Here is a 144,179-nt window from a genome sequence, read left to right on the forward strand (position 1 = left end):
CTGTGTGTAGAGCCGTTCGCACAGTATGTCTGGTACTTAACGCTTCTTACACACGTTTATACAGTTCCCTGTCCATAAAGCTCTGCGTGTTATTAAAGAGGAATTCCACAGAGTGGTAGGTTTGTCCTTTGTGGTAAAATCTATGATGCATATTTAATATATAGTCATACTATTTATATCTATAGCCTACATGTATTCATCCTGCACACACACACTTGATACTTCCATATATGACTTTCTATTTCAGGGTTTCCAAATGTAATTTGGAATACATGTAATACATGTATAGTGACAATAAAAGGCATTCATTCATTCATTCATTCATAATTGGGTGCATTGATGGCACCTACATTCCTATTAAAGCTCCTTCAATAAATGAGGGAGACTATATTAATAGATAGATAGATAGATGTCTTTATTGTCACTATACAAGTACAGCGAGATAGCGGAGGAAATCTATTCATAGTATCAATGTGCAGGTAACTTGATTTTGTATCCTTAATTTTTTGCCTTGTTAAAATCATCAAACTCATTACTTTTTTCCACTAACTATAGGTAATCATTACAGTACAGTACAATGCTGGTTACCACTGGTTGCCCTCAAATGGGGTGAGGGGAGGTGGTGGTGGGCCCCCGCCAGTTAGACGGGCTTCAGCCTTTTTTCTATTAGCTACATGACAGAAAGAATATACTAAATCGTGTTTAATAAATAGTTCAGTGATCGTGTAATCAAATATTACCTTTTTGCAGAATGTTTTTGTGTTTCATTTTGACTTGGCTCAAAGTTCTTCTGGCTCCAGAAGGATTACACCTTATTAAATAAGAAACCATATATTCCTAGTCGATACACATTGTTATTTTAACCTAAAGAAATGAATGGCAGGAAAAGTAAATGCTTTCATAGTGATTTAACAGTCAAAAGGATGCGGAAGGGGTACGTGTTTAATTATTTTGCATTATAATAAAAGGGGAGGCGATGTCAAATTTGCAATTTAATACACACGCATTTACTCTGTCCGTTATTTTTTGCCAAGCCAACTCTTTCTTTAGCCGATGCAGCCGTATTGCTTTTTTTCATTATTATTGGCTTGAATTCCTCATATGCGTGCATTAAAACTTCCAACTCCGCCTCTGTGAAGTATGCCGCTCTCTTTTTTTCACTTCGATTTTCCATTTTGACTCGTGAAATCGGCAATCAATTGAAAACGTCTTTATTTGTGCACGGTGCACGCGCATTAACTCTGGGTAACCAATAGGAGGTTGATTGAACTTACTCTTCTCAGGTGTTTTGGAACCGACATACTCATGGTATGCGGGTTTGGGGTATATCAACCCAGAGGTTAAGATTTACCAAATGGTAAGTTAACCAAGCTTTCTGGAATACCCCCCAGAAGCAGGAACTAAAATACTAAGGGGTAACGACACTAACACAGGACAGGTGAGGCTAATTAACAAAGACCAGGGAAACAGGGCACAGGTGAAACTAATAAACTCAAAGGAACTAAAAACAGGGAAACTAAGAACTAACCAAGGAATAAGAAACCAACACTGGGGAATTACAGACAGGTAAAGACAAGCAGGGCCACAAGGAACAAAACAAAAACCAACTACAAAATCAAACACAAGAACTAGACAAACTCAAATGAAACACTAGGGAGCAAAATACAAAAACAGAGGCAGCAGGATTTGAACACAGGACAGAAGGGTACACAGACAATCACATGCTCAACACATTGAGCCACATGACCAGACAGGTAACAGCGGAGAACAATGACTAACATAGAGAATGGGATGACCAGCAAGCGCCTGCTGGCCAAACGGGAAGGGACACAGAAGGACCACAACAGGAGCTGACCCTGACACTGGATGAACTTTCACCATAACATAGCTAAAGTGGGTGACAAGCAGGATAAAATTTTAAAAACGAAAAAAGTTAGGAGTGATAGTTGAAGCTTACCTCGTTTTGCACAGTTGACTTCCCACCAAAAAGAATAAAGATCGAGATGTCACATCCTGAAAATGGTCTCAAAGGGAATTATTTTTGGAAGATGACTTCAGGGACACACAGTAAATGACAAAAATGGTCAAAAATAACTATAGTTTCACCTGATTTGTATGTATGATTACAGGCAGTTTAGGCTTTATAACATGATTAAAGAATACAGTATTTTGAATTTTTTATCATTTGCTGGTTGAACAAATCTTTTGGAAGTTGATTACTTTGTACTGAGGACATGATTATTGAATGCAAATATCAATAAAATACAAAAATAGTATTTAAAATATCTGTTGTCTGTATTAAATGACAAAGGAGGCCTAAATACAGTATATAATTTATATAATACACTCACCTAAAGGATTATTAGGAACACCATACTAATACGGTGTTTGACCCCCTTTCGCCTTCAGAACTGCCTTAATTCTACGTGGCATTGATTCAACAAGGTGCTGAAAGCATTCTTTAGAAATGTTGGCCCATATTGATAGGATAGCATCTTGCAGTTGATGGAGATTTGTGGGATGCACATCCAGGGCACGAAGCTCCCGTTCCACCACATCCCAAAGATACTCTATTGGGTTGAGATCTGGTGACTGTGGGGGCCATTTTAGTACAGTGAACTCATTGTCATGTTCAAGAAACTAATTTGAAATGATTCAAGTTTTGTGACATGGTGCATTATCCTGCTGGAAGTAGCCATCAGAGGATGGGTACATGGTGGTCATAAAGGGATGGACATGGTCAGAAACAATGCTCAGGTAGGCCGTGGCATTTAAACGATGCCCAATTGGCACGAAGGGGCCTAAAGTGTGCCAAGAAAACATCCCCCACACCATTACACCACCACCACCAGCCTGCACAGTGGTAACAAGGCATGATGGATCCATGTTCTCATTCTGTTTACGCCAAATTCTGACTCTACCATTTGAATGTCTCAACAGAAATCGAGACTCATCAGACCAGGCAACATTTTTCCAGTCTTCAACTGTCCAATTTTGGTGAGCTCGTGCAAATTGTAGCCTCTTTTTCCTATTTGTAGTGGAGATGAGTGGTACCCGGTGGGGACTTCTGGTGTTGTAGCCTATCCGCCTCAAGGTTGTGCGTGTTGTGGCTTCACAAATGCTTTGCTGCATACCTCGGTTGTAACGAGTGGTTATTTCAGTCAAAGTTGCTCTTCTATCAGCTTGAATCAGTCAGCCCATTCTCCTCTGACCTCTAGCATCAACAAGGCATTTTCGCTCACAGGACTGCCGCATACTGGATGTTTTTCCCTTTGCACACCATTCTTTGTAAACCCTAGAAATGGTTGTGCGTGAAAATCCCAGTAACTGAGCAGATTGTGAAATACTCAGACCGGCCCATCTGGCACCAACAACCATGCCACGCTCAAAATTGCTTAAATCACCTTTCTTTCCCATTCTTACATTCAGTTTGGAGTTCAGGAGATTGTCTTGACCAGGACCACACCCCTAAATGCATTGAAGCAACTGCCATGTGATTGGTTGATTAGATAATTGCATTAATGACGAATTGAACAGGTGTTCCTAATAATCATTTAGGTGAGTGTATATATAGTCATATTTTATAAATATGCAAATCATTTTAAAGAAAATATGAGTAAGTAAATTATAGGAACAGAAAAATCATTGTATAACAGGAATGACCGTAAAAACGGCACTATCTTCATTTTTTGTATTAATTAGATTTTAATCATCATTTAGGAACCACATTATTTCCTTGTTTTTAATTTATATAATACTTAATAGGCCTACTTAGCAAAAATGTAGACATGCCACAGCTGATCAAAAACAGTACATAAAAATGTTTAAACTGCATCAAATACTGTATTTATACTTGTGGAAGGTAGATAATATCAGTAAATGAAACCCAAAGATGACATTTGCAGTGAGAAAATTTGTTTCACTTTCATCTCCAACAGTTTACCTTAAGTTACATAAAATGATCAAGAAAAATTCAGAAAATGGCACAAATGAAAGATTGAAAGAAAAATATTGCAGCATGTTTAAAGTTTGCAAAAGAGCACCTGGATGTTCCACAGCACTACTGGCAAAATATTCTGTGGACAGATTAAACCAAAATTAAGTTGTTTGGAAAAATCATATACAGTTGTGTTCAAAATTATTCAACCCCCAATGCTGTAAAGGGTTTTAGGGAATTCATAGATTATGAAGCGTCCTGTTGAACCGCTCGCACTGCCCATTCCCAGCCGGGTGGTATGGAGTAGTGCGGGAACGCTCAACGCCATAAAGATCACAAAGCTGGCGAATCAGAGAGCTCTCAAAATTACGGCCCTGGTCGGAATGAATCCGAATAGGGACACCAAATTTGTAAAACCATTCCGAAACCAAAACCTGCGCCACAGTGGTGGCACGTTGATCTCGAGTAGGGATGGCCAGCGTGTATTTACTAAAAATGTCTGTCATAACCAGAACATTCTCTAAGCCATTGCTAGCAGGCTCCAACACCGTATAATCTATCGCCAAGATTTCATTAGGTTTTGATGCTAAAAGATGCCCCATATAGCTATGAGCTACTGGCTGATTGTCCTTCGCTACCTGGCATCTCTCACACATCTGGCACCACCTGGCCACCTCTGAAGACATACCGGGCCAGTAACACCGTGATCGCAAGAGCCCCAAGGTCCTCTCTACCCCCTGGTGGCCATGCTCCTGATGGAGCTGTGTCAAGACCTCCTCCTTCAATGCAACTGGTAGTAGCAGCTGAAGTTCAGCCTCTCCCCCGTCAGGATGAAAAACCTGCCAGTACAAAATTCCTTCCCTCTCCACCAACCGACCCCATTGTCGCAACACCACCAACACAGGCCGGGAAAGCTGTTTCCGCTCCTCAAAGTTGGGGCGCTGCTTCCGCCCCCAAAACACCAAAACCTCCTTCAAAATGGGGTCAGCCTGCTGAAGCGCACAGATGTCCACCGGGGAATGCCGTGGCAAGACTGTAATTGCCGCTTGAGTCCCTTCAACCTGACGGGACTGCAAAGCTTGCCGTAAAGGCCCAGGAAGCAAAGTGCCAGGGACTATACCCTCCATCTCCGGGGCACTTGATGGATGCTGCCGAGATAAAGCATCCGCGTTTTTGTTACCCTTCCCTGACCGATACTTAGGCCCAATCCCAATTCTACCCCTTACCCCTACACTTACCCCTACCCCTCCGTTTGGCGCGTTCACGTGTAGGGGTAGGGGTGTCTCAATTCTCTTTTGATTGGAGGGGTAGGGGTAAGGGGAAGGGCTAGATAGCCCTCGAAACGAAGATTTTTCGGGACCTCACTTCAAACGAAGGGCTAAGAGAAATTTTCAATATGGCTGCCCACTCGAGCAAGCAGACCCATAAATGTAAGTATTTTTTGCCATTAATAAGGATTTTTATGACATTTTTTCATTACATGTATATTACCATCAATCTTGTGTTTGTGTTTACGGTGATGTTCTGTAAAGAAACGTTTGAAAAAAAATCGCTAAAGTTTGCTTGCGGATAGCGCTGATTGCACAATATTAGGAAATATATTTTTATGTCATATAACGTTACCCGGTAACTGACTGCATGTGGTAACGCGTTGTTTTGTTTTGCTTACGGCCATATGTGTACATGTAAATGAACGGTGCTTACATTATTCGTACTTATTGCAACATGACAACATTTTTGTAAATTATATTCTGTATAGGGACACCTGAGGAAACCCGAAGGCTCATACGTTTTCGAGGTGAAAACGAACATCTGTTTTAAAGTCAAAATACGGCGCAAAAAAACTTTGGGAGTGAGTAATCTTTACATGCTACGATGCTTTTTTTCTGTTCCATTGCATGCATGCACTTTATTGCTGTTTACATGTTATAGGACATTCATAAAAGATCTGGGGTTGGAGGGAATGGTGACAGGCCAACAGGCATCCAAGAAGTGGGAAAATTTAAAGAAGAAATATAAGGTAAGCAACGTGGTGTTATGACAATTATAGCATTTTAATTCTTTGCAGTCATTTCACTGCTTGTTTTACATTATTCTTGTGTACACACACACACACACACACACAAACACTAATGTAAAACAGGCACTGAAATAAGAGGAAATATTATAAATATAAATAATGTGCTTGTGTCTTTTTAGGATTTAAGAACACCGAAAACAGGCTCAGGAACAGATGCTGGACAGATAACAGCTGCTACATGGCAATATTTTGAAGATATGCATGAGGTGTTGGGTGCCAGGCCTTCTGTGGACCCTCCTGTGGTGGTTGCATCACTCACTGATGAGGATCCAACCGCAATCCTCATGGTAATGTCTTAAATACAATATTTTTGTATGGTCAGTAATTGATTGTTGTTGTTTTACAAAAGAAATGTATCGCACATGATGTATAACCATATTGCCCATTTCTGCACTAAAGTACTTGATTTGTTCTTCTAGGACATTGTTGAACCCAGTACTGCTACTGCAACCAGTACTATAGAAACCTCACCTTTGCCGAGTACATCTGGAGCCAGCACAGCATCTCCCACAGCCATAGCAAGCCCCTCAACTCCTTCCCCGAGGAAAAGAAAAAAGAAAACTAATCCAATTGTGGACTTCTTAGTTGCGGAGTCCCATAAGGAACAGAAACGCCACGAAGAGAGTGAGGCCAAGACTGAGAGGTTCCTCAATCTTTTTGAAAAAATGGTTGACAAAATGTAGTTGTTTTATATTTTTCGATTTTGCACCAATTTCTTCGAGTTCTGAAAACTGCACTACTGTTTACAAGTACAACAATTCTAGGCATTTGTTGTTTGTAATTTAAATACTTTACAAATGCCATTTTTTATTTTATGCCATTTTATATTGTATTTTCTTAACATGTTTATATACATTTAAGTGCAATATTGTTATTTAAAGTAATTTAAAGGGCATTTACCTACCTATCTATATTAAAGTTGTGTATATTTGAGGCAATAAAAAGCAACATTGTTTTACTTTAAAAAAGTGTGTCTGGCATCATTAATGATACAAATGCTAAGTGCCATAAAGAAATACACAATTCACCATGCAATATGAAAACATTTTTATTATACATAACATAAATGGATAAAAGGCATGAAAAGCAAATCCACTAATCCTATGAAACAGTTATTAGTGTAGCAACATGTGTATCTATATATGTAGTATATACTGTATGCATATATAAGATGTGTACTGTACATACAAATTTAAAATCTACTGTTTCCACACATGTAGCTCATTTTCATGGGTCCTGCACAATACCTGAAACTACGGCAGCCAGTCTGTCTCTTGTACCATTCCCAGATGTTTCGGTCTGTGCCATAGCTTCACTGGGAGGTTCAGAGTCAAACATTTCCCTTGAAATGTCGTCATCGGGTTCTAGAAAGTCCCCATTGTCCAAACACACATTGTGTAAAAAGGCACAGGAAGCAATGACTTGGGGTGCAAATGTTGGTTTTACTTCCAAGGCTTTAAAAAGTGTAGACCTCCATCTTGTCTTCATTATGCCAAAAGCCCTTTCAATTATGCTGCGTCCCCTTGAGTGGTAGTAATTGAAGCGCCCCTGAACTTGTCCATTCACTGGCTCTTTGTAGGGTGTAATCAAGCAGACTGGGGTGTCTAAACATGGATAGCCCCCATCACCCAGAATAATGAAGCCTGTAGGGGGATACCGTTGTGACCTATAAAACGAACTGTTTTTCAGTACACGTGTGTCATGAACTGACCCTGGATAGCCAACAAATATATCTAGGAATCGTCCACAGGAATCACATATTGCTTGCATGCTGATGGAATAAAAGCCCTTGTAGTTTAAATAGTCTATTTGTTGCCGCGGCGGGGGTTTGATTCTGATGTGGGTGCCATCTATTGCACCAACAACATTTTTAAAAGCAGGGGTTCTTGACAGTTCAACAAATCCTTGTCCCACTGCCTGCAGCTCCTCTGCTCGTGGAAAAAAGATGACATTCTTCAGTTTGACCCATATCTTTTGTGCCACTTTGTGGATTATGCGGTGGACTGTTGCTTTTGGGACATTGAAAACACTGGACACTACCCGATATGATAGTCCATGAGCCAGCCAGTAAACATAGATAAGAGTTTCCAGGTGATTACCCCAGCCATGGTCCTGTTCTCTGTGCAAGAGTCCCTGTAAAGCTTTAATGGCTCTTCTGCTCAGGCGAAAATCCTGCTTCAGCTCAAGCTCCTCATCAAACCACAACCGCAAGATTGGCATGTTATGGGTTAACCTGCAGTATGATACTGGACCACCAGCCTGTAACAAAGAAGTTCACATCATTCATCTGAACTGGAATGACATGTCATTTATCGCCCCAAAACAAAGTACAAAAGCTAATCTGCAAAAGGCTACCATGTACGATTGTAAATAACTTACAGAGTAAAGTGAACTCATAAAATAGTAACGTTACAAACATATGAAAACAGCATGCTACCACATAACGATCAAACAACTCAGGTAATTCAGTTAAATGTTTTCAGGATTTATACAAAGTAAACACATAAATGTTCACAAATGTATCTAACAAATGTCTGTAAATGGGTAACGTTACAACACGAAAGCATTATTTCTTTTACATGTCCAGCTAACATATGTTAGCGAGCTATGCAATTGGCTATGTTAAATTCAACAAAACATGTTTGCCGTCATCATACACACCCCAGCGCGATCCACCAGCAAACTTAAGTGCCGAATGTATCGTCGTCTTCTTCGCCTCGCGTGATTTGCTGAAGACAAATGCAAAAAAATCGCTGCAATCCAGGCAAGTGATATGACTGATGGCGACATCTTGGAATTTGTCATAAACATCGGCGCATGTCCTCTGACGTAACGTTAGGAGGTAGTGACAACGGATGATGACGTATAACAGTGTAGTAGTGGTGTCCCATTTCTTAGGGGAAATTTTTTAACCCTACCCCTTTCCACTTCATTTCAAGGGGCAAGGGGAAGGGGTGAGGGGTAGGCAATAGAATTGGGATTGGGCCTTAATCTCAAAATTAAAACCCGCAAGCTGAGCAGCCCACCGTTGCTCAGTCGCTCCAAGCTTTGCAGTAGACAAGTAACTCAGTGGGTTATTGTCGGTATACACAATGCACTTATGCCCCAGCAGATACTCCCGAAATTTTTCAGTCATGGCCCACTTCAGTGCCGGAAACTCCAGTTTCATAGAACTATAATTCTGCATGTTACGCTCAGTCGGCCTCAGACCTCGACTGGCGAAAGCTATTAGCCTGACCCTACTATCCTGCTCCTGCGAAAGTACTGCCCCCAGGCCGCCATAACTGGCGTCCACCTCCAAAATAAATGGCTGTGAGAAATCCGCATAGGCAAGCTGACCAGTAGTCAGCTTGGTCTTGAGAGCTTCAAAACTATCACGACATTCCACAGTCCAGCTCTCAATCAGACCCTGCCCTCCCTTCCCTTTGGTCTTTGAGCCACCAAGCTCTGCAACCCACCTGTGGAGGGGGCGGCCAACTTGGCAAAACCCTCTACAAACCGCCTATAGTAGCTAGCAAAACCCAAAAAAGAGCGCAACCCTGATGCAGTGGTGGGAAGTGGCCAATTAGCCACTGCTTCTACCTTGGCTAGGTCTGTAGAGACCCCCTCCTTAGAGATCACATTAGAGCCCTGCGCGGGACTATTTTTTTAATCCCGCTCCCGCCCACTCCCGCTGAATTTCTGACCATTACCGCCCACTCCCGCTGAATTTCTGACGATTCCCGTCCAATCCCGCCCGCTGTCTCTGTCACTCCTGCCCGCTCCCACCCACGACAATCTAAAACCCGCCCAATCCCGTGAGATTTGCGTTGGGTCCCACGGGACCCGTGGGATCCCGCTCCCAATGCAGGGCTCTACCTGGGAGTACAGCAACGGGGCAGTGTGCCGCCTCAATCCTGAAGTGCCAGATTTGTGCCCGTTGTACACTATTGCTTTGCCGCACTTCACACAACACACAAAGTTCAGCTCTTTACCCTCTTTGTTTGTTACAATTTTAAAGTTTTTCCATATCTCCGATTTCCCCAGCTTTAGTTTTGTTTTATATTCTCCCTTTGCAATTTTATTAACAACATCAGCTGCATCCTCCATCCTGCTAAGCTAACAATTTTGGGACCCGCTGTCTATTTTTATCCCGCCCGCTATCTCTGTTGCTCCCGCCCGCTCCCGCCCACGACAATCTAAAACCCGCCCAATCCCGTGAGATTTGCGTTGGGTCCCGCGGGACCCGCGGGATCCCGCTCCCAATGCAGGGCTCTAGATCACATGGCCAAGGTAGCGTACCTCAGACTGGAAAAAAACACATTTGCTCAATTTGACCTTAAGACCCTCCTGCTGGAGTCGGCTCAACACTACCTCCAACCTTTCCAGATGTTGCTCCATGGTGGAGGAGAACACAAAAATGTCGTCCAGATATAGCAATAAGGACTGGCCCTGTTGGTCCCCAAAAATCCTCTGCATCAACCGCTGAAACGTGCTCGGGGCATTGCATAACCCAAATGGCATGCGATTAAATTGGAATAGCCCAAAAGACGTACAAAATGCCGTCTTTGGACGATCCTGCTCTGCCACCATTACCTGATTGTAACCACTGGCCAGGTCTAAGGTAGAAAACCAGCGGGCCCCAGTAAGGGCATCAAGAGACTCCTCAATCCGAGGTAGGGGAAAAGCATCCTTTCTGGTCTTATTATTCAACTGCCTGTAGTCTACGCACAGGCGCAAACTACCATCCTTTTTCCGGACCAGAACAATAGGAGAAGCATAGGGGCTACTGCTTTCCTTAACTCTATGGAGGGCACCAGGGGCCCCTTGCATGGGGGGGCATTTCTTCCCTCTTTGGAATAATTACCTTATAACTTCAGATATAAAAGTCACAGACACATGCCTGATACCTAAAATCAAAGTTGACCCCTTTACAATTGATTGTAGGAAGTTCAATAACGAAATGAATAACCTGTGTATAATTTATGGACATGCGAATATAACAAAAACAGCTGGAAAAATACAAAAACCTGTCTTTGTGTCTTGGATTTTTGTAAATATTTCAAAAACTACATGATGGAATAGGTCCAATTTTAAAAATCTGGTTCCCAAACTTGTTTTCTACATGTGTGCCCAATTTCATATCATTTGATGCAGCCCAACAGGTTTTACGGAGGAAAGAGCAAATGGTGCAACTGGGAGCCTTTCCTATCCAAAACCTAACCTAAACTAATCTGAAACTTATCCAAAATGGCAATAGTGTAACTAGCAGTGTTTTTTGGGGTAGCAACTTTCTTTCTAAATGCATTACCACTTATAGGTCATAAGTAACAATTTGTCACACATCATCACCACACATTTGTAGGAAAATCTATATTTTATTCACACGACTTGTGCCAAACTTATCCAAAACCTATCCAAAACCTATCCAAACTGGCCACAGTGTAACTAGCAGTGTTTTTTGGGGTAGCGTCTTTCTTTCTAAATGCATTACCACTTATAGGTCATAAGTAACAATTTGTCACACAAAATCACCACACATTTGTAGGAAAATCTATATTTTATTCACACGACTTGTGCCAAACCTATCCAAAACCTATCCAAAATGGCCGCAGTGTAACTAGCAGTGTTTTGGGATAGCGTCTTTCTTTCTAAATGCATTACCACTTATGGGTCATAAGAAACATTTTGTTTCTAACCCTAACCCTGCATAACTGTGCCCAAACAAAGCCCGACAAGTGCCCCGCATAACTGTGCCCAAACAAAGCCCGACAAGTGCCCCGCATAACTTTGCCCAAACAAAGCCCGACAAGTGCCCCGCATAACTTTGCCCAAACAAAGCTGACAAGTGCCCCGCATAACTTTGCCCAAACAAAGCCGACAAGTACCGTACATAATGTTGCCCAAACAAAGCCGACAAGTACTGTACATAACTTTGCTCAAACAAGGCCGACAAGTGCCCCACATAACTTTGCCCAAACAAAGCCCCGCGTAACTTTGCCCAAGTGAAAGCCAAAAGCGCTGCATTACTTTGCACACTTCAAAGCTTGACAAAGGCGATGCGGAACTTTTCCCAATGTACCACAATACAAGTGTTACCAAAGCAAATGTTAATTGTAATTTACTGAATCACGGAATTATAAAAATCTATAGAATAAAAGAGTAAACTGTAAATAAATGTACTTATGTCGAGCGTTGCATCCTCTCCGCGCAAAAAAGCGTCCTCCTCCATCGAATCAATGGATAAAAGCGACACTTTCTTCCCCCGAACCACTCTTCAAAATCATCTTCTGTGCTTTCTCAACAGTGAAAGTCATCCGAGCCATTTTTCTTCAGTCAAAAAAGTTGTTGTCCGAAAATAACTGGGTAAACTCACGGAGACTACGTGCGCAATGCGTAATCGAGACACTCCCACAAATACTGCACCTGCAGATAATAAGTTGCGCATTCATGTCCCCAGCGCGAAAAACAATGCCCAATCAGCACATCCCATACCATTTTGCAAACCTTAGACACACCTCTATTGGATGAAGCAAATGACACTGTAATTTGATGTTCATGTAAAAAGTTTATTATGGTGAAACATAACCATGGGCAAAGGTTCAGTGCGTAAAAAATAATGTGCTAGCAGGGAAGCAGAGCATATATCTGAAAAAATACTTGACAATGAAGGATTACAGTGATTGATTTATGTACATAAGAGATCAAGCTTTCAAACGAGGGTAACTTTGTCATTTTATTCATTGGTTTTCTTCTAAAACTCCGAAGATAATAAACATTGCACGAATGTACAGAATGCCGACTGACATTTTTCCGCGATGAGTGAGCAAGCTATTTCAGAGCATTACAGTCATATTTATGGAAAAATGCGTGTTTTGTCTTAATACTGTGACGGTTTATGAATTATTGGCCGTGAAAGAAATAGTTTGAAGTGCTTAGTTTTCATTTTATTAACACTTATATTTTACTTCCTGACACTCGACCCGTTTAAAGATGGCTACCATGGTCATTTTATTTTTACTTGTTACAAAAAAACCATGGCACAAAAATTGCGCAACTTTCTACAGATATTATCTGAAAGGTTTTTTGTAGTGTAACAAGCCGTTTTTGGTTGATTTGATACATTTGTTTCTTTTATTGAACGTCATTTTTTTTGTTATTGAAAATTTGGACGTATGCGTCCGAACCACTAGGCGGCGACAATGGAAGAGTTAATCACCTGTGCCTCCAAAAGCTGATTAATATGCTCTTTCACCAACTCATATTCTGAAGGTGGTATACGCCTATAGCGCTGTCTAACTGGGGCCTCATCCATTAAAGGAATCTCATGCGTAATCAAATCTGTACACCCCAAATCCCCATCATGAACAGAAAACACTGATGCAAATTTCCTCAGCAGGGTTTTGACTCGAGTCTGTGCCTCAGCCGAGAGCGAGGAAAGGTCCAGAACCTCCACTGGATCCAAGGCTTCCATGGTTGCAGACTGAAATGCTGTAGTGGATACACCAGATGACACCTCAGTAACTCCAGTAGGGAGGCTCACCACGCTAACCTCACCCAACGTACCTAGAAGGGTATGGGGGTAGAGAAGCACATCAGTGGCCCCCACATTGGTAACAGAGACATACACAGTGCCCCGCACCACCCTGACCAACGCTGGGGAAGCAAGCAGCCCAGCAGGCAGACCAGTCTCAGGAGGTTCAAACATTACGGTGCCACCAGAAAACTGCTCTGAGCATGTCACAGCCACCAGCTTCATCGTCCCACCTGGAACGCGACAGGCCCTCCTACCACGAACCTTAACCCTACCAGAGACAACCCGAAGAGCTGACTCCTGATCATGACACTGATGTAGTGCCTGCACAACTGGTTCAGGGGCCTGACACAAGCCAGGCTGTTCAAACAATGACAAGCCATGCTGGGAAAACAACTCACGGTAACACCTCTTGATCACGTTCATACCCAATATACCTGGAAATTGGGATGGTAACCCACCAGGGGGGTCCCTAACCACCAGTACTCCACACCCCTTCATCCACTTCCCACACAGATTGATATCTAGCTCGAGATAGCCGATATAGGGAATAGCTAGTCCATTGGCAGCTCAAAGCTCTAACCAGTGGCAATCCTGAAGTCGCTCATGACCCAAAGGCACAAAATACTGCTGGAAGAAGCCCTGAGTGATAGTGGACACCATAGACCCAGTGTCAACCAAACAGGGCACCCTGACGCCACTCATGTCCACCTCCAAATGGGGGCAAGGTGACACTAGCTGGGAGGCGTTCCCCAAATTACTTGAGCCCGTAACAGTCCCAACTGAACTTTGGCCCCCCAGTTCAGTGGGCGCTAGTTTTCCGACGGCTGCGCCGGACGAGACTGACTATTAGGCTGTGAGGATACCCGTTGCCGGGGCAGATTACCAGAAGAAACGCGCAAACCATCACACTCCCTGGCAAAGTGACCGGGCTGCCGACAACGGCGACATATTACAGGGTCCTGCCGAAAGGCCCGATCACGCTGACTGGGGTTCTGCAACAGAGCAACACTCTGTGTGAGCTGAGTCAACTGCTCCTGCTGACGCTTCAAGAGCTCTCTCACTTCCTCCAGTGCAACCGACTGAGATGAAATACCAGCACCCTGAGTACCACCACGAACCCCATACTGAATACCGAACACTGCCGGCACGGAACTACTCCGTCCACGTGCACCACGGGGCAGACCCTCACGCTCCCACCTAATAGCCTCCCCTCGGACATCCAACAGCGTAGCCATAGGCTGCCGGCGCACCAATTGTTTCAATTCACGGCGCAAGGTGCCATCTAGCACGTGTTCAATGAATTGATCCCGCAGCAACACCTCTGCATTCTCCATGTCAGCCGGTGCACGCTGTTTCACAGCCTCCATAAGGCCCATTAAAGCCAAGGAGAACTCCTGAAGAGATTCCCCATCCTCTTGCCTTCTAGCAAAGAAGGCTTGCTGTAAGGACACATAGGATTCAGTACACCCATACAGTTCCCTTAAGATGGCCATTATCCTTACTGGGTCTGTTCTATCCTGAGGACGGTACTTTATCTCCTCCCTTGCTTCCCCCTCCAGATGATCAAACAAGAAGAATGCCCGATCTGCAGTAGACAAATGACGCGCCCTCATACTTGCCTCCACTTCCTCCAACCACTCAGTTAACCCTATACCTGTTCTTCCCCTAAAAATTGGGCATTTCCTATCCCTAGGGACAAGAACCATACGTTCAACAACAGGAGGACCCATACTGGGCATGGTGGATTGAATGGGGTTAACCATACTGGCACTAGGCCCTGGGGCAACAGGAACCGGCTCTCGGCGCAACCTCTCATTCTCAGCTTGTAGCTGAGAGACAAGCTCCCTCAACTCCTGTAACTCCTCAGCCATATCTACAACCCAACTAACCCAACTAAAAGCTGAGCTATCCTGTATGGTGGCAGCACTCAAATTACAGCTGCGCGAAACCGTATCTTGGGCAATTCTCCAACTCTCCAATTCTCCAGGAACATCCAAAAAGATCCCCAAGGAACCAACTGTTGCTCTGCCTCTCCAAACTAAAACTACCCTTTGCAAAACAAAAAAGAAAACAAAAATTACCCAATCACAAAATTAAAAAGAACAAACCTCCACTAAAAGATCATCCTGCCGACTACGCCACAATGTAGCGAGTGGTGATGAAATACTCCCGGATGGTACCAACCAATGGTACCAATAGCCACAAGTCAGCTCGACTACGCCACCCCAGGTACTACCCCCGGAGAAAGTTCGGTCGCCCTACACCCCGGACCAAGGCACACAGGTCCATTTACCATAAGAGCGGAGAGATGTTGTTCAAACACAAATTTTATTAGAACTAAAACCACAAGATAATTAGTCAGTCACAACACCATAGGCCTACAATACAGCCTGGACACCGGCAGCCACGTCTTGCCGATCTGAGACTGGGCGCTGAAACCTAAAACAGCACAAGAAAACCCGAAAAATGCATGCAATCATACAAGCAAACAAAAATATATATAACTACAAACCACAACAGTAATCACACAAAACCCAAAGAAAACACTGCAGTCAAGTAAAAAATCAACCAAACAAATAAAATACATAGCCACATACCCGAACAAACGATTTACATTGATAACACAAAAACACATTTTTACCCATTCGAAACAGGACACAATATATCAAACAGATAAACGTAATACAATTAAAACGAAAACAAACCTTTGAAAAGTGAGGGACCAATCAGCCCCTCTAACACCGTCGCACGCAGGTAACCAGGCTTCCCCCCCCCAGCCAAACCGCTCCCCAGCTAAGCACCCGCTGGTGAATCGGCCGGCCACAGGCTGGACGGAACACAACAAATCAAACCGGAAGCGCTCAAAGCGCGACACGGTGCAAACGTCACTAAACAGCAGCAATAAGGCAGCACAGAGCCGCCGTAGGCAGAGCGGCAGTAAGGCAGCACAGAGCCGCCGTAGGCAGAGCAACAGTAAGGCAGCACAGAGCCGCCGTAGGCAGAGCAGCAGTAAGGCAGCACAGAGCCGCCGTAGGCAGAGCAGCAGTAAGGCAGCACAGAGCCGCCGTAGGCAGAGCAGCAGTGGTTCCACGTAAGATGGAGCAGCAGTCACCGCCGCACCACAGCACACGGGACCCTATAGTAATAGAACAGTAAGGTAAGGGGCTAATTAATTATAAAGTAACGCCATCTGCCCACCTACAGACCAGGCGAAACATTTAACTCACACCTTAGAAGAAACCCCGCCATATTATTCCCAGCGTCAGGCGTCCTGTCGCAGCTTATACCATTTACACCACCCAAGGGCTGAACACCCCGGTGCAAGATGTCCCGACCACTAATCCCGGAACAAACCGGGAATCCAACAATTAAAATAACCGTCGAGAAGGAGCATAACGCATCTGTGCTGGGGTAACCCTTATAGTCTGAGCGCCCTCTCCTATTGGCTACTCACCCCCCAGGACTTAATAACACACACGTTGTTGTTGTTTCCTCCTCCTACTACAACAGTAAGACAGACTGTCTACAAATGGAGAAAGTTCAGCACTGTTGCTACTCTCCCTAGGTGTGGTCGTCCTGTAAAGATGACTGCAAGAGCACAGCGCAGAATGCTTAATGAGGTGAAAAAGAATCCTAGAGTGTCAGCTAAAGACTTACAGAAATCTCTGGCACATACTAACATTTTTGTTGACACATCTACAATAAGGAAAACAGTAAACAAGAATGGAGTACATGAGAGGACACCACGGAGGAAGCCATTGCTGTCCAAAAAAAATATTGCAGCACGTTTAAAGTTTGCAAAAGAGCACCTGGATGTTCCACAGCACTACTGGCAAAATATTCTGTGGACAGATTAAACCAAAATTAAGTTGTTTGGAAAAATCATATACAGTTGTGTTCAAAATTATTCAACCCCCAATGCTGTAAAGGGTTTTAGGGAATTTGTAATTGTGTTCAGAATGAAATCTTACAAGGACCTTTTAAAGAACCAAATGCAACTAAAATGACATCAATTGTTTTTGTAATACAGTATTAAATGTTTTTTTTGTGATTTCTTCATTGACACAATTATTCAACCCCTTAAAGACTACCACTCTTAAGAACAGAGGTTCATTCAAGTGTTTTCGATCAGGTATTGAAAACACCTGTGGATGTCAACGAGCAGCAATCAAGCATAATAAGCTCCAAATAGGCAGATTTAAAATGACTGTGATACTCAGCTCCTTCTAGACATTTACTGGTGTGTTTACAAACATGGTGAAGTCAAGAGAATGGTCCAGGAAGACAAGAGAAGAGGTGATTTCTCTTCACAAGAAGGGCAATGGCTATAAGAAGATTGCAAAGATGTTAAACATTCCAAGAGACACCATAGGAAGCATCATTCGCAAATTCAAGGCAAAGGGCACTGTTGAAACGCTACCTGGTCGTGACAGAAAGAAGATGCTGACTTCGACTGCTGTGCGCTACCTGAAGCGCAAAGTGGAGAAAAGTCCCCGTGTGACTGCTGAGGAACTGAGAAAAGATTTGTCAGATGCGGGTATTGAAGTTTCAGCTCAGACAATAAGGCGCACACTGCGTAATGAAGGCCTCCATACCAGAACTCCCAGGCTGTCTCCAAAGAATAAGAAGAGTCGACTGCAGTATGCCAAAAGTCATGTGGACAAACCACAAAAGTTTTGGGATAGTGTTCTGTGGACTGATGAAACAAAATTAGAACTGTTTGGGCCCATGGATCAACGCTATGTTTGGAGGAGGCCTATGAAGAAAAGAACACCTTGCCTACTGTGAAGCATGGCGGGGGGTCAATCATGCTTTGGGGCTGTTTTGCTTCTGCAGGTACAGGGAAGCTTCAGCGTGTGCAAGGTACCATGAATTCTCTTCAGTACCAGGAGATATTGGAAGAAAATGTGATGCAGTCCGTCACAAACCTGAGGCTTGGGAGACGTTGGACCTTTCAACAGGACAATGATCCCAAGCATACCTCTAAGTCCACTAGAGCATGGTTGCAGATTAAAGGCTGGAACATTTTGGAGTGGCCATCGCAGTCACCAGACTTAAATCCGATTGAGAACCTCTGGTGGGACTTAAAGAAAGCAGTTGCAGCGCGCAAGCCTAAGAATGTGACTGAACTGGAGGCTTTTGCCCATAAAGAATGGGCTAAGATATCCGTAGATCGCTGAAAGGCACTTGTGTCAAGCTATGCTTCACGTTTAAAAGATGTTATAACTGGAAAAGGATGTTGTACTAAGTAAGAACATAAGAACATAAGAAATTTACAAACGAGAGGAGGCCATTCAGCCCATCAAGCTCGTTTGGGGAGAACTTAGCTAATAGCTCAGAGTTGTTAAAATCTTATCTAGCTCTGATTTAAAGGAACCCATGGTTTAAGCTTCCACTACAATAGAAGGAAGACTATTCCATACTCTGACTACACGCTGTGTAAAGAAGTGCTTCCTCAAATTTGTTTTAAAATGTTCTCCCGCTAATTTCCACTTATGGCCACGAGTTCTAGTATTTAGACTAGGGCTGACTTCTAATAGTCGAGGATTCGACGATTCGATTCGTAGACGTCTGATTCGACTATGAACCTCATAGTCGAATAGTAGGAAAGTGTTATGTAACCAATGAGAAGCAGCTAGAGGTCGACCGATATATCGGCCGGCCGATATATCGGGCCGATATTTAGCATTTTTTAATGTATCGGCATCGGCCGATATCCGAGTGCACTACGCCGATTTTCAGACAGGCACGTCTGCGGGCAGCCCAGTGTTATTGTTGCTGTGGAACACGTGACCCATGCTGCCTTGTGCAGGACCACAGCCAGAAGTTTTGGAAGAGTCCTGGGATAAAACGGTAAGGCTTAAATTCTGATCTTTCAATGACCTGTTTATTTAAGTAGTTTGCTATGAAATGTTGCTTTAAAAGAAAACGCGAATTACGCTATTGGGAACTTGGGTAATGATAATGAGCCTTCAACCAACTGTAGCTTACAGGTAACATTAAGGATCATTGATTCTAATAGAGTTCGTTTTGTGCGCTTATTGGTGGGCTCACAGACGTTTTTTAATCGTTAAAAATCATTTTAAATTGTTAACATTTTAATTATTACCATATCAGCCCGATGTTATCAGTTATGTTTTTTTCTTGTGTCGGAGAGTTTCACTCTGTGAGTGTGTGGGGCGGAGCAGGCAGCTCTCAAATACTGCAGCGTGTGTGAGAGTTGCGTTACTCTGCCCTGATCACAGACAGCGCCGTGTTCGGAGACACAGAGCTGCTAAGAACAATGCATGGCGGAGAAAAGTGTTTGTTCGAAAGCGTGGTTACCATTTACTTGAGCTGATGCTGACAATGGTCCTTCTGTGCAACTTTTTTTCATTTGAGACCGGAGATTCAAACAATTTTTCAGACGTCTAGATAAAAAGTGCATGACTTTGCGCAGTTAGTTTCCTCATTAAACATGTCTATCCTTTATACGGGCTTATACGTAGACAACGTCACAATCACTAGGGGCTTATGTTGTCCTTGCATACAAGGCTGTGCAATACGACAGTTATTTTATTTTATTTTCCGGGATCACTAGATTCTGATTGTGAATTTGGCTTTAAATGAATAAAAGGTATTTGTTACACACCATGTTTTTCTTTTAGTTTTTTTTAACTCTTTTGTTTGAAATGGAAAAAATCTAGCTGCTATCTAAAAAAAAAAAAAAAGGTTCGACTATCAGTCGACTACGGCAAAATCGAACGAATCAGATTCGACTATGAAAATCCTTAGTCGAAAACAGCCCTAATTTAGACTAATATTGAAATAGTCATTTGGCTGAACAGCATCCAGACCCATTAGAATCTTATAGACCTGAATCATATCCCCCCTTAGTCTCCTTTACTCAAGGCTGAACAGATTCAGTTCCGCTAACCTCTCCTCGTAAGACATTCCTCTAAGACCAGGAATCATTCTCGTAGCTCTTCGTTGCACCTTTTCTAAGGCAGCAATGTCCTTCTTGAGGTATGGTGACCAAACCTGCACACAGTATTCTAGGTGGGGTTTTACCAAGGAATTATATAAGTGTAACATCACCTCCCTTGACTTAAACTCCACACATCTAGAGATATAACCCAACATTCTGTTCGCCTTTTTTATTGCTTCCCCACATTGGCGAAAGTGGGACATGGAAGCATCAACATACATACCGAGATCTTTCTCGTAATCAGCTACCTTTATTTCAGTGGAACCCATAAAATATCTGTACTGTATATTTCTGCTCCCTGCATGGATTACCTTACATTTATCTGTGTTAAATTTCATCTGCCAAGTATCAGCCCATTCGCTAATTAAATCCAGATCCCGTTGAAGCCTCTCTGCTGCTAGATCAGTATCTGCTACCCCGCCCACCTTAGTGTCGTCTGCAAATTTAACCAGTTTACTGTATGTATTCGTGTCAATATCATTAATGTAAATTAGGAACAATAGTGGTCCTAAAATTGAACCCTGCGGTACCCCACTATAAACGGAGGCCCACTGTGACATAGTGCCTCTAATAACTACTCGCTGCTTCCTATCAGTTAGCCAGTTTTTGATCCAAGCTGCCACAGTTCCTAAAATTCCTGCAGCTTTAAGCTTTAACAAGAGCCGTTTGTGGGGGACAACATCAAAGGCTTTCTGGAAATCTAAGTAAATCACATCATAGGCCTTTTTGTGATCAATTTCACTTGTAGCTTCCTCAAAGAACTCAAGCAAATTCGTTAAGCAGGATCTACCTCTCCTAAATCCATGTTGGCTATCCTTTATAATGTTATTTGCATCTAGGTAATCTACCATTTTCACTTGAATTATAGCTTCCATTATTTTTCCAGTAATGCTAGTTAAACTGATTGGCCTATAGTTTGCTGAATTACTTCTATCCCCTTTTTTGGATATGGGTGTTATATTAGCATGCTTCCAATCTGATGGTACCACACCCGCAGATAACGATTTCTGGAATATTAAAGTCAAAGGTTGGCTAATAATATCCCTCATCTCTTTCAAGACTAAAGGTAAGATGCCATCAGGCCCCTGCGATTTATTTATTTTGAGTTTAGCTAGGCTTAGTATCACATCAACCTCAGTTATACATATATTGGTCATAGACGATGCTGTATTCGTATTAATTGGTGGTAAGTTACTTGTGTTCTCTATTGTGAACACCCTTGAAAAATAATCATTAAACTCGTTTACCATATCAATTTCGTTATCAATTATAAGGCCCTTACTGTCCTGCAAATTAGTGATTTCAGCTTTTAGTGCTCTCTTGGAGTTAAAATATTGGAAGAAACCTTTACTGTCATGCTTAGCCTCCAATGCAATTTTTCTTTCTACATCCCTCTTTGATAGCCTAATGTCATTTTTTAACTCTGCCTGTAGACTTAGATACTCCTGCTTGATTTTGAAATCATTAGTTATTTTCCAGTTGTGGAACAGAGCCCTTTTCCTCCTGACTTTATTCTTAATTTCCTTAGTAAACCACCTTGGTTGTCGTTTCCTAGATTTAGTTTTGCTGGAAACGGGTATGAAGTCCTCTTGCATTTGCAACAATGTGCTTTTGAAAAATTCCCATGCCTCTTCAACTGTTTTGCTATTTAAATCTGTCCAGTTTACAGTTTCTAATTTCCGTCTCATACCATTGAAGTTAGCCTTCCTAACATTGTATACTTTTAATTTAGACTTTGCTCTTCGGACACTAAAATTAACCTCGAATTTAACCATGTTATGATCACTACCGTACAATGGGTCTAAAACCTCTAATTTTCCAATCCTATCCTGGTTATTACAAAAAACAAGATCAAGAAGGGCTTCTCCCCTGGTAGGAGTATTAACAAACTGAGTAAAAAAACAATCCTGTACTAATTCCACCATCTCAAGTTCATTTACAGAAGAGCCAGAGACTGTGTCCCACTGTATCCCAGGTAAATTAAAATCACCCATAACCACCACATCATTTTTATTACTCATAATCCTGATATCATCATATAATATTCTGCTTTCCTCTACAGCTACATTAGGTGCCCTATAACAAACCCCGACAATTAGGCCATTTGAATCTTTAGCATCAAGTTTGATCCATACAGCTTCTGAATTTTTATTTTTATCAGTGAGATCCCTTGCCTGCAAGTTTTCTTTTACGTATACTGCAACACCACCTCCCTTCTTGCCTATCCGGTCTCTACGGAACAACGTATAACCATCCATATTATATTCATCACCATCATTGTCACTCATCCATGTTTCAGTTATTCCTATAATGTCGTAATTGTCTGAAGAAATTAAAGCCTCTAAGTCATTAATTTTGTTTCTAATACTCCTAGCATTCAAATACAGACCACTAATGGTAGGCCTTTTACAGTGTCTACTTTTAATATTTATTTGGGCTTTCCGTCTCTCCCCACATAAATTCTTAACTGACCTCCCTGCCCCCCCAGTCCCTAGTTTAAACATTCCTCAACTATTCTGCACATACGCCTCCCCAATACACTGGTTCCCCTATGGTTCAGATGCAACCCATCCGGCTTGAACAGGTCCCACCTGTTCCAGAAGGTCTTCCAGTGCCCCATAAACCTGAACCCCTCTTTCCTACACCACCATTTTAGCCACGCATTTAATCCCCTTATCTCAGCTAATTTTGCCTGACTTGCACGTGGCACGGGAAGTATTCCAGAGAATACCACCGTGGATGTTCTGCTTCTAAGCTTATCCGCGACTTCTATAAATTTATCTTGCAGAACAGCCCTTCTGCCCTTTCCTATGTCATTGGTGCCAACATGCACCACGACCACTGGATCCACCCCGGCTGGGGCCAAAAGCCTGTCCACTCGATCTGGAAGGTCCCCTACCTGGGCACCAGGCAGGCAAGACACCGTACGGGATCCTCTATCACGGGTGCACACATAACTATCTACACCTCTTATAATTGAATCCCCTACTACCACAACCTCCCTCCTACTGGGGTTAGGTGGCTCCTTGGTGCCCAAGGGCCCACCTGCCTCCCCAGTCTCTTCTGGCTCTAAAGCTGGAAGCACCTGAAAGCGGTTAGAAACCGTTACTTCAGGTGATGCCGCCTCTGTGAACTGTGTACGCCCTTTTCTACGTCTACGACCTACGTTCACCCAGCTCTCTCGACCTACCTGTTCATCATTCTCCCCCCTCCCCGCTTGTGACGTACACATAGTCTCCCTAGAAGGCGTATTAACTCTCTCCTTTAACTCATTGCTATGCTGGATGAGAGCCAGTCGCTCCTCTAGGTCACGAACCTGGACCATGAGTGAGTCAACTAACCCACATCGCTCGCAGACGAAGTCCGACTGGACGCAAGCATCCAGAAGGGCAAACATCTTGCAAACACAACACTGAGCTGGCCCCATAATTACCTAACTCACTATGTCCCCGTCCTTTACTCCCAGCCCAGTATATTAATAGAGAATATTTAAACTTTTAGTTGATCTAATTAACGTATAGTTAAAACAAAGTGCCGAGTACTCTAAAACACTAAATTAACACTTGCGTTAAATCGGTACTTTATTATAAATTATCCGGCAGCGTCAGCGATAACAACCTTTAAATTTAACTTTTAAAATAACCAAATTTACAATTACTTACCCGAGATTAACTTCCTGCTGAACCACGTTTAGCTAAACTAAAGCGAAGTTGCTCTAGGGAGGCCAAAAAACCACAAAAACCCTCTCAAAGCAGGCTACTGCCGGAGCGGGAAAAAAAGTGGAAAATGTCCTCCCGGCCCCGACCGGCGACCGAGCAAAGCTCCGGAGCAACTGACCTTTTAGAGTTAATGTTACCGATGTTCGATAATATTACCCGCGGGTGTTTGATGCGAAGGACGCAAACAGAAACGCCACTCGCGCCCGCAGCTGTCGGTAACACTCACAAGGACAGACAAGTACACACGTCAAAATAAGAGTAAAAAATGAAAACAACAACAACCACCCACGTAACCGTGCTGGCACACAAACGCTCAAATATACTTTACAGACTAAGAATGAATGTCACTTGGGGGTTGAATAAAACTGATAATGATGTGAGCACAGAAAAGACATTTGTGGTTATTTCATTATAAATGTTATGTTATATTTGTCTGACTTACAAGTGCCTCTTTGATTTAATTGTAAACAAGATGACTGAAATGATCAAAATCAATGTCAAACTGGCCAAAACACTCAATTTCAGTGGGGGTTGAATAATTTTGAACACAACTGTAACATAGTGTGTGGAGAAAAAAAGGCACCGCACACAAACATCAAAACCTCATCCCCACTGTAAAACATGGCAGAGGGAGCATCATGGTTTGGGGCTGCTTTGCTGCCTCAGGGCCTGGACGGATTGTTGTCATTGATGGAAAAATGAATTCCAGAGTTTATCAAGGCATTTTGCAGGAAAACATAAGACCATCTGTCCGCCAACTGAAGCTCCGCAGAGGGTGGGTGATGCAACAGGACAATGACCCAAAGCATACAAGTAATTCAACAAAAGAATGGCTTCAACAGAACAAAATACGCCTTCTGGAGTGGCCCAGTCAGAGTCCTAACCTCAACCCGATTGAAATGCTGTGGCATGACCTTAAGAGAGCGATTCACACCAGACATCCCAAGAATATTCCTACACTGAAACAGTTTTGTGAAGAGGAGGGGTCCAAAATTACTCCAGATCGTTGTGCAGGTCTGATCTGCAACTACAGTAAATGTTTGGTTGAGGTTATTGCTGCCAAAGGAGGGTCAACCAGTTATTAAGTCCAAAGGTTCACATACTTTTTACACCCTGCACTGTGAATGTTTACATGTTATGTTCAATAAAAACATGAAAACATATAATGTTTGTGTAGTATTGTTTTAAGCAGACTGTGTTTTTCTATTGTTGTGACTTAGATGAAGATCAGAGCACATTTTATGACCAATTCATGCAAAACTCCACATAATCCCAAAGGGTTCACATACTTTTTCTTGCAACTGTATATAGCCTATTCGGGATGGCTAAAATAATCTAAAATATTGTGATGCCTGAATACTTATTTACATGTGAACTGCAGGAGTAAACCTCCAGAGGAAACGTGCAGGGGGCAGAATATGTAAACAGCATAGAGTGGAGGCAGGATTTTAACCACCAGCAAGAGAGGTGTGAAGAATGGTCCTGCAACAACAGGTGATTGCTGTACGTCACGTGATTTACAGGTGATTTACAATGGGCCTCATTCACCAACCGTTCTTACGAACAAATTTGTTCTTAAACCCCACGTACATACTTTTTTACGAAGATTCTTCACCAATGTTTTCTTATCTGAATTTGTTCTTAGCTAAGAACAGAATCTACGCACACTCAAGACCATTCGTATGCACATTCAAGTAATGATAGTTGGTACAAAATAATTGGTTATAGCAGTTTTGTTCATTCTACAGTTGATAAAATGATAGTATGAATAATTTATAAAAGTAAAATATGAAAAATAAATTTTAAAGTGTGAAAATTATTTTCATGGTAGTAACGGCAATCGTGGATTATAAATAGGTCTGATTCTGTGCATTGACCTTGCTATCAAAATCAGTTGGCCACACAATTTTCATCATTCAGGTTAAATGAATTGCTTCATTAGGAGATTGTTAATGATGCCACTGGTGGACCCCCAGACTCCCCAGGAGACGTCATACATTTATTTGCCAAAACACAACAACAGACTACATTCTGGATATCAACATCAACCCCCCTGACCTTTCCGAGGTCAAAACTGCCATCCTATCCCTAAAGAGGGGCAAGGCATGTGGCATGGATGCAATCCATGTGGAGATGCTAAAGGCTGACATTTTAACATCAACTAAAGTCCTTACTGATCTCTTCCAAAACATCTGGAACAATGATACCATCCCCAAAGACTGGTATAGAAGGCCTCATAGTCAAAATCCCAAAGAAAGGCAACACCAAAAACTGTGACAACTGGAGAGGAATCACCTTTCTGTCCTTCCCAAGCAAAGTGTTCTGCAGAGTCCTCCATAACAGAATGGAGCCAACCATTGACCCCAGGCTCAGACAAGAACAAGCAGGCTTCAGTAAAGGAAGAGGATGTATGGACCAGACTTTTGCACTGCGGAACATCCTAAAGCAGTGCTTAGAATGGAACACACCCCTATACATCAAGTTTGTTGATTTCAAGAAGGCATTTGATAGTGTCCATCGTAACACTCTTTGGAAGATACTCCAGTACAATGGAATCCCACCTAAGATAATTACAATCATAAAAATCTTCTATGAAAAATTTGAGTGCAGTGTCCTTATGGGCAACATTCTCACTGAATGGTTCCCTGCACAGTCCGGAGTGAGACAAGGGTGCATCATCTCTCCCATCCTCTTCCTACTTGCAATAGACTGGATCACAACCAACACAACAAGACACAAACCCAGAGGCATCCAATGGACCCTGTTCTCTCAGTTGGAAGACCATGACTTTGCAGACGACCTTGCTCTCCTTTCAACAAACCACTCCAACATGCAATCGAAAACTGACAGGCTCAACAAATATGCCAGACAGGCTGGACTTAACATAAACACCTCCAAAACCCAAGTGATGTGCATAAACTCCAACCGCACAGCACCCATCCAGGTGAATGGAACACCACTTGAGTTTGTGGAGGACTTCACTTAACTAGGCAGCCTTATCAGCAAGGACAGCGCTGTCCATAAAGACATTAGAGCAAGCTTGGGAAAGGCTCAGGGTGCCTTTTCCCAACTCCGTTCCATCTGGAAGTCTAATCAATACAGCCTAAAAACAAAGATGCTCCTGTACAACAGCAATGAGGTCTTCCACAACAGATGCCTCAGACGAATCTGCCAGATCTTTTGGCCCAACAAAATATCCAACCAACAACTATACTGTACAAGAAAACAAGCAGTCAAAGCATCACCAAGGACATTACATTAAGACGCTTAAGATGTATTGGACATGTGTTAAGGATGGAGCAAAACCACATCCCAAGAGTTGCCTTAAGATGGACACCACCTGAAAAAAGAAAATCTGTAAAATCCAAAAACACCTGCCGTAGAACTGTGGTACAGGAGCTTCAAAAGATGAACCTGTCATGGGGAGAAGCACAACATGCTGCAAAGGACCACATGCAATGGAGAGAGCTCATTGAAGCCTTTTGTCCCACAAGGGACGAAGAGGATTGATTGATTGATTGATTTGCATTTACGTCCTGTATTAATACTTCTACTTCAGCATTACTGAAGTTTTTTTTTCCTCTTAGTGCTAAGTGGCCCACAGCCAGCGTGTCTCTTCGCCATTCCTTGCACAAGGCCCTACAGACTCATGCCCTTTTATGGGAAATTGTGGGGCGTTTCCCTATGCTAATTAGAACAAATTGGCACACGCTTTCAGTTACAAAGACGTGGGATTCATCATGAATCTGACATAGGTTGTTCTTAAGTTTTGTAGGAACAAATTTCAGAGAATTATTAAGAAGATATTGGTGAATGAGGCCCGATGTCTCCAGCATTAGACCCTTGGTATAATAGTCTTGTGCTGCCCATTGCTGGATATAAACAACATTGTTACATTCTAGCTCCAAACAATACAGCACATAGTTAACATTTTTGTATTGCTTCAATCTTAGTGTACAGGAAAATGCACTAAAATTAAGGATTAATCGAAAGCTTTATTTTAAAAGCATGTTATATGATTTGAAAGTCTGGTTCTGTTGTGCACTCTAAACACCACGTTGATGAATAATTGACCTAGTAGACCTATATATATTTGAGTATTTCAAGTAGCATGCCCATTCTAATCAGATTCCTAAATGTGTTTTATTGAGTACTCATAAATAACGTTAACACGTCAGAATACAGCACTTCTATCAGATAGAAACGTACGCTCAATTGCATTTTGACATTGGGAAATGAGAAATCCTCTCAATATAGTGTTTAATTTGACCATGTCTTGATTTAATAAGCATTACATATGTACAATATTAAAACAAATTAACAAACTAGTTTATTGTATTTATGGTTATGACCTACCATAAACATTGTACCGATCAGCTAATCATTTCTTCCGTATTTGATATACTGTACTACCAGCCTAAGTAGGTCTAATTCAATTGCGCCATCTCGCGACGCATTTCTGGCATTTGGAGATTCACGTTATACACTCACCTAAAGGATTATTAGGAACACCATACTAATAAGGTGTTTGACCCCCTTTCGCCTTCAGAATTGCCTTAATTCTACGTGGCATTGATTCAACAAGGTGCTGAAAGCATTCTTTAGAAGTGTTGGCCCATATTGATAGGATAGCATCTTGCAGTTGATGGAGAGTTGTGGGATGCACATCCAGGTCCCAAAGCTCCCGTTCCACCACATCCCAAAGATGCTCTATTGGGTTGAGATCTGGTGACTGTGGGGGTCAGACTCATTGTCATGTTCAAGAAACCAATTTGAAATGATTCGAGCTTTGTGACATGGTGCATTATCCTGCTGGAAGTAGCCATCAGAGGATGGGTATATGGTGGTCATAAAGGGATGGACATGGTCAGAAACAATGCTCAGGTAGGCCGTGGCATTTAAACGATGCCCAATTGGCACGAAGGGGCCTAAAGTGTGCCAAGAAAACATCCCCCACACCATTACACCACCACCACCAGCCTGCACAGTGGTAACAAGGCATGATGGATCCATGTTCTCATTCTGTTTACGCCAAATTCTGACTCTACCATTTGAATGTCTCAACAGAAATCGATACTCATCAGACCAGGCAACATTTTTCCAGTCTTCAACTGTCCAATTTTGGTGAGCTCGTGCAAATTGTAGCCTCTTTTTCCTATTTGTAGTGGAGATGAGTGGTACCCAGTGGGGTCTTCTGCTGTTGTAGCCCATCCGCCTCAAGGTTGTGCGTGTTGTGGCTTTAAAAATGCTTTGCTGCATACTGTACCTCGGTTGTAACGAGTGGTTATTTCAGTCAAAGTTGCTCTTCTATCAGCTTGAATCAGTCGGCCCATTCTTCTCTGACCTCTAGCATCAACAAGGCATTTTCGCCCACAGGACTGCTGCATACTGGATGTTTTTCCCTTTGCACACCATTCTTTGTAAACCCTAGAAATGGTTGTGCGTGAAAATCCCAGTAACTGAGCAAATTGTGAAATACTCAGACCGGCCCGTCTGGCACCAACAACCATGCCACGCTCAAAATTGCTTAAATCACCTTTCTTTCCCATTCTTACATTCAGTTTGGAGTTCAGGAGATTGTCTTGACCAGGACCACACCCCTAAATGCATTGAAGCAACTGCCATGTGATTGGTTGATTAGATAATTGCATTAATGAGAAATTGAACAGGTGTTCCTAATAATCCTTTAGGTGAGTGTATAATAGCATACTTAAAATCTGCTAGATATTTGTGCAACAATGCAACAACTACATATAACAACGACAATCCAAAAAAAAACGATCTACTGAAAACATTGCACACGTTAATAACAAATTAAATGAAACATTCGCTGTGCAGAACAGTAATGAAAAAGCAAAACCATAATTCCTCACATATCGCTTCTCTACGATTAAAAAAATAATGATATACAAAATAATAAATACGAAAACAAGGATCTAGCAGCTAACGCTGCTTGAACCCCTCATCATATTGCAGTTCAGTACAACACGATCCCGATTTCAGTCCCCCACTTCCAACTCCGACCATTAAGTGGCGCTGCACTTTATGTCAAAGTATTGGTACAAAAAAACAACGAGCAAACGAGGGTGCTCCTATTGGATAAAGCGTAAGCGGTCATGTGACAGGCTGCCTGTGCCTGTGAGGGGCACGTATGACAGAACGTTTATGTGGTTCAGTTGTTGGTCGAACATTCGGAGACACGGAAACAAGAGCACATAGACGGTCGGATGGATCAATGAATTTAGAAAGGTGAGGGGGAGGAAGCGAGGTTAATTCTAACGGGTTCGTGGGTCACTCCGAGATTCATTTGCTGTGATTACTCAGGCATTCTTCAGTTTCTAGAGAACGGCCTGTACACTGATGTCGTTTGAGATGTAGCCTCAATCTTAATGCCAACTACCCTGGTAAAGCAAAATGCAGAAGATGAATTTTGCATTCTTGCATCGACCCTAAATTCTTTTCCAGGAATGACTATGGAGAATGATGAACTTCCGTCAGCGGATGGGATGGATAAGCGTGGGACTATATCTGCTGGCTAGTGCGGCTGCTTTCTACTATGTTTTCGAAATCAACCAGAAGTACAACCGGCTAACAATAGACATGGTGGAACAGTCGCCTGGGAAGGCTGCGCCACCTGGCGAGCCGTCCTCAGCGTCACCCGCATGGACTCACTGGTTAAACGTGCGGCTGCTGTCCTTTCCTTTTTGGGTATGGGCTACCATCTTACTTATCCCATACCTCCAGGTGTTCCTCTTCCTCTACTCCTGCACCCGTACGGACCCCAAAACCATCGGTTACTGCATCCTCCCCATCTGTTTGGCAATTCTCTGTAGTCGTCACCAGACGTTTGAAAAGGCGTCCAATCAGATCAGCCACCTGCAGCTGATTGACACTTAACGGGAACAATCAGATTCAACCTCCAGGATGTCTTTGATTGACAAATGGGCTGGTACAAAGCCATGTGTTTCAGGTAGCTCATTGGGTCATCTCATTTTGCATGGTGGCTGCTCTCTGTCCTTCCATTACATTTTTTTTGTGGGAGTATTACAATATGCATAATGCCGTAATTCTTTTTTTTTTTTTTACCATGGTAGCTGGCGATCCTTACAGCAGTAACCCTGTGCTAGTACAGCTTAAGAGTGTTGTAGCGAAGTAGCAACCAGCACCTGGCAACTGCATTGCAGTGTGGATCCTATATGGTGTGCTGAAGAGTAATATATGCCATGTTTGTTTCTATCTTTACTACAAATGGGGTATTTGTGTTCATCCCCACAGTGAACCAGTGTAGGGAAAGTGGTACATATTTCTTTACACCTATTTATGAGTTGAGTCCAAGTAGCATTTAGCTGCTGGATCTCTTTTGATTTTATTTATTTGTTTCTGGGATCTGGTGGCATTTTCCTGTTTGTCACTTTTCTTTAACTGAAAGTACAGTATCAATTCTCATGAGCTTATGTCTTTTAAGGCTTTTTGCACATAATGCTAATTTCTTTCAAAAGGTCATCAGCACACTTAACTGCTATGTTAGATTTGAAGATCTACCCTAAATATGGCTTTCTAGAATCAATGGCATTATTAGTATTAGTATTGGAAATCAGGAAACTTTACTACATTCTGCTTTTTTACTGTAGTGAATTACAGAATGGTTTATAACTGAGTCTGCGGACCAAATAATATAGGTCACATGAACTTCTAGGATCATTCTAAAATTAAGGCATTCTGAGTATGCTGACTTGATTTCCATTGAGTACTTTCATATTTTTGACAGTGATTTAAATTAACAATGTTTGCTTCCAACCATATCAGGTGGGAACAATTCACTCACGTTTATACTGGCAGTTCAATTTTGACTTGATGTCAACCCTTGTATTCCCTCATTATTATGTATGTACAGGCTATGATTTTTCATGAGGAAACCAGAGGAAGTTCTATGTGTCCACTGTGCAGGAGACAGTGAAACTTCAGATTTATAAATGGAACAGCCATGTTTAACATTCAAATGCACTTTGTTAATAAGTATTACCTGTGTTTATAGCTCTTTGTAAAAATGTGTATCTGTCTTTTTCACCACTGTCCAGCAGCCCTGGGAAGAAAACACAGTACAGATGTACACCAAAGGCCCGATGTCACAGAAATGAACCCTGTATTGATGTTCTCTTTATATGCAGAATGGAAAAGGCTGTTTTTAGTGGGTTTTTTTTTTTTTGAGGCTGTAGTGCTCACTCAGTAGAAAAGGGCTTGTCTTGACACACACACACCTTTTTTAACAAAGGGGAAATGTTGCTGTATGTCTTTTCGGCTTTTAAAAGAAAATGCACTTTAGATCATTTAATAATGATGCTGAAATAAAAGTTACAATCTGCAGAAATAAAATGTATTAAGGGCAAGAGAATGTCCATAGAAGTTTCCTGAAGATTATACACACACACTGTAAACCATGTGGACAAATGTACATATATCCCTTAATACTTCCTGCTCTCCTTGGCAGCAAAACAAATGAGTCAATACATAAAAAAGCACAAATGTCACACTTTTGATGAATGAGATCAAAACGAAGCAGCTGATGTTGAAGGCTGACATTCTTGGTGGAATATGGAGCCCCCTATCCAGTAAGGGGTAGGGGGGCTTTTCCCATCTTATTGCATATACCAATCAGACAGTCCCAAAGGTGGCCAACTTCTTTTTCAGGCACACACCACAGAACAGGAGACTCTATGCCTTAAGTGTCTTTGTGCGCTTGGCTGGAGGCCCTCTGCTTGTCCCTTTCTGTCTAGTCTTTGATTGGTCCTCCTCTTCTTCATCACCCTCATCTCCTTCCTCATCTGTCAAAAAAGAAAACATGAAGAACAAAGTTTCTGGCTGGTTTTGAAGTTTTCTTTCTGATGCACCTTGTAAAAAATACTTCATTTAGGTGAATAATTATTAGCCAGTTTAGTCTATTACATTAAAAACTCATAGGTAAAAAGGAAAACACAACACAACAATAAAAAACACATCAAGACAAAAAACAAGTTGAATATACAATAAAGCCTAAGACAATTGCACTTCAAATACCATCAAGCTCAAAATTGCTTTAAATGTATTTAGTGACTAAATCCTATAATATTTTTTATGACCAAATGATGTGGCAGGCGCAGAAAACATCTATTCAACTAGGTTTTTAGTACACATAAGTACCAACATTTCTGGGACATAAAGGCAGATAAGTAATTAACTATGCACAATGAGGATAGCAGAGATAAGCACCATTATGACAGCGCTGGCGATTACATAGTAATACATTTTGCTGTATAGTAAATAATAATGACCTCTGAATCTGGTATTTTTTCATTAAGACATACTATACGAACAATGCATTTTCAGCCCAAATAACGACAAACTATCTTGTGAATGACAATACGTCTGTTAAAAAGCGCAATACCATGCGATTCATCAACTATTACACTTATTATGTCCGGAGTTTGAAGCTATTTTACTGTATACTTACAGTAAAATACTGTATACTTTACTTACCTGAAATTGATCATTGACACTGGCACAGCCTCCCGCGGTCTCGATTGAGGGGGAAAACGCGAATCAAATTTTACCCTGAACTGTGCAACACTACTGTTTTTATGTTTTTAAAAAATGTTACGTTAGCCGAATGATTAGTCCAAATGCCAAAGGTACGCACGGAACGTGCAGCTGCAGACGCCCTCCGTTATTTAGTGCGATAGAAAATACTGGTAAAATCTTCTGTATTTCATAATTCAGTATGAATTATATTTAAAACGCAGCTCCAAAGATTCGCATCATCAATGGCCGTATCAACCCCAACGTCTCAAACACGCAAAGAACACCTCAAGATTTTAATACTTCAGGCAGGACCCGCGTAATAACATCCGTAGCAGTTATATGACAAGTTTTAATATTCAACAGACACCGTCGAAGCGCTATCGGCCGCACATTAACGACGGAGACATACCATCGGCGTTAAGCTGGTCCACGCCGTTTCCCGCAGTTCCTCCGTCCTGAGACACCAACTCCGTCAAGGCTTCTGACACATCGGCACTTAACGTGCGAATCCCAGATAAAACAGATTGGAGGCTTTTCTCTGTCTTAACGACGAATTCCCGGCTGTCACCATCTCGATATTTCAATTCCCCACGCAGCTCTGGCGCAGCCATACTCTACCAGTATTCCACACGTGACTTCCGACGTAATGACGTCACGAGCCTAATACGGATCTGGCGGCGGGGCTGTAGGAGGGTATGTGCCCACTTTCAGAACTACATGCGACTAACAAACCGGGGCGCTAGATTATGATTTAAATTGGCTAGCCTGAAAATACGTACTGGTATTTGTCTGCGATTCCTACATAATATTTTAGTAGGAAATTAGTCCATGGGAGTCGTTAGGTCTTACCACTTGGGTCTATAGCCCCGAGTATTTCCCGATGCCAATCTTCCTTCAAAAAAAAAGTCAAACTGCGGGTAAACTTGACTTAGCCCCCGATCTTTTCAAATACTTGAAATGCCCCTGAATTAGTTCAAATATTTTGCCTGCCCTAGAAACGATTTCATGTTTTATTTCAGCTAGCACCAAGAAATAACCGTTTAGAGCTCTCCTTTGTCTGTTCCTCAATAATCTTCATTCTAATGAAAAAGGTGCACACTATGCATTACCAGTGAATACGGTAGCCCGTCCTCCCCACCACCCCTGCCGTTTGCCCTGGAAAAGGAAGTGAGTCTTATTTTTTTCTATCTTTTTAAGCATGGCGGTAAACGAAGGGGACGAGGCGACTGTCTCTCTTGTAGACGTACTGGAGGAAGACGAGGAATTGGAGAACGAGGCGTCGGCAGTGCTGGGCGGTAGCGACTCGGAGAGGTGTTCATATCCGGAGGTAACACTAGCACTAGCCCTCGAGCCGCTTGTTGTTGCTGGCCGGGTCGCCGGAGCCCACTGCTCGCTTCCGAAGCTGGCCGGCGCCAATGTAAGGCTATGATGAAGGGCAGATGTGGGTGCACATCCAGATGTTTTTGGTGTAAATATTGGTATGATGCCACGTGTCTGGCCGCGCGTTTATAATTATGACTGCTGCAAATTCGATGAAATGTCTAAGTACCAGGCAGAATGCATCAAAAAGTATCTTGTTACAAATCAAATGTAACAAAATACTGGTGTGATAAAGTGTATTTAATTAAAATGCAAGTAATTTGAAAATACAGAAATACATGTGAAATAGTGACAATACACGACAAAGAAGTGTACCATTGCATCCCTAGTGTACGTGTAATATTTCCAAAATATCCAGCTTTCTGTAACTTTAAATACAACAAATAATTTTATATTTGACATGTCTTACAGTGTTAATTGTGAACTGAAAATGTTTTTTGTAACATTAGTAACGTAGTGAGAGTTTAACAAGCTGCACCTGCAGAAACTGGTTAATTGAGGTTGGGGGGATATCGTGGTTCCGTCTTCCAGAAACGCAAAAGGAGATTGTGAACGTTTGTATCACGGTCTTAAGTCTCGGTTTCAGAACCATCATGCCCTTAATTTACACCCAGTGTTTTTCACAGAATTAGTGGTGGTGGCTGACAAGGGTACCAGCAGAAATGGGGACTCGAGTTTTGTGACTTGGACTGGAAAATGTTGAAATTTCCACACATGCGAAGCATTAAGTGTACAATACTTCCAAACTATAAACACATCACGATATACGGCTGTGCACAGAGCAGGGGGTATTTTCCGTATGTCGCTTAAATCATCCAAGATCAGAAGCCTCATCTTGGATAAGTTAATGGCGTGAAACTCATCATGGTAAGTCGGTTTTTCAGACGACCCAGAGGAGTAGATTAGTCTAGCTAGATTCAATCATCCGAGATGATTGCGCGCACCCGCTCTGCTTGAAAAGCCCTTATACACTCACCTAAAGGATTATTAGGAACACCTGTTCAATTTGTCATTAATGCAATTATCTGATCAACCAATCACATGGCAGTTGCTTCAATGCATTTAAGGGTGTGGTCCTGGTTAAGACAATCTCCTGAACTCCAAACTGAATGTCAGAATGGGAAAGAAAGGTGATTTAAGCAATTTTGAGCGTGGCATGGTTGTTGGTGCCAGACGGGCCGGTCTGAGTATTTCACAATCTGCTCAGTTACTGGGATTTTCACGCACAACCATTTCTAGGGTTTACAAAGAATGGTGTGCAAAGGGAAAAACATCCAGTATGCGGCAGTCCTGTGGGCCTTGTTGATGCTAGAGGTCAGAGGAGAATGGGCCGACTGATTCAAGCTGATAGAAGAGCAACTTTGACTGAAATAACCACTCGTTACAACCGAGGTATGCAGCAAAGCATTTGTGAAGCCACAACACGCACAACCTTGAGGCGGATGGGCTACAACAGCAGAAGACCCCACCGGGTACCACTCATCTCCACTACAAATAGGAAAAAGAGGCTACAATTTGCACGAGCTCACCAAAATTGGACAGTTGAAGACTGGAAAAATGTTGCCTGGTCTGATGAGTATCGATTTCTGTTGAGACATTCAAATGGCGTCAGAATTTGCCGTAAACAGAATGAGAACATGGATCCATCATGCCTTGTTACTAGAGGTCGACCGATATTGAATTTTACCGATACCGATAGCTAGGTTGGTCCGTACTTGCCGATAACCGATTAATTAACCGATAGTTTTTAAAATGGATACTGGATTAAAAAAAAAACAACTAAATTAAAACATAACACTACATGTAAAATAGTACTAAACTTTATTACAAAAACCAAACAAAAAAACAGTACTGAATCATGAAAATGTGCTATATGAAATAAATATGAATATATTAATAAATATTGAGGTAAATTAAAGACATGCTTTCAAACTGAAAGAAAAAGTAACACTCCAAATAAATAAAAAAAAGTTACATACAAAATGAATTATAATAATAATTATATAATTATATAATATTATAATTATATATAATATTAATTATATAAATGTATATTATATGTGTAGTCTCCCACTATATTTGCTTCTATTTTGAAAACTTTTTTCTCTCTCCATAGGCAGAGGTTGACCAAACTGTTTGTGTAATCTGTTAACAACGCTCATTATATACCCGTCTTTTTAGGCAAGAACCAGATAATGAGTGTCACGTCATGAAATGGTTTTAATACGAAGGGAGCTGTATTACGTGATAACAAATTTAATAAAAACATCGTAAGTTAGGCCTATAATAGTAATGATTTCATTTCAAACAACAAATGTATTATATAGAGAAGGTGAGCAAAGTATCAACAGAGCTTTTTGAAACTCCGAATCAGTAAAACACTGCGTCGCAAAAAGATTCACTGTTTCGAAGCGCTCCAGTCGGATCCCCTCATCCCCCCAGCAAATCGCACCCTGTGCCTGAAGATAAAAAGAACTGAAATCGAATGCATTCCTGATGGTAACAATCATGACATTAAACATTTGGGTCGGACTTGCGTGTATTTTTGCCACATTATTTTAACCGCTTGATGTACTGCTAATGTTAGCGTCCTCTCAGCCTTGTCGACAAACATACTGCTGTTCTTTCTCCAATGCAGAATCTAATCAACAAATGAATTACTTTATATTGAGATGAAAACATGTACTGTAGTGTACTGTATACATACCTTTTCGCTGTCTGTGTTTTAAACGTGCATTTGAAGTGTCAGCGTTGTCCGTGCACCGCGCTCTCTCCAGGCAGCTTGCGCTCTCCTTGCAACTAACAGTATCACGTGTCAAAACAAAAGCATGTGCTTTACAGCGATTTTCGCCTATAGAGGCGGCTCTTGCCATAGATATTTTCAATTTCAATTTCAATTTCAAAAATCTTTATTTGTCCCCGAGGGGCAATTTAAAAGGCATAGAGGAGCAACGCACACAAATAACAGTAGTAACATTAAACGCAACCGATGACACACAGACACACAATAAACTATGAACATAATAAATGACTAAAAGTACAGAGGCAATAGTATGCATGATGGAGAAAGTGGGGGGGGGGGGAAAAGTGAGAGACTCAGATCTGAGGAGGTCTGGATTGTAGGGGGGAGGGGCAGATGGGAGTGTGAGGTGATAATGGTGGGTTTGGGAGGGTGTCAGGAGTTCAAAAGAAGGACAGCTTTAGGAACAAAGGACAACGGAGCCGGCGTTTGGAGGGGAGCCACTCAAAGGCAGTGTTCAGCGGGTGTGATGGGTCTTTAATGATTTTGAGTGCTAGCCTGTGTGTCTGCTGGTCACAGATGTGTGATAAGGATCTCAAGGGCAGACCAATAATCTTAGAACATATATATGTTGGCTCTCTCACTGTATAAGGACAACGGACCGTTCTCAGCCGCTTCAGCTCTGACGCAACCCGGAAAAACTATCGGCGTGGATTTTTGCCGATAACCGATAGTTCCGGGAATCAACTATCGGTGCCGATTAATCGGCAAAACCGATACATCGGTCGACCTCTACTTGTTACCACTGTGCAGGCTGCTGCTGGTGGTGTAATGGTGTGGGGGATGTTTTCTTGGCACACTTTAGGCCCCTTAGTGCCAATTGGGCATCGTTTAAATGCCACGGCCTACCTGAGCATTGTTTCTGACCATGTCCATCCCTTTATGACCACCATGTACCAATCCTTTGATGGCTACTTCCAGCAGGATAATGCACCATGTCACAAAGCTCGAATCATTTCAAATTGGTTTCTTGAACATGACAATGAGTTCACTGTACTAAAATGGCCCCCACAGTCACCAGATCTCAACCCAATAGAGCATCTTTGGCATGTGATGGAACGGGAGCTTCGTGCCCTGGATGTGCATCCCACAAATCTCCATCAACTGCAAGATGCTATCCTATCAATAAGGGCCAACATTTCTAAAGAATTCTTTCAGCACCTTGTTGAATCAATGCCACAAAGAATAAAGGCAGTTCTGAAGGCGAAAGGGGGTCAAGCACCGTATTAGTATGGTGTTCCTAATAATCCTTTAGGTGAGTGTATATCGAGTCTAGCAAACTTGATCAGCAAGTCTCTTTTAGCTTCCACAAAATGGTAAAAAAAAAAAAAAAAAAAACAGGGCGCATTTTTTACGCAATCCAAGCAGGACCTTTTATTAGAGGGATATGATGAATTCAAAGATTTAATATGTACTAAAGGTACAGTGTTTCAGTGGCGGCTGGTGAAGAAATTCTTGGTGGGGCTGACGTACCAATAGATTTCCCTTCCTAGTCCAGTATAAGCATTCAAATGAACAGTCAGAAAATGACAACAGTTTCACAATCATAATTTAATTTCCTTCTTAAAATCAGCAGTTTCACAGATAAAGTAAATTAACAATTTACAGCTACAGTTATTTCGGGCTTGTCGGGTCCCAGCTCCTTAACGTGGATTTTTTTCCACCATCGTCCTTCTTGCAAAAGGGTAATTCAATAACGATCTCACCGAATTTGGTGGAAGCTGCCCCTCAACTGTCGTCATCGCCATCATCTCTCTCTGACTGACTGACCTGAGAGCAATCCAAAACTTTCCGGCTGAACAAGTAATCCACGTATGAAAAACACTAGAGCCAGAGAACCGTGACGTCAGACAATGTGTGTGATAATTTAGCACAGGGGTGTCCATACTTTTTCAGCTAGCGATCTACTTATAAGTGATCTACAAGTGAAAATGATCTACCTACTATAAAAATGCAAAGCATATATTTACTTATAAATATATTGAGTATTCTTTATTATTAATTTTCCTTTGGGATAGAGTACTTTTGAACTGAACTGGGATTTTAGTTCCTTCACCTTTCTCAGCTCGCTTTTCGGAGGGAAGTTATATGATCGCCAGACTCTTTTGGATCTCCAACTTTCGGCCAATGATCTAGTAAAGTTGAGCTATGCTGGTCATAATACTGGTCATAAAACTTTGCCCCTGTTCCTGTCGGACATCCCGGCTCACCTGTGTCGTGTCCCGATTACACCCCTCCGGCGTAAGCGCTGGTGGCGACGCAGCAGCCAGCAGGTGAAGCTGAAAGCTTTGTTAGGGCACACTTTTACGCCTTTTTTCAAAAAATACGAAGCGGCGCCTCACTTCTCTTTCCCTCGACGTTCGCTGGAACCTGTCGACGCCTGGCTGGTACTGGTTGTTGGCCTTGATGGGATGTTCCAGCCCCGAAAACCCTGCTCTCCTCGTCCCCGCTGGCGTGGGGTGAATCTGCGGAACCTGCGGCCTCTGTGTCGGGCTTCCAAGACGGCTAACGTCATTTTCTTATTGTGGAAGATTTTAATGCTAGGTCCCTAACAAACAAAACTTTTATCCTGAAGGATATTTTCACATCCCAAGGATTGGACTTTGTGTGAGATGTGGCTGAGCGCTGGTGAGTGCAGCATCTTCTCTGAACTTTTACCTGATGATTGCTGCTATTTTAATTCCCCGCGGATGTTGGGCCGAGGAGGAGGAATAGCAACGATTTTTAAAAGTCGTTTTAAGTGTAAGCAACTATCAACACCGTTGCCATTCACCTGCTTTGAACTCCATGTGTTTGAGCTGGGCTGCTCTCACACTGTGTTCTGTGTGGTGGTTTATCGCCCTCCAAAATACAATAAAGACTTTGTGAACAACTTTGCTGACTTCTTGGCTGAATACATGCCAAAATATGATCATTTTCTTATTGTGGAAGATTTTAATATTCATGGTAAAGGGCTTTTTAAACCTTATCGATTCTTTTAATCTTGTGCAATGTGTGGCCAGCCCCACACATGAACGTGGGCACACACTTGACCTTGTTTTATCTCATGGTTTGCCTGTTTCTAACTTAGAGATTTGTGATGCTGTGTTTTCTGACCATATGCCTGTGATATTTGAAGTTGCCCTCGTCTGTGCTACAGTTAAACCTTGGACTGCTGCTCACCGTTGTCGTGTTAACTCCTCCACTGCTGAGCAGTTTACAGCAGTGTTTAACTAGATCTGTAAAATCCCAGAGCTTTTTAACAGCCAGACTGAGGAGCTTAGCTCATCGTTCTACTCCACCTGCCGGACTGCTTTGGACATGGTGGCTCCATTAAAAACCAGACAGCCTAAAACTAAATCGGAGCCCTGGCTGAACAACTCGACCAGAGCTGTCAGACGTGAGTGTCGCCGAGCTGGGCGCAAGTGGAAAAAAGACAGACTGCAAGTGTCATTTCAGATGTTAAAGGACTGTTGGCGCCATTATCAATCAATTGTAAAAGATGCCAAAAGAAAACACTTCTCTGACTTAATTCTGTCAAATTGTCTCAATCCTCGTGTTTTATTTAAGACCATTGACTTTGTTCTTAATGCACCTCAGACAGATTGTATCGAGCCTTCCCCTGTAGCATGTGAGAATATTTTTACGATTTTTTTCTTGAGAAGGTCTCCTTCACTAGGGCTCAGATCTCTCTTAGTCTTGACCCCTCAGTCTCTGTTCCCTGCCCCGCTGTGTTTGACAGGTTTGAGCCTGTGACCTTGTCCTATTTAGAGGAGATTGTTGGTCGTTTGAAGCCTGCTGGGTCTCCAAACGATGCTGTCCCTCCTAAGTTCTTTAAACAGGTTTTGTCCACAGTTGGACCTTTGGTTCTTAAACTGATAAATCAGTTTGTCAGGTGTGGTCCCTATGGATTTTAAACATGCAGTAGTCAAACCGTTGATTAAAAAAACCTGCTCTTTACCCCACGGTTCTTGCAAATTATAAGCCTATCTCCAAACTGCCTTTTCTTTCTAAAATTATTGAAAAATTATCCTCTTCTCGTTGTATCTACTCCCTCTTGGTATTATATTGAGAAAACATGGCATTGCATTTCATTTTTATGCTGATGACTGTCAGATCTATGTCACTCTAAAATAAAAAGGCACATACTCTGTGTAGCCATTACTTCAGTGTCTCGATGACATTAAAGCCTGGATGGCTCTTAACTTTTTAAAATTTAATAAGAAGACTGAGGTGATGGTTTTTGGTAACCCTACTGGGACCCCCAGTGTGTACTTAGATTCCTTGGACCAGTATAAAAAGCAAGTTGTCAGGAACCTGGGGGTTAACGTGGACGCTGAGCTCAAGTTTGACAGTCAAATTAAGGCAGTTATAAAATCAAGCTTCTTCCAGCTGAGGCAGCTGGCTAAAAAAAAAAGCCAATTCTTTCCCAGCAACACTTTGAGACCGTAATCCCTGCCTTTGTGACCACCCGGCTGGATTACTGTAATGCAATTTATTTTGGGGTCAGTGCTTCATCCATCGTTCACCTCCAGAGGGTGCAAAATGCTGCTGCTCATCTTTTAACTGGCACTCGGAAGTTTGAGCACAATTCCCCCATTTTAGCTTGACTCCACTCTCTGCCCATTTCTTTTAAGATTCATCTTTAAAAACAAACAAAAGAATTTTAAGCCCTCCATGACCTTGCCCCATCCTATCTCTCAGAGTTGCTACTGCCTTATACACCCACCCGCTCTCTCAGGTTAGCCGATCAGCTGCTCCTGAATGTACCCAGGACTAAGCATAAACTTACAGGAGACCGTGCTTTTGCTGTAGCAGCTCCCAAACTGTGGAACAATCTGCCTTTAGAGATTAGACAGGCCTCTTCTCTGTCTGTTTTTAAATCACTTCTGAAAACCCATCTTTATACCCTGGCCTTTGACACCTTATGAGATGTTTGCTTTAGCTCTTTTATTTTTGATTGTTTTAGTTAGTTATATGTTCTTTTATATTGTTTTAATATAAATCTGTTATTTATTATGTGTTTTATTTTGTTCTTATTTACTGTACAGTACTGTACAGGTTGTTTCAAGTGCTTTATAAATAAAGCTAGATTGGATTGCATTGGAAATAAATTGGAGGCTGACTAGGCGACTCGGTAGCTTACTAGAGTTTTGCAGCAGCTGGCGCGGTTGAACGCGTCATCCATCCTCTTTTTTTTTTTTTTGTAATGCGATCTACCCACACTACCTTTGCGATTGATGTATTGGGCACCCCTGATTTACCAGATATCTCGCAAAACACCATTTAGTTTCTGACATACATTTATAAGTCAGACTGTATTTTCTTACAACTTAAAAACGGCCTGCAACTTTGTTTTTCCATGACCAGGAATCTTCAAGGAAAGAAGCTTCTTTGGTGCTCGGTGCAAAATGCCTAGAGGTGAAGTATATAGTAAAATATACTATCAGATATTGCTCACAGAATGTCATTATTGGACAGAAAAACAGCAATTAAACAGCAGTGCTGTGCTCTAGAACTTGTGAATTAACTTGCTAACCTGTTAGTGGCATTCCAATTCATTTCAACAGGCGTGCTCATGTAGGGACATCTTGTGGTTTGTCATATATGGAAGCCTTCATTAGTGATAAATCGGGCTAGCTACTTTTATTCCTAAGGACAAAATTAATTTCTGTCAGCTAAATGTAGGCATTTTTCTAAGCACTGAGCCTATTACTTCAAAGGCATTTGAAATAGAGATTACTTTGAATATGTATATAAGCTTAAGGAGGTATGAGCCATGCAGTTTTTAACTATTCAAGTGGTGATTCCCATTTAGTTGCATCAGTTACTAATAGAAAAAAACAAATAGGCTGTTAAATATTTTTGATAAATAGTAACGTCAAATTGGAACCATGATGGAGACTTGGAACTTGACTCAGGCTCTTATTTTGTAACTGGTGAATATCTTTGGGTTCCAGTATGTGAGTGTACATGTACAAGGAGGCACACCAATGCTTTGTTAAATTAATTACCATAATGCGTGAATTTTGTAAGAAGCTAAGCATTTTGCTAATGTAATTTTAAAACTTCAAAAATAACATGATTATGACATCCCTTGCAGGAAAGTTTGGCAGGGGTGCAGTTGAGCATCGAAGATGTAGGACGTGTCTCCAGTTTGCTCCGTGAGTTTGTGATAATTGAAACTTTTCAACGCAGTTTTCTTTACATGATTTAATTGGTGCTCAGTTGATTAAAGCACAGGGGCAGCTTCAGTTTATTTATTCTCATTATTTGGGACATTCTTGGCAACTTTACGAATGAAAACCAAGTCGAGTCGTGCAGGCCGCGTGAAAGCACTCAACAGAGCCCGGTTCGCCATCGAGGGATGCGGCGGGCGATGATAGTGCATGCAATCTTGGTCAGTTACGAGCTATGTTGGACATACTGATGAGTGACATTTGCAGCAAAATTGACCCGCTGTCGTCTGATTTGCGTGCGGAGATTTCGTCAGTGAGAGAGGAGTTGAGACATGCCATTGAGCCTGTGCAGCAAAAACTTTGCTCCCATGACCAGCTTATCGCCGAACTCGAGTGCGCATCCACGGACTACAGTGACTCGTTAACCACGCTGAACTCTACGGTCTCCACGCTTAAAGTTCAAGTTCAGTTGCTAACAGATAAATGTGAAGACCTTGAGGGAAGAGCGAGGAGGAACAACATAAGGTTGGTTGGGGTGCCGGAGGGGATCGAAGGTGTGCGCCTGACTGAGTTTGTTGTGTAACTGTTGAAAGAGGTGCTCTGCCTGGATGACGTGCTCCTGCTCGACCGTGCGCATCGCACTCTTCAACCTAAACCTAAGGATGGTGTACAACCAAGGCCGTTCGTTATTAGACTGCATTTCTTTCATGTGAGGAATGATATTCTACGTCGGGCCGGAGACGGCTCCCGGACGTCTCCTCTTCTTTACCAGGGCAAAAGATTTATTTTTCCGTACTATACATCTGCAGTTGCCAAGAAACGTGCTGCATTTTCGGACGTTAAACGTCGGCTGCTTTCATGCCCCGGGGTGAAGTATGGCTTAAGATTCCCCGCAACCCTTAGGATCACTCTGCTGGGCGGAGATACGCGCAGTTTTGAGGATCCGGCCACCGTAATAGACTAACACAAATCTTAAGTCTGTGGTCTCCTCCGGTACTACAGTCTGAGAACGATGCTGGCCGCCTGGTAGGCCAATTGGTTATCTCATTGTTCTTGATTGTTATGCTGTTCCCTTTCTCATTTCTATTTGGGCCTATATCTATATGAGCCACTTTGAAGGGGTAAATGTTATTACTGTGTTGTCTTTATATTTCTTTTCTTATATCGCAGACTCTTAGGGGCACTTGCCTTAGATGTTGTTGTGGCGCAATCTGAATGTCTCTGCTATTTCTTGGGTTTTGCTTGTGTCTTGGTTGGCAGGACGCTTCAGCTTTTATTATTTATTATTGCATGGTTACCTTTATTTTCTATTTATAATGTTACGGCTGTTAGACATTCCATACTACACTGTATGTGCATGCACTGATCTATTAGTTTAAATTGTGGCATTGTCTACGTTAACAGTCAGAACAGTCAGGGACTGGTCTTAAATTAATTACTTGGAACTGTAATGGTTTAAATAACCCGATTAAGCGTAGTAAGGTGCTCCATCACCTTCAACAGTTAGGTGCTCATATAGTCTTCCTCCAAGAGACTCATTTAGATCTCTCTAGCCACATTAGATTACAGAGGAGATGGGTCGGTCAAATGTTCCATTCCTCATTTAGAGGAAAATGTAGGGGTGTGGCTATTTTGATTCCCAAGTCTGTTCCCTTTTTATGTTCTAATGTTATCCGAGATCCTAACGGGAGATTTGTTTTTGTGACAGGACAGTTATATAACAATCCAGTAATTTTCGCCAATATATACGGCCCTAATCGGGATAATGAAAGTTTTTTTTCCGATTAATGTTTTCTAGATTGCTTGACATGTCTACACACATGCTTATCATGGGAGGTGACATCAACTGCTCCATATTGGATCGTTCTTCCTCTAGAACTGGTGCGCCCTCAAAGTCTTCTAAAACTATCTTGTCCTTTATGGATGAGTTTTCTATTTCCGATCCTTGGCATTTTCTTAATCAATTCGGGAGACAATATTCCTTCTTTTCACATGGCTACCATACCTTTACCCGTATCGATTACTTATAGATAATCGACTTCTCCATTCAGTTCGGTCATGTGTGTATAACCCTATTGTAATATCAGATCAAGCCCCGGTAACATTAGAACTGTACATAAAGGAACGTGATAGCCCACGCCCCCCCTGGTGTCTTAACACACGGCTATTGCTTAACAGGGATTTTGTCAACTTTGTTTGTACTCAAATTGACTTTTTTCTTTCTGTTAATATGACTCCCAGGGGTTTCAGCTTCACTTCTTTGGGAAACTTTGAAGGTGTACATAAGAGGTGAAATTATTTCATATTGCAGTTTTGAGAATAAGCAAAGGAGAAGTAAGTTACAAGAATTAAGCCAGCATATCGGTCAGCTTGATAAGATTTATGCCTCCTGTCCGTCCCCAAACTTGTGCAAGGAGCGTCTTTCTCTTCAGGCAGAGTTTGATATCCTTTCTACTAGGGCTGCACGATATTGGGAATAAATCACATTGCAATATTTATTCTTTCTGCGATATATATTGGGATTTTAAAAATTCTAATTAGTTCAATAGCTCTATTGCAGGGGTATTCAACTAAAATTTAAAGAGGTCCAGTTAGAGAAAATTTCTTGAAGCAAAGGTCCGGAAGATCATAATGTCTAACTATTTAGTGTGACGTATATTTAAGTAGCATATCAGTTGTATCAACATTGCATGTAATCAGTACCTGACTGTCAAATCAAATTAATTCAGTGCAATTCAATTCGAGATGTCTGCACACACATGTAACAGTTCTTACCTTGTAAATAGTATGCTTTTGTATTTAACCATGTAAACACACTTTTGACGTAGCTCATTTTAGGTTTATAATGGAATAATATAGATTTACCGTAAGATTTCCTGCGCAAGTCTGAAATCATGAGTGGCGTGCCAGATGCTGAAAACGTACAATTTTTATTTCACCTGAGTTGATCTATATAACAGATAATATTACTTTATACATATGTTAAAAAGCGGAAACTTCCACGAACATGAAATCACCAGTAAACTATGTCTATTTATCCAACATGTTATATAATACATACTGTATTTGAAAACTTTTCAGCTATATGATTTCAGGACAGACCAGCCACTCTCTTGGGAACATTACGGCTTTTTGGTCGCTTTGCTGCTGTTATTAACACTAATGGCACATTAGCGCAGACAAAGGGCTATCGGTCCAGGTCCGTATGGGACAGCTTCTGGGTCCGGGTCCGGCGCAGTCCACCTGTTAGTGACCGCTGCTGTATTGGTATAATTAATCATTCTAGAAAGATTGACCTGATTTAGCCCAAATATATTTGAAATGATAACTTAATCAGTACTAAACAGAGCATGAGCATTAAACTATGGAAGCTTATCGCATATGAGAGTTAACATGAGTGACAAAATAATGCTGGGTTAAATGGTTAGAATGTTTGTGCTTGGTGGTTCGTTCTGTGATCGACATGTTTGTTAGCTGCCCGTGCAAAGCTGCGTGTTGGCTCCGTATCCGAAAACCTTTAAATTGATCTAAATTATATTAGACAGACTTTTGTGGATTGTTTAAGAATAAGAACAGTGTGACATTTGTTAGTTCAGCAAAAACACCAAAAGCGTTGTCCACGCCGCTTAATTTAATTTGCGTTACTTAACATCGCACATCCTGCGATGTGACTATTGCACGTGCGTACATCGCAATGACGATGCTGTCCAGCAATGAAGTCCAGCAAACTCTTAGCTCATCAGTTACGGCAGGCCTCCTCCTCTCATCAAATTTTACAAATTCATGCCTCTTGTGGCCTAACAACAGATCCATTAGAAATTAATGACCATTTTAAACAGTTTTACTCCTTATATTAGTTAGAGACCGATTCATCTTCGTTTGACAATTTTTTCGATTCATTAGATTTGGTTAAAGTGGACCCGGTCTCAGTTCAGAGGCTGGAAGAGCCAATTACTGTGGACGAGCTTAAAAGAGCCACACTATCCATGCAATCTGGGAAATGTCCAGGTTCGGACGGTTTTCCAGTGGAGTTTTATAAGATTTTCTTTGATAAACTAAGACCTATTTTGATTGAAATGTTTATTGAATTGTTTGAACTGCTTATATTGCCCCAACACTTAACCAGGCTTCAATATCTCTAATTTTGAAAAAGAAAAGGACCCATTGTTATGTTCAAGCTATCGTCCTATAAGTTTACTATGCATAGATGTAAAACTTTTATCCAAATTATTAGCTATGCGATTGGAATCTGTTTTGCCCTCCATTATTTCTCCTGATCAAACGGGGTTTATCCAGAACAGACACTCTTTCTATAACCTTAGTTGACTTTTCAGTGTCATGTACAGCACTCCAGGTTCATCTGGCTCAGAGGCCCTGATTTCTTTAGATGCAGAGAAAGCCTTTGACCGGGTGGAGTGGGATTATCTGTTTCATGCATTGGAGCGATTTGGATTTGGTCAGAGTTTCATTTCCTGGATACAATTGCTCTATTCTTCCCCTATGGCATCAGTTAGAACAAATAATATTCATTCAGGGTATTTTCCTTTGTTTCGTTCCACTCGTCAGGGTTGCCCATTAAGTCCTGTTTTATTTGCTGTTGCCATTGAACCACCCGCCGTTGCCCTCCAGTCCGATTCTCGTATAACTGGACTGGTTAGAAACGGTCTTGAACAGTGTCTCTCTTTATGCAGATGATTTGCTGCTTTATATTATTGCTAATTGTTCTGTTTCAATTCCTGCTGTGCTTGATATTCTCGAGTCATTTGGTTGCATTTCTGGTTATAAGATAAACTTGGACAAGAACGAATTCCTTCCATTGAACAATGCTGCCCGTAATACATCTTTGGATTTTCCATTCAAAATTGTTCAATTGGGTTTTACATACCTTGGTATTCAGGTGAGAGCCAAATTTAAGGACTTGTTTAAGTTCAATTTTGCCCCATTGCTGACTCAGATTCAGGAAGATTTTCATCGCTAGTCGTTATTGCCCTTGTCCCTGATAGCCCGGGTTAACATGGTCAAATTGAATTTTCTCCCCAAATTGTCTTATCTTTTTCCAGTGCATACCAGTATTTCTTCCTCAAACCTTTTTTTCCAAAACTGGACTCTTTAGTTTCAGAGTTTATTTGGAATAAGAAAGTTCTTCGACTCAGGAGAGAACTTTTACAGAATCCAAAGTCCCTTGGTGGTTTGGCCTTGCCTAATTTCAGGTTTTACTACTGGGCAACAAATATCAGAATAATTCATTTGTGGACTCATCTAGAAGCGCAGCCAGACCCTCCTTCATGGCTGAATATGGAGTCAATTTCTTCTAAACTGGCTTCATTGACAGCCCTCACTCATACTCCTCTTTCTTTTGCACTCTCCCCCTATTGTAAAAACATTCTAGTTAGGACCACTTTACGAATTTGGAACCAGTTTCGACACCACTTCGGTCTGCAGGCATTTTCATTTTCAGCTCCAATATCAGCCAATCCTGTTTTTCATCCCTCTTTGATTGATGGTGCATTCTCTTTGTGGTCCAATCTGGGTATTAAGACATTCAGTGATTTATATATCAATTATACATTTGCATAATTTCAGCAGCTTTCACAAAAGTTTTTGTTGCCAAGTACACACTTTTTTAGGTATTTGCAGGTCCGTAGCTTTGTCCGCAATTTGAGCCCCCATTGTCCGAGTCTCCCAGGGGCCTCACCCGTAGACTCCTTCCTGACCCTGCATAAGTTTAATAAGATATGGGGTCCTTTTTTCCACGTGTTCAAAAATTAGGGTTGGCAGCCATCCCTGAGTAACTAAGGTTTAATTTTATATTTTGTTGCCTTGGTGGGCCTGGAATGTTGTCTGTTGTTTTTGCGTAATGACAATCCTGTATCTGGTTCCATTTAACATTAGGTGACCAACAGGTTTGCTATTAGCTGCATATGTTGTTTTTTTTGTTTTTTTTTGCAGAAGAGGGCTTTTTTGTCTTCTATGTTTGACTTTTCATTAATGCTGAAAATGTTTTCCTGTACATTTTCATGTCGTTAAAAGTTCAATAAAAAAAAAAAATTAAAAAAAAAGGAAAGTTTGGCATAAATTTCTGTGTTTGACAGTACATGTATGCACGAACCAGGGGAGTTTCTAGCTATCAGGGACTAATATGACATTCAATTTGCCCTTGGAACTCTGAGTCGGATTCCGAGTTTTGAAGCCGGAAGTGACGACATGCGCACTCCCATTTCTCGGAGATCCAGCTGCAGATCTTCAAATTTTGAGGCTGAACGCAAATCCTAAATCTTTCCCTTTATGTTTTCATAGTACAATTTGGTAGAAGTTGCATGTTGTGGTTTATTCTGTTGAACTGAGTGCAAAAATATACTGCAGGTGTGCTAGTTGTGATTTAATCAAATTACATTTGTTTGTCAATTTTACTGATCAGCAGCCTACATTGCATGCAGAATTATTAGGGAAGTACTACTCCCAGAGATAATTTTATGAATTTGTCTTGCTTCAAGTAAATTTATTTAGAGAGAAAATGTAACATTAGTAAGTCACAAACAACAATAAAAGAAAAACACTCATCAGTGTGCAGAATTATTAGACAATCAGAAAGTGGATTTTTCTCTCCATCAACAGAAATAATTTAGGTTTTTTTAGGGCTGTCAAAATTAACGGGTTAAAGCGAATTAATCCATCATCGTGATTAATCTGATTAAAATTTATAGCGCAATTAACCCATCTGCAGCGCAGAATGACTCAAAATCCCTAAAATGTCTCTGTCAACCCATTTCGGGCAGTTTTGGTGCGTTCCATTTGCCCTGGGAACTCGTATTCCGAGTCGGATTCCGAGTTTTGAAGCCGGAAGTGACAACATGCGCACTCCCATTTCTCGGAGATCCGAGAAATATCTCGGAGCAGCACAGAGGATCCAAAGTTCAGAATCTGAGATGGCTGTGCCTTTTATCAACAGAAGAGAAAGTTGTAGTTTTATACTGTTTAAGCACTACTTCTCATTTGTGGCTCAGGAGGTAATGCTAAGATTATACAATTCCTTGGTGAGACCTCACCTAGAATATTGTGTGCAGGTTTGGTCACCATATCTTAAAAAGGACATTGCGGCCTTAGAAAAGGTGCAGCGTAGGGCCACAAGAATGATTCCTGGTCTTAGGGGAATGTCATACGAGGAAAGGTTAGTTGAGCTAAATCTGTTCAGCCTCAAGCAAAGGAGACTGAGGGGGGACATGATCCAGGTCTATAAAATTCTAACAGGTTTGGATGCTGTTCAACCGAATAGTTACTTCAGCATTAGTTCAAATACAAGAACTCGTGGCCATAGGTGGAAATTAGCGGGAGAACATTTCAAACTGGATTTAAGGAAGCACTTCTTTACACAGCGTGTAGTCAGAGTATGGAATAGTCTTCCTGATAACATAGTGCAAGCTGAATCCTTGGGTTCCTTTAAATCAGAGCTAGATAAGATTTTAACAACTCTGAGCTATTAGTTAAGTTCTCCCCAAGCGAGCTCGATGGGCCGAATGGCCTGCTCTCGTTTGTATAGTTCTTATGTTCTTAAATTGGTCGCACACACTATACCGTCCAATTTATTTGTGGACATGTTGCTATGGAGTTTTATACATAAAGCACGGAGCGTAATGTGTTATCAACTGATATTGCTAACAATGGCAATTAACCGGGCTAGAATTGGATTTCATGATTAGTTGGATTATTTGTCGGATTTACAGTAGTTCGGGCTAATTTTAAGTGAATGCAGATAAAGACCATTTAAACCGAGGTACCTTAAATACGACAAGTTGTTCGGCTAAGCAAAAAATATTACTTTTTGATATGGGTCCATGGTGTAGCACTTCTGTGGCAGATGGAATGCATCTGACTCATGTTCAAGATGTTCAACAAACATGTTAAGTGCATATATATTCCATTTTACTGTTTGCTCATGCAAAATGAATTGATTAATATAGATTAAAAATGAATATTTAATCGTGATTAAATTAATCCACAGCAACCCTGTGATTAATCTGATTAAAAATTTTAATCGTTTGACAGCACTAGTTTTTTTTAGATATTCAATCTCTGTAAAGAATAATTAATTATCGGTTGTTCTATACAATCTGCTTTACCAAGTATAATGTCCTGTATAGTCACTATTCTTATCAAAGACCATCATGAGCCTGTTGTCCATTGAACCCGTCAAGTTTTTGGTTTGATCATGTCCTATATTGGTTGAAGCCGTGAGGACAGCTTCCCAGATCCTGTTCTGAGGAGTGTACTGATTGCTGTCTTGGTAAATCTCATACTTTAGCAAGGCCCAGTAGTTGGGGATTAAGTCAGGAGATGAAGAGTGCTAAGTCCATGGGCGTAAATCCCGGGGGGGATGGAGGGGACATGCCCCCCCCCCATCCGAGGGTTGTCCCCCCCAAAAAAATTATAAAAAAAAAAAATCGCACTCTCTATTGTGAAAAATATATGTATGTATACCTAAAATAATTGTGTAAGTAGAAAAAAAAAAACAAACGCAAAAAATGGATTTAGAAACAGTTGAGTTCCCCCTCCCCTTCCTCACAGTGGTTTGGCCCACTGCCTGCTTTCCCAGTTCATCTCACCTACTCTACACACACGAGTCAGGTGTGTGGCTGCGGCTCAATTAATGTTGAACTCCAGTAAGAAGGGTATTTTATTCACTTTAAATGAAGCGATACTCATCAATGTAGTTGATGCAGACTCTTTCATAAATTAGTTGCCGCAAAAATGCTGATTACCGATGTAATTTTCCATGATTCTGCTATATTAGCGATTAAAATATTACTTATCTAGTTAACGTTAGCTTGTTTAAAATAGCTTGTTGCATAGTGCACTGCAACTAACATGCCAAAGCCGTTTCCCATGCATTGTTTTATTTGTGACGACTTGGCATAATGTTAACTTAACATTAACGGCCACAATTAGCATATTGTTTAGCTGTGCATTTACTAAATGAGCCATGTGCTACGTCCGAACTGACCCCACTGTATTTTTTGTATAATCAATTTCTATTATGCATTTAAACAGTCATGTTTAAATTTTATTGTATGTTGATGGCTTGACTGTAAACAACATAACAAACAATGCAATAAATAGTTTTGAAGAAAAATCTGCTTTGTCATTGAACCTGAGAAAAACTTTGAAAATAACCATAATGACTCCATGCTACAATAATAATGAGAAGCAAAGATTTTCACTGTGGGGACATATCTTTATAAGTACAATTTGACTGTATTATTTGTGTCCCCTTGCTCATGAGAAATTTTATATTTATTGTCCCCCCCCTACTGTTAAATGAAATTTACACCCATGGCAAAGTCATCATTAGATCATCTTTCAAAACCTTTTTGGTCAATTCAGAATCAGGTTTATTGGCCAAGTGTGAGTGTGGCACACACAAGGAATTTTTGTCTGACAGTTGGTGTCTCTCTGGTACATTACAATACAATAGAACAAAACAGTGAGGATTAAATACAATATAAAAGACATCTTGTTTACAAATTGTCTGTCTGTAAATAACATAGAAGGTGCAAAGTGTATGGGATGTCTTAGATTCAATGGTGTGTTGTGAGTAGAGCAGGGTGTAGCAGTTAGGGAATCAGGTGTAGGTTGATGTTGTGGGTCAGATGTTTGTAAGGGTGATGGCTTAAGGGAAGAAACCGTTACTTTGGCGACTAGTCCTGGTCTGCAGACCTCTGAATCGTCTGCCAGAGGGGAGGAGTTCAAAAAGACAGTGTCCAGGGTGTGATGGGTCATTGATGATTTTCCTTGTCCTTTTCCTGGTTCTAGAAGTGTACAAGTTCTGGAGGGAGGGCAGGGGGCACCAATGATTCGTTCTGCTGTCATAACTGTTCATTGCAGTCTGTTCCTGACCTGTTTGGTGGCTCCTCTAAACCAGACTGTGATGGAGGAGCACAGGATGGATTCAGTGACTGCTGAGTAGAACTTGATCAGCAGTTCCTGGTCGAGATTGTACTTCCTCAGTTGTCACAGGAAGTACATCTTCTGCTAGGCCTTCTTGAGGATGGAGGAGATGTTGCTCTCCCACTTCAGTTCTTGGGAAATGATAGTTCCCAGGAACTTGAAGGTCTCCACAGGTGACACAAGGGTGCTGTGTATGGTGAGGGGAACTAGTGCTGAGGGGTGTTTTCCTAAAGCCCACTGTCATTTCCACAGTCTTGAACGTGTTTAGCTCCTGATTGTTCTGGCTGCACCAAAGTCCCGTTGATATACAGACTCGTCGCCATCTTGGATAAGTCCAATGACTGTAGTGTCGTCCGGCAAACTTCAGGAGTTTCCCAGCTGGGTCCATGGAGGTGCAGTTGTTGGTATAGAGGGAGAAGAGCAGGGGGGATAGGACACAACCCTGAGGAGCACTAGTGCTGTTGGTGATCTCCTCCAGCCTCACTTGCTTTTCCCTGCCAGTCAGAAGCTGATGACCCACTGATAGATGGCAGGAGATATGTTCAGCTGGGAGAGATTGGAGGAGAGGATTTCTGGGACAATGGTGTTGAACTGCGAACTAAAGTCCATAAACGGGATCCTTGCATAAGTCCCTGAGTGGTCGAGATGTTACAGGATGTTTACTGCATCATCCACTGACCTATTTTTTTTTCTCTTTTTTTTTCTTTCTCAGAGTAGTTTCTTTTAGCCACTCTAATTTCCTTGGTCAGTGTGTTTCTGGCCTGCCTGTACAGAGTCCAATTTATGGAATACTTGCTTGTGAGGGGGCATTGATCTGCATGAATATCATAGCCTTTTTGAAAGCTGCTGACTTCTTTTTGTACCAGTGTATAAAGAAGGTATGTTATAGAAATTGGCAGTAGATCTTGTAGTTAATTTTTACACCATCTTCAAGTTGGAAAAGTCCGACAAGTTCATCACTGATAATTACAGCTTACATCATCACTCCACCACCACCTTGTTGGTGCTTGAAGAAGGTGTCCATCCACTGGCCCAACCATTCACTTCATCAAGATTCATTGTCATCTCTTCTGTCCACAAAACCATTGTAAAATCAGTCTTGAGACATGTCCATGTGCATTCTTGATGTTTTAGCTTGTCTGTGGAGCTTGTTTTTTCAGCTTTTGTGACCTTAACAATGTCACATTGTACCTAGAATTTCCAGAGAATTCATTCAGATTGCAGTATTGAAAAACAGTGGCATTTGATGCTAAACAGTTCCCTTTTAAAGTCTTCCCTTTAATCTGACACAAATCTTTGGTCATCTTGTCTCAGCATGCTCCTTCTGTCACCTTTGGTTGCTGGCCACCAAACATTCAATTGTATGGTGATCATATTTTAAAAGTTTGGCAGTTTCTGTTGTCTTGCATCCCTCTGACTTGGACTTTACAATTTTTATTTCCGCTCTGTGTAATGTCCTTTTTTGACCCATTTAAATAATAATAATAATTTTCTTAACTTTGCACAGGGAAATATCTGCAGTTTCCTGTTTTACTCCAAACAGAAAGTACCCAGACCAAATACTGAGTAATAGTTTAATATTTCTTGGTATAAATGAACAGGCTGGATTAGAAGTAGGCAATCCTAATCCAGGATTTTCTATCCTATTTGGATCTCTGATGAATTGCATCTGATCTCAGCTAGGATACAAAACCTATTGGATACTGGCACTCCAGAATCAGGGTTGCTTACGCCTGGACTGGATGATTGTATATTAAATCTGATTAATTAATATAGGGGATAGCACTTGCATGGTAGGTTTTATGATGTTTTTTGACTTTGCATCTGTGTTTGAAAGTGGTTGCACACTTAAATTGGTGCAATCGCTCATCGAATGAGGTTCTACCGGCTGAGGCTGTGTCGTGTTGTGCTGCAGGGCTATGTGAAGCGACAGGCACTATATGCATGCAACACGTGCACGCCGACGGGTGGAGAGCCGGCCGGAGTCTGTCTTGCCTGCTCCTACACATGCCACGAGGGCCATGAGCTTTTTGAGCTCTACACCAAAAGGTGAGCCTTAGAGTCTCTGTCACCTATTGCCTGTCTGTATAAATGGTTCTCAAACTGTGGGTCCTGAATCTGGTGGTGGTGGGGCGTAAAATAATTGAGAACGGTACACAGAAGTTTCTGAATGTGCTAAAGAGTTTTTATTCCCCCCTGCTTGTCATATTTTATCATTACAAATTTTAGCATGGGAGATTCCCCCCAGCTCTGAAGTTTATTGTCTTGAAAGGGGTCGCCAGACTTGACCAGTGTTTTTTGGGGCAGAAAATCTGGGTCTGTAGGAAGGCATGTAGGCTATTTTATACTGGTAATGGGATGGACTGCTTTTAAGTGCACGATGGTTTGTGTCATGTTAAATTATTGGAAAACGGCACCTGTAAACATTTCAATATTTCACTTACTATTCAATATTTGGAAAACGTAGGGTTTTCTTGTCTCATAAGCCAAAACTGCATGCCATGTTGCTTGAATGTCTTATCAGTACACATTGCTTGTATGTTTTAAGCTGATGTTTCTTTTTAGGAACTTCCGCTGTGATTGTGGTAATTCCAAATTCAAAGACTTCGAGTGCAAGCTGTGTCCCGTACGTTCAGCTTTATTCCTTCCAGATCTTTTTGCAGCTCACATTTGCTTACAGCAGAAAGTGCGATGTGTAGAATTAACTTGTAACTGTAGTGGCCTAACATTCATTTTGTTCATTTTGTTCATATTAAAGTGAAAGTATTGAAACTGACACTTTTCTCTTCTCTGAAGGAAAAAGATCAACTGAACGCTGACAACAAATACAGCCACAATTTCTTTGGCTTGTATTGCATCTGCAACAGGCCATACCCGGATCTAGAGGACCAGGCAAGGCCACCTTTTCCTGAAAGCTTTTTGTAAATTTTTACTTCCCTGATAGCACAGCTTTGGCATGTTGTTAATTTGCATGATTTTGTGTGTGTTCAGTGTTCAACTTCTGTGTAATAGAACAGGCTTAGCTGTACCCTGATCCACAAGAGACTTGGTGACTTTGGACATCACTTTTCCAGCATCTGCAGCCAAACTGACAGTTTCCTTAGCAAATCCAGAAATCAGTATAAAAATATAAATAAAAAAAAATTTGGCTGCTAAAAACACTGTGTTCTAAGTTGAATATGTATCTCTTGATTTTTAACAGTTGCATAGTAACTCAAATTTTATATTTTTCATTTCCTTTTTTGTTAAGACTATACATATCTGTGTTAAATGCAATCTCTAGTTTAACAGTATTGGGGCAGCAGGTGGTGTGGTTATAGGAATGGACTATTAACCAGAATGGTGCTTGTTTAAGTCCCAAGAGTGGAGCTGCTGTTGTCCACTTAAGTTCCAGCTATATAACAGGCCTCCATAGAGGAAAAAGTTATTGGGCTAATTGTTTTTTTTTTTTTTATTTTTATTTTTTTTTAAAAACACAATCTCGATTCACACTTCTATGCAATCTCATTTGTAAATTACAACGATTCTTCTGTATTACATCAGTTGGATCAAAGCAAGCACTCCTACTTTTCCCCAGAGAGTCTCAAGCATTCCATAATTCTGCATTCTCTTTAAGGGGCACTTTTACAACACACCAGGTAACTTTTAGTACTTCAAGAAAGTATCAGAAGTACGGTACTTCAAGGTGTTGGATTTCCACTGCTATAAAATCTGGTACTGGTGCTGAATGACATCACAACGCGAGGCAGGGTTTTTTTGTACTGAATTCGAAAAGTGGCTGTATATTATAGGTCTGGCTGATGTGTGATATTAATACCAACATAGCATATTGTGCACATGTAATTCATACTTCGCCAGTCAGCTAGATTAAGATCAGTCTTTCTTATTTTCAGTTCTATATACAGACATTGTAGCGCAGGGAGTTTGTTTCGCTAAAAATTTTTTAGTCTCTCATATGAAGAAAAAAAAGTCAATTTTGCAATTTTAATTATTATTCCTTTTCAAGATTATCTAGTATATGTTTAAAAATCAGTTTAAAGTTTACCTGTGTTGCTTTTGCATCAGCGCTGCATGCGTTCTCCAAGACAATTATAATCATGTTCATCCTTGCTGTTTAAATCACTAAAAGAATCACGATTCACTTTTTTTTTTTCTTCAGAATCGTCGGCAAATCAAATTTTTAGGTTCCAAAATCACCTTTACATGTCAAACATGAAATAAGTAAAAATATGTATATTAATCACTGTGGTGTTTGCTGTTGTCTGCTCAACCTATCATTACGAGCTCTTCTGTATTGTCTATATAATATGTAATAACACAAGAACACATGATTGTGTGACACATAAAAGCATGACAATTACGTACTTGGTCAGCCAGTTTAGTTAGGTCTGTGCTTGTTTTACTTGCTGTCAGGCAATGCTCCAAGCTGAGTTCTGCATTGAACAGCTCAGGTGAGGAGTTCTCTGTACTGAATCTTCAAGTGAGGGGCCCACTACTGATTTTCACTGAGGTTTTAAGTTTTGCTGCGCTTTTGACTAAATTTTGTCACTGCTGTGTCATTCTCCTGCTCCCCATAACAATGTCTCGTGGCCGTGTGTCATGTCAAAACACAGAGAACGACTTGACCTCTGATGTGTAACGTTGTCATATTTCCAAATCTGTTCTCTAGTTCTTTAACAGTAATGTCAACTGTTTTTTCAGTTATTGCATTCAGGTCATTTCTGAAAGTGGTGTGACTTTGGGGGCCCTTCAGTTTGACATATTGGAAGGATCTGCCAGTGAGGGTACTTGTACTCCTCCCCTTCCTGCTTGCTCTCAGTACTTTCTCTTGTTTTGTACTTTCAGCCCGAGAAATTTGCTCTATGTGCTGTAAGAATTCCTGCATCTTCCCTTCTATTAATGCCTTTTCCTTCAACCTTTAAACTATAGTCACAAAGGTTTCAATTGCAGCCACCTCAATTGCACAAGATCAGAGAATTCTTTTGATGTGTGAGGCTGAACTTTGAGACGTCTGGGGAAAAAAAGACCATGTAAAAATTGACCTAAGGCAACAAAATATTGGCTTTCCATTTGCTGCAGAATATGCTTGTCCCTGCCACCAAGTGCCCCATGTGATAATGGACAGCAGTGAATTGTCCCAGCATAATTTGACTGAAGTGTGCTCGATAAATGTGTGGCAGCCAGCACTGAGTTTAAACCGCTGATGGGTTTTCTGCTGTACAGCCTAACTCTGCACCTAATGCCTTCGAATCACAGTTCTTCCATCACATATGTGCAACATACAATATCTGATAGCATTGTCTTTCCCAAAACGTTTGTTCCACAATTGTTTATAACAGGGATATAATTTGCCTTTAAAGCCTTCCGACATACTAGTTTTCAATTCATTTGTAATTCAACCTGTCATTGTCAGATGTCTTTGGCACATCCATGCCTTCATCTTCATCAGTAGAAATTTAGAAGTTAAACTTTGTGAATGGTATTTTGTTCTACTACAGTCACATGAGCTGCATGTCACCAGACTTTTCTCTCCTTTTTATAGTCATTCTAATCACTAATGAAGTTGATTCAACCAGCAATCTCATGCCCTACTTGGGTACGAAGTTGCAGTACACATAGTCCCTGGCTTAAGAATGTTTGACTTTTGAACTTTAACTTGTACTTACAAATGGACTGTCATGAATGTTTAATATAATATACTTTAAGTTAAATACAATGATTTGTATTAACAAATGCACACATTGCTTTGTGACTCAGACGGCTTTAGTGGTTTGTCGGCTCAACCTACAGTACAGTACCATATGTAGTTACTTTTCTTATTACTGTTTATTATTATGACGTACTGGTATTATTTTTCTGATTTACCTACAGATTTGACTTAGACAGACTTTGGGAACAATCTCATTCATAACCTGGGGACTGTCCGTACATTTTCCCTTTGTCATAACTTCCAGGATTTCCTGTATCTCAATGGAACCTTCCTGGTAAAATAAAGGATAAATAAAAATAAAAAACAGGTGAACTCCTGTACTTGGCCGATTTAAAACTGCCTTGCAGACCGAGGAGCGGCAGGCACAGTAGACTCTGTTAGCTACCCTTTGCTGCTGTCATCATCATCATCATCATCAGGCATGCACCGGGAGAGAGAGAGTTTGAGGTTTCTTTTAGCCATTCTCCATTTTATGTACCTGTTTGTGCTATTTAGGGTTGCAGGGGGTTCCAAGCCTATCCCAGACACTGTGAGTACAAGACAGGGAACGATCCAGGTTGGGGTGCCAGCCCATTACAGGGCACACCATTCACTGACACATACACACCTACGGGCAATTTGCTAACATCAGCACTCTAGTGTAGGGGGGGGGGGGGGACCAGAGTATCCCAGCAACCCAAAGGAACCAGAGGAAACCTTATGATCATATGGGGAGAACATGCAAACTCCTCACACACATGGGGCCTGTACTACGAAGCAGGGTTACTGGCTTATCGGGGTCCTGGGTTCGGTCCCCGGGCTGGGCCTAGGACCTTTCTGTGTGGAGTTTGCACGCTCTCCCCATGTTTGCTCCGGTTTCCTTCAAACAGTCCAAAAGTATGCGCGGTAGGTTAATTGGTGACTCTAAGTTGGCCCCGTAATTGTGTGCGTGTGCCTGTGTGTGTGTTGCCGACTGCACAGGGTTGGATCCTGCCTCTGCCTGTTGTTCCCGAGAGAGGCTCCAGTCTCCCCTGCAACCCCAGTTGGGTTTAAGCGGTAACAGTGATGGATGGATGGATGAATATTCAACTTATACTATTTCACAAAAAACATTTAACATACTAAATTAAACAAATTCCTGAAATAAGTTAATCTGTTTTCAGATACAGGAGAAGTGAGTTCAGCACACAATTTGAAACACCTCTTGCTACACACGCCTTTGCAATTACTTTTTTTTTTTTTTATCTGCGAGCATGGGTCGCAACTGCCAATTAGTAAGAACATAAGAAATTTACAAAGGAGAGGAGGCCATTCGGCCCATCAAGCTCGTTTGGGGAGAACTTAACTAATAGCTCAGAGTTGTTAAAATCTTATCTAGCTCTGATTTAAAGGAACCTTGGGTTTTAGCTTGCACTACATTAACAGGAAGACTATTCCATACTCTAACTACATGCTATGTAAAGAAGTGTGTTCTCAAATTCAGTTTAAAATGTTCTCCCGCTAATTTCCACCTATTGCCACAAGTTCTAGTATTTAAACTAATATTGAAGTAGCGATTTGGCTGAACAGCATCCAGACCTGTTAGAATCTTATATACCTGGATCATGTCCTCCCTTAATCTCCTTTCTGTGAGGCTAAACAGATTCAGCTCAGCTAAGCTCTCCTCATAAGACATTCCTCTAAGACCTGGATTCATTCTTGTAGCCCTACGTTGAACCTTTTCCAAGGCAGCAATGTCCTTTTTAAGGTATGGTGACCAAACCTGCACAAAATTTTCTAGGTGGGGTCTTACCAAGGATTTGTATAATTGTAGCATCACCTCCCTTGACTTAAACTCCACACACCTAGAGACATAACCCAACATTCAATTCAATTCAATTTTATTTATATAGCGCATTATCACAACATTACATTGTCTCAATGCGCTTTACATTTCTGCCTCGTAAGGACCCCCCATTGAGTAAGCCAAAGGCAACGGTGGCAAGGAAAAACTCCCTAAGAGGACTAAACCTTGGGAGGAACCAGACCCAAAGGGGGAGCCCATCCTCCAGGGGCCGGCAGATGAGTCAAACAAACAAGATGAAATGACTAAGCTAATACAGACAAGATGAAATGACTAAGCTAATACAGGGGTTGAAATATATGTCTCAATGCAGCGGCCGACCGGTGCAGGCACGTGGTGCTTGATGCACGATGGCAGGATTAATAGACACACAGCCGCAGGATGGATGGCGAGGCATCGTGTTGAGCCAAGGGCAGGCAGGTTGGAGGGTAGTTGCCGGAGGTGGAGGTAGTTGTCTTGCAGGCCGCAGAGGCATAAACTCTTCAACGACATTGTGCTCCATGGAGCACACCCCAGAACGGGTGAGGGAGGAAGTGAGAATAATTGTGTATTAGTCAGAGTTGAGGACACCAGAGGCAGTGCAAGCAAAATGATCGAGTGCAATATTCGTCTAGGCTCCGGCAGATCTGAGTATAGCAGCACGAGAAAGAGGGAGAGACAGGCGGGAACACAGGCATGGGGACTCCCTGAACATCAGCACTCTAGTGTAGAGCTAGAGTGACAGCACTGACGCATCAGTTTATCCAAAGCCAATGACACCGATCCCCACCCAGCTCATCACCTCATACTGTTAGTCTGACGGGGAGTGAGGGACTAGCTGGAACCAGAACTAGGTTTCCTATACGCTAAGCTATACAAGTGCGTTTTTAATCTAGACTTGAAAAGCGAGAGTGTGCCTGAATCCCGCACATCCGCCGGGAGACCATTCCACAGCTGCGGAGCTCTGTAAGAGAATGCTCTGCAGCCTGCCGTAGCCCTGTCTACTTTAGGAACTAATAGATATCCTGCTCCTTGTGAACGAAGCAGGCGAGAAGGGTTGTAAGGGACCAGAAGATCATTGAGATATTGTGGTGCAAGGCCATTCAGAGTTTTGTAAGTCAATAGTAATAATTTGTAGTCAATCCTAAACTTGACCGGTAGCCAGTGCAGGGAAGACAAGATAGGGCTAATGTGATCAAATTTTTTAGTTTTTGTTAGAACTCTGGCAGCTGCATTTTGTACTAACTGAAGTTTATGTAGGGATCCAGATGGACAACCCGAAAGGAGGGCATTGCAGTAGTCCAATCTAGAAGTTATAAAGGCATGTATTAGTTTTTCTGCATCTTGAAAGGACAGCAACTTCCGAAGCTTGGTTATGTTCCGTAGATGATAAAATGCCGTACTCGTAATGCTATTTATGTGAGCACTGAAGCAGAGGTCGGAGTCTACCAGGACACCAAGATTTCTGACCACTGTTTTAAATTGAGTAGGGAGGCCGCTAGGGTTGGGGTTTACAAACTTATTGCGGGCCTCCTTAGGACCGATTAAAAGAACCTCAGTTTTTTCAGTATTTAACATGAGGAAATTCCTTGCCATCCAACAACGGATGTCTAGCAGACAGTCGGCTAAAGAAGAGAGCTGGGATGCGTCACTAGGTTTAACAGATATATACAATTGTGTATCATCAGCATAACAATGAAAATTAACACTGTAATTTCTAATTATGTTACCAAGCGGTAGCATATATAGATTGAACAGTAGGGGGCCCAGCACTGATCCCTGCGGGACACCATATCTTACTTTAGTGGCTATGGATGACTCATTGTTTACATGGACAAACTGATAACGATCAGTTAAATACGAACGAAACCACAGTAGTGCTGTCCCTTTAATGCCAATCAATGTTTCCAACTGGTCCAAAAGAATATTATGGTCTACAGTATCGAATGCTGCAGTTAGATCCAGTAAGAATAATAGCGATATACAGCCACGGTCGGAAGCCATAAGCAAGTCGTTTATCACTTTGACTAAGGCCGTTTCTGTGCTATGATTGGGTCTGAAACCAGACTGATATAGCTCGTTAGCATTATTATCTTGAAGAAAGGAGGACAGCTGGTGAGCAACAACTTTCTCAAGAATTTTAGAAATGAAGGGAAGATTTGAGATGGGTCTATAGTTTCCTAAGTCACTAGGTTCAAGATTTGGTTTCTTTAGGATAGGTCTAATAACAGCCATTTTAAAAGATTTAGGAACATATCCAAGACTAAGAGATGAGTTTAACAAGTTTAACAATGTAGTGCTAATCAGTGGTGCAATTTCCTTAAGTAGATTGGTGGGTATTGGGTCAACAAGGCTAGTAGTGGGTTTGCAAGAGGAAATTAACTGAAGGAGTTCTGTCTGCACTACAGGAGTGAAACATTCAAAGATGTTATCATTAGTACTAATAACACTAGCACTAGCAGAGGATTGGTGGTTGTGTGCAACCGTGGGCGTGCTCGTGATGGTATGTCTAATCGTGGTTATTTTATTATTAAAAAACGCAATAAAGGCATCACTACCAAGAGCTTCTGGGACTTGTGAGTTTAACATTGAACGATTCTTTGTTAACCTAGATACAGTTTCAAATAGGAATTTAGGATTGGTTTTGTTATTTTCTATTAGTTTAGAGAGATACATAGACCTAGCAGTCATTAGTGCATGTCTATACTTAGACAGGCTCTCTTTCCGGGCAAATCTAAAAACTTCTAATTTTGTTGACCGCCATTTGCGTTCTAGCTTTCGTGAAGCTTGTTTAAGTTCACGTGTACGGTTAGAGTACCAGGGGGCAGGTTTCTTATCTCTATGTTTTATTTTCTTGAGTGGTGCTACATGATCAAGAGTGGTACGAAATGATTCTACCATGTTCACGGTTACCTGTTCAAGTTCATTTACACATGACACTTCAGAGGTTAGGTTAAAGGACTGTGGGAGCTGTTCCAGAAAAGTTGCAGCGGATAATGAGGCTATGGAACGTCTAGTATCGTACCTCTGGTCTGGGGCCTTAGGGGAGTTATGTTGTATTTGAAATGTTAAAAGGTAATGATCTGAAAGTAGAGGATTCTGAGGGATAATTGATATGTGTTCTACCAGGACACCATGACTAAGAATCAGGTCTAGGGTGTGGTTACAGGCATGAGTTGGCCCAGTTACATTCTGATGTACACCGACAGAGTCAAGAATGGCAGTAAATGCTTTTGTTACTGGATCACTTTCATTTTCCATATGAATATTAAAATCACCAACAATCAAGGCCTTGTCGGTAGTAACCACCAAGCTTGTTAAGAAATCTGCAAATTCCTTAAGGAAATTGCTATAGGGGCCTGGCGGTCTATACACAATGGCAATGGTGATTGGAGGTGTAGAACTACACTTAGATGTGCTTGCAAGATTTAGAATAATAAATTCAAACGTACTAAAGCTATAACCAGTATTTTCACGCACTCCTAGGTCGGTCTTAAATATTGCAGCAACTCCGCCACCTTTGCGATCGGGTCGAGGAGTATGCTTATAGCTATACTCAGCTGGAGTGGATTCATTTAGTGCCAAGAACTCATTCGGTTTTAGCCAAGTCTCAGTAAGACATAGGGCACTAAGATTAGAATCAGTAATGATTTCATTTACGAGCAATGTCTTAGGAGCCAGCGATCTAATGTTCAGGAGTCCAAGTTTTAGGTTTGCATTACACCTACTATCCAGAGTTGAAATAGGTCTAATTTCTCTAAGGTTTGCAAGACACGAACTACAATGGAATGACCCCCCACGATTAAAACCGCGGGGAACAGACACAGTCTCAATAATATGAAGCCTGGGTGACATCCCATTGTCCTTTTTAATTGCTTCCCCTCACTGGGACATGGAAGCATCAACATACACACCAAGGTCTTTCTCATAATCAGCTACCTTTATTTCAGTGTAACCCATAAAATATCTGTACTTTAAATTTCTGCTCCCTGCATGGATTACCTTACATTTATCTACGTAAAATTTCATCTGCCAGGTATCAGCCCAGTTGCTAATTAAATCAAGATCCCGTTGTAGCCTCTGTGCTGCTAGTTTAGTATCTACTACACCACCTACCTCGGTATCGTCTGCAAATTTAACCAGTTTACTGTATGTATTGGTGTCAATATCATTAATGTAAATTAGGAACAATAGTGGTCCTAAAATGACCCCTGCGGTACCTCACTATGAACGCAGGCCCACTGCGACATTGTGCCTTTAATAACAACCCGCTGCTTGCTGTCTGTTAACCAGTTTTCGATCCAAGCTGCTACAGTTCCTAATACCCCTGCATCATTGAGCTTAAGCAAGAGCCATTTGTGGGGGACAGCATCAAAGGCCTTCTGAAATCTAAATCGATCACGTCGTAGGCCTTTTTGTGATCAGTTTCTCTTGTAGCTTCCTCAAAGAACTCGAGTAGATTCGTTAAGCAGGATCTACCTCTCCTAAATCCATGTTGGCTATCCCTCAGAATGTTATTTGAATCCAGGTAATCTACCATTTTCACTTGGATTATAACTTCCATTACTTTTCCAGTTATGCAAATTAAACTGATTGGCCTATAGTTTGCTGGATTACTTCTATCCCCTTTTTTGAATATGGGTGTTATATTAGCGTGCTTCCAATCAGAAGGTACCACACCAGTGCCCTATACTACAAAGCGGGGTTACTGGCTTATTAGGGTAACTTGTCGGATTTAAGGTAGTCTGGGCAAAATGTAAGTGAACGAATATGAAGTCCATTTAAACGGTGGTACCTTAAATCTGACAAGTTACCCCAATAAGCCAGTAACCCCACTTCGTAGTACAGGCCACAGTAGATAAGGATTTCTGAAAAGTTAAAGGTTGGCTAATAATATCCCTCATGTCTTTCAAAACTATAGGTAAGATGCCATCAGGGCCTTGCGATTTATTTATTTTGAGCTTAGCTAGGCTTTGTTCCACATCAGACTCAGTTATACATGTATTGGTCAAGCAAGTTACTTGTGTTCTCTATTGTGAACACCCATGTAAAATAATTATTAAACTCTTTTACTATATCAATTTCATTTTCAATTATAAGACCCTTACTATACTGCAGATTAGTGATTTCCGCTTTTAGAGCTCCTTTGGAGTTAAAATATTGGAAGAAACGTCATCCTTCTCTTCCTCCAAATGTCATCCTTAGCCTCCAATACAATCTTCCTTTCTACATTCCTTTTAGCTCGTCTAATGTCATTTTTAAACTCAACCTGTAGACTTGGATACTCCTGGTCTATTTTGAAACCATTAGTTAATTTCCATTTGTGGAAGAGAGCCCTTTTCCTCCTGACTTTATTCTTAATTTCCATTGTAAACTACCTTGGCTGCAGTTTCCTAGATTTAGTTTTGCTGGAATCAGGTATGAAGTCCTCTTGCACTTGCAACAATGTGCTTTTAAAAAATCCCCATGCCTCTTCAACAGTTTTGCTGTTTCACTCCATCCAGTTTACAGTTTCTAGTTTCTCATTCCATTAAAGTTAGCCTTCCTCACATTGTATATTTTTGTTTTGGACTTGCACTTTGATCATGTTGTGATCACTACCGTCCAGTGGTTCTAAAACCTCTAATTTTCCAATCCTATCTTGGTTGTTAGAGAAAACAAGACCAAGAAGGGGCTTCTCCCCTGGTAGGGGTATTAACAAACTGAGTGAAAAACAATCCTGTAATTCCATCATCTCAGTCTCTGGCTCTTCTGTAAATGAACTTATGTCCCACTGTATCCCAGGTAAATTAAAATCACCCATAACCACCACATCGTTTTTATGACTCATAATCCTGATATTGTCATATAACATTCTGCTTTCCTCTGCAGCTACATTAGGTAGCTAACCCCGACAATTAGGCCATTCGAGGTTTTAGTATCTAGTTTTACCCATACAGCTTCTGTACTTTTATTTTTATCAGTGAGCTCCCTTGTCTGCAAGTTTTCTTTTACGTATACTGCAACACCACCTCCCTTCTTGCCTATCCGGTCTCTACGGAACAACGTGTAACCATCCATATTATATTCTTCTCCATCATTGTCACTCATCCATGTTTCTGTTATTCCTATAATGTTGTAAGAGTCTGATGGAATTGAAACCTCTAAATCATGAATTTTGTTTCTAATACTCCTAGCGTTCAAATACAGACCACAAAGGGTAGGCCTTTTACAGTGCACACTTTTAATATTAATTTGGGCTTTCCGTCTCCCCCCACCTATATTCATAACTAACCTCCCTGCCCCCCCAGTCCCTAGTTTAAACATTCCTCAACTACTGTACACATACGCCTCCCCGATACACTGGTTCCCCTCTGGTTCAGATGCAACCCATCCGGCTTGAACAGGTCCCACCTGTTCCAGAAGGTCTTCTAGTGCCCCATAAACCTAAACCCCTCTTTCTTACACCACCCTTTTAGCCACGCGTTTAATCTCCTTATCTCAGCTAACTTAGCCTGGCTTGCACACGGCAGGGGAAGTATTCCAGAGAATACTACTGTGAACATTCTGCTTCTACACTCATCCGCGACATCTGTAAATTTATCCTGCAGAACAGCCCTCCTGCCCTTTCCTATGTCATTGGTGCCAAGTTGCACCATGACCACTGGAACCACCCCAGCTGGGGCCAAAATCCTGTGCACACGATTCAGAAGGTCCCCTACCTGGGCACCAGGCAGGCAACACACTGTACGGGACCCTCTATCACGGGTGCACACATAACTGTCTACACCTCTAATACTGTAATTGAATCCCCTACTACCACAACCTCCCTCCTCCTGGGAGGAGGGGGCTCCTCAGTGCCCAAGTGCCCACCTGCCTCCCCAGTCTCTTCCAGCTCTACTACTACAACAACAACAACAACAACAACAACAAATTTATTTTTGTATAGCGCATTATCACAACATTACATTGTCCCAAAATGCTTTACAGCATCCTGACCCAAAGCCCCCAGTGAGTAAGCCATAGGCGACAGTGGCAAGGAAAAACTCCCCAGAAGGAAGAAACCTTGGGAGGGACCAGACTCAAAGGGGGAGCCCATCCTCCAGGGGCCGGCAGGGAGAGTCAAATACAGTTAAATCTGAAACACAAACGGGGAGCAGGGGGGAGATGACAAGCCGGTGCCACCACTCCCTCCAATCGCCAGGCAGCCAGAAGGCAGGGAGCGGGTCATACAAGGAAGATGACACAGGCAGAACGGCGAGCTGGATGCACGGACGTCATTGGTAGTGGCGACGTCACATGTTGCAGGGTGTGCTGGACATCTTGATAGATTGAGGGCTCCAGGCAGCACCCCCCAGGAGAAGGTGGTGGAAATAAATGCAATTATCCAAAGTAAGGGAGACTATAGGCAGTGCTAAAAGTTAGATGAGTGCAATATGAAGTGCAATAAAGCTGCACTTCACTCTAAAGCTGGAAGCACGTGAAAGCGGTTAGACACAGTCACTTCAGGTGATGCCACCTCTGTAAACTGTGTACACCCTTTTCTACGTCTATGACCTACGTTCACCCAGCTCTCTCGACCTATCTGTTCTTCATTCTCCCCCTTCCCCTCTTGTGACGTACACACAGTCTCTCTAAAAGGCGTATTAACTCTTTCGTCTAACTCCTTGTTGTGTTTGAGTCAGTTGCTCCTCGAGGTCACGAACCTTAACCATACCAGCCCAGTATATTTATATAGCGTATTTAATTTTTACGTGATTAAATTAACGTATAGTTAATATAATAAAGTGCGGAGTCCAATAAAACACAATTAAGACTTGTGTTAAAACTGAACTTTTTAAAGTATCCAATAAGGTCAGAGATGATAACCTTAGTAATTAAACCTTTAAAATAACCAAATTAACAATTACTTACCCGAGAATAACTTCCAACTGAACCACATTTAACTGAAATAAAGCAAAATTGCTCTTGGGAGGCCAAAAAACCACAAAAACCCTCTCAAAGCAGGCTACTGCCAGAGCGGGAAAAAAGTGGAAAATGTCCACCCGGCCCCGACTGGCGACCGAGCAAAGCTCAGGAGCAACTGTCCTTTTCCGAGTTAATGTTACAGACATTAGATAGACATTCGTGTTTTTTGCGAAGGTACGCAGACAGAAACGGCACTCACGCGACACCCGCCGCTGTCGATAACACTTGCGCTGTTTATTAACCCGTGTAGCTGTTTAGCTAATACTTTTGTGCAAAACACTGAAATTTACCAACATACAGTGCTCCAGATGGTGCCTATAATGGTCACTAACGTGCCTGAATTTAGTTTGCGAATACGTTTTCCATACTGAGGCTGCTGGGATTGCTGTAGAGATTGCTAGGATTGTTGCACTGTGAGGGAGCGAAGTAGACGCGGGGTGCACTTGTGTTGTGCTGTTGAAGCGGTTGATTGGAATCATTTTGAAGTATATTCGAGTGTTAGTGTGCCAGTACGGTTACGTGGGTGGTGGTTTTTATATTTCTTTTGTTTTTTCAGTTGGCGTATGTGCTTGTCTGTCTTTGTTATTGTAAGCAGGTTTGCCCACGCAGGACTGTCTCTTTCTCCTAGATTCCAGATGAGATGATTCAGTGCATCGTTTGCGAGGACTGGTTCCACGGGAGAGTAAGTGTTGTAAACTGTTGACAAAACCTTGTAAAGTTCTGAAGCACAGGGAGTACTTCCCCCATAATGTATTCAAGAATGTGATTGCATGCAATTCCTTATATTTTTCACCATCACTCAAAATATCTTAAAGCAGTGTATTCAGTTTTAAATGAGTATGTTCATTCCAGCCTCCACTGCTTTCAACCTATCACATTAATTATTAGCCTATTAAGGACCATCTGAGTCTGATTAAGGTAGAGTTGGAATGAAAACATTCTGGCAGGGACTCCTCCAAGAGCAGGATTGACAACTACTGCTTTTAAGCAAAATTTCAAGTGAGCAAAACTTAACAGTAACAAAGGGATTTGGTACCTGATTGGAAAGAAGGTCTTTATGGTGCTCTGATGCTCTGCTCTGGTCTGCAGCACCTGGGCTGCAGGGTGGCAGAAGGGGTGGAAATGCAGGAGATGGTTTGCGAGGCCTGTATGAACAAGGCACCTTTCTTGTGGACCTACGCCACCCATCTGGCAGGTGAGCTTCCTGGGTCAGGCTCAGCAACAGCCGTAAGTGACTATCTGAAGGGTCATACTGTGTGTCTGTGTGTGAACTCAGTCAAGGCAGATGATGAGATAAAGGAAGAGAAGGTGGTTGTGAAGAAGGAGGAGATTGACAGCAGCTGTAGGAATGGCACAGAGGAACCCTCGACCAGCTTGCATTGTCAGGAGGAAGAGAAGGTACTGACCAGTGTGTTACCAGTAATCACACATGCTTCCTGTGACCAGTAGAGGGAGCTGTCCAGTAAGGATTGGGCTAATGTGCAAAAGCTTAGTGATGGGTAGAGAGATTTCCACTGTGACTAGGAGATACTGGTGCTGATGATGCTTTACTCACCATTATACCACAGTACTGTTTAATTCTTGTATCTGAAAGGTGTTGATTATTTTTCTATAACCACACAGTCACAGCTCGTGTCGTCTCCCCTTTGAAGGTCCAGGCTAATGGAGCCATATCTGGCAAGCGAAAACACCAGGAGGTGGAGGGTTTAGCAGTGCATTGCAGGCTGACGGAACTGGAGGCTCGAGTACTGTCCAGGCCAAGGGAGGGAGCTGTCTTCTGGCCTCAGTTCTGGCGCTCCAGACTGTGCACCTGCACCAACTGCAAGGTACTGTTTTCTCAACTCAGCCAGGTCGTGGACCACAAGTCTCCCGCTCCTGATTCTCATGTACATGCCACTCTATTTATCCCTTCCCCCCCGGTGTAGGCTGTCTACATAGATGTGGGGGTGCCCTTCCTGCTGGATGAGTCAGACACAGTCCTAGCCTATGAGAACAAGGGTAAGACAACGGATCAGGAGGGTATGTCCGAGGGTCGTGACCCACTGATGTCAGCACTTAACACGCTGGACCGTGTGCAGCAGCTGGAGATCATCTATGGTGAGACCTCCTGCCTGAAAGGGGAGCTGCTTCCAAACTGCTGAGCTGGGAAGGGAGTTAACAGTGCTACCTTTCCCTTTATTAGAGTACAATGATATGAAGACAGAGCTGAAGGAGTATCTGCAGAGGTTTGCACATGAAGGAAAGGTAAGGAAGTGTGGCTAATGGAATGTTAACATTCATCTCATGATTGGTGGGTTTCATTCTGATTAGTATATTATTACCAAAGATCTTTGGATTATAAAATTATAAGAATTATAATAAGAATTATAAAAGATGGTGTCCTTAGTGGGTGCCGTTTGGGGGCACACAATGGCTTATTTGGGGGACATGGCCGTTGAATGCCCCCCCATGACGCCGACCCTGTTCTTTCATTTTATCTTTCAACTTTATTGCATGTAAACCACATGGTGAGGAGGTGAGCTGCAGAGTTGTGGACCATTTGAAGCTTGTGCAGGGATTGGGAGCTGATGCCCATCAGGAGGGAGTTACAGTAGTTGAGGCAGCTGGAATGAAGGCGTGGATGAGGGAGAGGCAAGGTCTGATTTGTGCAATGTTACATACATGGAAGATGAAGAGGGGATTCTAGAATAACTCCAAGGCTGTAACCTATCAGTGGGAGGAGAACTGCTGTTCCTTCAATGTGGAATCAAGCCAGCTTTATTGAGGATGGATTTTTGTCACTATTGAATTTGAGAAAGTTGTTGGTCAACCTGATCTTGATTGCCGATAAACAGTCTTTGATTTGGGACATAGGTGGTGAGTGGATTGAGTTAGTCCTGATGTACATCTGGATATCATCACCAACAGTAGAAGTTGAGATTAGATTGTTAACAGTACAGCCAATGGGTAGGATGTATAATACAAAGAGCAGTGGCCCTAAGAAAGAGGCTTGAGGGAACACAGGAATGACTGCCGAGTTGGAAGGTGAGTACCCAGAGAGAACCTAGAAGATGCTGTTGGACATTGTGCTCAGGTCACGTGGTATGAGGATGCTGAGGGCTCTACAATCAGCAGATGTCAGATTGTTGAGAATCTGTTGTACCAATGTCCCATCTGGTCAGAGCGAGTTCCGGGTCCAATCAAATTGCTCTGGTCCAGTGATTGGCAGCATTTCTTGAGGTGAGGAATATGCCACTGGAAGCTGCCTTAGCTGTGCTGAGTTCTGCTCCTTCACTTCCTAACAGGTGGTGACCCCCGAAGACATCCAGCGCTTCTTTGAGCAGCAGCAGAGCCGGAAGAGGCGGCGAGCCAATGCTGGCCAGTACTACTGCAGCTGAAGAAGCATGGCTCCATACAATCTTTTCACGCCCATCAAGCCGGAACCCCAGCTTTTAATACTACTGCCATTATAACAATGCCAGTATAATCTACTACTCACTCTGTCCTGCTATTCTACTTGTGCTTTTAAATAAAAATGCAGTCAGTATCTCTGAGGTTGTGCATCCCACCTCCTTGTGTTTTTGTAATAATTTATAACAGCACAAAATTGTGTGTAGTGTCCCTTTCCAGAAGATTGTCCAGCTGAAAGAGCATGTAGTGATGGTAAAATTAAAAATACCATGAAAGTGGACCAAAATGGAAACTTCGTTAGTGACCTGCTTTGGTTTTCCAGAGGCTGGTTCTGCCTGTTTCTGCAGTTTTTCGCTGGTGTGTTTTAAAGTAAGAAATTACTGTTGTTGTAAATAGCTCTGTCCCAACTGGTTTTGTCCGGATTCTTGGACCAACTGCACATCCTCTCGGCAGACTGGTTTGTCATCATGTCCGCTATTCCCGTGACGGAATGACAGTGTTGGAAAGTGTCATGGGATTGTGTATCGTTTTTTAACAATGTCCCACTCCTTGTCCCTGCATTTGAACTTGTGGTGTCCCCATTTCTGTGTGTGACAATTCGAGAAATAAAGTTGAATAATGTAACAACAGCGGCGATGCTGAGATTCCTTTTCTGTTTGTGGATTCATTGCTCATCCATCATTTATCTAAGCGACTTAGTGTTCCACGTGCAAGGAAGATGGAGCATCCTACAGGATCACAGATGTCAGATTGCTAACACCTATATTTCATGAAAATAATTACCAAATATTTGGCATAACACAAGAATACACAAAAAGACCACAAACAGGATACTGATCAAAGCTATTTATTTTGTAGGCTACATGCCTTGCAGGTTAAACTGCTACACACTCCTTTCTACCTAGAAATGCTTTGATTAGACCCATCCAATGACAAAACTTAAAAAGCAAATTTCTGGCTCAATAGAGCCAGGTTAACTAATCATGATTGCTGCAATCAGAGTTAAATGGTACTATGATGGTGGTTATCAATTTGGCAAGTTGACTCTAGGTTTCTTAATCTGCAGACATTCACATAAAAGGGGCAATGTCTGCCTTGTAAACTAATGAGCTGCCGTTTGAGTGGCAGATAACATTAAATTTAATCCTCAAAGGGGCCAACATCAAATATCAGTACTGGTATTGAGATGTAAACCTTGGATTATCTTGGTTCCAAATCAATAAGAAAATGAGTGGCATCAGCTATCCTTGCTATTTAAAGCAGATCTAGGGCTGCAAGATATTGGTAAAATATCACGTCGTGATTTTTTTTGCTATAAACATTGTGATATTTATGAAGCAAAAACGGATTTGAAAATATACCCAAAATAAACCTTAGCCAACACAGTCATCAGATAAGTTGATGCTATTGCCACAAGTTGTGCCAACAAACCAAAAACCGACTCTCAAAAAATGCTAGGGCAGGGTTCTCCAGTCCCAAATGGCCAGAATCAGTTTGCAGATTGCAACACATCTTAATCGCTAATTACCAGGTTTAATGTTTGAGCAAGGAAATATGCAAACTATGTTGAATTCTGGCCCTGCAGGATCGTAATTGCAATCCCTATGTTGGGGCAACCTTCAAAACATCTGGTGGGACGTTGCAGGAAAGAATCACATAATCTGACCACGAGAACCACTGCACCCTGTCATTTTCTGCCAAAGGCATGGGTATACATGTGCTGGAACAGGTGATAAAGTGGCTACAAACTCTATGAGGTATCTAATGCTTTTGTAATAAGGTGAACATGTGCCTGTCTTCCATTTTGCCTCTAGCAGTGTTGCAGGGTATTGAGCCTTGTTGTCCTACCCAGGCTCTCAGTGTTGAGAATCTGGGTCAGAGCTTCAGGACCAGCACCAAATCCCCAATGAAGTTAGCAAGGTTCATGGACAGCAACCTCAGCTGTACCTTCGAACTGCTGCTCAAACTACCATGTAATCTAACCCTTCTACTCCATAGCCTCATCCAGCCAATCAGATAGCACCCTTTATGCTGCAGAACTCCACCCCCCTACAGCCCTACAACATACCCTCAGTATCCCAAACCCCACTGCCCTGCCCTCTGCCCTTACATTCCTGTATTATCTGCTGGAACTGAGAGCCTTTCAGGTACCAAGAGACACCTCAGCTTCTCATCAGACCTTTTTGCAGCCCTGGATGATTGTGACTTCAGACTGGCACTCAAACAATGCCAAGGTATCCCTTTAGAAATCAGCAATAAAAAACACAAACTGTTTATCTAGAAGTCAAGTTAATGTGTGAACTGTGGAAACAAGAAATAAATAGGTATACAACAGTGAGATTACTAAGGTGATCAGATTGCAGAGGTAGGTATAACAGAGAGAACTTGCTCAGCAAGGTAGGGAGTGTTCCTTTATGTTGATATGACAGGTGTGGAACGATTGACCCCCTAATTCCACGTGATCACTGTTTTTAGTTAGTTTATTTTAGGACACCCTGATGTTCATGCAGTAACCATTTTTGTAATAATAGTTTATTTTAAATGTTGTTATGAGCCTCAGTCTAAGGTTGGGGTGTAATAGATTGAAAGGGAAAGGGGAGTTAGGACAAAGGAATACAAGTGAACAAAGGGGTATTTTTTTGTTTTTTATTGACACGCCATGGACACTGCACAAATACACCTGGTGCAGAAGGACTCAGGAGTGCCTAAGGCCAAAACAATTAACAAAAGCCAGCTTCGCAACCCACAGCTAAATTTAGCTAATGGGGGGGGGGGGGGTAAGCTGTTACTGCAATGTTTTGACATGATCCTTGCATGATGCTGATGGTTCATATGATGTGAAATATGTTCTGTTTCTGTTTATTTTTGTGATGTATAAACATATGAAATGCATGCTGCCTGAGTCTCCATATCAGACCCACAGAAGTACTGTTCTCATGGTCAGCTTAGAAAAAGTACATTTTCATTAGAAGCTCAGTGATTAACATGGAAACTCCATGAACTGAGTCGTTAAGCAAATAAGGACTCGCGTAACTAATGTGTGGGCTAGAAAAACCTGAAGTCTCCCCTGTAGCGTGTGAGAAAGACAGTTCTACAGCCTTAGGTAAGACCCAGAACCACAGCTTCAGCATGCCCTCTAAAAGCAGTACCTTGCTGTGTAGACGGAACTATGAGTCGAAGGAAGATCTCTGTTAAAGAGCTGGGTGTCACCGAGTGCCAGGGCTGGCTCCACAAGAAGTGGGAGGTGAAGGCCTTTCTGGGAATCAAGTGGAGGAAATACTGGTTTGTACTGAAGCAGACCTTGCTTTACTGGTACAAAGAGCCAGCGGTGAGTTAGACCGGTCTTGGGGAAAACTAAACAGAGGGTGTTTCTCAATACCATGAACGCAAAGACCGTACTTGTGGTCAAGGCAAGATCAGTCTTGCTAACTTGCCTCCCAAGAATGAACTTGGAGTGCAATGAATCATGGGATTGGTCTCGTTTAGTGAGGATGCAACTATCACCTTTGATATTTGGGACAGGGCAAGAACAACATCTGGGGATTTTGCCATCCTCTGTAATTCCGTTATTAGTATTGGAACTGGTCTTTGGCGATGGAAGATGATGTAAATTGGGTATACGAGAACACAAGTATGGTCAAGTACGCATATTGAGAAACACCCGGGGCTGCCATAATGGTCAGAATGGGCATCAGGTGGGGAGATTTGATCATTCGTTTTTACACAAGCTTTAGGTGAACTGTGTAAAATTTTAATCCAGGTTACGAAGTTCTCGCAAAATCCAAATTTTAGTAAGGTTGCCATTAGAAATTTCCAGTTGACCCTGTCAAAAGCCTTTTCTGCATCCAATAAGACGATTATGGCTCCCTTATTTTAAATGTTGCAGTAGACTATTACGCCAATTAGTCTCCTCATGTTGTTAGTGGACTGTCTGCCTTTAATGAAACCCGTTTGATCTGGATGTATTATATAAGGTGTCACTTTTTCAATTCTACTAGCCAGTGCCTTGCTGATGATTTTAAGATCCGCATTCATGAGTGATATTGGTCGATAGCTAGAGGGGAGAGCAGGGTCTTTGTCAGGTTTGAGGAGCAGTTAATATCTGCACAATTCATATTTGGGGGGATGCTGCCAATTTCTTTAATTTCTATAACCATTGTATGGAATAGTGGTGCTAGCAGAGGCCAAAATGTTTTGTAGAATTCTCCTGGAAATCCATCTGGACCTGGGGCTTTCCCGTTAGGCATACATTGTAGTGCATCGTGAAGTTCCACTATTGAGAGAGGTAACTCTAATGCCGTTATTTGTTCATTATTTAATTTTGGTAGGTCGATGTTGTTTAAGAACTCTTCTATTTCAAAATTGGTTGGATTAATATTAGGTGAGTATAATTTTTTATAGAAGTCCCTAAATATACTATTTATCTGAGTTGCCTTCCCATTGGGGTCTGTAAATGAAGAGATTGCTACTTTCTCTTTATTCTGTTTTAGTTGGTTTGCTAAAAACTTACTTGAAACTTACTATTACTATGTTCAAAATTGTTTAATTTAATTCTCCTCATTAAATGAAAATGTCTTTAGCTACAAGTGTCTATTTTCTAAGTTATATTTATAGCGGTACAATTTTCACAGTGCAATACTGCCAAGATGTAACATTTTTGTGTATTCTAATAGCTCCATGTAACGCAGTTGTACAAAATGTGCCTTGAGAAACAAATTGAAAAATCAGATCTGGAAATGGAACACATTAAACGAAACATGCAGAAAACCCAAATAGAAATACAAATATTGGAACATCAGTTAAAGGTGGGTAGTGGCATAAGTTGATGGATCGTTAACTGTCTTTCAAAACAAAATATTAAAATGCTGTTTTGCATATTCAATTACAGGAAATAAAGAAGAGTTCATAAAATGATTGTCATTTGTATTTATTTGAAACTTATTTACTGGAAATGATTAGAACATATTGCGTTTCGAACAGCTTGTCCATCTGTTGCATCAACAGGAATGTCAGGGTTGTTATCAGGGTCAACCTCTGGTGCAGCAACCCAGGTTTCTCTTCTCATCATTGCAATATTGTGCAGGACTACGCATGCAACAATGATATCACAGGCCCTTTCTGGGGTGCCATGGAGCCCACGAAGGCACTGGAAACGGGCCTTCAGTATGCCCAGGGTCATCTCTATTCTGGCCCGGGTCCTGCTGTGAGCCAAGTTATCTTTGCTGTGTGCCAGGCTCAGGATCAGGGTATGGGGTCAGCAGATAGGGCTGGCATGGGTACCCCCTGTCACCGAGTAGGTAACCACTGAACTCCTCTACAATAATGAGTAGACAGTTTACATGTTAAGGTGCCATATGAGGGAACAAGATATTGCTTAAGATTATAATATAGCTGCACTGTATACAAGTCTAGCACTCAGTGTGCATTCACGGAACATTCTGGCATCATGCACATACCCAGGCCACTTTGCTCCACATTGCTGATGACATAGGCCGCGTCACATATAATCTTCACAATGCAGAACAGTGATTAGTTGCTGTAGATGTACTGTAAAGTAGGCCAATAATTCAATGCAGTAAACTACTAAAAGCTAGAAACTCACCTATCTGCACATACTAATACTGTGGAATGACTTTCTATTCACATAGTCTCCTTCATTTACTGAAGGAGCCTTAATGGGAATATGTGTGCCATCTATGCAGCTAATCACACCTGGAAATCCTAACAAAGAGGGTGTCACACCCTCGAAGGCGGGGCCCGTCAGGTGCAACACGTCAGCACTTGTTTAACCGTTTTAAAAGGAGAACAGTTGCCTATGCGCATCGCGAAGTATTGAGCCCATGTTACCGAGCCTTGCTGAGCGTTTTTTCTGTCTCCCGTCTTCCCACATCATCCTGCCTTACCTGTCGTCCCGGTGTTTGATCCCTGCCTCCTTGCCTTCTCTCCTTAGACCCGCTCCCGTCCTTGATTCTACCGTCTCACCACGTCCTGCTCTCCCTGCCTCTTGTTCCTTGTCTACCTGTGTCATCGTCGGACGGACTTCACTGGCATCGACCCCCGGACCACGCACCTAGACCACGATACCTGCACGCCGTTTCTGTACTTCTGCACCGGCTCTCCGAGTGGGAGACCCCACTCGCGTCAGCAGCCCTCGCCCGTACCATCGGGAGAGAAAAGTAGGTTTCGCCACAGGGAACGGGATTGTTCTCCTCCCATGACTGTAACCTGTTCTCCCCATTAAACCCCTCTGGTCCCTGCATTTCTGAATCTCCGCCTCTTTCCTGGCTAAAGCGTGACAGAATACTTCGCCTCGAGATGGATTCAGCAGGGACCCTCGAGAGTCGCGTGACCGCCATGGAGCGACTCCTAGCCTCCCACGCAGCGCAGGTGCCGTTACCCGATTCTCCTCCTCGTTCTCCCGCTTCTCCACCGATCGCTCTCCCTGAACGCTATGATGGACACCCAGATCGATGCAAGGGGTTCCTCATGCAATGCGGTATATATACGTGGAGGAACACCCTGAGATGTTCCGCACTCCTGAGGCTGAAGTGCGGTTCACAATCTCTTTACTTACCGGACAGGCTAGAGAATGGGCGACGGCTCTATGGGCAGACGACAGCCCCTTACTGCGATCCGCACAACAGTTCCACCGCGCCCTGGTGGAGGTCTTCGATCATCCGGCGGTAGGGAGGAGACCCGGATTTCGGTTGCTAGAATGTCGGCAGGGCAACCGTACGGCGGCTGAGTTCTCTCTTGAGTTCCGAACCATCGCGGCAAACTTAAGGTGGCCGGATGACTGCCTTCAAACCATCTTTCTCAAAGCGTTAAATCCGGATCTACAAGATGAACTCTCTCATAAAGGAGAGGCCCCGTCATTCGATGAGTTAGTCAGACAAGCCATTCGACTGGATAACACGGTGAGGGATCGTCGTCGCCGGCGTCACCTGGCAGAACCCCCCCGCGGGCCTCCTCTCCTCGCTATCGAGCCAGCGGAGCCCATGCAGGTGGGTCGATCCCCACTGACGTCCACTGAGAGACGACGATGGCTCCAAGGGGGCCTGTGCTTGTATTGTGGGGGCACAGGGCACTCCATCTCGTCGTGTCCTACTCGCCCAACTCACCAAGAAGTCATGCTTCCGGTAGGTGTTTCCTCACTTTCCATGACTTCTCTCTCTCAGTTCACTGTACCGGTCTATTTAGAGTGGGGAGGTAGACGACATAGAAGGACCGCGCTCATTGACAACGGGGCAGCAGGCAACTTCATAGATGCCCAGCTGGCCAAGCAGATGGAGCTGCCTCTCCAGAAGTTAGCCTATCCCATCTCAGTACAAGGGGTAACTGGGGAATGGATGGAGAATGGAACCATAGTCCATCGTACTCATCCCTTTGTGTTGCAGGTGGGGGTTCTACACTCAGAATCACTAGAGGTGTATGTACTGCCCAAAGCTAAAAATTCTTTAATCCTAGGACTCCCGTGGTTGCGAAAGCACAATCCCCGGTTTGAGTGGCGAACGGGGGAGATCGCCGCCTGGTCTGAACAGTGTCTACGTGAATGTATGTCTGTGCCCTGCAGAGCTACCGGAGTGGAGAGCCCAGCACCAGAGAACCTAGATGCCATTCCGGAGGAGTACTTAGAATTCTTAGATGTGTTCAGTAAGGAGGGTGCCTCCGGCCTCCCTCCTCATAGGGATTGCGATTGCGCAATCGAGCTTTTGGACGGAGCAAAATTGCCCCGAGGCCGGTTATACCCTGTCTCTTTGAGGGAGGAGGAATCATTGGAGACCTACATCCGAGAGGGTCTAAAACAGGGAATTATTCAACCCTCCACCTCGAGCAAAAAATCACGGTTATCCAGAGTTGGCCACAGCCCTGGACCCTCAAGGACCTCCAACGTTTCCTGGGTTTTGCTAATTTCTATAGACGGTTCATATGGGATTACAGTCGGATAGCCGCTCCCCTCACCTCCCTGACTCGCGACAAACCCACTCGGCTTCGCTGGACCCCTGAATCCAGTCTTGCTTTCGCTCGCCTGAAGCGAGCCTTTTGCACTGCTACAGTGCTACGACAGCCTAACCCAGAACTCCCGTTCGAAGTTGAAGTGGATGCTTCCGAGGCCGGGGTTGGAGCAATCTTGATTCAACGCGATCCAGAGAACGGACGAAGACATCCTTGTGCCTACTACTCGAGGAAATTGACGGCGGCCGAACGTAACTACGAGGTGGGTGATCGAGAACTTCTCGCTATGAAATTAGCTCTTGAAGAATGGCGACACTGGTTAGAAGGGGCTCGTCACCCCTTCGTGGTACTTACGGATCATTGTAATTTGGAATACCTCCAATCTGCCAAAAGACTCTCATCCCGCCAGGCTCGCTGGGCGCAATAGTTTGCGCGTTTCACCTTCCGAGTCAGCTACCTCCCAGGGAAAAAGAATATCAAAGCAGACGCCTTATCTAGACAGTTCGATCCTCCGGAGAGCGAAGACCGCAATGACCCAATCCTCAGCCCTTCTTGCTTCATCTCCTCCATCACCTGGGGATTGGAGGAACCCATCAGGTTAAGAAACGAACATCGCGCGATCCCGTCGGGCTGCCCCCCGGGTGCGCTGTACGTATCACGCCAGCATCGCCTGGAGCTGCTACAGTGGATTCATGCGCAGCCCGGGACAGGACACCCGGGGGTGTCTGCTACCCAACTCCTCGTGGCACGCAGGTACTGGTGGCCCGGGTGGCGCCAACAAGTTCAGGATTTTGTAGACAGCTGTCCAGATTGTGTGCGGTGTAAAGCATCCTCTTTAAGTCCCGCCGGCTTTTTGCAACCCCTACCTGTGCCTTCGAGACCGTGGTCACATGTGGTGATGGATTTCATCACTGACCTTCCTCGCTCCGCGGGTAGGACCGTGATTTTAACGATCGTCGATCGCTTTTCTAAAATGTGCCAGCTGGTTGCACTACCGAAACTACCTACTGCTGTCTACCTCACTGACATCCTGATTAGGGAGTTGTTTCGTTTCACAGGCATCCCTGAAGACATCGTCTCCGACCGCGGTCCTCAGTTTACTTCCCGAGTTTTCAGAGAGTTTTGTGCCAAGTTGCAGATATCCCTCAGCCTTACCTCAGCGTATCACCCCCAGTCGAACGGTTTGGCCGAACGAACGAACCGCGAGGTATCCAAAGCCCTGCGACTTCTATGTCAATCAGAGCCCACGAATTGGTCAGACCATCTAGTATGGGTGGAATATTCCCTAAACTCCAAGGTGAGTCCGACTACTAACTTGACTCCTTTTCAATGTGTATTGGGTTTCCAGCCTCCCCTGTTCCCTTGGGACGCACCTCCAGGACCGGTGCCCCACGTAGAGACCTGGTATCAGAACAGCAAACAAGCGTGGCGCCGCATCCAAGCAGCCCTAGGAGTACAATCCAAGCGCTACAAGGTCCAAGCAGACAAGCATCGACGATCAGGGTTCCCCTACCGAGCAGGACAAATGGTGTGGTTATCCACAAAGAACCTCCGCATCCCTGGTTGCCGTAAGCTAACAGCACGGTACATAGGACCCTTCAAAATAGCGCAGAGAATGGGACCTGTGACGGTGAAACTTCAATTGCCTCGTATATATTGCATCTGTCCCACCTTTCATATAGCCCTGCTTAAACCTGTTAGATATAGCGGGTTGCGTCCTGTCTCAGAAACCCCAGTCGAGGAACTTCCCCCCGTCGCCGAGGAGGGCCCTTCTTCTCAAGTCCAAGCCATTCTGGATTCCCGACGACGTCGTGGGCTCCTCCAATATCTGGTTAACTGGGCGGGGGACGACCCAGACGACAGCTGTTGGGTTTCTGCTTCCTCCGTGACAGATGCTGCCGTAAGGGGGGCGTTCCATCGAGCTCACCCGGACAAACCGGCCCCCCGTCCCCGGGGACGACCCCGTAAGCAGCGACGGCCTCCGGGAGGCGGCCGTCGGGGGGGGGTACTGTCACGCCCTCGAAGGCGGGGCCCGTCAGGTGCAACACGTCAGCACTTGCTTAACCCTGTTTTAAAAGGAGAACAGTTGCCTATGCGCATCGCGAAGTATTGAGCCTATGTTACCGAGCCTTGCTGAGCGTTTTTTCTGTCTCCCGTCTTCCCACATCATCCTGCCTTACCTGTCGTCCTGGTGTTTGATCCCTGCCTCCTTGCCTTCCCTCCTTAGACCCGCTCCCGTCCTTGATTCTACTGTCTCACCACGTCCTGCTCTCCCCGCCTCTTGTTCCTTGTCTACCTGTGTCATCGTCGGACGGACTTCACTGGCATCGACCCCGGACCACGCACCTAGACCACGATACCTGCGCGCCGTTTCTGTACTTCTGCACCGGCTCTCCGAGTGGGAGACCCCACTCGCGTCAGCAGCCCTCGCCCGTACCATCGGGAGAGGAAAGCAGGTTTCGCCACAGAGAACGGGATTGTTCTCCTCCCGTGACTGTAACCTGTTCTCCCCATTAAACCCCTCTGGTCCCTGCATTTCTGAATCTCCGCCTCTTTCCTGGCTAAAGCGTGACAGAGGGCATAAGCCTAATTAATTTGAACAGGTACAACAGTCAGTTTCTAGTTTTGTATGGTGTAACAATGCAAAAAGCGTAACTGTATTTAATCTAGTCTTAACCTACAATTGTTTATTGCTTCAAATGTTAAAGCATATTACTAAATATATGAGGCTATTACTTCATACCTGCAATTCTGTGGAATTCTTCCTTGATTATTCTACTACATCTCTGACTAAGAAATGCCACAAACGTGTAGCGAAAACGTTTAAGCGCAAGAGTAACCTGTCTGATACACCGACAGATGATTGCCTTAGAAATGTGTTGAGCATCACCAATATTGTACAGAAAGCTGCCATTAGCAAAGAAGCGAAGTGCTGTACAAAGAATTTGCTCGGAACTGAGAGGATGTCCATGGTGTGTTTGACGGACAAAATGAGGGCTAAGAATATTGTTGAGATAAATATAGGAAGCTGTGTGGGACTTAAAGCACTGAAAAACGTGCACAAACACTTGAAAATGTGTACACACACACATTTAATCTATAGGTCCCACTGAAAGACATGCACATACACATTTAATCTATATGTCCCCACCACTGAACACACTTACACATATACACAGATGAGATGCACTATATCTTGTTAACACTCAATACACATATTGTCGCGACATGCATCACATCTCAAAACACCCATACACTGTCACCATTTGCGAGGTGTATAATACTGCTGTCATGTCAACACAGCCTCTTGAATTACGAGCTGAATTCAGGGGGAGGAAAGATATGAATGGATGAGGAGAGCAGATGAAACAGGGGAGAGAGTGAATTTTCAATGCGCCCGGAAGCCTTTTCAGTGTTACCGGAAGGTGGGTAACGCGCATGTGCTATAGTATTGGCGCGGGCGGAAATCGGGCAAGAAGCGTGCGCATTTGCAAACAGATCGGGCACTGACCTATCCTCACCATGGCAGACAGTAACAGTAGCAGCTGAAGCGTCGAAGATGCGATTAATCTTCTGTGAAACCTCCTGGGTTCACCTTAACTAACAAGTTGCATGTCAAGCGCGATTGCCACAGCTTCGCCTGTGAATACTGCCAGTGTAGATGTCGAGGTCCGGAGCCTATTCAGACCACAAAACGGTGCCTCTGGTAGGATTGGCGCCAGGCCCTTGCCCCCAGCAACCACAGTGGAAAATCCACAATTTCAAGCAAGACGCTTTATCAGCTGGGGTTCAAAGGGGAAAAAAACGTAAGTTTTTTTTAAACATTAGCTTGTCCCATATAGGGCTGAAACGATTCTTGTTTCAGTCCGCGCCTGAGCCAGTAAAGTGGGAGCAATCGCTCTGGTTATTTAGTGGGTGTTAAAAAGAACTGTGTATTGCAAGAAATAAAGTTGCAATTGCAAGAAAAAAGTAATAATTGTGAGTTTTTTCTGTGATTAAAATTTATCATATCTTTTATATTGCAATACTGACCTCTATAATCACAATATGACTCCCCAAATTGTGCAGCCCTACTGGCTAGCTACGTCATGTTTCATTGCCACTTGCAGTATGATTTTTAGATAGCTGTGAGGGAGTATCTTCAATTTTGAAGCTTATCATCACATCACGCCCTATGGCTTAGGCTAATTGTAATTCAGCTATTAATGCTATCAACATGAGACTGTGTTCATGAATTTAGATCTTTGTGTATGAATATTGTTCAAGAGCAAGACCACCGCCGTTTCACAGGACATTCAATAAAGATACAGTGGTACCTCAGTTCTCTAATTCATTAGAACTCGAATTTCTTAAAAGTCGAACCAACCAGTTCGAAGAAAAATTACCTAGAGCTCGATCTGAATCTCAGAAGTCAAACTGTTAAACACCGACCTAAGATAATTGTGTGCGGGGAAATGAGTCACGCGGCACATTTGTCAGTGGAAACAAAGGGTAACGTACGCTTCAGTTTCAGCCTCGCATTCACTGTGATAGCATCATGCATGTTTACACTAGCTGAATACATATATTTAGACATGTAGTAAAAATACATTTAGACAATGATAGACAGTAACAGTGAATATTATTATATAATAAAATACATTTAAAAATATAGATTTCTTATTCATTATTTTAATATTAATAATAAACTATTAATACATTTTATTATAATAATATTGTTGTGCCCAGCAGGGACAGAATGGAGACAAAGGCGCAGACGTCAGGGTATCGGGGAATACGGGGTTTAATTACAGGTAAGTCAGGCAAAACGCAGAGGGACAATACAATGACCAGACTGGGGAAACAAACTGAAACACGGACGAAATACAGAGGTCTAATAGCAACAATCAGAAACAGCTGATCACACTGGGATTCCACACGGGGTTAACGAGGGGGCATGGCATGCGGAAGGAGCAGACGAGCGGGGCAGGACACATTGGATTTTTTAACTTTACACATTGTTTGGATACATTTATTTTCTTACTTTACAAATTACTGTTTTGATAAATGTGCTTAGATGTGTTTAGTACAGTATATGCTCTTGTTTTATCCAGTTCATTTTGTGTTTAAATGCTAAAAAAACATATTTAGGTGTAATTTTTGGGGCCGGGAACCAATTAATTGGTTTTCCATTATTTCTTATGGGGAAAATTCGATCGGATCTCGAACATTTAGGATTCGATCCGGAGTTCTGAACGGATTAAGTTCAAGTTCTGAGGTACCACTGTATTATATTGCTCCCAAATCCAAGAGCAAACTGCGTGGTTCGGCAGGATGCGATAGAGGAAGCTACACGAAAGGGGATATGTACTGAACGCTTTAGAGTTTCAGAAAACTTGGGATCATTGCATCGTCCTGCATAAAATTCGTGGTGCTTTCAAGATTATTCTTTATTCTTCCGGATAATGTGAGGTGAGTTATGGAATTTAATAAGCCTGGAATTATCCCACTGAAGTTGATGGCATTGTTAAGATCACAGATATAGACATAAATGCCACATTGATCGCTCTGACATATGTCAACACGGCAGCCATACTGGAGAAGTCAACATTAGTGATAAACAGTGTACATGCAAATGCAAACTCAGGTGTACATTTTATTTAGCTGAATTACTATGAGTGCACATAACTGATGCAAATTAGTTGAATGGACACCCACTGGCTAGGTCTTCATAGGCAAAATGTCAGATTATATTTGTGTGAAGTTGCATTTCTTGTTTAACTTTGCTGACATTGACTTCTCCATAGACTGACATGTAGGCCTAGACCAGCATTTGTCAGCCTATAATAAGAAGGTCTACTTCTTAAAGGCAAAAGTGAGGGGTTTTATTTATTTTTAAAAAAAGCTATTAATGATTTTAAAAACTAGTCATGTAAGCACCTATCAAAGACATGACATTCATACATATATGATCAGGTTTTACCCCCCACTTCAAATTGGAAGTCCTAATGCCGTGTGGAAACAAGCTGGTTGTGCCTGAACACTGTGCATGAACACTGTGCAAAGACCAGCAGCTGGATGCTGGCCTGATACAGAAATTTTTTTAAAGGGCAAGCTTATATGTTAGGCCATCTGAGTTGCTGGAGGTGAGCTTGATGTATTGAAAAACAGACATGTTAAGACTGTTCTTCCAACAGTTTAGATTAGCCACTTCAGCCTCATGTTTTGTATGCATATCTGTTGTTGGTATGTTACCTTCTACTATATGCCTAAGATCTTGCTTTGTGTTATGTAATGTTTAATCATAATATCACTACCTTAACCAGAGTAACAGTTGGTATTTTCTTCTCAAAGTCTATGAGTAATGAGAGCTCAGAAACTGAGGAAAGCATCATTGAAGAGGAAATAGTGAGTAACACAGACCGGAAATGCTGTAAGTGACGTCAGACGCCGGAGACTTGGCGGAAAATCTGAATGAACAGCGAGCTGAGCGAGGGCAGCGAGGGGAAGTTGGAATCACTCAAAGAATACATTGACTGGTACTTCGACACTACAGTCATGAAGAAGAACCTCAATACATCTTCCCCGGGCAAAAGCGAGACGCCGTCATCCAAAAGAAGTCGCCCGGCAGACTCCCCCGGAGCAACTTCACCGACTAGTAAAGACTTCGCCGACATCCTGGAGTCAATCGACAAGCGATTGTCCAGCTTCGACGCGAGGTTGTCTCTGGTCGAGATTTTGCATCAGGAGTTGACATCCCTGAGGGAGTCTTTGGAATTCAGCCAGCAACAGGTGGAAACACTCGCTGCTGAAAACGCCTCACTACGGGGCTCGGTCAAGTCTCTAACTGAGAATGTGACCAATCTAAAAGAAGAAAATAAAAAAATAAAAGAGACTGTCATCGATCTCCAAGCCCGTAGTATGAGAGATAACCTGGTGTTTTCAGGCATCCCGGAATCTGCTGAAGAGGACGCAGAAATTACGGTTAAAACATTTATCAAGACCCACCTGAAGCTTCCAGAGGACACTGTGGAAAGCATCTGCTTTGACAGAGTCCATCGGCTGGGAGCTAATGTAGTACCCTCACCACCTGATGAGGGGAGATGTAAATAGTTAAGAAAACGCAAGACACGGAGCTGCTGCTTCACGATCAGAGTCTCTATTTCTGGTTGTGCATGAACATTAAAAGCATGGCAACACATTTTATTCAGTTTTTTTCCCATTTCAGCATAGCCAGAACATGAGTTGCATGAACATATTATAGCTGCATGAAATATATTTTTAATAGGCATGTGTATAGTACCTTCCCTTAGAATGTCCTTTCAAACATATGAACTGTATAGCTGCTCCAACAGTTAATGCACCTTTTAACACATTTAACATATGTTTTTAGAGATTTCAGAAGACTTATTATAATAATATTTATAACAATAACATTCTTTACATTTGTTCAGTGTACTCAAATATTGTAAACACAACTTAATGGACCGTTGCAATCGATTTTATGTAAAAGTTCTAACTCATTAACTCTTCAGAATGCCGTCTGCATTTTTATTTAAAATACAGAAAGGTATGTGAACTCTATTTAATTAACTTCTTTAACTTTTAGAACACACATTTGTAACTGATATACTGTGTCTGTCACAACATAAATATATCGGTATTTCACCCAAATACATTACATTGTAGTTACCAAGTATAAGAACACGCTGTCTCCATCATTAGCATGGGGGTGAGGGTAAAATGCGGATTCTGCCGGATTCCGCCGAACGTATCACAAAAGGAGGAGCTCAGCATTGCGGTGCAACTGCGCAGTCAGTACAATACGGTTGTCTGAAATCGTATTGTTCTTAATGTTAACATTAATTTCATTGTTAATTTGTTAAACATGTGAAAATGTTCTATATATTATCTGTTGAGCGTTCTCTGGTCGAGGATAATCTGCATTTTTCCCCTCTCTTGTCCCGTCAGACAGACGTGGATGTCCATGGCTACCAACGTCACTGTTCATGGATGCCTGTTCCTGACGAATAAAATAAATCATAATAAATCAATAAATAAATATGTCTTTCACCAAACATGTCAGTATTTTATTGTAATTCTGTATTTCTGTAGGTCTCACATCCAAGCACTATTGAACTGTTTCGGTGTTATCTGATTAAATTTTCTCATATAAGTACAGCTATACTGTACAGCTTGAAAGCACTCCTGTGAAATATCTACGTAGAAACGTGGTTGCCACTGTACAAGCCATTTTATCAGAATTAATACATGAAATAAATAAAAGAAAAAGGATATTGCAATTAAAGCATCTGTTATATTGAAACATGGAAGTGGCACGTAGAAATCCTGCCCTGGGACATGTGATATACTGCCGGAAAGCTGGCAATTTGTACTATACGAAAATGCATGAAAGTGCCCGGGGCAGGATTTCTAAATGTGCATTTCGCCCTGTACACTGTAACCATGGGGAAGCTGCCATAGATAATCTTCAACTAAAAGTCCACGGAAGTGCTACGTAGAAATCCTGCCCTGGGACATGTGATATACTGCCGGAAAGCTGGCAATTTGTACTATATGGAAATGCATGAAAGTTACCCGGGGCAGGATTTCTAAATGTGCATTTCGCCCTGTACACTGTAACCATGGGGAAGCTGCCATAAATAATCTTCAACTAAAAGTCCACGGAAGTGGCACGTAGAAATCCTGCCCTGGGACATGTGATATATTGCCGGAAAGCTGGCAATTTGTACTATACGAAAATGCATGAAAATGCCCGGGGCAGGATTTCTAAATGTGCATTTCGCCCTGTGCACTGTAACCATGGGGAAGCTGCCATAAATAATCTTCAACTAAAAGTCCACGGAAGTGCTACGTAGAAATCCTGCCCTGGGACATGTGATATACTGCCGGAAAGCTGGCAATTTGTACTATATGGAAATGCATGAAAGTTCCCAGGGCAGGATTTCTAAATGTGCATTTCGCCCTGTACACTGTAACCATGGGGAAGCTGCCATAAATAATCTTCAACTAAAAGTCCACGGAAGTGGCACGTAGAAATCCTGCCCTGGGACATGTGATATATTGCCGGAAAGCTGGCAATTTGTACTATACGAAAATGCATGAAAATGCCCGGGGCAGGATTTCTAAATGTGCATTTCGCCCTGTGCACTGTAACCATGGGGAAGCTGCCATAAATAATCTTCAACTAAAAGTCCACGGAAGTGGCACGTAGAAATCCTGCCCTGGGACATGTGATATACTGCCGGAAAGCTGGCAATTTGTACTATACGAAAATGCATGAAAGTGCCCGGGGCAGGATTTCTAAATGTGCATTTCGCCCTGTACACTGTAACCATGGGGAAGCTGCCATAAATAATCTTCAACTAAAAGTCCACGGAAGTGCTACGTAGAAATCCTGCCCTGGGACATGTGATATACTGCCGGAAAGCTGGCAATTTGTACTATACGGAAATGCATGAAAGTTCCCAGGGCAGGATTTCTAAATGTGCACTTCGCCCTGTACACTGTAATCATGGGGAAGCTGCCATAAATAATCTTCAACTAAAAGTCCACGGAAGTGGCACATAGAAATCCTGCCCTGGGACATGTGATATATTGCCGGAAAGCTGGCAATTTGTACTATACGAAAATGCATGAAAATGCCCGGGGCAGGATTTCTAAATGTGCATTTCGCCCTGTGCACTGTAACCATGGGGAAGCTGCCATAAATAATCTTCAACTAAAAGTCCACGGAAGTGGCACGTAGAAATCCTGCCCTGGGACATGTGATATACTGCCGGAAAGCTGGCAATTTGTAATATACGAAAATGCATGAAAGTGCCCGGGGCAGGATTTCTAAATGTGCATTTCGCCCTGTACACTGTAACCATGGGGAAGCTGCCATAAATAATCTTCAACTAAAAGTCCACGGAAGTGGCACGTAGAAGTGAGGCCCCAGCACATGTGATATATTGCCAGGAAGGTCGGATTTGTACGTTACGAAAATTCAAGATTGAAGAATGAAGATTCAAAAGGTTTATTCGTCACGTACACAGTTGTACACATACAACATGCAGTGGAATGTAACCCTGGTCACTCTGAGCAGCTGTGCATGATAAGAGAGTAACAAAATATAGAAAAAATAAGAAAAATAATAAGATAAAAAATATATGAAATGTTCAGCTGTACATAATCTATACATAAGTGATAGGTAAGAGGTATATAAGTGCAAATTGCAAGAGGCCTGAGGTATGTGCCAATGATTTGGACAGTGTGAAGCAGTACCTAGTGGCATTGAGTATTGTCCTGATTTAGGAGCATTATGACCTGGGGGAAAAAGCTCTTCCTTAACCTTTCCGTTCTGGGGTGCGTTTCCCAAGACCATATGTATAGTTCGAACGAAACGTTCGCAAACACTGTCATTAAGTTGCGTAGTTCGAACAACTCACGAGCTGTAGTTAGAAGCTTAGTCCCGGGTAAATACATCAGCGATGGTGGAAAATGCATTCTAAGAAGGGTATAGTCACCGTGTAAGTAAAAAATTTAATAATCTTTCATAACTAATAGGGAATAATTTAGCTCTACAATCATATATAATGTGAAGTTGTGTGAAAATGTAGTTTGAAACGTAATTGTTGTGTGGGTCTCTGGTCATAAGTATGGTAACTGTCGGTAGTGAGCAATAGGGACACCTTGCTGGGTGATGCGGGAAGAATCCTCTATGTGACCCATCTGTACGTTGACGTCGAAATTCAACTCACCAGTGGCACTTGCACTCTCATCTAGCACATATTGTATGTTCTAGTCACTCTTTGGCTTCTTCTCATGTTTAGAAACATGTGTGAACAGTTTTGAGTCATTGTGTTTAAATGATGACTACTGTATGGTGGCTGTGCTGAACTTCTGCAGCCTGTGTTTTCTATTTTGCATCAAAGTTCACCACAGTGCAAAATGTGTTTTGATGAATGGGAATGTGTTTAGAGTTTTGCTAAAATCTGCAAATTGTGTTTAAAGTTTCACCAAAAGAGTGATTGATTCAATAAATGAGTTTTGGCAATTGGAAGTTTTGTTCCAAGAATGAGGTTTAGTCTTTTAGCAATTCAGAAAAACTGTAACAGAAACATAAGGCAAGGTAAACTTTAACTTACCAAAGCTCTTTGGGGTGGTCAAACCAGATGTGTCCAGTTTATACAGATACTGCACAGTTAGGGGTAAAAGGCTGTTATGGGCAGGGTTAATCAATTGTACAGTTGTGCTTAAAATGGGGTATAAAATCCTTCAAATACTACAAAAGTTATGTAAGACAACTTTTGTTTTTTGTCTTGTAAACAAGTACACCTACTCTTACAGTTTTAGACTTAACAGGTTTTAAAGAATTTTATATTATATTATATTATATTATATTATATTATATTATATTATATTATATTATATTAACATGACTATAGCGAATGTCTGTCAGCCCCTTTTGACAGAAGGGCCTTTTAGCTATGTTTTCACAGGCTCTGAGTCTGAAAAATCAGGGGTAGAACTAATTTGAGATAATGCAAAAAACAATGTGAGAGGAATGGATGTGTGGTTGCAATGACAGATAACATCACACGGTATGTGTAAAAGTCATTTGAAGACTGAATTGTGTTACAGTGAAAAAAACCCACAACAGCACAATAAAGGGCAAGTGACTCAGGCAAAGTCAGTCAGACTACAAGTACATCACAGTACTGCAAAAGTGTATGGTGCCATCAGTGCAGCAGCTGTTTAAAGGCCGGTTCCTGTTCCAAGCTGACAATGCACCGTGCCATTGCACCAAACAGGTGATCAACTGGAAGCATCAGAACAACATCGATCAATTGACTGGCTTGCCCAATCTCCCGATCTGAATCCGATTGAGAACTTGTGGCACAAGGTGGCTTTGGAGATATCCAAGAGACATCCAAAATCAGAACATGAGTTGACTGAGTCACTCATTGCAGCCTGGAATCATGTTATCAGCCATGATCACCTCATCAAACTGGTTCACTCAATGCCAACATGGTGCAGGCAGGTGATGAAGAACAAAGTGTGGCCCACCAGATACTGAGCCATCACTGAGACACAAAAAGTCCTTTTTCAAGGCCACCTACACGAACATGAAGAAAGCTTGACGCATGTCTGTTCTGCTATATATGAAGTATACTCATTTATTTTGCACCTTTGGCCAGAGAAATACATTACGCATATTACTCAATAAGACAATTGACATGGGAGCTTTAACAAACAAACTCAGAAAAGTAAATCCAAGCTAGAATAAAAACTTGACTTTTATTACTGTGTCCCCTGTAACACTGTTTTCAAATAAATATATTGGCTCAATGAAGGAGTTAAAAGTAAAAGGTCAAAAGTTGGAAAAAATGCTAAATTAACAAGTGGTTGCAGACTTTTGCATACCACTGTAGTGTGGCTGCGTTTTTATAAAGAAGACTCCTCTTCACAAGCTGTGCAATACCGTTTAACATTTGTTATGTGTTTGAATTGGCTCTTGGTCATGCCAGTACAGACACGGTGTTGCCACCTCTGGCATCCATCACAGAGTATCTACAGTGGGATTAAAAACATACAGTATAGGACAAGTAGCCATATTTTCCCATCTATCAAATGACTACAGTAATTTTCCTCACCCAGTCACCATCTTTATTTTGAAACTGTCCACACCATTGGCAGGCCTCCTCAAGAGATACTGTAAGGAAATAAGCATGAACTTACTGGTGAGCAGGCATTCATCATTATACTTCTCACCCAGTTTGCCAAGCATGTTCACACACCCTTCTGACTGACTTTGCCTGAGTCACTTGCCCTTTATTGTGCTGTTGTGGGTTTTTTTCACTGTAACACAATTCAGTCTTCAAATGACTTTTACACATACCGTGTGATGTTATCTGTCATTGCAACCACACATCCATTCCTCTCACACTGTTTTTTGCATTATCGCAAATTAGTTCTACCCCTGACTTTTCCGGCTCAGATTCTGTGAAAACATAGCTAAAAGGCCCTTCTGTCAAAAGGGGCTGACAGACATTCGCTATAGTCATGTTAATATAATATAATAAAATATAACACAAAATTCTTTAAAACCTGTTAATTCTAAAACTGTAAGAGTAAGTGTACTTGTTTACAAGACAAAAAACAAAAGTTGTCTTACATAACTTTTGTAGTATTTGAAGGATTTTATACCCCATTTTAAGCACAACTGTACAATTGATTAACCCTACCCATAACAACCTTTTACCCCTAACTGTGCAGTATCTGTATAAACTGGACACATGGCCCCAAAGAGCTTTGGTAAGTTAAAGTTTACCTTGCCTTATGTTTCTGTTACAGTTTTTCTGAATTGCTAAAAGACTAAACCTCATTCTTGGAACAAAACTTCCAATTGCCAAAACTCATTTATTGAATCAATCACTCTTTTGGTGAAACTTTAAACACAATTTGCAGATTTTAGCAAAACTCTAAACACATTCCCATTCATCAAAACACATTTTGCACTGTGGTGAACTTTGATGCAAAATAGAAAACACAGGCTGCAGAAGTTCAGCACAGCCACCATACAGTAGTCATCATTTAAACACAATAACTCAAAACTGTTCACACATGTTTCTAAACATGAGAAGAAGCCAAAGAGTGACTAGAACATACAATATGTGCTAGATGAGAGTGCAAGTGCCACTGGTGAGTTGAATTTCGACGTCAACGTACAGATGGGTCACACAGAGGACTCTTCCCGCATCACCCAGCAAGGTGTCCCTATTGCTCACTACCGACAGTTACCGTACTTATGACCAGAGACCCACACAACAATTATATTTCAAACTACATTTTTAGACAACATCACATTATATGTGATCATAGAACTAAATTATTCCTTATTAGTTATGAAAGATTATTAAATTTCTTACTTACACGGTGACTATACCCTTATTAGTCTGCATTTTCCACCATCGCTGATGTATTTACCTGGGACTAAGCTTCTAACTACAACTCAAGAACTGTAGTTCGAACTACGCAATTTTGCAACAGTGTTGCTCCACTATAGTCTTGGGAAATGCATCCTAGAACGGAAAGGATAAAGAGGAGCTTTTTCCCCCAGGTCATAATGCTCCTAAATCAGGACAATACTCAATGCCACTAGGTGCTGCTTCACACTGTCCAAATCATTGGCACATACCTCAGGCCTCTTGCACATTGCACAGCAAAATACCTCTTACCTATCACTTATGTATAGATTATGTACAGCTGAACATTTCATATATTTTTTATCTTATTATTTTTCTTATATTTTTCTATATTTTGTTACTCTCTTATCATGCACAGATGCTCAGAGTGACCAGGGTTACATTCCACTGCATGTTGTGTGTGTACAACTGTGTACATGACGAATAAACCTTTTGAATCTTCAATCTTAAATTTTTGTAAAGTACAAATTCTGACCTTCCTGGCAATATATCACATGTTCTGGGGCCTCATTCCTACATGCCACTTCTGTGGACTTATAGATTATGCAGGGCAGCTTCCCTATTGTTACAGTGTATAGGACAAAATGGATAATTACAAATGCTGCCCCAAACTCTTTTACAGTTTTTTCCAATTGCTAACACACTAAAATTTAATGTAAAGCTCAACTGCAAAAACTGACACTCAGAGAGCAAAATCTCTCCTCACATTTGTTATATTCAAAACACAAATCACACCTTTGAACACAATAAGCAATTAACTTGACTTCTTTTGCATTAGAGTGCACACACGTTCCTACAGAAAACACAGGAATCTGACACCAAGACACTTTTAGCCATTTCCAAACACACCCATTCAGAAAGCCACACCCATGTACCCATTAGGCTAACACAAACATCACCTGGTCAAGCACCTGACTGCTTATTAGTTAACTCAGCAATCAGAATGTGAGAACTATAAAACTCCACAGATTTACCAACATTAAAGAACAATGGAAGCCGGAGGGAGAGGAAGAGACGTTAGAGGTAGAGGACACGTAAGAGGTGGAGGTGGAGGTGGAGGTGGAGGTAGGGGTAGGGGTAGGGGTGCACAGAGAGGTGAAAGAGGACAAAGACAAAGAAGACAAGCACTCTCCAATGAAATTCGGGCAACATTAGTCGACCATGTTATAAATCATGGATTGACAATGAGAGAGGCTGGACAGAGAGTCCAACCCAACCTGAGTCGATTTACATCCGTACATTTCGGCTTGAGAACAGGTATGTTCTGTAACACCCACTCTGTATATATACAGCAATTCAAAGTATCTATGTATATTGTATATACTGTACAGTAGGCTAGTACTGCATTCTATATTTACAGTATACGTGTATGTGTTCTTTACTTGTACAATACTACTGCATAATCTTCATTATAAGCAAGAGAGGCTGCATACCAATATATACATTGATGTCTTCTATAAGGACTGAGAGACAAGTAGGACATGGTGGAAGAGGTCGGATGTTCACAGAGGCACAGGAGGTAGAGATCATAAACATGGTTTTGGCCAATAATGCCATAAGACTTAGGGAAATTCAAAGCCACATCGTGAGGGACGACACAGTTTTTGGCAACATTAGTCAAGCTGCCTTGTCTACCCTCGCTCGTGTTCTCCAGCGACACCAGGTACGAATGAAACAGATATACCGGGTGCCTTTTGAGAGGAACTCCTAAAGAGTCAAAGAACTGAGGCACAATTACGTGCAGGTAACTATTAGACTACAGGACACTACATATAATGCTGCATTTCTACAGTACTAAACATGAACATAAACCACTGCTTATGTAATCTTTTTTGTTTTCAGACAGTGCTGGAAATGGATTCAAATGTGATCCCACATGAGTTCATTTTTATTGATGAGGCTGGCTTCAACCTTACCAGAACCAGAAGAAGGGGAAGAAACATAATAGGTCACAGAGCTATTGTGAATGTTCCTGGCGTAAGTGGGGGAAACATCACAATGTGTGCTGCTATCACAGGACATGGAGTTCTACACCACCATGCCATTCTTGGTCCATACAACACAGGGTTGATCCTGACATTTCTGGACAGATTGAGAGACATAGTAGAACAGGCAAACCACACAGATGATGAAGGGCAGCAGCACAGATATGTTGTAGTGTGGGACAATGTGGCTTTTCATCGTGCAGCCATGGTGCAAAATTGGTTTGCCAACAACCCACATTATATAGTGCTTTACCTTCCCCCTTATTCTCCATTTCTGAACCCCATTGAAGAATTCTTTTCAGCATGGCGTTGGAAGGTCTATGATCATCAACCCCATGTGCGTGAGGGGCTTCTACAAGCAATGGAGGAGGCATGTGAGGAAATTGACATAGGAGCTATCCAGGGATGGATAAGACACTCCAGACGCTTCTTTCCTCGCTGTCTAGCAAGGGAAGATGTCGCATGTGAAGTGGATGAGGTGCTGTGGCCAGATCCACTGAGACGACATGACGCTGCATAATCTTGTTTCGTTGTTCATTTGTTTTTTCACTTGCACGTTTCTCATTCTGTTCTCCAAAGGTTTACATTTTGCTGAATTGTACAGTAATATGGCTTTTGTTGGTTTTTCTGTTGCAAATTGTAGCTAAATAAATGATTTGTTTGAACCTAATTTATTTCTGCACATATGTCTCTGTGTCCAATTCTCAGCATTTGCAGTTCTGACAGTCGCTAAAGAGATAAAAGTGTTTTGGATTTTACATAGTGGTGTTTGGTTGGTTGGAGGAAAAATTTAGGCATGGGAAAGAAATGTTTACTATTTGGGGCAAAAGTTTGGTTTTCATAAGTGTTTATATAGTTTTGACTGGAGAGCTTCATTTTGCAGGATATGTGAGGTGTTTTGCTCTTTGGGTGAGGTGTTTTGTGAATTGTGCTAAATGATTTGCAAAAATGAGCCTTGTTGTCAAAATTGTGCTTTAGCAATTGGAAAAAACTGTAAATGTTTTCGTAAAATACAAATTTAGCCTTTTCCACTACTATATGCCAAGCCTGAGGGACTTATTTCTACATGCTACTTCCATGTTTAAATGTAACAGATCTGCTTTGCAATTTTATTTTTCTTCCTTGTATTAATTCTGATATAATGACTTGTACAGTGCCAACCAATGTGACGTTTCTATAATTGTGTAGATATTTCACATGAGTGTTTGCAAGGTGTACAGTAGCCTTACTTATACGAGAAAATGAAACCAGACAACACGAATATATAGTTTGATAGTGTTTCGATATGAGATCTACAAAAATACTTAAGAATACACTTTTTTGGTGAAAGAAACATTTTTATTTATTGATTTATTACAATTTATTTTACTCATCCAGAACAGGCACCCACTGTATTAGGATGAATTCGCGGACGATTACGTCAGCCACGTGACATAGAAGTAACTTTACTATAATATTCTGGAAAGTTGTAATAGTTGATTAATTCCGATCGCCTGTGGACTGATCGTCCTGAAATTCAGATTAATCGTCCATGATTCACCCCAAATGTCACTACACTGCACGAACAAGTTATTTACCGATCCCCTGTAAAACCTAATTTTGCCGTAAATAACTTGGGCTCATAAAAGAAGCCAGGATGCTTATCTTGGTTTCGGGAGATAGGGTGGGGGGTCAGTATACAGCACACTATATTGCCTTTAGGGGGGAACAGGGAGGTGTTGCGCAAAGACACCTGGCGCCAGGACGCCCATTGAAGTATGTTATCGCAAGCAGAATCACTCGGACAAAAGGGGGAATTGGAACACCATATATTGCCTGGGGGGAAGGGGTGAGCCTGGCCAGCTTACCCCCTGCCCACACGCAACTCTAAATTTAGTATAAATGAAGGGGGAGAACCCAGTACTGACCGGAGTTCAGCCGTGGGATAGAGCGCGCATCGCCCGGCACTTTCTCGGAACTCACGTGTTGGTCTCCTGCCAGGACTGAAAGGGCTCCCCAGTCCATGTGTGAAGGTGGGTGATGATAGCACGTCCGAGTGTAAATAGCTTTGCAACTGCTTCTGCTTTCCATTGATTGTTGCGAGTAAATTATCGCCGCTTGTGATATTTCGTAACTTTCTATGTTTCCTTGCTTCTTTTATGTATTATTGCTTCTTTTCTATATATATTCAAACCTTTGCACCTAATGTTATTAGCTATAAGATATATATATTTTGATATCCGTTGTAGTACGAGTTATTTTGCATTGCCTTCAATATGATAGCTCAGTATTGGTGTTAATGTGAGATCATTTTGTATTACTTATTAAAGTGTATTTGAGTGAACCTAAGCGTGCCTGTTTGTTCCTTCGAGAGCCCTATATCCCTCTCTCATCCATTTTAAGACATTTTGGCGTAGTCGGCAGGATCTGAGGGGAAAAAGATATAGGACTAAGGAACAAACATGTTTAGGAGAAAGATACCAGCGCCCGAGCCTGAAGTGCTCCCTGAGTGGGATGAGACGCAGTTTGCTGCGTTAGCCCAGGAGATAAGGAAAGGTGGAGGGCCTGTTGATTCCTGGACTGCTGCGTTGAGAAAAGCCGACCCTGAGCAGGTATTGTCTTGCCTTAAAAAGGTTCCGGTTGTAAAGGATCCTGTGCGTGCTCTACAGAGACGCCTATGGATCGTGTTGGCTGCATACAGAATGCAGTATGAGCGCGCAGACCAGACTGAAAGGGAGAAAGAGGGACAAATGAGAGAATTGACTGAGGCATTAGGTCGGATGACCCTGGCACAGGGTCAGGTGGATATTTTACATCAACGCCTGCAACAAGTAACGGGGGTTGCAGAGCGGGCTGCGATGCAAGTAGCAAAAGCCAATGCTAGGAAAAAACGGACACCATGTCCGCGAAAAATTAGAGCATTTGTTGCTACTGCAACAGCAGCTAATTGGGATCCCGAGCGATGGGATGGCAATATCTGGGACTCAGATGATGAGGATATTGATATTTACAACCCAGATAAAGTCGCGGGTCCTGATCGGGGATCTCTTATGGATCCCCCTCCGTTAACAACTTCTGCACTCCCTATTTCACGGAGAAGGGAAGTGCAAGATCCTTCTGGCCGGAGACCACGGCAGTCTGAGCTACTTGTGGAGGATTTCACACAGAAGGAAATTAGTGACATACGGGAGCGGATGAAGCAGCGACCAGGAGAGCCATTAGATAAATGGTTGGTCAGGCTGTATGATCAGGGTGCGGCACAGATATCCATAGATCATATGGATTGTCATCATTTTTGTGATCTAAGCACCGATGCTGTAGTGCGGTCCCAATGTCGGGAGCACAGGCAGCCACCAATAGATGGGAGAAGCAGTGACACTACTCTCCTAGCCCTTATGGGAACCGGGGTGAATCAGCGATACCCCGATGAAAGCAGCTGGCCGGAAAAATCGGGCCAGTGGCAAACATTGTCAGAAGCGATCGCTAGAATGCGAGAGTTGACTATGAGGGCGGGTGTGTATACCAGGCATGTGGATGTGCTGGATGATTTATCTTTAACAGTACTAACCCGGAATGCTCTCATTAAAACAGCACCCACTCCGTACAAAGCAGCAGTGATGTCAGTGTTGTTGACTGTGGTAGGGGAAAGAATAGGAGATGTGGCGTTCAGATTGAGAGAATTGGGAGATCTAGGAGAGTGGGATAAGTCTAACCATGACGGTGATTACACCTGGGACCCAGGAGTGGGATGGACTATTTAAATTTGGAGGTACGATGACAGCGCGACCGGTATTGGTGGGGAAGGTGAAGATGCAACCTTTCCCCATACCTCTCGCAAACAAAGTAGTGAGATTGAAGCAGCACCGGATTGGAGGAGTGTAAGAAGCATGGGTTTTAAAAAGGAAATAGTATGCAAATGACAAGGGCTATGAGTAAGTGGCGGATGTTGTAGAGAAAGGGGAAGAGATTGTGATATTGACGGTGTTGGTGGAGTCCCCTATATCGTGGGGGGTGAAGAATAGAAACAGCATGTGTGCTGTATGGATGGGACGGCTAAGTATGTCGACGGTAAGCGAAAGTGAAAAGCTGCGGCATGTAATCCATGTATGCAGCAGATGTTGGAAATGACAGGTGAAGGTAAAAGCAGCGAATGGGCTGATTTGTGAGTAATGGTTTTGGAAGCAGGAAGGGATGAGTGATTGCTATGTTTATACTAATTCCTGGTCAGTAGTGAATGGTATGGCTGTTCGGATGCCTGCGTGGAAAAATCAGAATTAGAGAATTAGGACCAAGGAGGTTTGGGGTAAGGAATTATAGGAGCAAATCCGAAAACAAGTAAAAAGAATAAAAACACAGGTTTGTGGGTACAACAACAAGACAACCCACCGAAACCTGCAGAAGTGATAGCTGTGGGACGAAACAACATTGTGGCTGTTATGGAGCCAAGCGCCGAAGGTGGCGACATGTCCCAGCTAATGAATGTTATCTAGGAGAAAACTAATGTGCATGTGAGTTCTTTCCTTATGTGTGAAGGATGACGCAATGGCTCTGGTGATGGGCGTGGCCGACGCTGCTGACGACCTTCGGCTATACTGCAGTCCCAGGGACCGAGTGGGAGCAGACTTCTACTTTCAGGATCGGATGGAAAGACAGCGCGACGGAGCGGCAGCAAGACATCTTCACCTGACCAGCAAACCAATCATGCTTCGTCGTTGAACTGACTCCTGTGAACCCGAACGAGATGTACGTCTGTAGAGGATGCCACAATGGGAAAGAACATTCCCATCCTTGCGTCTGCCGGAGTGCCCCTCAAGTGGGTGTAGGAGTGTGACCTAACTCAGTGGAGGAATCGGACTGAATGCACTATGACTATGTAAAACACCAGAATTCAACTAAATAATGTGTATTAAGTGTTAATCACATTTAATTCTAATGGAAAATATTCTGGAATATTGATTCCAGTATGAGATTACATCTGAAGCCTGAAAAAACTCAGTGTAACGAGACTTTGTGTACTGGCCAATGGTAAATGTATAGTGTAACTACTCCCCAAACTTTATGTAGGTTCCATGTGCTGCCTGTAATAGCTGGACGGGCATATAGGACTTTAAAAGGAAGGGAGAATGACTAGATACCTATACTAACAAAACGTATAATATACGAGATAGAGGATATGTATGCACTACGAATACGTTATGCTATTGGCTGTGTGGAACACCTGTTTATGTATTTATACCCGCAGGTTATATGATCACATTTCTGCACGGGTTATACATTGGTGAATCATGGCCGAGGGACCGAATGTATTAGGATGAATTCGCGTTCTCTGTTCACCATCTGGGGCCGGGGGCTGGGAGGAGCTGGCCGTCCGGTCGGGGTCTGGGCTGGTGGGCTTCTCGGCTGCTGTGGGGTCCGGGGTGGTCTTCTTGTCCCCATGCCAGAGGAAAAAAGGGATCCATCTCCGGGGTCTGGTGGCGGATTGCCCCTCTGGGGGCGGTGGTGCCTAGATCTCGGAGTATAGAGTATATATGGGGAGTGTGAGTGTGTGTACAGCGTTCATTTCTGTGTCTTCATGTTGGGCGAATGGGTGAATATTTGTTTATGTGTGCATGAGGGTGGGAACGTATGCTTGTGTATGTGTGTGCCTGTCTGTTTATACGTATGTGTCAGGTTGGGTCTTAGACTCCACCTGAAATAACATCTCAGGCTCTATTGCCCCCCGCCACACTCCCTGCTGGTGGATGAGGCCCCCGGCCGCCGATGCGTTGGTGGTTCTCGATGTCTGGGGCTGGATGCTCTGGTGTGTGCTGGCTCACTCTCGGCGGTTGCCTGCCGGGGCCTGGCCCTTCCGGCTCTGTCGGGGCCCTGGCTGGGGGGTGGGGGGTCCCTTGGATCTCTGGGCCCGGGGTCCGGTCTGCCCTGGTGTGGCCGGCCGCCAGCGGGGCCTGCGTGCTCGTCGCCACGGCCCCCTGGGGCTCCTGTGATGTGGCTGCCGGATGGCCCCCCTCCGGAGCGCTCCTCTGCCCTTTTCTCGGTGGGGGCTGCAATTGTCCCTGCGTTGGTCCTCCTGGGGTTCCCGTGCCCTGGGGGGCCTCTGGATATCTGGGGCCCGGGTCTCCCCCGTGTCGACTTCATGTCCTGGGTGGGCGGGGCTGTGGCTCCCCACACACACTACTAGACAATTACTTGGAGAAACCTTAGGAACACCAGCGCGCTGACACACAGGTGTGCACACAGGTGCTCACGGACACGTGCTCACGGACACACACTGTCCTGATCGGCTGTTGTTTCTGGGCATGGGTTGTAAGGCTGGTTGTGTGTGCTGTTCAACAACATTTAACGTTTGATGGTCGTTGTGATTAGTACAGATGTTGTATGTTGTCTTTCTCTTTTCAACAGACATGGAAGCAGATTATCTGTTTTGTTTTTTTCTTGGTTTTTTTGTTTTTTTTTTGTTTTTCTTTTGTTTTTTTTGTTTTTTTTCTGTTTTCTTTCCATTCCTCTCTCTCCCTCTCTCTCTCTTCCCTCCTTCTCCTTTGTCCCCCCCCCCTCTCCTTCTTTTGAGGAAGTAAATAAAAATATAAAATAAAATAAAAAATAAATAAATAAATAATAATTAAAAAAAAAAAAAAAAAAAAAAAAAAAATAGATACAGTCCCCCGCAGAGGGGGGGTGGAGGAGGGAATTAAAAAAAAAAAAAAAAAAAAAAAAAAAGGATGAATTCGCGGACGATTACGTCACCCACGTGACATATACTATAATATTCTGGAAAGTTGTAATAGTTGATTAATTCCGATCGCCTGTGGACTGATCGTCCTGAAATTCAGATTAATCGTCCATGATTCACCCCAAATGTCACTACACTGCACGAACAAGTTATTTACCGATCCCCTGTAAAACCTAATTTTGCCGTAAATAGAGCGCCCTATATCCCTCTCTCATCCATTTTAAGACACCCACAAACTGTGACGTTCATGGTACAGTAGCTGGACGTCCAAATGCAAATTATACGCGACTAGAGAACGCTCAACAAATGATATATAGAACATTTTCAAATTTTTTTTTTCAAAAAAACCAACAATAAAATAATTGTTAAACATTAACAACAATAAGGATTTCGGACAATCGTATTGTACTCTGTAATACGGATGACAAAATTGCACTGGCTGAACGCGCAGCTGCTGCGCCTTGCTGAGCTCCTCGAACACTCATTTGTTTACGTTCAGCGTATACTCCACCCCCGCAGCCGACGGCAGATCGCGCTCCACGTCACGTCAGCTGCAGGCACACCTGGAACGCACCCCGTGATTAGGTAACGTCGTATGGGTTTCTTTCTATGCCACGTGATCTGTCTACGCGGTGTGCGTCTTTTGCGACACGTCTGTTTATAAACACGGAATCCGCTGTTTGTAAACGGTCCGCATTTTACCCTTACCCTGCAATAACGTTGCTCCTATCAATTGTAGCGCCACCAAAATTACTATATACTTTTGCAATTTAATTATGGTAGGACTGCACCACTTAGGTTGGGAAAATGTGGCTTAGTTTATTGTTAACAGTGTTGCCAACTATTTTCAATGGAAAGTAGCTAAAGTCTGCTCGAAAAGTTGCCAAATGTCGCTAGATGACGTCATGCGTATAATTGCATATTGATGACGTATTACGTCGTATTTGCATTCTGCGTGTTTTCCCTAATCCTTCCTCATGTGTCCAATATAAAACTATCAATTACTTTACATATTTTCTTTCAGACAACATTTATATTATACGTATATATGTTTTTTTATGTGTATATGAGTTTAATAAGTTTAATTAAGTTGTGTATGAGTAAGTAGAATCACGTACAGTCAATCAGATGTAGCTCAGTAAACGATCTCAGACGAGTTCAGAAACTGGAATGAACTTAAGCTCTGTAACAGTGAGTAATATAAGTGCATCAGAAGAAAAAATAAATAAATAAGAAAAAATAAGAAGAAACGGTCAAATTAAATAGTTTTATTTCAAGCAAAGGAGAAGCAGGTAAAGTGATTGGTCCGTGGCAACACCGTTTGCTCATTCACATCTATGTCAGCTGCCGTGCGGTCACGGGAATATGGAGAAGGGTCCAGCTGCAGACGCCTGTAGAGTGGAGCTCCACCGGAAATACGTCACCTCCACAGGAAATACGTGACTTTAAGGGGCGTAAAGTGGAGCTCCACAGGAAACACGTGACCAAACTGTGTGTTACAGCGGAATTTCAGTTGTACAATTCTCAAAAAGTATGTTTTTGTTCATTTATACGCTAGAGAAATTTATATATATATATATATATATATATATATAATCTGGTCTGATCTAGTTTGTGGAATATATATATATTGGTCATAAGATGAGCAGTTATAAACATGCCATACATACGCAATTGCTATATTATGTTACTTTCCATACACATTACTAATATATATATTGGTCTTGCCTTAACTGTTATAAACATATACTATATACGATTGCTGGAACAGCGCAGATGCGTACGTATTTTATGTGCATTTGCGCTGATATGACAAGAAATTATTGTGCATTTTAACCTGTACATGCTAATTCGTACTTCATTTGCGGTATATAGGTTGAAATGCACGGTATTTTCTTGTCATATCAGCGCAAATACACATAAAATACGTACGCGTTTACACTGACACAGCAATCGATTGCCGCACGTATCGCTTTTAAAGGTGAATGCGTACTTGCGTACCAGTTATATGCAGCCCTGTATGTGTTGTATAAATGATGATCAACATGTAACAATTATATTCAATCAACTGCTAAATTTATTTAGACAGCAACAACAAACAATGAAATTTAAAAAAAAATCAATCAACACACTCATGTGCCAGTAATTTAATCTTTCTCATAACAGACAGCATTAACCCGGAGGTCCCGCTGGTCAACACAGGCATGTAAAAATAATTCCATGTCACGTGTTTCCTGTGGAGCTCCACTTTACGCCCCTTAAAATCACGTATTTCCTGTGGAGGTGACGTATTTCCGGTGGAGCTCCACTCTACAGGCGTCTGCAGCTGGACACTCTTGCTGCTCCTTTCAGCCGGAGCTAGCGCTCACTGATCAGAGCAGACACAGGGAGATGAGTAACTGTACTGGGAAAGCAAGACCTCGTGCTTACAGGACAGTACTGGCGACATTTGGAAAGTTGCTAAGGTTTGTCCAAAAGTCGCTAGATTTGTCGCTAGGCGCTTTTTTGAAAAAAAGTCGTCAAGGGGGTCTGAAAAGTCGCTAAATCTAGCGACAAAGTCGCTAAGTTGGCAACACTGATTGTTAAAGGGATTTTATTGGCAATAAAATCAACTTTCCCCTCGCGAAACCGCTTGATTGACACAAAAGGCAAGCAATAATTAGGCACTTCCTGTGCAGCGCGTACCTACCCTTTCCGTATGATTCTCCACTTCTAAACTTGTTTTGAGGACTGGTAAAAGTGTTTCTCATCTCGTAAATTTGTTTCGTCGCATGTATATTTATTTTGGAACTTGTAAATTTGTTTCCGCGCTTGTAAATTTGTTTGGGCACTTGTAAGTGTGTTCGTTTTTGCTTGGCTTTGTTAATTTGTCTTGACTTTTGTAATTTTGTTTTCTGAAAAGTTAATTTGATTTGCACTTGCGCACTTTTAGTGCGCGATTTTAGGGCGTAGTGCGTTCACACTGACAACTAAGCCAAAATTAAGTGCACTGAAAGTACCCGGATGGTGCACTGAAAACGGCCAGAAAACGCAGTGCAGAACGATGGACACTACTCGCACTAAACGGACGCCATTTTGACTACGTAGCGGAAGGGGAGGGACTTTCGGCAAGTTTAAATAATGGCGGACAACACAGACACGCAAGCTCATTCGGAGGCAACTGCGTCATATAAATGTAACATTAATAAAATTATTTTACTGATGTATACTTCGGTGTGTAGCCTGTCACTCTCTGACGACAGTTCTAGATCATTTTGAGTTTGCGATTATATCGGCTTAGAAGAGTTCGCACACGTAAATGTTAGCAGTTTTTTAGCCGGTTAGGCGGTCGTAGATAAGTTATATACACGCAAATAAAACCACAAGGAAATTCATTGTAAATAAAACACGGCAAATATTTTGGGGCGCTGGAGAATCGCGATCAAATGCTAGTCCGTCACTTCCGGTAAGTGCAAAACGTTAGTGTTCCATTTATGACAGCACTTACCCATGGTAGTGTGCACTACAGGAGGAAGTGCGCAGTGCGCACTACGCCCTACATCTCAGTGCACTGAGGCAAGTGCGCGATTTCGGACACACCCACAGTTTGAGCGGTTCTAAGAGATGCGCTTTTTAATGCCTTTAATTGTTAAATATTTGTTAAAAAGACAAACAGACATAAAGGGTTACCAATAGCATTGATTTATTAAAAAAAAAAAAAAAAGTCCCCAAAAAAAAGGGCACTTCCGAGTGTAATTACAAAAAGGGCATGTGTTCTGCACAGGTTGAGCCCTACTTGTGCACGTGCCTGATTGACTATATACTGCTGTGAGACTCACTATTTTGGGGAGGTAGATGACATTGCCAATAAGACGTATTCATTCATTCATTTATTCATTCATTAAACAAAGGTCCCGGAAACGATGTGCTGGATTGTTACAACTCACTTTAACACCTGACTATGAGGATATAAAGAAACATTTATTATATTTATTCATATTTACAACATTAAATATGACAATTCTTTTCAGTAAATAACCAGTGCATGTAGGTTTGTGCAGTGTGGTTCTTTTGTACACATTGGAGGTCTGTATTTTAAAACTATATTACTTTTGTAATTAACAGTTGCCTTTTATGTTATTATGTTATTACAGTCCCCATGGATACTAAACTATATGCGCTTGCTGGCATTGGAGCTCTGTTTGTGCTGGTATTGGTGATCATAGGATGCATCATCCAAGTCAGAGCCAAGAGGAAAGGTATGAGGGGGAAATGGGAACAGGGCAGGACCTCCAGGCAAAATGAAATTTCACAGTAACATATGGGTGGGTCTAGCTGAACACGTCTCTGTCTTGTATCCCATAAAGCTATGACTCATAGAGCAGTGATTGTTTGATCAGACATTCTTACATCTCCCCTGGCAGTGAAAAGAGAAAACACAGTGTACGCTGAAGCCAACAAGCCTCATGTCAGAGAAAGGAGGACACATGTGAGGAGTAAATAATGTACTTCTGGATTTTAGCATTCAGTATTTAGAGAACTGAGAATGACAATGATATTTAAAAATTGTAAGGGCTTCGTTATTCCAATGCAAAGGGAACATACTCCCTAACCCAAACTCATATACAGACGCTCTTCAACTTACGAACTTTCAGACATACGAATGAAGAGGACTTTAAATCCAAATTGCATTTGTTGGGATCCTGTTTCCTGTCCGCAACATCAGATTTTGTTCTGCGCGCCAATTCCGCAGCATAGCGTGCTTACTCCCAGTATCCCAGTGCTTTGTACTTGCATATACCCAGGGATTGACAACTGGTACGCAAGTACGCATTCACCTTTAAGCGCAAATACATATAAAATACGTACGTATTCATACTGTTACAACAATTGATTGCTGCACGTATCGGTTTTAAAGGTGAATGCGTATACTGGCGTACTAGTGACGTCAATCCCTGCGTATACCCTTAAAATGATGTTGAATAACGACTTATGATCAAGTTACGAACAGCCGTTCGGAACGTATCTCGTTCATGAGTAGAGGAGCGTCTGTATGCTTGTTGACTCGACTGTCACCATGCTATTCTTGGCTAATCAATACCTCACTAATTATGATACGTAAGTGAGCTGGTGGTGAAATTGAATGGATACATGCAATGGTTGGGGTGCCCCTGAGGACTGGTGTGGGTACAGAAGCGATGTTCATCTACCCATCTAACAAGATATTAGTAACCTTTTGGAGAACAGAAGAAATTTGTGTTTTTTTTATTGTGTTACTGTTCACTTGCATTTGTGTTCAGTGTAAGAACAAAAGTAACCATGCAGACATTCTAATGGAATTCTAATTCTGCTCTTTTATAACTCCAGTCTAAAATAATGTGTGTTCTTTGTATCCAGGACATCTGAAGATGTTTCCACCTTCTATGAAGATGTGAGAAGCACATCTGTAAGTGAAAATAATATTTGCAAATCTCCAGACAGCTACCTATGCCCATCCCCCGTCGATATATTTTATCATCATCATACCCTCCCCCAGTTGACTGTGGGGTCGAGTTCTGCCATCGTCACCCCACTGTTGTAGACACAGAAAATAGATGGGAACCCTCTGCAAACTCAAATAGCCCAGAGGCCTCTGACTATGTCATTGTGCCTCTGCTAACTGCAAAAATACCGTCGGTGGTCGTCGCTGCTCTGCTTAACCTGTGTATGAGTGTGTCAGGAAATACAACACTGCATAAAGGTTTTGAGGTGAAGTCCAGGTGCAGGCTGCATTGCAAAGAAAACGTGAGTTCTGTTAAAAGTCGATTTGCAGTATATGTACAGCAATAAGATAATATTTAATTCAACTCAAGCTGATTTACTACAGATCATCACAGATACATTGGTGGCATCACAGAGTATTCAAATATATAATAACATGGAAATTAAACAGAAATGGTACAATTTTAAGGAGATCTAATGTATGAATTGACAAATACCTTGGATGGCTTTATTTATTTATTGGTTTGTTTGATTATTTGTTTAAATAATCAGATTGAATGTTGCTCTTTTGTGTATGGAGGGCTAAGAGTGTCAAAATTAAATAAATAAATACACCAATAATTAATTAATTAAATGTGTCATGAATTGTTTAAAATGGGAAATATAAAGATAAATTATTACTTAAATGTGTCATGAATTATTTAAAATGGGAAATAAAAATATCGTTAATTAAATGTGCCATGAATTATATCTACCATTAGAAATAAAATCATTATTAATTAATTACATGTGTCATTTACAATTATTTCACTATTTATTTAATTTTGGCACTTTCACCACATCATGAATTAATTTTATCTGTCAGTGTGACCCATCAAAGTCAGTAGGCGGGTAACTGCGGGTCGTCAACCGAGAGTAACATCTGATTGGTTACCCTGTACAGCAAGTCAAAACAAATAGATCCCAGATAATGGATCGGTACGGGACCCGTCAACATACTCCGAGACAATAGATGGCAGTATTTGTTTTTACATTGCTACCTATAATAATCAAGAAGAAGAAGAATTTCGCAACGGCCATAATTGAGCGATATAGGTAGGGGTGTCACTACCGAAAATGTAACTTCCGCTACTACGCATGCGCACTCTTGCGACTTCTGGAAGAAGGCGTGCTATTTTTATGGCATCGCGTCACATTTCATCGTCTGTTGATTTTTTATGATAATGTCGACAGCGAGAGGAAAGAGAATTAACCGGATAATGATGGAGTCCTTCGACTTTAAAAGATTTTATTTCGCATAGGCCTTTAATGCCTAATGTGCTTCAGAAGGAGCGACGTAAAATACAGGGTATGGCCATCAATTTTAGTCAAAGGTGACATTACTTTAATGTTACCATTATGTACTACTCCCAGTTCGATGTGCTGTGAAGTTACTTAAACTAAGCCTGCTTTTTTCCTTAGTCATTTCTTTTCTTAATTGTATCAGTGTAATTACCACACACTCCTGTCAGTTATGGCAGCTGTGTTTTGTGGTGCTAAATGAAGCAAATTATATTTGTTTCTGACAGACGACCGATTGTTTTATCTTGGGCCAAACCGCACAACATAAACATTTTGTTTATGGTGTGCAAATAAAAGTTCTTAACTATTATTTTGGAGTGACTTCTTTTTTTTTTAGAAAATGCTGTACATATATCACAGCCCCTTGATAAAGAAAAGGCATCTATTCAGCAATACCAATTGGGAAAGTGTAAGATTACTGTCCGGTGTTCTGACAAAACGTCCTACTTTATCAAGACAACCGATACAATCGATAGCCCTAACCCTAACTCTTACCCTAACACTAACCCTAACCCCCCAAAACCCCCTAAAACTCTTACCTTAACCCTAACCCTAACCCCTAAAACCTAACCCTAATCCCAAGACGGTGGAACTGCACATGCGCAGAAAGGCTCGATAGCACGTCTCGATAGGTAGGATGTTTTGTCAGAACACCGGCACTAAAAGCAATGCGCACACAGATGCAAATATTACAATCTGCAAAGCAATATGGTTTAAATACCACAATAAAGTGACGGCTGAACTATAAATATAAACATCAATGACCCATCTCACAATACGTGACCAATGAATGATGATACACGACATCCATGCCCTGAATCACGGTCTGCCGCAAAATGTGAATACATGCGCAGTATTGGGCCTGGTCCATGATTGGTAGCGCCATGTTGGAAATGACACAGCTTCAGACCAAAACAATCGGCTGCACAAGATCCAGATAGATCATTGTTTGTCCCGCCTACTGACTTTGATGGGTCACACTGACAGATAAAATTAATTCATGATGTGGTGAAAGTGCCAAAATTAAATAAATAGTGAAATAATTGTAAATGACACATGTAATTAATTAATAATGATTTTATTTCTAATGGTAGATAATAATTCATGGCACATTTAATTAACGATATTTTTATTTCCCATTTTAAATAATTCATGACACATTTAAGTAATAATTTATCTTTATATTTCCCATTTTAAACAATTCATGGCATATTTAATTAATTAATTATTGGTGTATTTATTTATTTAATTTTGGCACTCTTAGCCCTCCATATTTGTGATGGTGGTGTACCTTTTTGTGGGTTCTTTATATGCAGGACATTTGCTGTAGAAAGACAGCACCAACTGGAGATGTATCCACATGTTATGAAGCTTTGAGAAGCACACTGGTAAGTGAAAAACAATATGCACAGATCTCCTCATTTATCCATTGATCAAACACTAAACTAATTTGAAATATGCATAAAAAAGAAATATGAATATGAAGGTCTCATGTTTTTCTCAGGTTTGCACAATTTTGTGATCTAGATTTATTCACTTGAAACCTAATATCTCAAAGATTGACCAGACATTTTCTATCACTGCACCTCACTACTTTTGTGTAATTCAGAACAAAGTCTCTAATCACCTGTTTCCGCTTCTCTGAGACAGATCGTCCCTTCCGGAAATTCAACGATATATGAAACTGTGAAATTTGTTCAGGGCGCCCCACCAGTTGCAGTAACCCAGCGTCTTTAGAAAAGGTCTTTCCCCTGACAGTCAGCCCTATATTTACATTCTCTTCCTTTGATGACCCTTTTGCCAGCAAGGCCTTTATATTCACTCATGGCAGTTTTACAAGATTCGAACCAACAACCTCTAAGAGCTCTCATTGCCTGCTGTTTCAGCTGCTTTCTGCTATATAAATGTATCAACACCGGGATTTTTTGCGGCTGCTGAATTGCGTACCGAGCTTTTCAGGCACAAGTGATACATTAAACAAATTTAAAGGGAGGAACCCAGACTGTGAGTTCTTTTGAAATAGGAACAGAGTTCAGTACAAGACATTTTTAAATCGGATCGTCTAGACTTTCACAAACACCCTATTGTGTTTCAAAATCAGTGTAATATTTTTTTTCTTGAAAAAGGTCATTACTGGGCATTTTAACCATTTCTGTTTGCCACTATATGGCCATTGGTATAAGACACTGCTCAAAAAAATTAAAGAAACACTTTGAAAACACATCAGATCTCAATGGGGGAAAAAATCATACTGGAAATCTATGCTGATATGGACTGAGTAATGTGTTAGGAATGAAAGGATGCCACATTGTTTGATGGAAATGAAAATTATCAACCTACAGAGGACTGAATTTAAAGACACCCCAAAAATCAAAGTGAAAAAATGATGCAGCAGGCCGAAATTTCATTGCAGCAACTGAAAAATTGTACTCAGTAGTTTGTGTGGTCCCCACATGCTTGTATGCATACCTGACATTGTCAGGGCATTCTCCTAATGAGACAACAGATGGTGTCCTGGGGGATTTCCATCCAGATCTGGACCAGGGCATCATTGAGCTCCTGGAGAGTCTGAGGTGCAACCTGGCGGCATCAGATGGACCAAAACATAATGTCCCAGAGGTGTCCTATTGGATTTAGGTCAGGCGAGCGTGGGGGGCAGTCAATGATATCAATTCCTTAATGCTCTAAGAACTGCCTGCATACTCTCGCCACATGAAGCTGGGCATTGCCGTTCACCAGGACGAACCCAGGACCCACCGAACCAGCATAGGATCTGACAATGGGTCCAAGGATTTCATCCCAATACCTAATGGCAGTCAAGGTACCGTTGTCTAGCCTGTAGAGGTCTGTGTGTCCCTCCATGGATATGCCTCCCCAGACCATCACTGACCCACCACCAAACTGGTCATGCTGAACAATGTTACAAGTAGCATAATGTTCTCCACGGCATCTCCAGACCCTTTCATGTCTGTCACGTGCTCAGGGTGAACCTGCTCCCATCTGTGAAAAGCACAGGGCGCTAGTGGTGGACCTGCCAATTCTGGTATTCTATAGCAAATGCCAATCAAGCTCCACGGTCCTGGGCAGTGAGAACAGGGCCCACTAGAGGACATTGGGTCCTCAGGCCACCTCATGAAGTCTGTTTCTGATTGTATGGTCAGATACATGCACACCAGTGGCCTGCTGGAGGTAATTTTGTAGGGCTCTGGCAGTGCTCATCCTGTTCCTCCTTGCACACAGGAACACATTTTCCTATAATGGTAGGTCGAACTCTTATAGGGGAAGCGCAGGTTTCATGAAATGAACTCAGAATGTCAAGTTATAATGAAATCTTCATTTTGTGTTAGTTTGTCATGAGTTCTTCACGAAAACACGTTTTCCTATAATGGTAGGTCGAACTCTTATAGGGGAAGCGCAGGTTTCATGAAATGAACTCAGAATTTCAAGTTATAATGAAATCTTCATTTTGTGTTAGTTTGTCATGATTTCTTAACGAAAACACGTTTTCCTATAATGGTAGGTCGAACTCTTATAGGGGAAGCGCAGGTTTCATGAAATGAACTCAGAATGTCAAGTTATAATGAAATCTTCATTTTGTGTTAGTTTGTCATGATTTCTTCACGTAAACACATTTTCCAATAATGGTAGGTCGAACTCTTATAGGGGAATCGCAGGATTCATGAAATGAACTCAGAATGTCAAGTTATAATGAAATCTTCATTTTGTGTTAGTTTGTCATGATTTCTTCACGTAAACACATTTTCCAATAATGGTAGGTCGAACTCTTATAGGGGAATCGCAGGTTTCATGAAATGAACTCAGAATTTCAAGTTATAATGAAATCTTCATTTTGTGTTAGTTTGTCATGATTTCTTCACGAAAACACGTTTTCCTATAATGGTAGGTCGAACTCTTATAGGGGAAGCGCAGGTTTCATGAAATGAACTCAGAATGTCAAGTTATAATGAAATCTTCATTTTGTGTTAGTTTGTCATGATTTCTTCACGAAAACACGTTTTCCTATAATGGTAGGTCGAACTCTTATAGGGGAAGCGCAGGTTTCATGAAATGAACTCAGAATGTCGTTATAATGAAATCTTCATTTTGTGTTAGTTTGTCATGATTTCTTCACGAAAACACGTTTTCCTATAATGTTACGTCGAACTCTTATAGGGGAAGCGCAGGTTTCATGAAATGAACTCAGAATGTCAAGTTATAATGAAATCTTCATTTTGTGTTAGTTTGTCATGATTTCTTCACGAAAACACGTTTTCCTATAATGTTACGTCGAACTCTTAATGGGGAAGCGCAGGTTTCATGAAATGAACTCAGAATGTCAAGTTATAATGAAGTCTTCATTTTGTGTTAGTTTGTCATGATTTCTTCACGAAAACACGTTTTCCTATAATGTTACGTCGAACTCTTATTGGGGAAGCGCAGGTTTCATGAAATGAACTCAGAATGTCAAGTTATAATGAAATCTTCATTTTGTGTTAGTTTGTCATGATTTCTTCACGAAAACACGTTTTCCTATAATGTTACGTCGAACTCTTATAGGGGAAGCGCAGGTTTCATGAAATGAACTCAGAATGTCAAGTTATAATGAAATCTTCATTTTGTGTTAGTTTGTCATTATTTCTTCACGAAAACACATTTTCCTATAATGTTACGTTGAACTCTTATAGGGGAAGCGTAGGTTTCATGAAATGAACTCAGAATGTCAAGTTATAATGAAATCTTCATTTTGTGTTAGTTTGTCATGATTTCTTCACGAAAACACGTTTTCCTATAATGTTACGTCGAACTCTTATTGGGGAAGCGCAGGTTTCATGAAATGAACTCAGAATGTCAAGTTATAATGAAATCTTCATTTTGTGTTAGTTTGTCATGAGTTCTTCACGAAAACACATTTTCCTATAATGGTAGGTCTAACTATTGTAGGGGAAGCGCAGGTTTTCATGAAATGAACTCAGAATGTCAAGTTATAATTAAATCTTCATTTTGTGTTAGTTTGTCATGATTTCTTCACGAAAACACGTTTTCCTATAATGTTACGTCGAACTCTTATAGGGGAAGCGCAGGTTTCATGAAATGAACTCAGAATGTCAAGTTATAATGAAATCTTCATTTTGTGTTAGTTTGTCATGATTTCTTCACGAAAACACGTTTTCCTATAATGTTACGTCGAACTCTTAATGGGGAAGCGCAGGTTTCATGAAATGAACTCAGAATGTCAAGTTATAATGAAATCTTCATTTTGTGTTAGTTTGTCATGATTTCTTCACGAAAACACGTTTTCCTATAATGTTACGTCGAACTCTTATTGGGGAAGCGCAGGTTTCATGAAATGAACTCAGAATGTCAAGTTATAATGAAATCTTCATTTTGTGTTAGTTTGTCATGATTTCTTCACGAAAACACGTTTTCCTATAATGTTACGTCGAACTCTTATAGGGGAAGCGCAGGTTTCATGAAATGAACTCAGAATGTCAAGTTATAATGAAATCTTCATTTTGTGTTAGTTTGTCATTATTTCTTCACGAAAACACATTTTCCTATAATGTTACGTTGAACTCTTATAGGGGAAGCGTAGGTTTCATGAAATGAACTCAGAATGTCAAGTTATAATGAAATCTTCATTTTGTGTTAGTTTGTCATGATTTCTTCACGAAAACACGTTTTCCTATAATGTTACGTCGAACTCTTATTGGGGAAGCGCAGGTTTCATGAAATGAACTCAGAATGTCAAGTTATAATGAAATCTTCATTTTGTGTTAGTTTGTCATGAGTTCTTCACGAAAACACATTTTCCTATAATGGTAGGTCTAACTATTGTAGGGGAAGCGCAGGTTTTCATGAAATGAATTCAGAATGTCAAGTTATAATTAAACCTTCATTTTGTGTTAGTTTGTCATGATTTCTTCACGAAAACACGTTTTCCTATAATGTTACGTCGAACTCTTATAGGGGAAGCGCAGGTTTCATGAAATGAACTCAGAATGTCAAGTTATAATGAATTCTTCATTTTGTGTTAGTTTGTCATGAGTTCTTCACGAAAACACGTTTTCCTATAATGGTAGGTCGAACTCTTATAGGGGAAGCGCAGGTTTCATGAAATGAACTCAGAATTTCAAGTTATAATGAAATCTTCATTTTGTGTTAGTTTGTCATGATTTCTTAACGAAAACACGTTTTCCTATAATGGTAGGTCAAACTCTTATATGGGAAGCGCAGGTTTCATGAAATGAACTCAGAATGTCAAGTTATAATGAAATCTTCATTTTGTGTTAGTTTGTCATGATTTCTTCACGAAAACACGTTTTCCTATAATGTTACGTCGAACTCTTATTGGGGAAGCGCAGGTTTCATGAAATGAACTCAGAATGTCAAGTTATAATGAAATCTTCATTTTGTGTTAGTTTGTCATGAGTTCTTCACGAAAACACGTTTTCCTATAATGGTAGCTCGAACTCTTATAGGGGAAGCGCAGGTTTCATGAAATGAACTCAGAATGTGAAGTTATAATGAAATCTTCATTTTGTGTTAGTTTGTCATTATTTCTTCACAAAAACACATTTTCCTATAATGTTACGTCGAACTCTTATTGGGGAAGCGCAGGTTTCATGAAATGAACTCAGAATGTCAAGTTATAATGAAATCTTCATTTTGTGTTAGTTTGTCATGATTTCTTCACGAAAACACGTTTTCCTATAATGTTACGTCGAACTCTTATAGGGGAAGCGCAGGTTTCATGAAATGAACTCAGAATGTCAAGTTATAATGAAATCTTCATTTTGTGTTAGTTTGTCATTATTTCTTCACGAAAACACATTTTCCTATAATGTTACGTTGAACTCTTATAGGGGAAGCGTAGGTTTCATGAAATGAACTCAGAATGTCAAGTTATAATGAAATCTTCATTTTGTGTTAGTTTGTCATGATTTCTTCACGAAAACACGTTTTCCTATAATGTTACGTCGAACTCTTATTGGGGAAGCGCAGGTTTCATGAAATGAACTCAGAATGTCGTTATAATGAAATCTTCATTTTGTGTTAGTTTGTCATGATTTCTTCACGAAAACACGTTTTCCTATAATGTTACGTCGAACTCTTATAGGGGAAGCGCAGGTTTCATGAAATGAACTCAGAATGTCAAGTTATAATGAAATCTTCATTTTGTGTTAGTTTGTCATGATTTCTTCACGAAAACACGTTTTCCTATAATGTTACGTCGAACTCTTAATGGGGAAGCGCAGGTATCATGAAATTAACTCAGAATGTCAAGTTATAATGAAATCTTCATTTTGTGTTAGTTTGTCATGATTTCTTCACGAAAACACGTTTTCCTATAATGTTACGTCGAACTCTTATTGGGGAAGCGCAGGTTTCATGAAATGAACTCAGAATGTCAAGTTATAATGAAATCTTCATTTTGTGTTAGTTTGTCATGATTTCTTCACGAAAACACGTTTTCCTATAATGTTACGTCGAACTCTTAATGGGGAAGCGCAGGTTTCATGAAATGAACTCAGAATGTCAAGTTATAATGAAATCTTCATTTTGTGTTAGTTTGTCATGATTTCTTCACGAAAACACGTTTTCCTATAATGTTACGTCGAACTCTTATTGGGGAAGCGCAGGTTTCATGAAATGAACTCAGAATGTCAAGTTATAATGAAATCTTCATTTTGTGTTAGTTTCTCATTATTTCTTAACGAAAACACATTTTCCTATAATGTTACGTCGAACTCTTAATGGGGAAGCGCAGGTTTCATGAAATGAACTCAGAATGTCAAGTTATAATGAAATCTTCATTTTGTGTTAGTTTGTCATGATTTCTTCACGAAAACACGTTTTCCTATAATGGTAGGTCGAACTCTTATAGGGGAAGCGCAGGTTTCATGAAATGAACTCAGAATGTCGTTATAATGAAATCTTCATTTTGTGTTAGTTTGTCATGATTTCTTCACGAAAACACGTTTTCCTATAATGTTACGTCGAACTCTTATAGGGGAAGCGCAGGTTTCATGAAATGAACTCAGAATGTCAAGTTATAATGAAATCTTCATTTTGTGTTAGTTTGTCATGATTTCTTCACGAAAACACGTTTTCCTATAATGTTACGTCGAACTCTTAATGGGGAAGCGCAGGTATCATGAAATGAACTCAGAATGTCAAGTTATAATGAAATCTTCATTTTGTGTTAGTTTGTCATGATTTCTTCACGAAAACACGTTTTCCTATAATGTTACGTCGAACTCTTATTGGGGAAGCGCAGGTTTCATGAAATGAACTCAGAATGTCAAGTTATAATGAAATCTTCATTTTGTGTTAGTTTGTCATGATTTCTTCACGAAAACACGTTTTCCTATAATGTTACGTCGAACTCTTAATGGGGAAGCGCAGGTTTCATGAAATGAACTCAGAATGTCAAGTTATAATGAAATCTTCATTTTGTGTTAGTTTGTCATGATTTCTTCACGAAAACACGTTTTCCTATAATGTTACGTCGAACTCTTATAGGGGAAGCGCAGGTTTCATGAAATGAACTCAGAATGTGAAGTTATAATGAAATCTTCATTTTGTGTTAGTTTGTCATTATTTCTTCACGAAAACACATTTTCCTATTATGTTACGTCGAACTCTTATAGGGGAAGCGTAGGTTTCATGAAATGAACTCAGAATGTCAAGTTATAATGAAATCTTCATTTTGTGTTAGTTTGTCATGATTTCTTCACGAAAACACGTTTTCCTATAATGTTACGTCGAACTCTTATTGGGGAAGCGCAGGTTTCATGAAATGAACTCAGAATGTCAAGTTATAATGAAATCTTCATTTTGTGTTAGTTTGTCATGATTTCTTCACGAAAACACGTTTTCCTATAATGTTACGTCAAACTCTTATAGGGGAAGCGCAGGTTTCATGAAATGAACTCAGAATTTCAAGTTATAATGAAATCTTCATTTTGTGTTAGTTTGTCATGATTTCTTAACGAAAACACGTTTTCCTATAATGGTAGGTCGAACTCTTATAGGGGAAGCGCAGGTTTCATGAAATGAACTCAGAATGTCAAGTTATAATGAAATCTTCATTTTGTGTTAGTTTGTCATGATTTCTTCACGAAAACACGTTTTCTTATAATGTTACGTCGAACTCTTATAGGGGAAGCGCAGGTTTCATGAAATGAACTCAGAATGTCAAGTTATAATGAAATCTTCATTTTGTGTTAGTTTGTCATGATTTCTTCACGAAAACACGTTTTCCTATAACAACAACAACAACAACAAATTTATTTTTGTATAGCGCATTATCACAACATTACATTGTCCCAAAGCGCTTTACAGCATCCCCACCCAAAGCCCCCAGTGAGTAAGCCATAGGCGACAGTGGCAAGGAAAAACTCCCTAGAAGGAAGAAACCTTGGGAGGGACCAGACTCAAAGGGGGAGCCCATCCTCCAGGGGCCGGCAGGGAGAGTCAAATACAGTGTAGTCTGAAACACAAACGCAGAGTAGGGGGGAGATGACAAGCCGGTGCCAACACTTCCTCCAATCGCCAGGCAGCCAGAAGGCAGGGAGCGGGTCGTACAAGGAAGATGACACTGGCATCTATAATGGTAGGTCGAACTCTTATAGGGGAAGCGCAGGTTTCATGAAATGAACTCAGAATGTCGTTATAATGAAATCTTCATTTTGTGTTAGTTTGTCATGATTTCTTCACGAAAACACGTTTTCCTATAATGTTACGTCGAACTCTTATAGGGGAAGCGCAGGTTTCATGAAATGAACTCAGAATGTCAAGTTATAATGAAATCTTCATTTTGTGTTAGTTTGTCATGATTTCTTCACGAAAACACGTTTTCCTATAATGTTACGTCGAACTCTTAATGGGGAAGCGCAGGTTTCATGAAATGAACTCAGAATGTCAAGTTATAATGAAATCTTCATTTTGTGTTAGTTTGTCATGATTTCTTCACGAAAACACGTTTTCCTATAATGTTACGTCGAACTCTTATAGGGGAAGCGCAGGTTTCATGAAATGAACTCAGAATGTCATGTTATAATGAAATCTTCATTTTGTGTTAGTTTGTCATGATTTCTTCACGAAAACACGTTTTCCTATAATGTTACGTCGAACTCTTATAGGGGAAGCGCAGGTTTCATGAAATGAACTCAGAATGTCGTTATAATGAAATCTTCATTTTGTGTTAGTTTGTCATGATTTCTTCACGAAAACACGTTTTCCTATAATGGTAGGTCGAACTCTTATAGGGGAAGCGCAGGTTTCATGAAATGAACTCAGAATGTCGTTATAATGAAATCTTCATTTTGTGTTAGTTTGTCATGATTTCTTCACGAAAACACGTTTTCCTATAATGTTACGTCGAACTCTTAATGGGGAAGCGCAGGTATCATGAAATGAACTCAGAATGTCAAGTTATAATGAAATCTTCATTTTGTGTTAGTTTGTCATGATTTCTTCACGAAAACACGTTTTCCTATAATGTTACGTCGAACTCTTATTGGGGAAGCGCAGGTTTCATGAAATGAACTCAGAATGTCAAGTTATAATTAAACCTTCATTTTGTGTTAGTTTGTCATGATTTCTTAACGAAAACACGTTTTCCTATAATGGTAGGTCGAACTCTTATAAGGGAAGCGCAGGTTTCATGAAATGAACTCAGAATGTCGTTATAATGAAATCTTCATTTTGTGTTAGTTTGTCATGATTTCTTCACGAAAACACGTTTTCCTATAATGTTACGTCGAACTCTTATAGGGGAAGCGCAGGTTTCATGAAATGAACTCAGAATGTCAAGTTATAATGAAATCTTCATTTTGTGTTAGTTTGTCATGAGTTCTTCACGAAAACACGTTTTCCTATAATGGTAGGTCGAACTCTTATAGGGGAAGCGCAGGTTTCATGAAATGAACTCAGAATTTCAAGTTATAATGAAATCTTCATTTTGTGTTAGTTTGTCATGATTTCTTAACGAAAACACGTTTTCCTATAATGGTAGGTCGAACTCTTATAGGGGAAGCGCAGGTTTCATGAAATGAACTCAGAATGTCAAGTTATAATGAAATCTTCATTTTGTGTTAGTTTGTCATGATTTCTTCACGAAAACACGTTTTCCTATAATGTTACGTCGAACTCTTAATGGGGAAGCGCAGGTATCATGAAATGAACTCAGAATGTCAAGTTATAATGAAATCTTCATTTTGTGTTAGTTTGTCATGATTTCTTCACGAAAACACGTTTTCCTATAATGGTAGGTTGAACTCTTGTAGGGAAAGCGCAGGTTTCATGAAAACAACTCAGAATGTCAAGTTATAATGAAATCTTCATTTTGTGTTAGTTTGTCATGATTTCTTCACGAAAACACGTTTTCCTATAATGTTACGTCGAACTCTTATTGGGGAAGCGCAGGTTTCATGAAATGAACTCAGAATGTCAAGTTATAATGAAATCTTCATTTTGTGTTAGTTTGTCATGATTTCTTCACGAAAACACGTTTTCCTATAATGTTACGTCGAACTCTTATAGGGGAAGCGCAGGTTTCATGAAATGAACTCAGAATGTCAAGTTATAATGAAATCTTCATTTTGTGTTAGTTTGTCATGAGTTCTTCACGAAAACACGTTTTCCTATAATGGTAGGTCGAACTCTTATAGGGGAAGCGCAGGTTTCATGAAATGAACTCAGAATTTCAAGTTATAATGAAATCTTCATTTTGTGTTAGTTTGTCATGATTTCTTAACGAAAACACGTTTTCCTATAATGGTAGGTCGAACTCTTATAGGGGAAGCGCAGGTTTCATGAAATGAACTCAGAATGTCAAGTTATAATGAAATCTTCATTTTGTGTTAGTTTGTCATGATTTCTTCACGAAAACACGTTTTCCTATAATGTTACGTCGAACTCTTAATGGGGAAGCGCAGGTATCATGAAATGAACTCAGAATGTCAAGTTATAATGAAATCTTCATTTTGTGTTAGTTTGTCATGATTTCTTCACGAAAACACGTTTTCCTATAATGGTAGGTTGAACTCTTGTAGGGAAAGCGCAGGTTTCATGAAAACAACTCAGAATGTCAAGTTATAATGAAATCTTCATTTTGTGTTAGTTTGTCATGATTTCTTCACGAAAACACGTTTTCCTATAATGTTACGTCGAACTCTTATTGGGGAAGCGCAGGTTTCATGAAATGAACTCAGAATGTCAAGTTATAATGAAATCTTCATTTTGTGTTAGTTTGTCATGAGTTCTTCACGAAAACACATTTTCCTATAATGGTAGGTCTAACTATTGTAGGGGAAGCGCAGGTTTTCATGAAATGAACTCAGAATGTCAAGTTATAATTAAACCTTCATTTTGTGTTAGTTTGTCATGATTTCTTAACGAAAACACGTTTTCCTATAATGGTAGGTCGAACTCTTATAGGGGAAGCGCAGGTTTCATGAAATGAACTCAGAATGTCAAGTTATAATGAAATCTTCATTTTGTGTTAGTTTGTCATGATTTCTTCACGAAAACACGTTTTCCTATAATGTTACGTCGAACTCTTATAGGGGAAGCGCAGGTTTCATGAAATGAACTCAGAATGTCAAGTTATAATGAAATCTTCATTTTGTGTTAGTTTGTCATGAGTTCTTCACGAAAACACGTTTTCCTATAATGGTAGGTCGAACTCTTATAGGGGAAGCGCAGGTTTCATGAAATGAACTCAGAATTTCAAGTTATAATGAAATCTTCATTTTGTGTTAGTTTGTCATGATTTCTTAACGAAAACACGTTTTCCTATAATGGTAGGTCGAACTCTTATAGGGGAAGCGCAGGTTTCATGAAATGAACTCAGAATGTCAAGTTATAATGAAATCTTCATTTTGTGTTAGTTTGTCATGATTTCTTCACGAAAACACGTTTTCCTATAATGTTACGTCGAACTCTTAATGGGGAAGCGCAGGTATCATGAAATGAACTCAGAATGTCAAGTTATAATGAAATCTTCATTTTGTGTTAGTTTGTCATGATTTCTTCACGAAAACACGTTTTCCTATAATGGTAGGTTGAACTCTTGTAGGGGAAGCGCAGGTTTCATGAAAACAACTCAGAATGTCAAGTTATAATGAAATCTTCATTTTGTGTTAGTTTGTCATGATTTCTTCACGAAAACACGTTTTCCTATAATGTTACGTCGAACTCTTATTGGGGAAGCGCAGGTTTCATGAAATGAACTCAGAATGTCAAGTTATAATGAAATCTTCATTTTGTGTTAGTTTGTCATGAGTTCTTCACGAAAACACATTTTCCTATAATGGTAGGTCTAACTATTGTAGGGGAAGCGCAGGTTTTCATGAAATGAACTCAGAATGTCAAGTTATAATTAAACCTTCATTTTGTGTTAGTTTGTCATGATTTCTTAACGAAAACACGTTTTCCTATAATGGTAGGTCGAACTCTTATAGGGGAAGCGCAGGTTTCATGAAATGAACTCAGAATGTCAAGTTATAATGAAATCTTCATTTTGTGTTAGTTTGTCATGATTTCTTCACGAAAACACGTTTTCCTATAATGTTACGTCGAACTCTTATAGGGGAAGCGCAGGTTTCATGAAATGAACTCAGAATGTCAAGTTATAATGAAATCTTCATTTTGTGTTAGTTTGTCATGAGTTCTTCACGAAAACACGTTTTCCTATAATGGTAGGTCGAACTCTTATAGGGGAAGCGCAGGTTTCATGAAATGAACTCAGAATTTCAAGTTATAATGAAATCTTCATTTTGTGTTAGTTTGTCATGATTTCATAACGAAAACACGTTTTCCTATAATGGTAGGTCGAACTCTTATAGGGGAAGCGCAGGTTTCATGAAATGAACTCAGAATGTTAAGTTATAATGAAATCTTCATTTTGTGTTAGTTTGTCATGATTTCTTCACGAAAACACGTTTTCCTATAATGTTACGTCGAACTCTTATAGGGGAAGCGCAGGTTTCATGAAATGAACTCAGAATGTCAAGTTATAATGAAATCTTCATTTTGTGTTAGTTTGTCATGATTTCTTCACGAAAACACGTTTTCCTATAATGGTAGGTCGAACTCTTATAGGGGAAGCGCAGGTTTCATGAAATGAACTCAGAATGTCGTTATAATGAAATCTTCATTTTGTGTTAGTTTGTCATGATTTCTTCACGAAAACACGTTTTCCTGTAATGGTAGGTTGAACTCTTGTAGGGGAAGCGCAGGTTTCATGAAAACAACTCAGAATGTCAAGTTATAATGAAATCTTCATTTTGTGTTAGTTTGTCATGATTTCTTCACGAAAACACGTTTTCCTATAATGGTAGGTTGAACTCTTGTAGGGGAAGCGCAGGTTTCATGAAAACAACTCAGAATGTCAAGTTATAATGAAATCTTCATTTTGTGTTAGTTTGTCATTATTTCTTCACGAAAACACATTTTCCTATAATGTTACGTCGAACTCTTATAGGGGAAGCGCAGGTTTCATGAAATGAACTCAGAATGTCAAGTTATAATGAAATCTTCATTTTGTGTTAGTTTGTCATGATTTCTTCACGAAAACACGTTTTCCTATAATGGTAGGTCGAACTCTTATAGGGGAAGCGCAGGTTTCATGAAATGAACTCAGAATGTCAAGTTATAATGAAATCTTCATTTTGTGTTAGTTTGTCATGATTTCTTCACGAAAACACGTTTTCCTATAATGTTACGTCGAACTCTTAATGGGGAAGCGCAGGTTTCATGAAATGAACTCAGAATGTCAAGTTATAATGAAATCTTCATTTTGTGTTAGTTTGTCATGATTTCTTCACGAAAACACGTTTTCCTATAATGTTACGTCGAACTCTTATTGGGGAAGCGCAGGTTTCATGAAATGAACTCAGAATGTCAAGTTAAAATGAAATCTTCATTTTGTGTTAGTTTGTCATGAGTTCTTCACGAAAACACATTTTCCTATAATGGTAGGTCTAACTATTGTAGGGGAAGCGCAGGTTTTCATGAAATGAATTCAGAATGTCAAGTTATAATTAAACCTTCATTTTGTGTTAGTTTGTCATGATTTCTTCACGAAAACACGTTTTCCTATAATGTTACGTCGAACTCTTATTGGGGAAGCGCAGGTTTCATGAAATGAACTCAGAATGTCAAGTTATAATGAAATCTTCATTTTGTGTTAGTTTGTCATGAGTTCTTCACGAAAACACATTTTCCTATAATGGTAGGTCTAACTATTGTAGGGGAAGCGCAGGTTTTCATGAAATGAATTCAGAATGTCAAGTTATAATTAAACCTTCATTTTGTGTTAGTTTCTCATGATTTCTTCACGAAAACACGTTTTCCTATTATGGTAGGTTGAACTCTTGTAGGGGAAGCGCAGGTTTCATGAAAACAACTCAGAATGTCAAGTTATAATGAAATCTTCATTTTGTGTTAGTTTGTCATGATTTCTTCACGAAAACACGTTTTCCTATAATGGTAGGTTGAACTCTTGTAGGGGAAGCGCAGGTTTCATGAAAACAACTCAGAATGTCAAGTTATAATGAAATCTTCATTTTGTGTTAGTTTGTCATGATTTCTTCACGAAAACACGTTTTCCTATAATGGTAGGTTGAACTCTTGTAGGGGAAGCGCAGGTTTCATGAAAACAACTCAGAATGTCAAGTTATAATGAAATCTTCATTTTGTGTTAGTTTGTCATGATTTCTTCACGAAAACACGTTTTCCTATAATGGTAGGTCGAACTCTTGTAGGGGAAGCGCAGGTATCATGAAAACAACTCAGAATGTCAAGTTATAATGAAATCTTCATTTTGTGTTAGTTTGTCATGATTTCTTCACGAAAACACGTTTTCCTATAATGTTACGTCGAACTCTTATAGGGGAAGCGCAGGTTTCATGAAATGAACTCAGAATGTCAAGTTATAATGAAATCTTCATTTTGTGTTAGTTTGTCATGAGTTCTTCACGAAAACACATTTTCCTATAATGGTAGGTCTAACTATTGTAGGGGAAGCGCAGGTTTTCATGAAATGAATTCAGAATGTCAAGTTATAATTAAACCTTCATTTTGTGTTAGTTTGTCATGATTTCTTCACGAAAACACGTTTTCCTATAATGTTACGTCGAACTCTTATTGGGGAAGCGCAGGTTTCATGAAATGAACTCAGAATGTCAAGTTATAATGAAATCTTCATTTTGTGTTAGTTTGTCATGAGTTCTTCACGAAAACACATTTTCCTATAATGGTAGGTCTAACTATTGTAGGGGAAGCGCAGGTTTTCATGAAATGAATTCAGAATGTCAAGTTATAATTAAACCTTCATTTTGTGTTAGTTTCTCATGATTTCTTCACGAAAACACGTTTTCCTATAATGGTAGGTTGAACTCTTGTAGGGGAAGCGCAGGTTTCATGAAAACAACTCAGAATGTCAAGTTATAATGAAATCTTCATTTTGTGTTAGTTTGTCATGATTTCTTCACGAAAACACGTTTTCCTATAATGGTAGGTTGAACTCTTGTAGGGGAAGCGCAGGTTTCATGAAAACAACTCAGAATGTCAAGTTATAATGAAATCTTCATTTTGTGTTAGTTTGTCATGATTTCTTCACGAAAACACGTTTTCCTATAATGGTAGGTTGAACTCTTGTAGGGGAAGCGCAGGTTTCATGAAAACAACTCAGAATGTCAAGTTATAATGAAATCTTCATTTTGTGTTAGTTTGTCATGATTTCTTCACGAAAACACGTTTTCCTATAATGGTAGGTCGAACTCTTGTAGGGGAAGCGCAGGTATCATGAAAACAACTCAGAATGTCAAGTTATAATGAAATCTTCATTTTGTGTTAGTTTGTCATGATTTCTTCACGAAAACACGTTTTCCTATAATGTTACGTCGAACTCTTATAGGGGAAGCGCAGGTTTCATGAAATGAACTCAGAATGTCAAGTTATAATGAAATCTTCATTTTGTGTTAGTTTGTCATGAGTTCTTCACGAAAACACATTTTCCTATAATGGTAGGTCGAACTCTTGTAGGGGAAGCGCAGGTTTCATGAAAACAACTCAGAATGTCAAGTTATAATGAAATCTTCATTTTGTGTTAGTTTGTCATGATTTCTTCACGAAAACACGTTTTCCTATAATGGTAGGTTGAACTCTTGTAGGGGAAGCGCAGGTTTCATGAAAACAACTCAGAATGTCAAGTTATAATGAAATCTTCATTTTGTGTTAGTTTGTCATGATTTCTTCACGAAAACACGTTTTCCTATAATGGTAGGTTGAACTCTTGTAGGGGAAGCTCAGGTTTCATGAAAACAACTCAGAATGTCAAGTTATAATGAAATCTTCATTTTGTGTTAGTTTGTCATGATTTCTTCACGAAAACACGTTTTCCTATAATGGTAGGTTGAACTCTTGTAGGGGAAGCGCAGGTTTCATGAAAACAACTCAGAATGTCAAGTTATAATGAAATCTTCATTTTGTGTTAGTTTGTCATGATTTCTTCACGAAAACACGTTTTCCTATAATGTTACGTCGAACTCTTATTGGGGAAGCGCAGGTTTCATGAAATGAACTCAGAATGTCAAGTTATAATGAAATCTTCATTTTGTGTTAGTTTGTCATGATTTCTTCACGAAAACACGTTTTCCTATAATGTTACGTCGAACTCTTATAGGGGAAGCGCAGGTTTCATGAAATGAACTCAGAATGTGAAGTTATAATGAAATCTTCATTTTGTGTTAGTTTGTCATTATTTCTTCACGAAAACACATTTTCCTATAATGTTACGTCGAACTCTTATAGGGGAAGCGTAGGTTTCATGAAATGAACTCAGAATGTCAAGTTATAATGAAATCTTCATTTTGTGTTAGTTTGTCATGATTTCTTCACGAAAACACGTTTTCCTATAATGTTACGTCGAACTCTTTTTGGGGAAGCGCAGGTTTCATGAAATGAACTCAGAATGTCAAGTTATAATGAAATCTTCATTTTGTGTTAGTTTGTCATGAGTTCTTCACGAAAACACATTTTCCTATAATGGTAGGTCTAACTATTGTAGGGGAAGCGCAGGTTTTCATGAAATGAACTCAGAATGTCAAGTTATAATTAAACCTTCATTTTGTGTTAGTTTGTCATGATTTCTTAACGAAAACACGTTTTCCTATAATGGTAGGTCGAACTCTTATAGGGGAAGCGCAGGTTTCATGAAATGAACTCAGAATGTCAAGTTATAATGAAATCTTCATTTTGTGTTAGTTTGTCATGATTTCTTCACGAAAACACGTTTTCCTATAATGTTACGTCGAACTCTTATAGGGGAAGCGCAGGTTTCATGAAATGAACTCAGAATGTCAAGTTATAATGAAATCTTCATTTTGTGTTAGTTTGTCATGAGTTCTTCACGAAAACACGTTTTCCTATAATGGTAGGTCGAACTCTTATAGGGGAAGCGCAGGTTTCATGAAATGAACTCAGAATTTCAAGTTATAATGAAATCTTCATTTTGTGTTAGTTTGTCATGATTTCTTCACGAAAACACGTTTTCCTATAATGTTACGTCGAACTCTTATTGGGGAAGCGCAGGTTTCATGAAATGAACTCAGAATGTCAAGTTATAATGAAATCTTCATTTTGTGTTAGTTTGTCATGAGTTCTTCACGAAAACACATTTTCCTATAATGGTAGGTCTAACTATTGTAGGGGAAGCGCAGGTTTTCATGAAATGAACTCAGAATGTCAAGTTATAATTAAACCTTCATTTTGTGTTAGTTTGTCATGAGTTCTTCACGAAAACACGTTTTCCTATAATGGTAGGTCGAACTCTTATAGGGGAAGCGCAGGTTTCATGAAATGAACTCAGAATGTCAAGTTATAATGAAATCTTCATTTTGTGTTAGTTTGTCATGAGTTCTTCACGAAAACACGTTTTCCTATAATGGTAGGTCGAACTCTTATAGGGGAAGCGCAGGTTTCATGAAATGAACTCAGAATGTCAAGTTATAATGAAATCTTCATTTTGTGTTAGTTTGTCATGATTTCTTAACGAAAACACGTTTTCCTATAATGGTAGGTCGAACTCTTATAGGGGAAGCGCAGGTTTCATGAAATGAACTCAGAATGTTAAGTTATAATGAAATCTTCATTTTGTGTTAGTTTGTCATGATTTCTTCACGAAAACACGTTTTCCTATAATGGTAGGTCGAACTCTTATAGGGGAAGCGCAGGTTTCATGAAATGAACTCAGAATGTCAAGTTATAATGAAATCTTCATTTTGTGTTAGTTTGTCATGAGTTCTTCACGAAAACACGTTTTCCTATAATGGTAGGTCGAACTCTTATAGGGGAAGCGCAGGTTTCATGAAATGAACTCAGAATGTCAAGTTATAATGAAATCTTCATTTTGTGTTAGTTTGTCATGATTTCTTAACGAAAACACGTTTTCCTATAATGGTAGGTCGAACTCTTATAGGGGAAGCGCAGGTTTCATGAAATGAACTCAGAATGTTAAGTTATAATGAAATCTTCATTTTGTGTTAGTTTGTCATGATTTCTTCACGAAAACACGTTTTCCTATAATGTTACGTCGAACTCTTATAGGGGAAGCGCAGGTTTCATGAAATGAACTCAGAATGTCAAGTTATAATGAAATCTTCATTTTGTGTTAGTTTGTCATGATTTCTTCACGAAAACACGTTTTCCTATAATGGTAGGTCGAACTCTTATAGGGGAAGCGCAGGTTTCATGAAATGAACTCAGAATGTCGTTATAATGAAATCTTCATTTTGTGTTAGTTTGTCATGATTTCTTCACGAAAACACGTTTTCCTATAATGGTAGGTTGAACTCTTGTAGGGGAAGCGCAGGTTTCATGAAAACAACTCAGAATGTCAAGTTATAATGAAATCTTCATTTTGTGTTAGTTTGTCATTATTTCTTCACGAAAACACATTTTCCTATAATGTTACGTCGAACTCTTATAGGGGAAGCGCAGGTTTCATGAAATGAACTCAGAATGTCAAGTTATAATGAAATCTTCATTTTGTGTTAGTTTGTCATGATTTCTTCACGAAAACACGTTTTCCTATAATGGTAGGTCGAACTCTTATAGGGGAAGCGCAGGTTTCATGAAATGAACTCAGAATGTCAAGTTATAATGAAATCTTCATTTTGTGTTAGTTTGTCATGATTTCTTCACGAAAACACGTTTTCCTATAATGTTACGTCGAACTCTTAATGGGGAAGCGCAGGTTTCATGAAATGAACTCAGAATGTCAAGTTATAATGAAATCTTCATTTTGTGTTAGTTTGTCATGATTTCTTCACGAAAACACGTTTTCCTATAATGTTACGTCGAACTCTTATTGGGGAAGCGCAGGTTTCATGAAATGAACTCAGAATGTCAAGTTATAATGAAATCTTCATTTTGTGTTAGTTTGTCATGATTTCTTCACGAAAACACGTTTTCCTATAATGTTACGTCGAACTCTTATAGGGGAAGCGCAGGTTTCATGAAATGAACTCAGAATGTCAAGTTAAAATGAAATCTTCATTTTGTGTTAGTTTGTCATTATTTCTTCACGAAAACACATTTTCCTATAATGTTATGTTGAACTCTTATAGGGGAAGCGTAGGTTTCATGAAATGAACTCAGAATGTCAAGTTATAATGAAATCTTCATTTTGTGTTAGTTTGTCATGATTTCTTCACGAAAACACGTTTTCCTATAATGTTACGTCGAACTCTTATTGGGGAAGCGCAGGTTTCATGAAATGAACTCAGAATGTCAAGTTATAATGAAATCTTCATTTTGTGTTAGTTTGTCATGATTTCTTCACGAAAACACGTTTTCCTATAATGGTAGGTCGAACTCTTATAGGGGAAGCGCAGGTTTCATGAAATGAACTCAGAATGTCGTTATAATGAAATCTTCATTTTGTGTTAGTTTGTCATGATTTCTTCACGAAAACACGTTTTCCTATAATGGTAGGTTGAACTCTTGTAGGGGAAGCGCAGGTTTCATGAAAACAACTCAGAATGTCAAGTTATAATGAAATCTTCATTTTGTGTTAGTTTGTCATTATTTCTTCACGAAAACACATTTTCCTATAATGTTACGTCGAACTCTTATAGGGGAAGCGCAGGTTTCATGAAATGAACTCAGAATGTCAAGTTATAATGAAATCTTCATTTTGTGTTAGTTTGTCATGATTTCTTCACGAAAACACGTTTTCCTATAATGGTAGGTCGAACTCTTATAGGGGAAGCGCAGGTTTCATGAAATGAACTCAGAATGTCAAGTTATAATGAAATCTTCATTTTGTGTTAGTTTGTCATGATTTCTTCACGAAAACACGTTTTCCTATAATGTTACGTCGAACTCTTAATGGGGAAGCGCAGGTTTCATGAAATGAACTCAGAATGTCAAGTTATAATGAAATCTTCATTTTGTGTTAGTTTGTCATGATTTCTTCACGAAAACACGTTTTCCTATAATGTTACGTCGAACTCTTATTGGGGAAGCGCAGGTTTCATGAAATGAACTCAGAATGTCAAGTTATAATGAAATCTTCATTTTGTGTTAGTTTGTCATGATTTCTTCACGAAAACACGTTTTCCTATAATGTTACGTCGAACTCTTATAGGGGAAGCGCAGGTTTCATGAAATGAACTCAGAATGTCAAGTTAAAATGAAATCTTCATTTTGTGTTAGTTTGTCATTATTTCTTCACGAAAACACATTTTCCTATAATGTTATGTTGAACTCTTATAGGGGAAGCGTAGGTTTCATGAAATGAACTCAGAATGTCAAGTTATAATGAAATCTTCATTTTGTGTTAGTTTGTCATGATTTCTTCACGAAAACACGTTTTCCTATAATGTTACGTCGAACTCTTATTGGGGAAGCGCAGGTTTCATGAAATGAACTCAGAATGTCAAGTTATAATGAAATCTTCATTTTGTGTTAGTTTGTCATGAGTTCTTCACGAAAACACATTTTCCTATAATGGTAGGTCTAACTATTGTAGGGGAAGCGCAGGTTTTCATGAAATGAATTCAGAATGTCAAGTTATAATTAAACCTTCATTTTGTGTTAGTTTGTCATGATTTCTTCACGAAAACACGTTTTCCTATAATGTTACGTCGAACTCTTATAGGGGAAGCGCAGGTTTCATGAAATGAACTCAGAATGTCAAGTTATAATGAATTCTTCATTTTGTGTTAGTTTGTCATGAGTTCTTCACGAAAACACGTTTTCCTATAATGGTAGGTCGAACTCTTATAGGGGAAGCGCAGGTTTCATGAAAACAACTCAGAATGTCAAGTTATAATGAAATCTTCATTTTGTGTTAGTTTGTCATGATTTCTTCACGAAAACACGTTTTCCTATAATGGTAGGTCGAACTCTTATAGGGGAAGCGCAGGTTTCATGAAAACAACTCAGAATGTCAAGTTATAATGAAATCTTCATTTTGTGTTAGTTTGTCATGATTTCTTCACGAAAACACGTTTTCCTATAATGGTAGGTTGAACTCTTGTAGGGGAAGCGCAGGTTTCATGAAAACAACTCAGAATGTCAAGTTATAATGAAATCTTCATTTTGTGTTAGTTTGTCATGATTTCTTCACGAAAACACGTTTTCCTATAATGGTAGGTTGAACTCTTGTAGGGGAAGCTCAGGTTTCATGAAAACAACTCAGAATGTCAAGTTATAATGAAATCTTCATTTTGTGTTAGTTTGTCATGATTTCTTCACGAAAACACGTTTTCCTATAATGGTAGGTTGAACTCTTGTAGGGGAAGCGCAGGTTTCATGAAAACAACTCAGAATGTCAAGTTATAATGAAATCTTCATTTTGTGTTAGTTTGTCATGATTTCTTCACGAAAACACGTTTTCCTATAATGGTAGGTCGAACTCTTGTAGGGGAAGCGCAGGTATCATGAAAACAACTCAGAATGTCAAGTTATAATGAAATCTTCATTTTGTGTTAGTTTGTCATGATTTCTTCACGAAAACACGTTTTCCTATAATGGTAGGTTGAACTCTTATAGGGGAAGCGCAGGTTTCATGAAAACAACTCAGAATGTCAAGTTATAATGAAATCTTCATTTTGTGTTAGTTTCTCATGATTTCTTCACGAAAACACGTTTTCCTATAATGGTAGGTCGAACTCTTATAGGGGAAGCGCAGGTTTCATGAAAACAACTCAGAATGTCAAGTTATAATGAAATCTTCATTTTGTGTTAGTTTCTCATGATTTCTTCACGAAAACACGTTTTCCTATAATGGTAGGTTGAACTCTTGTAGGGGAAGCGCAGGTTTCATGAAAACAACTCAGAATGTCAAGTTATAATGAAATCTTCATTTTGTGTTAGTTTCTCATGATTTCTTCACGAAAACACGTTTTCCTATAATGGTAGGTTGAACTCTTGTAGGGGAAGCGCAGGTTTCATGAAAACAACTCAGAATGTCAAGTTATAATGAAATCTTCATTTTGTGTTAGTTTCTCATGATTTCTTCACGAAAACACGTTTTCCTATAATGTTACGTCGAACTCTTATTGGGGAAGCGCAGGTTTCATGAAATGAACTCAGAATGTCAAGTTATAATGAAATCTTCATTTTGTGTTAGTTTGTCATGATTTCTTCACGAAAACACGTTTTCCTATAATGTTACGTCGAACTCTTATAGGGGAAGCGCAGGTTTCATGAAATGAACTCAGAATGTGAAGTTATAATGAAATCTTCATTTTGTGTTAGTTTGTCATTATTTCTTCACGAAAACACATTTTCCTATAATGTTACGTCGAACTCTTATAGGGGAAGCGTAGGTTTCATGAAATGAACTCAGAATGTCAAGTTATAATGAAATCTTCATTTTGTGTTAGTTTGTCATGATTTCTTCACGAAAACACGTTTTCCTATAATGTTACGTCGAACTCTTAATGGGGAAGCGCAGGTTTCATGAAATGAACTCAGAATGTCAAGTTATAATGAAATCTTCATTTTGTGTTAGTTTGTCATGATTTCTTCACGAAAACACGTTTTCCTATAATGTTACGTCGAACTCTTATTGGGGAAGCGCAGGTTTCATGAAATGAACTCAGAATGTCAAGTTATAATGAAATCTTCATTTTGTGTTAGTTTGTCATGATTTCTTCACGAAAACACGTTTTCCTATAATGTTACGTCGAACTCTTATAGGGGAAGCGCAGGTTTCATGAAATGAACTCAGAATGTCAAGTTATAATGAAATCTTCATTTTGTGTTAGTTTGTCATGATTTCTTCACGAAAACACGTTTTCCTATAATGGTAGGTCGAACTCTTATAGGGGAAGCGCAGGTTTCATGAAATGAACTCAGAATGTCGTTATAATGAAATCTTCATTTTGTGTTAGTTTGTCATGATTTCTTCACGAAAACACGTTTTCCTATAATGTTACGTCGAACTCTTAATGGGGAAGCGCAGGTATCATGAAATGAACTCAGAATGTCAAGTTATAATGAAATCTTCATTTTGTGTTAGTTTGTCATGATTTCTTCACGAAAACACGTTTTCCTATAATGTTACGTCGAACTCTTATTGGGGAAGCGCAGGTTTCATGAAATGAACTCAGAATGTCAAGTTATAATGAAATCTTCATTTTGTGTTAGGTTGTCATGATTTCTTCACGAAAACACGTTTTCCTATAATGTTACGTCGAACTCTTAATGGGGAAGCGCAGGTTTCATGAAATGAACTCAGAATGTCAAGTTATAATGAAATCTTCATTTTGTGTTAGTTTGTCATGATTTCTTCACGAAAACACGTTTTCCTATAATGTTACGTCGAACTCTTATTGGGGAAGCGCAGGTTTCATGAAATGAACTCAGAATGTCAAGTTATAATGAAATCTTCATTTTGTGTTAGTTTGTCATGATTTCTTCACGAAAACACGTTTTCCTATAATGGTAGGTCGAACTCTTATAGGGGAAGCGCAGGTTTCATGAAATGAACTCAGAATGTCAAGTTATAATGAAATCTTCATTTTGTGTTAGTTTGTCATGATTTCTTCACGAAAACACGTTTTCCTATAATGTTACGTCGAACTCTTATAGGGGAAGCGCAGGTTTCATGAAATGAACTCAGAATGTCAAGTTATAATGAAATCTTCATTTTGTGTTAGTTTGTCATGAGTTCTTCACGAAAACACGTTTTCCTATAATGGTAGGTCGAACTCTTATAGGGGAAGCGCAGGTTTCATGAAATGAACTCAGAATGTCAAGTTATAATGAAATCTTCATTTTGTGTTAGTTTGTCATGAGTTCTTCACGAAAACACATTTTCCTATAATGGTAGGTCTAACTATTGTAGGGGAAGCGCAGGTTTTCATGAAATGAATTCAGAATGTCAAGTTATAATTAAACCTTCATTTTGTGTTAGTTTGTCATGATTTCTTCACGAAAACACGTTTTCCTATAATGTTACGTCGAACTCTTATTGGGGAAGCGCAGGTTTCATGAAATGAACTCAGAATGTCAAGTTATAATGAAATCTTCATTTTGTGTTAGTTTGTCATGAGTTCTTCACGAAAACACATTTTCCTATAATGGTAGGTCTAACTATTGTAGGGGAAGCGCAGGTTTTCATGAAATGAATTCAGAATGTCAAGTTATAATTAAACCTTCATTTTGTGTTAGTTTCTCATGATTTCTTCACGAAAACACGTTTTCCTATAATGGTAGGTTGAACTCTTGTAGGGGAAGCGCAGGTTTCATGAAAACAACTCAGAATGTCAAGTTATAATGAAATCTTCATTTTGTGTTAGTTTGTCATGATTTCTTCACGAAAACACGTTTTCCTATAATGGTAGGTCGAACTCTTGTAGGGGAAGCGCAGGTATCATGAAAACAACTCAGAATGTCAAGTTATAATGAAATCTTCATTTTGTGTTAGTTTGTCATGATTTCTTCACGAAAACACGTTTTCCTATAATGGTAGGTTGAACTCTTGTAGGGGAAGCGCAGGTTTCATGAAAACAACTCAGAATGTCAAGTTATAATGAAATCTTCATTTTGTGTTAGTTTGTCATGATTTCTTCACGAAAACACGTTTTCCTATAATGGTAGGTCGAACTCTTGTAGGGGAAGCGCAGGTATCATGAAAACAACTCAGAATGTCAAGTTATAATGAAATCTTCATTTTGTGTTAGTTTGTCATGATTTCTTCACGAAAACACGTTTTCCTATAATGGTAGGTCGAACTCTTATAGGGGAAGCGCAGGTTTCATGAAATGAACTCAGAATGTCAAGTTATAATGAAATCTTCATTTTGTGTTAGTTTGTCATGATTTCTTCACGAAAACACGTTTTCCTATAATGGTAGGTCGAACTCTTATAGGGGAAGCGCAGGTTTCATGAAATGAACTCAGAATGTCAAGTTATAATGAAATCTTCATTTTGTGTTAGTTTGTCATGATTTCTTCACGAAAACACGTTTTCCTATAATGTTACGTCGAACTCTTAATGGGGAAGCGCAGGTTTCATGAAATGAACTCAGAATGTCAAGTTATAATGAAATCTTCATTTTGTGTTAGTTTGTCATGATTTCTTCACGAAAACACGTTTTCCTATAATGTTACGTCGAACTCTTATTGGGGAAGCGCAGGTTTCATGAAATGAACTCAGAATGTCAAGTTATAATGAAATCTTCATTTTGTGTTAGTTTGTCATGATTTCTTCACGAAAACACGTTTTCCTATAATGTTACGTCGAACTCTTATAGGGGAAGCGCAGGTTTCATGAAATGAACTCAGAATGTCAAGTTAAAATGAAATCTTCATTTTGTGTTAGTTTGTCATTATTTCTTCACGAAAACACATTTTCCTATAATGTTATGTTGAACTCTTATAGGGGAAGCGTAGGTTTCATGAAATGAACTCAGAATGTCAAGTTATAATGAAATCTTCATTTTGTGTTAGTTTGTCATGATTTCTTCACGAAAACACGTTTTCCTATAATGTTACGTCGAACTCTTATTGGGGAAGCGCAGGTTTCATGAAATGAACTCAGAATGTCAAGTTATAATGAAATCTTCATTTTGTGTTAGTTTGTCATGAGTTCTTCACGAAAACACATTTTCCTATAATGGTAGGTCTAACTATTGTAGGGGAAGCGCAGGTTTTCATGAAATGAATTCAGAATGTCAAGTTATAATTAAACCTTCATTTTGTGTTAGTTTGTCATGATTTCTTCACGAAAACACGTTTTCCTATAATGTTACGTCGAACTCTTATTGGGGAAGCGCAGGTTTCATGAAATGAACTCAGAATGTCAAGTTATAATGAAATCTTCATTTTGTGTTAGTTTGTCATGAGTTCTTCACGAAAACACATTTTCCTATAATGGTAGGTCTAACTATTGTAGGGGAAGCGCAGGTTTTCATGAAATGAATTCAGAATGTCAAGTTATAATTAAACCTTCATTTTGTGTTAGTTTCTCATGATTTCTTCACGAAAACACGTTTTCCTATAATGGTAGGTTGAACTCTTGTAGGGGAAGCGCAGGTTTCATGAAAACAACTCAGAATGTCAAGTTATAATGAAATCTTCATTTTGTGTTAGTTTGTCATGATTTCTTCACGAAAACACGTTTTCCTATAATGGTAGGTTGAACTCTTGTAGGGGAAGCGCAGGTTTCATGAAAACAACTCAGAATGTCAAGTTATAATGAAATCTTCATTTTGTGTTAGTTTGTCATGATTTCTTCACGAAAACACGTTTTCCTATAATGGTAGGTTGAACTCTTGTAGGGGAAGCGCAGGTTTCATGAAAACAACTCAGAATGTCAAGTTATAATGAAATCTTCATTTTGTGTTAGTTTGTCATGATTTCTTCACGAAAACACGTTTTCCTATAATGGTAGGTCGAACTCTTGTAGGGGAAGCGCAGGTATCATGAAAACAACTCAGAATGTCAAGTTATAATGAAATCTTCATTTTGTGTTAGTTTGTCATGATTTCTTCACGAAAACACGTTTTCCTATAATGTTACGTCGAACTCTTATAGGGGAAGCGCAGGTTTCATGAAATGAATTCAGAATGTCAAGTTATAATTAAACCTTCATTTTGTGTTAGTTTGTCATGATTTCTTCACGAAAACACGTTTTCCTATAATGTTACGTCGAACTCTTATTGGGGAAGCGCAGGTTTCATGAAATGAACTCAGAATGTCAAGTTATAATGAAATCTTCATTTTGTGTTAGTTTGTCATGAGTTCTTCACGAAAACACATTTTCCTATAATGGTAGGTCTAACTATTGTAGGGGAAGCGCAGGTTTTCATGAAATGAATTCAGAATGTCAAGTTATAATTAAACCTTCATTTTGTGTTAGTTTCTCATGATTTCTTCACGAAAACACGTTTTCCTATAATGGTAGGTTGAACTCTTGTAGGGGAAGCGCAGGTTTCATGAAAACAACTCAGAATGTCAAGTTATAATGAAATCTTCATTTTGTGTTAGTTTGTCATGATTTCTTCACGAAAACACGTTTTCCTATAATGGTAGGTTGAACTCTTGTAGGGGAAGCGCAGGTTTCATGAAAACAACTCAGAATGTCAAGTTATAATGAAATCTTCATTTTGTGTTAGTTTGTCATGATTTCTTCACGAAAACACGTTTTCCTATAATGGTAGGTTGAACTCTTGTAGGGGAAGCGCAGGTTTCATGAAAACAACTCAGAATGTCAAGTTATAATGAAATCTTCATTTTGTGTTAGTTTGTCATGATTTCTTCACGAAAACACGTTTTCCTATAATGGTAGGTCGAACTCTTGTAGGGGAAGCGCAGGTATCATGAAAACAACTCAGAATGTCAAGTTATAATGAAATCTTCATTTTGTGTTAGTTTGTCATGATTTCTTCACGAAAACACGTTTTCCTATAATGTTACGTCGAACTCTTATAGGGGAAGCGCAGGTTTCATGAAATGAACTCAGAATGTCAAGTTATAATGAAATCTTCATTTTGTGTTAGTTTGTCATGAGTTCTTCACGAAAACACATTTTCCTATAATGGTAGGTCTAACTATTGTAGGGGAAGCGCAGGTTTTCATGAAATGAATTCAGAATGTCAAGTTATAATTAAACCTTCATTTTGTGTTAGTTTGTCATGATTTCTTCACGAAAACACGTTTTCCTATAATGTTACGTCGAACTCTTATTGGGGAAGCGCAGGTTTCATGAAATGAACTCAGAATGTCAAGTTATAATGAAATCTTCATTTTGTGTTAGTTTGTCATGAGTTCTTCACGAAAACACATTTTCCTATAATGGTAGGTCTAACTATTGTAGGGGAAGCGCAGGTTTTCATGAAATGAATTCAGAATGTCAAGTTATAATTAAACCTTCATTTTGTGTTAGTTTCTCATGATTTCTTCACGAAAACACGTTTTCCTATAATGGTAGGTTGAACTCTTGTAGGGGAAGCGCAGGTTTCATGAAAACAACTCAGAATGTCAAGTTATAATGAAATCTTCATTTTGTGTTAGTTTGTCATGATTTCTTCACGAAAACACGTTTTCCTATAATGGTAGGTCGAACTCTTGTAGGGGAAGCGCAGGTATCATGAAAACAACTCAGAATGTCAAGTTATAATGAAATCTTCATTTTGTGTTAGTTTGTCATGATTTCTTCACGAAAACACGTTTTCCTATAATGTTACGTCGAACTCTTATAGGGGAAGCGCAGGTTTCATGAAATGAACTCAGAATGTCAAGTTATAATGAAATCTTCATTTTGTGTTAGTTTGTCATGAGTTCTTCACGAAAACACATTTTCCTATAATGGTAGGTCGAACTCTTATAGGGGAAGCGCAGGTTTCATGAAAACAACTCAGAATGTCAAGTTATAATGAAATCTTCATTTTGTGTTAGTTTGTCATGATTTCTTCACGAAAACACGTTTTCCTATAATGGTAGGTTGAACTCTTGTAGGGGAAGCGCAGGTTTCATGAAAACAACTCAGAATGTCAAGTTATAATGAAATCTTCATTTTGTGTTAGTTTGTCATGATTTCTTCACGAAAACACGTTTTCCTATAATGGTAGGTTGAACTCTTGTAGGGGAAGCTCAGGTTTCATGAAAACAACTCAGAATGTCAAGTTATAATGAAATCTTCATTTTGTGTTAGTTTGTCATGATTTCTTCACGAAAACACGTTTTCCTATAATGGTAGGTTGAACTCTTGTAGGGGAAGCGCAGGTTTCATGAAAACAACTCAGAATGTCAAGTTATAATGAAATCTTCATTTTGTGTTAGTTTGTCATGATTTCTTCACGAAAACACGTTTTCCTATAATGTTACGTCGAACTCTTATTGGGGAAGCGCAGGTTTCATGAAATGAACTCAGAATGTCAAGTTATAATGAAATCTTCATTTTGTGTTAGTTTGTCATGATTTCTTCACGAAAACACGTTTTCCTATAATGTTACGTCGAACTCTTATAGGGGAAGCGCAGGTTTCATGAAATGAACTCAGAATGTGAAGTTATAATGAAATCTTCATTTTGTGTTAGTTTGTCATTATTTCTTCACGAAAACACATTTTCCTATAATGTTACGTCGAACTCTTATAGGGGAAGCGTAGGTTTCATGAAATGAACTCAGAATGTCAAGTTATAATGAAATCTTCATTTTGTGTTAGTTTGTCATGATTTCTTCACGAAAACACGTTTTCCTATAATGTTACGTCGAACTCTTTTTGGGGAAGCGCAGGTTTCATGAAATGAACTCAGAATGTCAAGTTATAATGAAATCTTCATTTTGTGTTAGTTTGTCATGAGTTCTTCACGAAAACACATTTTCCTATAATGGTAGGTCTAACTATTGTAGGGGAAGCGCAGGTTTTCATGAAATGAACTCAGAATGTCAAGTTATAATTAAACCTTCATTTTGTGTTAGTTTGTCATGATTTCTTAACGAAAACACGTTTTCCTATAATGGTAGGTCGAACTCTTATAGGGGAAGCGCAGGTTTCATGAAATGAACTCAGAATGTCAAGTTATAATGAAATCTTCATTTTGTGTTAGTTTGTCATGATTTCTTCACGAAAACACGTTTTCCTATAATGTTACGTCGAACTCTTATAGGGGAAGCGCAGGTTTCATGAAATGAACTCAGAATGTCAAGTTATAATGAAATCTTCATTTTGTGTTAGTTTGTCATGAGTTCTTCACGAAAACACGTTTTCCTATAATGGTAGGTCGAACTCTTATAGGGGAAGCGCAGGTTTCATGAAATGAACTCAGAATTTCAAGTTATAATGAAATCTTCATTTTGTGTTAGTTTGTCATGATTTCTTCACGAAAACACGTTTTCCTATAATGTTACGTCGAACTCTTATTGGGGAAGCGCAGGTTTCATGAAATGAACTCAGAATGTCAAGTTATAATGAAATCTTCATTTTGTGTTAGTTTGTCATGATTTCTTAACGAAAACACGTTTTCCTATAATGGTAGGTCTAACTATTGTAGGGGAAGCGCAGGTTTTCATGAAATGAACTCAGAATGTCAAGTTATAATTAAACCTTCATTTTGTGTTAGTTTGTCATGATTTCTTAACGAAAACACGTTTTCCTATAATGGTAGGTCGAACTCTTATAGGGGAAGCGCAGGTTTCATGAAATGAACTCAGAATGTCAAGTTATAATTAAACCTTCATTTTGTGTTAGTTTCTCATGATTTCTTCACGAAAACACGTTTTCCTATAATGGTAGGTTGAACTCTTGTAGGGGAAGCGCAGGTTTCATGAAAACAACTCAGAATGTCAAGTTATAATGAAATCTTCATTTTGTGTTAGTTTGTCATGATTTCTTCACGAAAACACGTTTTCCTATAATGGTAGGTTGAACTCTTGTAGGGGAAGCACAGGTTTCATGAAAACAACTCAGAATGTCAAGTTATAATGAAATCTTCATTTTGTGTTAGTTTGTCATGATTTCTTCACGAAAACACGTTTTCCTATAATGGTAGGTTGAACTCTTGTAGGGGAAGCGCAGGTTTCATGAAAACAACTCAGAATGTCAAGTTATAATGAAATCTTCATTTTGTGTTAGTTTGTCATGATTTCTTCACGAAAACACGTTTTCCTATAATGGTAGGTCGAACTCTTGTAGGGGAAGCGCAGGTATCATGAAAACAACTCAGAATGTCAAGTTATAATGAAATCTTCATTTTGTGTTAGTTTGTCATGATTTCTTCACGAAAACACGTTTTCCTATAATGGTAGGTCGAACTCTTATAGGGGAAGCGCAGGTTTCATGAAATGAACTCAGAATGTCAAGTTATAATGAAATCTTCATTTTGTGTTAGTTTGTCATGATTTCTTCACGAAAACACGTTTTCCTATAATGTTACGTCGAACTCTTATTGGGGAAGCGCAGGTTTCATGAAATGAACTCAGAATGTCAAGTTATAATGAAATCTTCATTTTGTGTTAGTTTGTCATGATTTCTTCACGAAAACACGTTTTCCTATAATGTTACGTCGAACTCTTATAGGGGAAGCGCAGGTTTCATGAAATGAACTCAGAATGTCAAGTTAAAATGAAATCTTCATTTTGTGTTAGTTTGTCATTATTTCTTCACGAAAACACATTTTCCTATAATGTTATGTTGAACTCTTATAGGGGAAGCGTAGGTTTCATGAAATGAACTCAGAATGTCAAGTTATAATGAAATCTTCATTTTGTGTTAGTTTGTCATGATTTCTTCACGAAAACACGTTTTCCTATAATGTTACGTCGAACTCTTATTGGGGAAGCGCAGGTTTCATGAAATGAACTCAGAATGTCAAGTTATAATGAAATCTTCATTTTGTGTTAGTTTGTCATGAGTTCTTCACGAAAACACATTTTCCTATAATGGTAGGTCTAACTATTGTAGGGGAAGCGCAGGTTTTCATGAAATGAATTCAGAATGTCAAGTTATAATTAAACCTTCATTTTGTGTTAGTTTGTCATGATTTCTTCACGAAAACACGTTTTCCTATAATGTTACGTCGAACTCTTATTGGGGAAGCGCAGGTTTCATGAAATGAACTCAGAATGTCAAGTTATAATGAAATCTTCATTTTGTGTTAGTTTGTCATGAGTTCTTCACGAAAACACATTTTCCTATAATGGTAGGTCTAACTATTGTAGGGGAAGCGCAGGTTTTCATGAAATGAATTCAGAATGTCAAGTTATAATTAAACCTTCATTTTGTGTTAGTTTCTCATGATTTCTTCACGAAAACACGTTTTCCTATAATGGTAGGTTGAACTCTTGTAGGGGAAGCGCAGGTTTCATGAAAACAACTCAGAATGTCAAGTTATAATGAAATCTTCATTTTGTGTTAGTTTGTCATGATTTCTTCACGAAAACACGTTTTCCTATAATGGTAGGTTGAACTCTTGTAGGGGAAGCGCAGGTTTCATGAAAACAACTCAGAATGTCAAGTTATAATGAAATCTTCATTTTGTGTTAGTTTGTCATGATTTCTTCACGAAAACACGTTTTCCTATAATGGTAGGTTGAACTCTTGTAGGGGAAGCGCAGGTTTCATGAAAACAACTCAGAATGTCAAGTTATAATGAAATCTTCATTTTGTGTTAGTTTGTCATGATTTCTTCACGAAAACACGTTTTCCTATAATGGTAGGTCGAACTCTTGTAGGGGAAGCGCAGGTATCATGAAAACAACTCAGAATGTCAAGTTATAATGAAATCTTCATTTTGTGTTAGTTTGTCATGATTTCTTCACGAAAACACGTTTTCCTATAATGTTACGTCGAACTCTTATAGGGGAAGCGCAGGTTTCATGAAATGAACT

At 40.6% G+C, this 144,179-nt stretch overlaps 3 protein-coding genes and 1 long non-coding RNA gene across 6 annotated transcripts; 3 read left to right on the forward strand and 1 right to left on the reverse strand.

The window, feature by feature from the left end:
- The first annotated feature begins 30,319 nt into the window (after positions 1-30,319).
- LOC140580858 (lysosomal enzyme trafficking factor-like) lies at positions 30,320-32,428 on the forward strand. Its single transcript, XM_072702505.1, has 2 exons — positions 30,320-30,468; positions 30,685-32,428. Exon 2 carries the CDS (start codon positions 30,700-30,702, stop codon positions 31,114-31,116), a length of 417 nt encoding a protein of 138 aa, XP_072558606.1. The 5' UTR covers positions 30,320-30,468; positions 30,685-30,699; the 3' UTR covers positions 31,117-32,428.
- A 1,919-nt stretch (positions 32,429-34,347) lies between these two features.
- Positions 34,348-73,531, forward strand: LOC140577590 (putative E3 ubiquitin-protein ligase UBR7). Of its 3 annotated transcripts, none has more exons than XM_072702502.1 (12): positions 34,348-34,467; positions 34,972-35,101; positions 55,970-56,103; positions 56,620-56,680; positions 56,851-56,946; positions 70,141-70,194; positions 70,602-70,707; positions 70,789-70,910; positions 71,165-71,338; positions 71,438-71,609; positions 71,695-71,756; positions 72,797-73,531. In XM_072702502.1, exons 2-12 carry the CDS (start codon positions 34,973-34,975, stop codon positions 72,887-72,889), a joined length of 1,203 nt encoding a protein of 400 aa, XP_072558603.1. In that variant the 5' UTR covers positions 34,348-34,467; position 34,972; the 3' UTR covers positions 72,890-73,531. The 3 variants fall into 3 exon arrangements, with proteins under 3 accessions (XP_072558603.1, XP_072558605.1, XP_072558604.1); XM_072702503.1 differs by lacking the exon at positions 34,348-34,467 and adding an exon at positions 34,582-34,691; XM_072702504.1 differs by lacking the exons at positions 55,970-56,103; positions 56,620-56,680.
- On the reverse strand, positions 36,959-38,027 carry LOC140581172 (uncharacterized). Its single transcript, XR_011984239.1, has 2 exons — positions 37,862-38,027; positions 36,959-37,613 (listed from the first exon to the last, which is right to left on the reverse strand). It is a non-coding gene; the product is annotated as an uncharacterized lncRNA (long non-coding RNA).
- A 25,723-nt stretch (positions 73,532-99,254) lies between the features above and the next one.
- Positions 99,255-102,108, forward strand: LOC140581195 (uncharacterized). The gene is made up of 2 exons (XM_072703067.1): positions 99,255-100,860; positions 101,326-102,108. Exon 1 carries the CDS (start codon positions 99,255-99,257, stop codon positions 100,551-100,553), a length of 1,299 nt encoding a protein of 432 aa, XP_072559168.1. The 3' UTR covers positions 100,554-100,860; positions 101,326-102,108.
- The last annotated feature ends 42,071 nt before the right edge of the window (positions 102,109-144,179 follow it).

The sequence above is a fragment of the Paramormyrops kingsleyae genome, chromosome 19 (assembly GCF_048594095.1).
Source record: "Paramormyrops kingsleyae isolate MSU_618 chromosome 19, PKINGS_0.4, whole genome shotgun sequence".
Lineage (NCBI taxonomy): Eukaryota > Metazoa > Chordata > Actinopteri > Osteoglossiformes > Mormyridae > Paramormyrops > Paramormyrops kingsleyae.

Coding starts and splice junctions, on each gene's coding strand:
- LOC140580858 (XM_072702505.1), top strand. CDS start 30,700: ATGATGAACTTCCGTCAGCGGATGGGATGGATAAGCGTGGGACTATAT.
- LOC140577590 (XM_072702502.1), top strand. CDS start 34,973: ATGGCGGTAAACGAAGGGGACGAGGCGACTGTCTCTCTTGTAGACGTA. Junction 56,947..70,140: donor ACCCGGATCTAGAGGACCAG/GCAAGGCCACCT, acceptor TCTTTCTCCTAG/ATTCCAGATGAGATGATTCA. Junction 71,339..71,437: donor GCACCTGCACCAACTGCAAG/GTACTGTTTTCT, acceptor CCCCCGGTGTAG/GCTGTCTACATAGATGTGGG.
- LOC140581195 (XM_072703067.1), top strand. CDS start 99,255: ATGTTTAGGAGAAAGATACCAGCGCCCGAGCCTGAAGTGCTCCCTGAG.